The sequence below is a fragment of the Lissotriton helveticus genome, chromosome 11 (assembly GCF_964261635.1).
Source record: "Lissotriton helveticus chromosome 11, aLisHel1.1, whole genome shotgun sequence".
In the NCBI taxonomy this organism is placed as follows: Eukaryota; Metazoa; Chordata; class Amphibia; order Caudata; family Salamandridae; genus Lissotriton; species Lissotriton helveticus.
The window spans coordinates 1112694331-1112838509 of NC_136072.1; the positions used below are offsets into that span (position 1 = coordinate 1112694331).

A 144179-nucleotide genomic window follows, 5' to 3' on the forward strand; every position below is an offset into this window, starting at 1 on the left:
TCAGTGATAATAACACAAGATGTTTTAACCGAGAATGTTTTAGGTTAAATAGAGAATTAAAAATAGCCCTTAAAACAAAACCTAGAAATAGTGATAAAATTACTACCCTGAGGAAAGATTATAAACAAAACTGTGAACCATAGGAACAACGAAGTTTGTGAGGATGCCTGGGTCAATCTAGTGCAGGCAGCAGAAACTAGAGATGCAGCATTATTTTGGAAGATAATTGACCAGCTTTTCTTTAAAGAAAATACAACAGTGAAAATTGAATACGCTGTGCCATCTGAAGACCGAATTACGCATTTTGAGCGTATTTTTAACCAAGAAGCTGCTAAAGTCACCAATTCAAAAAACAGTAAATTCATTTAGTTGAACCCGTAAAAAATCACTACCAATTGCATCGGAGTAAATTAAATCTGCCCTACAAAAAAGTAGTATTGGAAAAGCCGCTGGACCGGATGGGGTACCAAGGATTGTGATAGAATGGAAGACGCAAGTCGAAAACAAAATGTTATTGCTTACTGAGAAATTCCCTTCATGGTGGGTTTACCAACATACTTAGATGTGGTAAGAAATATACAGCACAGATTTTATTTAACAAGGCTGAGACTTGGTACATTACATTATATCACAACATTCTCTAGCATGGAAAATTGGTCTTATAAACTACCAAACTGTCCGTGTGATGGAAAAACCCCTCAGTCTACCTTGCATTTTTTATTGTTCTGTAGTTTTTATAGAAATAGCAGGAAACCGTTATAAAACCAATATTTTTAGCTAACAGGCTTTTTCTTTACAAATGTGCTTTTACCTTTATAAGTAGTTTTAAAACACAAGTTGTGGGCTTACCATACAACTCCTCACAGCATCACTGGTGTTTCTCCTTTTAGATTATTGCATAACAGACTTGACAGTTCACATTTATGTCTTGCTTGGGTGAGAGATTTAACTGTTCCTATATGTAGTTCCCAGGGCAGTTTAGAAACAGTAAAGGATACTGTCAAGTGAAAACATGCAGCTATTTCAATTTACCATCAGATTTTAAAGAACACTAAAGATGTCTTATTTACTGTTGGTGGTTGGGTTTTAATAAAAAAAACAACAGGGTTAAAAAAGGAGAATCAAAGTTCACCCTACCTGTTAGAGTTATCAGAGTTTCTAAAGGGGCAGTTCTGTTGGATGGTAGAGGGTGGTGGAACAGGAGGAACCCGGTTAGAATTACAGCTGATCAAGCTTAAAAAATTACATCTGCAAAGAAAAGAGGTCTTTGTATGTCAGGGTTTTATGGAGAAAATTCTGGTATGGACTTCTGTTTTGACAAACCTGTTCCTTCTTCATTGGATGGTGATGCTCATATTAATGAGGGTGTTTGTATCAATGATTTTCCTCATGTTGCTTCTCCAACTATTGAATCTAGACAAAGTGGGTCCTCCAACTTGCAGTTGTTATCTGATGATTGTTTGTTTGATTCCAGTGACTTCGCATAGATTGCCTTGAAATGTTTCTCTTCCTCAAAGATTTAGAGATTATTCTTTAATGTGATTTCTCAGTTCAACTTATTGGCTCTATGTATTTATTTATTAATATTGTACATTCTGTGATTTGTATTATGTTATGAATTAATTGTAATGTTACAACATGTTTTTCTTTTTTGTCAAAACAAAACGGGTGATGTTATAATGACAAGCTGTTCTTGTCCCTTTAAGAACAACTTGTCTTCCCTGTGCGCCTGTCCTCGGGCGCTGTTTTCATTTAATGTCCACTCCGTGTCCTGGCGTGCTCATCTTCCCTGCTCAAACTGTTTACTTGGACAGTTACAACGAGAGCACCAGAATGAGCGGTTGTGGGTTGTTTCTTCTCCCAAGCTCAATACTTTAAAAACACTTTTTAAAAGTGCAACATTTCATGGATTAACTCATCTCAACAGCGACCCTTTGTGCCACCACTTGTTTACATTATAAAGTGTTGTAACCAGTGCTTTAAATGGGCCGGTACTCACCGGTACTGAGTACCGGCACCTTTTAATTTTCTCCCTTTGAGTACCGGAACTTTTCCTTGGCCAAGGAGAGTACCGGTACTCTTAGGGGAAAGACAGGCAGTCAGGCAGGGCCGGCTTGAAGGCACGGGTGACAGTGCAGCTGCACAGAAAGTGCTTGGCTCAAATGCTGCCGAAAAAGAGAAGGCAGAATGGAGGGAGGGGCCAGTGTACACCTCTGAATGGAGCCGCTGCTGAGCAATCCAGAAGAGGCTCATTTGCATCACTTAAGGGCTGTTTGGGGTTTTAGATTCCCTGCAGCCATCTGTGAATGAAAGTGCAGGGTCCAATCAGTCCCTGCCCAGTCGGTCATGCTGTAGGTGTTTGATATGCTGGGTCTACCCCTACAATGTTTTAGGGAAAATTAAATCTAATCCTCTATTTGTCCTGGAGTAGCATGCTACTCGCCGAAAAAGGGCTTCAACGCCTCATCACCGGTAATAAGCGCTATATAAATGCAATTACAATACAATACAATTTACAGCTTGACACCTGAGATTAGACTGAACCTCGCAACTACAGTCTGCTGAGAGCTGAAGCGGAGGGAGGGGTTGGGAAGGGTGGGGGCAGTGTATCACCCACCGGCTATCATACATTGGCTGATTATCATTCAGCTGGGCAGTCGACTGTAGGGCAGGTAGTCCATCAACATGCACACTACTGGCTCTACCCGTCCCAGCCGACCTGTGTCCATTTGGCAAGTTTTATGAAGTCTTCCAAATTGCAGTATTAATCTAGTTAAGTGACATGCCCACTCCACTTATTCCATTGACTTTTCAAGGGGCGGAGTGCACTAAAGCAAGCAATCCACTACACATTTCTCGAACAGAACTTTCGGATGAAGTAATTTAGACAGACTTTAGTTTCAGAGGAAAAACTGATTTTACAGTTGTGAGATTAATCTGCAACATCACCTCATGTTTGTGTGCCTTTCACTGTGTGCATGAATACTACCTTTTCTGATTATTGTGGACAAGGGGTGTCTTCCTTAGGCCCAGAAGGGCAGTTAGAGTCGCTGTTTTATGGCTATTAACATGAGCAATATGTGCAAGCTAATGATCTTAATCAAATTGAGTGTGAGTGGTTGTGAATGTGTGGGTTTTTTATGTGATAGGTGAGTATTTTTGCAGAAATGTGTTTAGTGTAGGTAGACGAGCTCACAACCTCCTAATGGAGTCCAGACGTGTGTGTGAACCAGAGGCAGCATGAGTCCATACTACTTGGTTTGCCAAACAGATGGTGAGAGGCAGAGGCCCCGCAGAACACAAGATAAAGATCCCCCATGCATAGGAGCCCAGGCAGTCAATAAACACAACAGGTGAGAACGCAAGAGGTTGGAGTGGGGAGGGGGATCACTCATGGATGCTAGAAGTGAACAGACAGTGGATAGTAAACATGTTTCCTGGGCACTGAAATAGAGATGCTGAATAAAATCTCATGGATTTTGAGACACAGAAGGAGTTGGCCAGGAAAAAAATGGGAAATTAGTGGTTTGACAAATAGTGATCTTCAAAATAACGCACATTTCAATAATACATACTGACTTAGATCTTTGTCACTAGTGTGATTATATCCAGGTGTAACCCTCTCACATTCTGTCTTCTTGTTCAGCCACTACCTCAAACCCCCTTTTTAAAAAAAAAACATTTTGTTTTAACTGAGCTTCTCACACCGTAGGGGATCTTGAAGAGTTGTGATTATGAATTATTTATGGTGTTGTCTGTTTTTTGATAATCTGATGACCTCATACCCCTTAAAGGGACTCTCTAGTACAAGAAAAAAACACAATTCTCTTAGCCCAGGTGAGCATATCTCTCTGTAAATAAAGGTATGTTTGATGATGTCAGGAGGGGTTTTGAGATCTAGTGTGACAGTATGTATTAGATGGCCCTTTAATTTGTTTGTGTGTTTTTCAATGAGAGGTATCAAGACACACAGGTGAGTTTGTCTGTGTTTCCTATTGCAGTGAAGCAAAGCTTTCATTACAGTTAGTGAAAAGCAACATAGGGCCCTATTCACAGAATGAACTTAAGACTCATTCCTAAACTTACTACTATTTTGGTATTCACAGAATGCACTTACTACTTTTGGCATTCACAGAATGAACTTACTACATTTGGTATTCACAGAAGTTAGGATTTTGTCTTAAGTTTGTCTTAAGACAAACTTAAGACAAACTTAAGACAGACTTAAGACAAACTTAAGACAAAATCCTAACTTCTGTGAATACCAAAAGTAGTAAGTTCATTCTGTGAATGCCAAAAGTAGTAAGTGCATTCTGTGAATACCAAAATAGTAGTAAGTTTAGAATTGAGTCTTAAGTTCATTCTGTGAATCGGGCCCACTGTCTTTGCATTCTGGGACAGTATTACAGTCAGTGTCTCTGTTGTTGTCTGAGGAAGTCAGACTGCGCATAAAATTGAGACCGCGCATAAAGTTCAAACCCCCATCTTTTGTTGGTGGTCCACGGTTTTAGAAAGAAGAGAATCAGGGTTAAACCCTTTTATTTTTTTCATGCACCTTCCATATAAAGCTCTTTTCTGAAACTAAAATGTTTTTCTCATTGTCTACGGATGTGCCATCTTGAGGGATGTTTTAAGGGACAACCAAATGCTAGAAAATTGTATGAACATCTCTTTTGGATCCCTCCACTGCCCAGGAAGCCTGGTCCACCCTACAAAAACACTTAAAATCCTATGGTCTCCTGATCTTTAGGTGCCCACTGAATTTAAAATGTGCATGATTTATCCAGCCTGTACAAGCCTTGAGCATCTTCTTTTGCCTCATGGAAGCTGTGCTTGCCTCTCCCACAGACTCAGATTACTTGCTTTACTTAACCAGTCATTATCCAAACCACCATGTGCTCACCTGTGCTTGATCCACCCCCCCTTATTTACCTTGCCAGCCCTTGCTTACGGATGTATGACGTTACAACGCATACTTTTACATCGCATGCCTTTACAACGCGGTTTTTACATCGCATACCATTACAACGCATAATGCTTTTAGGCGCTGGATAGTGATTTATTTAATTTACTATTCCAACTCCAGTCCCCGTGGATAGTAGGGAAGGTGTTGGATAGTATATTAAATACATTCCCTATCCTAGAGCGCCCCCCAGCACTATGCGTTGTAATGGTTTGCGTTGTAAAAGTTGCGTCGTAATGGCAGTGCGTTGTAAAAGTTTCGTTGTAATGGATGTTTCCCCTTGCTTACATCAGGCAATGCACCTTCCATATAAAGCTCTTTTCTGAAACTAAAATGTTTTTCTCATTGTCTACGGATGTGCCATCTTGAGGGATGTTTTAAGGGACATCCAAATGCTAGAAAATTGTATGAACATCTCTTTTGGATCCCACCACTGCCCAGGAAGCCTGGTCCACCCTACAAAAAACACTTAAAATCCTATGGTCTCCTGATCTTTAGGTGCCCACTGAATTTAAAATGTGCATAATTTATCCAGCCTGTACATGCCTTGAGCATCTTCTTTTACCTCATGGAAGCTGTGCTTGCCTCTCCCACAGACTCAGATTACTTGCTTTACTTAACCAGTCATTTTAAAGGACTCAAACATTATTCATGCCAAATCTGCCTTATTGTTTTTGCAAAGAGCCACTGAAATGCGTACTCTGTTTGCTATCATGAGTTTTTTAAAAATTGTTTTTAAACTAAGAAACACAAGGGGCTGATAAAAGTGGTTGAAATGGGAGGAAACTAAACAGTCAGATGGGGCCTGGTGTCATATTTGCATTCTGTTCCTATCATCTACAAAACCCCTTTTAACTTGTCGATCTTCTTAAAAAGGTATGATGTTCAGTATGTTTTTATGTGATTATGTATTACTATGTATTTTTTTATGATGGTTTTTAACCTTCGAAACGAATAAAAGAACTGAACTGAACTGAACTAACCAGTCATTATCCAAAACCACCATGTGCTCACCTGTGCTTGATCCACGCCCCGTATTTACCTTGCCAGCCATTGCTTACATCAGGCAAGATGTTCTTAAGCTCTTCCACTCTGTACTGACCCACCTTGTTTGATTTACTCAACCTACCTGAACTGATCCATCCTTTCTCTACTCAGTTAATTCTCACCTACCCCAACCAGTTCAAGGCACATTTGCCCTGTGCTTGACTTGCTTATCCTGGTGTGCCTCCTTGTTTAGTTTATTCACTTTACATTGACATATTCTGGCTCAACTCATACCATTGCTTTCATCTCAGCCATTTATTTAAGTACTTCATCACACGTGTAACCACTCTAGTTTCCTGTAATCACGTCACTTGCCCTGTGCTCACTTTAGGTGCCTCATGCTCCCATTGAATGGATGGTTTTGATTGACCGTAGTGGGTGCGTGCTGTATAATGGATTATGGCTGTGACAGTATTGTAGTCTGCATTGCGCTAAAGACCAGATGGAAAATGTTCCCTTTCCTTTGGGTTGGTTCTTTAACTTCCGTTTTGATGTTTACTGTGTGAAAAGTAGAGGAGGCAACGGACAGGAAAAGTATGTAAAGATGCAAGGTGAACCCTAAAGAATGGCGGCCAAAAGGAATAGGCCTATCGTTATTAATGTTTCTTAGTCAAATTGCCTACAGTAACTGTTGTTGTGTGCAATGAGAAAATTAATGACTTTTATGTTTCATATGACAATAGGATCAGAGACAACCTGCACTGGTATCAAATTACCAAAATAATAAATGTGTCGTTTTGCACATGGGAGGTCAAAAACAAATACTCTACAGAAAGCAAAAATATGTCTATATTATCAAGCACACTTGGCACCAAGAAAATGTGGCTCTCATTAAATGACTGCCTACAAGCTCCTCCTCTAGCCCCGCCCACAATTGCCCCGTCCCTTTAGCTGCCTAAATTGATGAGTACCTGCACTTATGTTTTCCCATTTAAAGCACTGGTTGTAACATGTCCCTATTGGTTCCACTAAAAGAATGCGAACCATGTCAGCATCGGTTGTAGCGTCCGGCTGCTGACATGTGAAGCCTAACATAACATGTTGCAGTCTAGAATGTTTTTGCAATATTTAAGTAACTTACACAGTTACTAAAGCTACTAACCAATCACATCGCCTCTCGTCAAGTTAACGAAAGCATGTTAGGTCTTCCTTGGCCGTTATCTGTAGTACCCAATCACAGCCGAAATCTGGCGTGGGCTCCTCCTATTGGTCCGCGTACTTCTGTTCTGACAGCTGCCCCGCCATCTCTCAAACAGACACGTGGACTTTCATCCCGCAAAACAACAACAGAAGTGGCGAGACCTCGGCACGCCTCCGCCTGACGCATTGGATGGTCATTGGAGTACCGTGCAGCCGCTACGCTTTTGAGTAAGCCTAGAACTCACTACTATTGGTCTGAAAACTCAATCAGTTATATATGTGGTCCAATGAACAGCGGGTCCGCCTGCAGCCAATGGTTTTACGTAACGTAAAAGGGAATCGCTGGGGGTGTTCCTATCCCGCTGTCCCGAGTTCTTGGGGCGGGTTTCGACCGTTCGTCAGGCCCTCTGGTTTGTTAGAAAGACGCTGTCTGTCACACACAAGCTAGCCCTGCCATTGGCTGGCTGCTGAGATGCCGGGACAGGGGCGGGGACTTTGTGTAAGCATGCAAAGCTCTGTACTGTCCTGTTCCTGAATTAAGGGACCGGAGCAGCGGATTCGAGGGACCATAGGAGCAGGCCTGGGTGGCCGCTGCTGCCTCCGCTATGGCCTACCAGGGCTTCGCCCAGGAGTACATGCAGATTCCAGCGGTGACCCGCGCCTACACCACGGCATGCCTTCTCACCACCGCCGCTGTGGTATGGAGCCGGGGGCAAGGGTTGATGATGTTTATAGGGTGCTGGAGCAACAGCTGGAGAATGGCACAATGGCAGTGCGACCTCGAAAACGTGGAGAAGGACATGCTTCCAGGGGGCATGACCGAGGGTGGCACCCTCTAGTGGGAGGATGCAAAATGGAGGGTCTGTGGAGTGGTTTTGCTGCTGGCAGTGACCGATTAATGAGGGCAAGTTGAGCCCATACGGGTGCAGCGGGTGTGGGGGCTCAGGTTGGTGAAGTACAAGGAGAGGTACTTTCAGTGAAGAGGTAAAGCTTGTGGAGGGTGGGCCAGTGGAGAAAGAGAGGATGCAGGGGGAATTTGGGCTGGTCCTGCACAAGAAGGTTATATTATGTGCTCATTAGTAGCTACCTGAAGCAGGCAGGTGTGGAGGTGGCTTCCCCTAAAAGGAAATATGGGTAGAGTCGAATGAGGCAGTGTGCACCAGGGATGGAAGTATGAAATGGTGCTGCATGAACCAGGGAAGCATGGTTGGGTGACATTGGGTTGCATGCAAGTGTGGTAGGATGAAAGGTGATCCTTGCATCGGAAAGGTACTGTTCGACGAGATGTGGCTGCATGCTTCCCTGAGGTGCGGTAGGATCGGGCTGTGTGCACCATGGCGGTATAGTCATTTGTAATGGGGCTGTGTGCTGCATTAGGCTCTGTGAACCAGATCCAACGAAGAAGACCGTTGGCACGAGGGGCACTGTAGAATGAGATGGTCCTGTGTGCACTAGGGGTATGGTAGGATGAGAGAGCGCTGATTGCTTTATGCATCAGTGAGGTAGGGTAAGATGGAAAAGGGGTTGTGTGCACCAGGCTGGTAGGATGGAAGTGGATGTTTACAGAAGGCAGGTCGTAGGATGGGTGTGGCAGTATGCACCAGTGAGGTATGGTAGGATGGAAAAGGAATGCTGTGGCCTTAAAAGGCAGATAAAAACGCAGTCAATGCTATCTGATTTGGCAAAATTAAAATCAAAGAGTACTCAAGCATTTGCAGCAGTGGCCATCTCATGTGACACCCACGAACCGCTGTATCTGAGACCATAGCCATACCTTTGGCACACGATTGGAAAGTCATGTTCAAAACAAATCATGGCTGCAAGGTTGATGTGCTTACAGACCAAATAGATGAACCCAAAATGGCCCTACGTTGCAATGATAGTTAAGTGCAGACTTTGTAGATACCAAAAGGAAAATCTAACCAGCTTTTGTGCTGCTGCCCTGCACTCTTGAATGCCCGTCGTACCTTGTCAGAACCCTTGTTCCTTACACATGGGACGCAAACCTGCAAAGAGGCCGCACATTTGTTTTATAACTTAGTGAAGCCCTGCTACTTGGCAAAATTTGGCAAATACATCAGCCTGTTAACAAGTATTACTTAAAGACACTGATAAGTCTGATCACCGCCCTAACTAAGTTTACCAAGAAGTATTGAATTTTAACGTTTTGAATGATTGACTTATAATATCTGTTCAGATGGACCTTTTACATGTTTTTTTTTACCCATTTGCCTAGTACATGGGTAAACAACAATTCACTTTATGGCTTCTAGATCACATGCACTTTAAGCACTGTTTTGCACATTTAAACAATTGTTTGCAGGTTTGAGTAGACATCTATCCTCAGGTACTGTCGATTACTCCCACATTTTCACGGGACTTATTTAAATTAAGTTTTATTTATCATGCGTTTAAGACAATATGCATTATATGTATAGTTTGACAGCCTTGCCATATTTGCACACCAATGATCTGGTTTTAGCCCTGACTCTGCCCTTAAACTTTTATTATACCTTATGGCACTTATTTAATGTGGCTTAGCATGTTGAATATCTCTGAGCTTGTTTATGTCTGTAGAAGCAACTTTAAAAAATAAAAAAAAGAAACATAACCTTCTGGTTGGCGTTCTTGTGGGGGGCTAAAAAGCCCTAAGTAGCACTAACATATTCCTTCTTTGACCTTCCCCAGCAGTTGGAGTTTATCACCCCTTTTCAGTTGTACTTCAACCCCGACCTAATATTTAGGAAACTCCAGGTAAGAGTCTTTCCTTTGTGTTTGTATTGAAAGATCAGGGAGCCCTTCTGAGAGAAGTGATGTATCTCGTTATAGTTTCTGTACATAAGGAGGGCTTACAAACTGAGCGATAATATGACAAAGATGAGACGTGGCTTCCAATTTGTTGGGTGGCACAGGGACATATAAATTAAAAGGTATATAATTAGATACAAATCTACTCATATTTTCACATAAAATGTACCACTTCTTATTTTTATCCTGTCAAATTAACTAAAATAAATATTTCATTTTATTTGCTATTGTCATGCATGTGCGACTGTCTCCATGTGATATTTCTACAAATGTTTAATTTACTTATGATGTCCCATGATTGTTTGATCTTTCTCTAGATATTGTTTAATTTTTATGCATCACGCCTCATCTTTACTTGTCACATTTGCCTTTTGAGCACACACATTTCATTATCTTTTCGTGCTCCAGTTTTAGCTCTCATCTTATGCACATATTCATGTTTCTAGTCCAATTCTCTTATGATCACAGTCTCTCTCTTTCTGACTCTATTCACACTTTGCAGATATGGAGGCTCATCACCAACTTCCTCTTTTTTGGACCCCTTGGATTCAGCTTCCTGTTTAACATGATCTTCCTGTATCCTTTGCACTTTTGCACTACTCAATACAGTCGTCTCTCTGGTTCAGAGTTTAATTCTGCAGTTAGGCGAGAGGTTGATGAAGATGTTGGCAAGAAGAGCTGTGCAAATCCTGATTCAGGCATGAACTGTGTTTGCAAACCTCAGAATGATAGATAACATCCACAGTTAGCACATCATTTCCTATTCCAAGTACCAAAACTCGTAACAATGTTCAAATGACACACCAGATAAATACCATACTCTGTGGTATCAGTATGGACCGGATGTACAATTTGCACCTATCATAGTAACGTTTTCAGAAGATGGTGCCTCAAACGGCAGGAGGTACCTTGTGGTACCTACCATTGGACCTGAGGCTAATGTCTGCAGACTGTTGTGTGGGGAGAGAGTACCAATTTAGCGAAATAGAATTGTAATGAGTAGGATGACACCAAAAGAACAAAAATCCAATAAGGGGAACTAGTGATATGTTTTAAAAAGATTTAAGGGATAAAGCACCAAGAAAAAGTGAAGCACCAATTAAACTATCAATGGTGTCCGAGTTGGATATCCCAATCGGGTTAGTTTATTTTACCTTCTGACTTAGGTCCTATTACGAGTTTGGCAGTCGTTCAGTGGCGCTGCCACCGCGTCGTCCACTGGAGGACCAACAAAGCTTCGGTGCGTCCGACCGCCCGCCGGATTACTAGTTTAATCCAGGTCGAGCAGGCGGGTCTGCAGCGGTCTCACTACATTTGTCTGTTAGGCACATAGAAGAGCCTAACATGCTGACTGCCGCAGTGAGAGTGCCGATTGCACATTCCTGTATGGCATGGCATGCACCATTTTGTGCATGCCACTCCATGCAGGAAAGGTGGCGCAATTCCAGGGGAGCACCGCGTATTGTCCCCTAGGCCCAGAGGCGGCAGGAGGCCCTATTGAGGTGCCTTTAGTTGCTTCTGTGCTGCCCTTTTCATAGCGGGCTCACTGACATGAAAAGGGCGGTGGAAAGGTAATTCGGAACATGCATATTCCTGCCTCTGACTGCTGCACCACCCCAGCCGGATCATGGATCCTAGGCTGGCATAGTGGTTCTGTGGCTGTCCAACTGCAAAATTCCTAATACTGCAGGTGGGGCTCGCAGCTTGGCGTTGGTCAGACCGCCACCATGAGTACGGTGGTCCTATGGACCATATGACCTCCATACTCGTAATACGGCCCTTAGTCTCTGAAGTAGAAGGCACAATTCTCCAAGGGGCAAGGTTGCAAGCTAAATCCACCAAAATGCTCTCGGAGCCTGATAAGCTAGTTGACGTGTTCCCTCTAAATTAATTGATTTCGTCAGGAAGCGCTCAGAGTGGGTGAAATAAAAACTTTTCAGCCAATTATTTCTTGCTCTGGACAGGTACTTTTCTCGCTATTGCTAAGCCCATCGGAATTAGGGACTGGTTTATATTTTGACGGTCGGCCCATCGTCTGCAAGGGCGAAGTAGTAAATTGCTCTGTCACTCTGATGGAGGTGCTGCCCACCAAATTTTTATATGTCAGCTGCCCTGCAAACATTTCAAGCATTGACAGGAACTGCTGTCATGGCGGTTCTTGCCAAGGCATAGTAACTTTTCTAGTGGACTTTTGGAAATATGACAGAGCCATAAGCAAAGTTAAAAAAATAATAATTTCAAAAAGAAGATGCTAAAGCTGGACTTTTTATATAAATAAAAAAGCCCCCCCTCTCCGTGTGAGCTGCTTCCCATGGCTAAGGGGGGCATCGAGCAATTTTTAGTGCCATTTTTGGCAAGGTTTATCCTGGCGGTAATGGGCACTGAAAAATGGCTTTATGTCCTCCTTTCTAAATTAAGTGAGCGGATGTATAGCTAATTCTCTGTTGGGCCATCATGGAAGACTGACAACGTCTTCAAACTGTGGTCTGCTCGTATTTAAATTGGGCGGGCAGACCATAGTCTTGGCGAGGAGGAAATAACGTTGTAACAGCGATGGAGCTCCCTCTCTGCCAAGCTCTAAGTTAGGCCCTTAGTGTTTTTATGTACCTCAAAATTCTCCTACAGGACAAGCCTAAAGCTGTATCTTACAAAGTTTCATTAAAAACAGATGCCGCTGCCACGACGACCCGCTGACGCTCTGGAGTTCTTGAAAGTCTTAACTTTTCAGAGTTTCTGAAGTAGCTCTTCTTGGTAACCTCTAAGACTCCCAAGACCTCAGGAACAGGAATTAAGGGCCAGGGCTCACTCCAGTAGAGCCAACACCAGGCCCGGTCCAGTTCCAGTTGATAATTGCCAGCTTGGCACTTCAGGAAAAGGCCTCTTGCAGCTTCTTGTGTCTCTGTAGTCACACAGGTGGTTAACCAAGTGACCCATGAAGTCCTGCTTATAGGTGGCAGCACGTTCTTACCTTCAGGTATGCACAGAGGCGTCAAAAAGCATATGCAGTCATCATCTGCTCTCTACAGTTCCAGAGAATGTTCTGATGAGCTGTGGTTGAGGTGACGGCTTTGTAGGTTTCAGCATCCAGTGGGCGTGGGTGACTCCAGGATGCTCCTTAACTAATGATAAAAACACTTCCCACTTTTACAGCACATCATGTTTGCCTTACTACAAACTATCCCACATTTCACTATTTTCAGGTAAATCAAACATAGCAGAATATTTCTGCCCCTGAGGAGAGCTTGTGTGCCACACAGGGATGTGTTTAAGGAAATTAGCAGTCCTCAGCTACACCAAACTGGTTCTGGAACCAGCTCCCCCTCCCACTTGATTGGTGCCAAACTGGCAACAGAAGACCTACGGTATCCTTTTACACTTGACTGGCCAGGCCTCACTATTGTCACTTTCAGGTTAATGAAGTTCCTAAACCCTCCCCAGCTGTCCTTCCTGAGCTGAAATCTATAAAAACTTCATACCCAGGTCTGCCTGTGAAAAGGCGTAAGCCACTGTTCCTGCTCAGGAAGCAGTTTTCACACCTATGTAAAGAGAAGCACTGGCAGGGTCTCCTTTCAGCAGGGTAATGCTAATTAGCGGACTGGAAGCTCAGGCACGTAAAGTTAAACCTTTTAAAAGTCTCTTTCCCTAAATGTTTATTTTTTAAAGTCTAACTCCACCATTGAGTTGGATGTTTAATAAATAATAAAATATATTAGTTTAATCAGTCAATGATACTTTTATTTGATTTCATTAAAAAGAAATCGTAAATGATTGTAAAAACACTGTTGAGCAGCCTTTTAACTTTCTCTCTAGAATTTTAAAGGCGTAGTGGAGTTGTTTTGCCTTCATTTTTCCTTGGTTCAGCTGGTTGTTAAAGTTGAGGTTGTGTTCAAGTTGAAACCCAAGGTATTTGTATGAATTCATTGAGGATATTGGTTTGCCATCTAGATTCCAAATGAATTTACCTTTTGACCCTGTTTTCCGATGTTTGGAAAAACATAGCACCTTAGTTTTCTTGTGAGTTATTGTTAATTGGGCTGTGATCATGTATGCTCCTAGTTGGGCCATTGATCGCTGCAGGCCTATCGGTGTTTGAGATAGAAGAACAATGTTGTCTGCATATTGGAGGCTAGAGATTGGCGTGTTGCCCAATTTAGGGGGTCGGTTTGAACTTGTTGGAGATGTTTCTCAAGGTCAGCAGTATAGATGTTAAAAAGGCAGGGGGCCAACACACACCCCTGTTTTAATCAATTTTTTGTTGGAATCTTGCTTGTTATACTGCGCCCGTCTCCTTTCTTTACTTGTACCCACGTGTTTGAGTAAAGGTTCATTATCGCCGCCAGAAGTTTGGTTGGTAACCCCCAATTTTGCATTTTGGCCCATAACCTTGCTCTTGATACTTTATTGAACGCTGCTTTAAGGCCGATAAAGCACGCGTGGAGAGTCCGTTTTTTCATGTGTGCTTGTTTCGCTAGAAGAGTAACCGCTAAGATGTTTGTGAGGGTGCCCATTTCAACCCGAAAGCCGGTTTGTGTATTTGGTATCAGATTTGTACGGCTCACCCATTCTTCTAGATATGCCAGCAGGTTTGAAGCATAAATCTTAGCCTCAACGTCAATTAGTGCAATCATTCTATAATTGCCGGGGTCCGATCGTAAGCCTGATTTATATATAGGGTTTAAGATGATTCCTCGCCAGGAGTCAGGGATTGTGCTGTTAGCACGTGTGTGAAGAGCGGAGTAAGGATACCTGACCAGAAAGGGGGGTCGTGCCGGAATAAAGCGTTTGGCAAACCGCTGGGCCCTGAAGCTCCTTCAGGCCTTAGATTTTTTTATGATGTTTAGGACCTGCTCTTGTGAGATCTCCAGGGTGAAATCAGGGCGTTCTGACTTTACTATGTCATGGGATATTCCTACGTTAGAGACTCCATAATTTGCAATGTCAGTAGGTGGAATGGCGTTGTATGTATGTTCGATGTGTGCTCTCCAGGCATCCTCCATTATTTCTGAGTTAAAATGGCGGTTCTTGCCATTTGATATCTGGTTAATGACATCCCAGAAGTGCTTGGAGTCTCTTTGTTTGGTGGCATGATGGAGTTTTGTCCAAAGCAGTTCACTATAGTTTTTCTTAGCCACCTTGATGTCCCTTTTTAGGTTTTTCCTTAATTTTGATATTAGGGAGAGAATGCCCTGTGAAGGTTCTGAACCTCGAGTTCGTAGTTGTCTTAAATGTTTATTCAGTTGTTTTTTTTGTTTCCTTAAGTTATTATTAAACCACGCTGACTCTGCTGACCTTCCTACTTTGCGGCCGTTGCCTTTTCTTGTGAATTCCCTATTTAGATCATGTGTGAAGGATACCCAGGCTGTTATACATGATGGTTCGACTTTAAAGCTTCCAGAAGAGCAGTGCATGTGGCCACAATATCGCCTATATTTTCCCTTTTCCAAGTGAGTCGTTTCAGATTGTAACATTGTGTTTGTTGGGACATTGCTTTATCTGGTATTGGATTTGCCGTGCTTATATGCAAGGAGAAGGTTTGAGGATAGTGGTCGCTTTCTGTCCTTTCTATTATTTGGACATTTGAGATGTGTGAGAGGATGTCGTTATCTGTTAGTGTATAATCAATGGTAGATCCTGTTTTTTGCGTGACCCTGGTGTATGCTGGGAGACAGCCCGGCGAGACTTGTCCGTTTAATGTGCACATAGACTGTTCCTCCAGCAGGGATGCGCATCTATTACCGTGTGTATCACCTCGTTTGCTAGGTCGAGTGTGGCCTGTTGATCTTTCTTTGTGGCCTTGTAGTAGATTCATGTTGAAATCTCCTGATAGTATGATGTTGGCCTGAGGGTGGGCAAGTTTGAGGGTAGCCAGTGTTGCTGATAAGGTCTCGATACATGATCTCTTTTGTTTCGGTGAAGGGTGGATGTAAACATTCAATATTAGCAGGCTAAAAGAGGGTGCGGCCTCTAGTTTGAGACATAACATCCAAGCTGAGTCGAGATCTACTTCAGAAACTTGCCATGAGATGTATGTTGAGACAAAGATGGAAAGGCCCCCATTTGCTCTTCCGTGTTTCGATTCTTTTTTTGCCGGAATTAGATATTCTTAATATCCCACCATTGGTGAAGGGTTTATCTGCCACGTCTCTTTTAAAAGAAGAAGGCAGAGGCGCAACTAGAGACAAATTTCGGGGGGGGCTAAGAAAAAATTTCGGGTGGGGATAATTCTTCCAGCAGTATGCAGAATGGAGATGCAGGGGCTCTCTAAAAAGGGGTGAAAAAACCACAAAGCGTCATTAACAAGCAAATGGTCTTTTAAAAGACCTGTAAAGTGCTCGGGTGGGGCTGTGTTTGTGCCCAGGACGCTGTCTCAGCCGTGCTGACACACACGATAGGGGGGAGGGGTTGAAGCCCTTTGAGACCAATGGGCGTTGCACGCCTGGAGAGAGCCCAGAGATGGCTACATATTACACATTAGTGTTATGTAGTTTTATATTACATCTTTGTGTTGGGTAGTTAGCATGAAAACCCTGTTTAAAATGTTTAGGTTTTATATACTTGCATGAATAAATTGTTGATATAATAGTGGGCAATGGTGAGGGACTTCGGATATATGTGATACAATGGCTGCAGGGTTTACCACATAATTATAGATTTACCACAGTTGCCATATCATTTTACTACCTATTCTTTAGAATTAACAAAGAATGTTGCTTCTAGCTAATGAGGATGTAGCCTTGCGGCTAGAGCGGTGGACCTTGGACCTGGGGAACCGGGTTCAAGTCTCAGCAACGATGCTCAACATCCTGTGATTCTGGACAAATCACTTAATCTCCCAGTGCCTAACAAAAATTAATGTGTACATCTGTAACAAAACTGGTGCTCATGTAAAGTGCTCTGATACTCGATGTCTCGGTCTAGTTTGTGCTATATAAAAATTAAAAAAATAAATATATATATAATGTGCCACCTAAATTGCAATTTTTTAGACACAAATTAGATAACCTTGCTGCATAATGTGGTCCTCCAAGCCACATACTCTCAATATTCTTCACAATGTAAAGCTCCGCAGAGTGGTTTGGGGGAAATCATTTTGATGATGAAATCTATATTCAATGGCAATCCCTGTGAAATATGGGTTCGTATACTACTGCATTCTGCATAATAAAAGCACGTAAATATGAAGTATATTAGTACTAAGGAACATTAAAGCTGTGAATTCTTTGTGAACTCCATCTATCACCAGACAGTTATAATCCTAATTGGAACCAATGAGAGAGCCACCCTCCTCGTAACTTCCCCAAACAGTCAGTGTGCAAAAGACAGAGACAGTATCTAATGCCAAAATGTGACGCAGATCATGCCTCTAGGTAAGCAAGGGCTTGTAATTAAGAGTTGCTGCCACCAACAAGCAAAGGTGAGACACGTCATGCACTCACTCTCTTCTGCTTTGAAGTTGCGGGGGCTGTTATTAACTTGAGACTGTATTAATATAACTGCACCTATAATGGCCCTCCAGCTTCACGGCTCAATCGGTTGCAGATGGCCCAGAATGCCTCACCTGTCTCAGCGTTGGGTAGAAGCGATCATGGTACAGCAGCAGCTCTAAATCCCTTCACTGGTTACCAGTTATGAGATGGAATCCTATTCAAACTTGACTGCTGGATGTATACATGTATACACTGCTGTAGGATGAATATATGTACTTGGTCCTCCTCTATCTATCCAGCAGAATCTCACTCTACTGTAACATAAAAAATCTAAGAACCTAGGATAAATTGTTTTTGAAAGTCCCACAAGTCAACTTTAAAATTAAGGCTTCAGAGCTTTTTCTGCCCTAGGCCCATCTATCTGATTGATTGATTGAGACCATATATAAAGTGCTCACAGCTACTTCAGTAAGCAGTGTTGTGACGCTCTGAGGAGAGTGACAGTGCCAATCAACTTGGTCAGTAAGATCTGGACTCTCTCCGAGAATTGCTGAGATATCCGTCCACCTTGACTTGCTTTAAGAAGGCACTAAAAACACATATTTTGGTGTTACGGACCCACATAAGACCCGCACAAAGAGTCCCCTTTGTAGAAGTGCATGTGTAAGAAGTGGCCGATAGGTAGGCAGGATTCAAGCAGCGAGAGATACCACATTCAATCACAATATGGAATGACCTGACCCCTTATGAGAAAGGAAAACATCACATCATGAAATCCTTGTTTAGTTCATTTTAAAGCTCTTCTGTTTTGTGCATTTATTTAGTAAGGCATTGGAGTGCTGTAGATAGTCGTAGCAATAGGGAGAAGAAGCAGGGCAATGTATGAGCCCCACTAACTTGTCAATTTCTCCTACAGGGAGAGATCTCTTTCAATGCCAAAGTCCTTATATTAGGTTCAGGTGACATACAAGGCTCCTTCTGCTGCAACGGGGCCTTGTGAATACATCACACATACCAGTCAGCGAGCCAGGCCGAACCCATCAGGGCGCACTAGAAAACCTTTAACAGATGAATACTGTAATGCCCAGCACAAGTCAGCATTCTAGTGCTGAGCCTGTATCTACACTGAACACCCACCCACCACTGATGTCACTGGTCAGGTGACACAGGAGTAATAAAAGAGGCCGAGCCCACGTGCTCTGGGCCAGTTGCACCAGACCTCCAGTGTGTCCTGCGTCAGTGCATGAGTGTTTGCCAGCATGAGGGCCTAGGGCCCACCACAGCCCTTTACAAATACGTCGCTTCTCTCGGCCAATGTTTTCTTAAGTATTTTTATTATACAGATAAGAATGGCCGAGATGTGACTTAATATGCAGTGTGTGCTATAGAAGAGAATTCCCTCCGTGTTGTCAGAGCGGGAAATGTTTGAGCACTGCGTGGAAGACTCAGAAATGTTACTATTCCACTGCTACCGTGTTCACTCCTCGTGAACTTGGATGTGCACGACTGAGGTACAGGACATGGACCCCCATCTCAGTGAATGTCTCACTGCTACAGACACTCCTCAGATATGTTGTGTCACTTATGATGACGCTGATGGCAATTCACCGGCTCCTGCCTGTGACGTTCTATCTAGACCCAGGCATCTAAAGCGCCCTTGATGTTGCAGTTTTATTTTCGAACACTTAACTGCCTGGACACAACAACAGCAAGAAACAGGCCTCCAAGGCACAATGATGTTATCTTGTGTAAATGGTAGTAGAGCTCTGATGCCTAACAGGGCCTGGTTCATGCTTCAGTTAATTGAAAAATAAATACAGAAATACATTCCATAATTCCCGTGTGGCAGCACTCTGACTGCAAACAAGAGCTCCCAATATTATGTCACAGTTAACACTTTAAACACTTCACATATAATATGAATGCAAAGGCTTTGCCTCATCTACTACAGCCACTAAGATTGCAAGTTTTACATTCCTGCGCTCATGTGATGTTTTGGCACGCACAGCACAGATAATACTGTCATTTATTTACACCTTATCCCCCGCGTCTTCCAATTAAAATGCCCCAAAGACAAAACAGTTACCGAAGGAAACTATGTCAGCCCTTCTACTATAGTGAAACCAAAGCGCCATCAAATATTTACCAAGATGTGCTGCATATTCAAGGAGGAAATCGTCACTGTGCGTTTAGCTCACCAAATGTACAAGTCCACTTTTATGGCAGAGCGTGCCTAATCCACGTAATTTCCTAACTGTAAGAGAGCTGCAACATGTAAGCAGGTCTGCGTCATGTTTTCTTTCTCTAAAATACCATTTACTTGTAAATGAGGCATTTAAGACCTGTTAACTACTCGGGTGCGGCTGCAATTAGATGCTCGCCAGCACGTGAAGCTGTGTCAGCCCGGGCTGACACACACGACGGGGGGGGCTGAAGCCCCGTGAGCCCAATGGGTGTTGCGCGCCTGGAAGAAGGTCATACTGTTTAATGAATTCCATGAAGTTGGGATCTTCTAGTTTTGTGCTTAGGCCATTGACTTTACAGGAACAAATGATACGGTTGTTTCTGGTTTTGTTCCTCTGGTCGAATTTAATCATGCCATTCTGTCAATGGTTCCGGTTATGTTTGTCTGCCTATGACCAGTATGCTTGTTTGCTTCAGGGTGAGCAAACGTGATGGTGATTTTCCTTTCAGTTTGGACTGTGCTCTTTGTTGTGCTGTGTTCATCCGGGCCTTTCGCGCCTCTCAGCATACTCTCTGATGGGTTTAATAGTTGTAGCGGACTCGGGTAACGGGGGGAGACTGCTTTTTTATTTCTATGCCCTATTTTGCAAATGACTCCTGCTGCCGCCAGATCTGTTCGATGGTAGAATTATCAGTGAAAGTTGCTGTGGTAATTTTGTGACCTGTTGGGTCGGGATTAAGCTTAAACTCTATGCTTTCTAGGTTACTGGTGCTGATGTGACTCAAGGAAGGGAGTGCTTTAAATAGTTTTAGTAATACACTCGTAATGGGGGATAAAATCCAACTTTTTATAGTCAATGATGAGATCAGGCGAGACCGGCCACTGTTCGATATCCACACTGTTTCCGATTTGTTTCTCCTCCGTGATTTGTCCCTGGGTGGTCGGGCCATGATTATGAACATTTTGATCATTAGATGTACTATTTTGGTTGTATAAGTCATTGTACTTTACAGTCGTTGCTGCGCCACTTCCCATGCGGTGATTGTTTGTTATTTTATGATTGGTCCTGACCTCGTCGTCGCCCTCCTTGTGGGGGATGGCATCCTTTGCACTGGTTGAAGTGACTTCTGACATGTTAAGACCCATTGTGGTGGTGTTTTTAATGGTTTGTGTGGCCTGGGTTGATGAGTGCCGTTTCTTTTCTTTTTTTATAGGCTTGAATATACTGTATACATTTGGTGACTGCGAGTGTCCTGTTATGGGTTCGATTTGACTTATTGAGATAGAGATCTTATTCGTAGATGGGGAAGTTTAAACCTCTGGGCTGACACCCTCAGTGTTTGTCGATATTGTCTCAACTTCACTTTGAGTGGCGTCTTGCTTCTTCGTGGTGCTGGTTGCATTCTGGGCCTGTCTTTGTTTTTCCCATTTCTTGCCTTTCTCAAGCGTTTTCTTTCCCGCTTGGACAGTGGGGCTATTATTTTTGGTGACTTGGTAATATGATCAGTTGATGGAGTGACCAGGGGGGCTGGGTTGCTTAAGACTACTGTTGGTGGAGATTTATTAATATTTCCAGGTGTTTGGGCTAGGTTGGACTCCAGTGCTTTTGCATTTTGCTCCTTCAGGGGGCTAGGACAAGCCGGATCCTCTTCCCTCAGTGTTTCTTTCACCTTGTTGACCGGTGGGTTGGTCTTGAATGCAGTGTCCCTGGAGACCCCCAATCATTCAGACATTAAACCTGGGACTACAGCTAATTGATCTATTATTTGAGTGCAGTGGCAATGACATGTTTGAAAAGTAGTTTCTCGTTCTTGCCGCACCCTCTTGATCATGTCACTGAAGTTTTGCAACCTTTGTTCAACACCCTGTGCATGGATAGCTAAGATGTTTAAGAGATCCACTTGGGTGTCTACCTTGTTGGTGTGATAGATCATAGCTTTACCGATGGTGTCAAGGGTATTTAACAAGTGCATCCAGACTATTTTCGGCGGTGATCTGGCTTTCTCCTCCTGTAATAATTGGAGGTCCGGAGACAGTAAAGTCAGTGAATCCGGAATCTCACTTGGGTTTTCCCTTTTTTGTGAATACTGCACAGTGGGGGAATTTTCAGCGTTTTTAAAATTGAAGGATGTGTCATCATATTGGGTAGAAAATGAGAGATCCTGGCCACTTCGATACACTGTTGCCAATAGGTGTTGAGGCGTAGTGTGTTGGTATTGCTTCTTGTTGTTTATTTCGACAGGATCCATGTCGTCTATAGGCGTGGGTATATGTTTGTTTCCAAATGGACTGAGGATGTTTAAACTCGTCTCATGTGTTGGAACTGCCTCATTGCTGCAGTTCAGAAAAGGGGGTGGTGATGAACAGAGTGTCTGAATTAAGCAGACCACTCTTACCCAGTCCAAAGATCAGGGCTTGATCCATCACCGTTATTTAGCTCACTGCCCCATCCCAGCTCAGAACCTGGCTATATGCAAATTAGTCTGTCCCTGGCCCCGTGCATCATGGGAACAGGGCAGACCAAACTACCAAGCCACCCCCTTTTCTGAATCATTTTGTCCACCATAAGCGTGGAAGGGTATACTCAGATGTGAGTCCCTTGCTCATTGCACCATCAGGATTCAAGCAAGCCGGGCCGACGACGCCTGAAATAGCAGAAACCGGTCCCCGGAAGCTTGTTTCCTTCCCAGTACAAGAATTGGCTTGGTAGTTTGGTTTGCCCTGTTCCCATCATGCACTGGGACAGGAACAGACTAATTTGCATATAGCCAAGTTCTGAGCTGGGATGGTGCAGTGAGCTAAAAAACGGTGATGGATCAAGCCCTGATCTTTGGACTGGGTAAGAGTGGTCTGCTTAATTCAGGCACTCTGTTCATCACCACCCCCTTTTCTGAATCATTTTGTCCACCATAAGCGTGGAAGGGTATACTCAGATGTGAGTCCCTTGCTCATTGCACCATCAGGATTCAAGCAAGCCGGGCCGACGACGCCTGAAATGGCAGAAACCGGTCCCCGGAAGCTTGTTTCCTTCCCAGTACAAGAATTGGCTTGGTAGTTTGGTTTGCCCTGTTCCCATCATGCACTGGGACAGGAACAGACTCATTTGCATATAGCCAAGTTCTGAGCTGGGATGGTGCAGTGAGCTAAAAAACGGTGATGGATCAAGCCCTGATCTTTGGACTGGGTAAGAGTGGTCTGCTTAATTCAGGCACTCTGTTCATCACCACCCCCTTTTCTGAATCATTGCTGCAGTGGCGGCTAAGTGCTGTTTGTTTTTCCTGCTGCAAATGAGTTCTGAAATGGGTGGGTGATAATGCTAGTGTATTAATGCCTCTGTGGCTTTAGTTTTGTGACTTTGTCCCCTTTCTAGAGGAGTTTTGGTTGTGTGGAATCGCGAGTCTTGGGCTTCACTGTTTACCGCATTTTGGTGGCCTTGTCCCGTTTCCCGAAATTCCTCTATTTTGTGATTTTGGGTCTTGCTGCTGCTTCTCTCCCGGAGAGACTTTGTGGCGACTTCACTTTGAGTGTCGGTGGTATCTTTACTGATTTTGTAATATTCAGGGCGATCAAGTTCAGTCTGATCCTGTTTAGTCCCGATGGTTTTTGTCGCCACTTTTAAGAAATCAGTGATCAGTGCCCGTTTACTGCTATTCGGGCATGAATGATGCCTGGATGGTACCGGTGGAGTACCTTTCTTACCACCTTCAAGAGCTACGTGTGGGGCCGACTCGATGAATTTTTTGCTGGTGATAGTCTCGGTGCTTGTCTTTGCAGGGGTCACTGCGTTGATGAAGCTCCAAACGTGGACTGCTTGTCGCAGTTTATTTGTGTTGGCTCTGTTTGGATCGCTCCTCCCTGCGAGGAGCCAAGTGGGCTGCTGGTTTCCTCCGCGGTCAACGCCGGGGTGCCTACCTTTTCCGCTTCCTTTTTCGCATCTTTTTAGGGCTCGGCCTACGCTCACGAAGTGGGCGGAGCTTCGAGCTCCTAATGTTAAAGAGAAAAAAAAGGTATCTCTAGGGATTTGGCCAGACACATTCCTTAGTGTTTTCTGGTATCTGCCTAGTGATTCGTCTTCGCTGTGTTGTTGTTTTTAGTAGCGTTGACCTGATAGGCTATAAGTAATTTACGCGTGCCCGATGTGGCATATTCTGTGCGCGAACGAGCACGGCCGAGTGATTAATCTTAATTAGGAGCTGTCAGAGTGCCCGTGTAATGCAATCCAGATGGTGCCGCGTTTAACATTTAAGTTCCCTTGTATGTTCGTTTCCCAGAGCCGCTCCTGACAGACACTGGACTGCGCGCGCCCTGTCACCAGCGGAGGGGGGTTTGCAGTCGAGCACGCCGCAATTCACAGTTTAACATTTAAGTTCCCGTGTATGTTCGTTTCCCAGAGCCGCTCCTGACAGACACTGGACTGCGCGCGCCCTGTCACCAGCGGAGCGGGGTTTGCAGTCGAGCACGCCGCAATTCACATTTCAGAACGACGAAGGCTGGCGGCTCTGCCCGCAAGCTCCGCTTCCTCCATTGAGCTTTTAGCTGTCTGCCTAAAATACTTATTTTCACATGAAGGAGGGAGCATTTCTCGCCGCTCCCGGAGGATTACGAATGCTGGCCATGTCTTCCGCTCCAGGGCCGCGGCCAAAATTCGCTTATTTATTGCGCCTTTTAACCAGAAGCCTGTGGTTAGACAGTGTAAAGCAATTTAGCAAAGTAGAAAAGGAAATCTTTACTTAACAATGCAGTTCGCTAGAAGAGGCAGGGAAAAGAATGCCAAGCCCCCGTAGCAGGGTTTGAATAGCCAGTACCACAGAAGGATCTTAAAGGGACAGACGAAGAAATGTACAGCGCCGAGAGTCTGACTAATGGCAGACTGCGCTATACAAGCATGATAGCTATGCGGCGAAGGGCAACATGTGTGTAGCTGTTCACCTTTAAAGGGCGCGTGGCCAGTCTGAGACCTCCATGTGTTTGGCTAATTAGAATAGAGCCCCCCCCACCCCCATGGGTGCCAGAGTAATAATAGTGAATTTAAGATATTTGCTATTTATGCAGAATATTCTGCCTTCCTTCGCTTCCAAACACCTGAAGACACTGCCATAGACAGAGACATACACAGACACGCAGCTAACTCATTACTTATTTATGCACTGAAGTATTTCTTTTATATAGTGCGACAAACCGTAGGGGAAGGGGGTCGAACACGCTCCAGATAACGAAAGGGGTCGCAATTCACCGAAAATGCCTCTTTACAAAAAATAACATTTACAGAAAAAAAGAGGAAGTGTGAAAGGAGGGAAAGAGGAGAGCAGAGAGAGTCGAGGGGAGAGAGAAGGAGAAATGAAGGCGGCGACAGATCTTTATTCCATCAGCAGACTGTAGTGAGTAGTGAGTAGTGAGTAGAGTAGTGAGTAGAGTAGTGAGTAGAGTAGTGAGGTGAGTAGAGTAGAGTAGTGAGTAAAGTAGTGAGTGCAGAGTAGTGATTAGAGTAGTGAGTAGTGAGTAGAGTAGTGAGTAGAGTAGTGAGTAGAGTAGTGAGTAGTGAGTTGAGTAGTGAGTAGAGTAGTGAGTAGTGGGTAGTGAGTAGTGAGTAGAGTAGTGAGTAGAGTAGTGAGTAGTGAGTAGAGTAGTGAGTGCAGAGTAGTGAGTAGTGAGTAGAGTAGTGAGTGCAGAGTAGTGAGTGCAGAGTAGTGAGTGCAGAGTAGTGAGTGCAGAGTAGTGAGTGCAGAGTAGTGAGTGCAGAGTAGTGAGTAGAGTAGTGAGTGCAGAGTAGTGAGTGCAGAGTAGTGAGTAGAGTAGTGAGTAGAGTAGTGAGTGCAGAGTAGTGAGTGCAGAGTAGTGAGTGCAGAGTAGTGAGTGCAGAGTAGTGAGTGCAGAGTAGTGAGTAGAGTAGTGAGTAGTGAGTGCAGAGTAGTGAGTAGAGTAGTGAGTAGTGAGTGCAGAGTAGTGAGTAGAGTAGTGAGTGCAGAGTAGTGAGTAGAGTAGTGAGTAGTGAGTGCAGAGTAGTGAGTAGAGTAGTGAGTAGTGAGTAGAGTAGTGAGTAGTGAGTGCAGAGTAGTGAGTAGAGTAGTGAGTAGTGAGTGCAGAGTAGTGAGTAGTGAGTGCAGAGTAGTGAGTAGAGTAGTGAGTAGTGAGTGCAGAGTAGTGAGTAGAGTAGTGAGTAGTGAGTAGAGTAGTGAGTAGTGAGTGCAGAGTAGTGAGTAGAGTAGTGAGTAGTGAGTGCAGAGTAGTGAGTAGTGAGTGCAGAGTAGAGTAGAGTAGTGAGTAGAGTAGTGAGTAGAGTAGTGAGTGCAAAGTAGAGTAGTGAGTAGGACATCACAGGCAGCAGCTGTGCAAGCTTCTTACACTCACAAGGAGACCACAGGCAGCTGAGGTGCAATCTTCTCCTACTCACAAGAACGACATCACAGGCAGCAGCGGTGCAAGCTTCTCACACTCACAAGAACGACATCACAGGCAGCAGCAGTGCAAGCTTCTTACACTCACAAGAAGGACATCACAGGCAGCACCAGTGCAAAGTTCTTACACTCACAAGGAGACATGCCAGCAGAGGTGCAAGCTTCTTGCACTCACAAGAAGGACATCAGAGGCAGTAACGGTGCAATATTCTCACACTCACAAGGAGATCACTGGCAGTACACACCACATGAACACACTCCACAACACATAGCAACAATACATTGGCATTTATAATGCTATTAGCTCAAACTCAAATAAATCCGAGCCCGATTGCATTTCTAATGCTTGTTTGGAGTTAGCTAACACATTTTGGTCTTTTTAGGTTTCGCAGGCGTTGCAGCACGAAGCGCTGCCGCCAACGAGACTTATAGTCGCCGTGTTTGCCTCCAAGGCAGACAGACCTGGAGACAGACCTGTGCACGAGCCGATTCTAGTATGGGCACGAGCCGATTCAGGTCTGTGAACGCGCGACGATATGGCGAGTTCGTGCCTGACACAAACATGGCCGCTTTTTTGAGACTTCGCGACTATCGAAGCGTAAACAAGTCTAGTATACTTGACCGAGTTTTTAAGACGCATACTAAGTTCATTTGTAGTTTGATAAAGCAAAACAAAAGTTAATTGCCAAGTTAAAAGATTCGATTTTAAATCGATTGGAGGTTCGTAAAGATGACGCTACGTTTTTGTTTTCCGGGTTTCCCAAGTTGCCAGTGTAGTGGTTAGCCCAAAATCCTGTGACTCTGGTTGGCCCCAAGTCCCGTGATGCGCGTGTCGCATGACGTGGCAAGAGTCGATTGGCTGCATTTTGGTAACTCCAGGTGAAGCGGTTGACAGTTGAGGCGGCGGCCAGGTCGGTACACGTTTTCGGGCTGATGGAAGACGGCGGAAGCGGGGCGGCCCGAGGGGCTTATGGAGCTCCTAGTTCTGGCGGCAGCTTCGACCTCGAGAGGTTCCTACGGCAGCCACAGACTGTGACCCGAATCATTAGCGCGGTGAGGAACCATGAGCATAGGCAATCGTGCTACGGTTGAGAGCGAAACCGGAAAGCTTTACGCATTTAGAGCCGTAGTCCTTTCTGCTGACAGTTAGAAAATGTACTTTCAATTGCACTTTCACTTTCCTGTCATGATCCGAAGTTAGAAACAACTTGTAGAGCAGAGGGTGGGGTTAAGCGCGGTCTCGAACATGCTACGCCTTTTAGCTTTGCGTAGCCATGCACCTTGGGAGAGGTATGCTTGCACAGCAGTGGAAGGACTTTTGCAGGAGGCTCAGTCAGCATCCCTTTGAGTTGCAGCGATCAAGAAGGGCAATTTTGGGAGCCAGGATACTTAAAAACATAATTTGCTCTGAACAAGTAAGGGTTTAGCATAGATAGTGGGCAGTGACCTCACTTTGCGCAGGAAGAGATGTCTCAACTATATCATTTCAAAATACTGTTTCTCCCTTTGATACCACCGAGACTGTTACTAGATGGATAGCTGTTCACACATATAACTGACTGAATTCAAGCTAGCCTTTCTGATGAAATCGGTCCCAGGATTCTTGTTTCTGGTCCAGGGATAACCGGGCTGGACTCTTCTCATGAGGAACAGGGTCAAGGCTGATATGTTGGGTCTGAACTGGGGTAGCGAAGTGAGCAGAAGAACATTGATGGATTTAACCCAGATCTAAGAGTCACTTGGGGTTGAGTGCCTGAAAAGTTTCAATGCTCAGTCCATCATCTTCTCTTTAGCAAGCAGTTTATTCCAGAATAAGACATCACTTCTCCTTGTTCTTCCAGTGTGACTGTATAGCTAGGCCTCACTGATCCCTGTTTTTTAGGTCATTACGACTTCCAGGAAAAACTTACTTCGGAATGCATGATGGACTATTTTACATCTTAAAAGAACACCCAATCACCCTCCTGTTATTCATTTCTCACCTGTGCGTGTTAATCCGTTTTTATGTTTCTCAGAACTGGCAAAGCCAACAAGTGTAATTAACAACATTTGTAACGAGCATTTGCAATGCAAATGGTCTTGCATTTTTGAAACTTTTACCTATTGGTGTTGTAAATGACAATGCCTTTTATTATTGCTGGTTTTTTAAACACATAAATAAAAGGCATTGTCATTTACAATGCCAATAGCTCAAAATCTTGTAATTGCGAGACCTATGGCATTGCAAATGCTTGTTTCTCCCCTCCTCTTGTCCTTCCAGACCTCTTAGTGAGTTTGTTGCCCTTTCACCTAGTGATCCGGGATTGTCTGCTTGGTCAGTGTCTCTTGGGGAGGCGTTTGCTTGACGAGTTTTGGTGTTTGGGTTGCTTGCCGGAGCTTCCTGCAGCTTCCAGTGGCTCCCGCGGTACAGGAACTCTGTACCTACTCCACTAACTCAGTTGTTTAAAGTGCTGAGGAAGGTTTTCCTGAGTAAGATGGGGAAAGTCCTGTGCTCACCTCACCACGCACCTCGGCACTTTAGCTATCACTTAAGGTGTCCTGGTTGGGGCTCTGGTAGGGATTCTCAAAAATTGATCTTTCCTTCTACCTGTTTGACTGCCTTGATTCCTGATGGTTGTGCCACCTGACTGGTGGAGCAAGATGGCGGAGCAAAGTGGCTAGGGAAGGCTGCCTCACAGCCTCACAGCTCCTCAGATCCACAATTCCACAACTCCTCACAGCACCTCTCTCCGATGGTGCAAACCAGAAGGGGGGCAGAGGCAGAGATTTCCAGTCTGTTGTTTGTTCCCTCCTACTACCCCTAATTGCCCCCGTAATCTCACCTCAGTTTGCTGCACGGTGTGTGGTGTGGGGTGGGGACGGCTAGCTGGGGGTACTGCTGCTGCAGTTTGGACCCTCGTTGTCCTCACTTCGACTTTTGCGGCTGCTGAAAACGCCTCAAATTCCGGGCGCCGCTGCCGCTGGTGTGGGTGCTGCACAACACAGTGATGCTTTGTGGCAAGCTCACCTGCACCCGGGACCGGGATCCTCGGCCGATGAAACATGCAGCAGGATCAAGGATGGGAGCAGGCACGCCACTTGCGTTCGGTCCGCTGGGTGGGCACATCTATGGGCTGGAACGAACCAGACCGCAGTCCTGCTGCCCCCAGAGCAGGAGCCCGGTGCTGGAGCGAAAGGTGGGGCTTGAGCCAGACCGAACGTGAGCTTGATCGCCTCGGCGTCCCCTGCGTCTCGCCGTCTCCCGCCTCCCGTCTCCCTGCTCGCGGCTGTTGGCAAACGGTAAAACGAGGATCTGGACCTCAAACGGGTCAGTTCCTGCCTCTCTCTCTCGCTGTAGCTTATCCCAATCCAAAGACAGCAGACCTATTATTTTATCTGAAATTCATTCTTTCTGATAGGACAGCTACATCCCTGAGTGTGAAAATAGCTTTTGGTGGTTTGTCACTGTAGGTGCGTCTTGTATGTACCACTTTTAAATACTAGGCATGATACCTTTTGGGCTACAATGCATAATTGGTTGTGACTTATTTAATATTTAAAAATAGAGCTCTTTCCTGACAGAAAGGGTTATTTTTACTTCTTCGCCTGCAGGTTTGAAAGCTGCAGGAGTCGAGCTATGCACGTAACGATGAGGCCAGGTTTTCTTTGTTGTCACTCTAGTAGATAGCTCAGTAATTGCTGCAGTCCACAGGTGCCACTTTTGGCCTTATTGTAAAGTTGAATGTGTCATTTGGGACTGGCCAATTTTACCATATTTTAGGGTTCAGAGTTCATACATTGCGGCCTGTACAGCAGTTCCCCAGTGTACTAGTATTGCTGGCTTTTGAACTTTGCACACTGGGTCATCGCTCTAAGGGCAGTTTCTGCTGGAAGACGAGTCTGCCTAGGTCCTAGAAGCCTGCCTAACTGCCTGCTGGGAATGGGAAAGAGCGTGTATGGCTCTGTGATTGGGTCGCGGATCGACCCGATCTTTCAAAGATGGCGGCCGCAATGACCCTGAATGGAAGTGCCGGCAACGCTCCACTCACGAAAGAAGGGAAGCAGAGAAAAGGGGCGGAAACGGAAGAGGACACTCTCTTGAGGCGTGCAGGTGTGGCGTGCAGAGGAAGACCGGAGGACGCGACAGAGACACAGGGACCTAGAGAAGAACACACCGATGCTGAGGAACCCGCAGGAGAGGCGGAGCTTGGAGCGGAAAACGTGAAGCGGCCCAGTACTCCATGAAACAGCTCTAGGAGCAACGCGAGTGAGTCCAGTCCTTCCCAGGAGAAGAGAAGGCTGTGGCTCCCAACCCCACGGCCCAGGAGGGTCGTGGGTTCAGGCAAGTGACTGAGTTGCCGTTTTCTTTTGTTAAGGGGTGGTGGGCAGGATTAAAGCGCACTCAGGGTGATTGGGCACAGACCTTTTTCCCCCACTAAGGCACGAGGCACTATAGGGACTGTGAGGGGTGCACTTGACCACCTCCCCCCAATATCCACTTTCAGACTTCCCATCCACTTACCCCTGCCTATGCTTCTTTCTTTTCCGGTACCTGTGTGAGGAAGAGGACCCAGACGATGTAGCCCTCGGGAGCAAGATGAGAAGCTGGACACCTGTTAACCCAGCATACCTAGAATCCCAACAAGAGAATCCACACCAGTGCTGATTTCATTACAAGACAGGAGGCTACATTATGCATTAATCCTTTAATGCAACTCACAAGCAGCCGCTTACATCATAAAAGGAAGAATCAGAATGCAGTGACAGCGTTACAACAATATAAGGCATGAGCAACAACAGAGCTGCCTCTTTTAAATGCGGCTCGCAAGCAGATAAGTTGCTCCTTTTTGCTCTTGTATAATCTTCATTGAATGCTTTCCATTTCTCCTTATTGATTGATTGTTTATTTTGCTACTATATTCATTGACCTTTCTTTTATGGTTATATGTTTTAATTGTATTTATCTTTGGGTTTTGCCTCTGGCATAGTTTGCCTCAACCCCTGGTCCGGTTCTCTTCCCGAACCCTTTCTCCCTTCCCCGACTTCCAATTTATGGTTGTCGTTAGCTCCCCCCCCTCACTCCCGTCCTCACCGGGTGCGTGTGTGGGCTGTTTTCTTCTCTCGGACGCTCGATCTTCAAAACGCCCTCCCTTCTTTGCTGCGTGTCCTTGAGTTTTTGTTTTGGCCTAATTCGACAGATTTAAACGTATTTACTCGTTTTAAACATTACCTTAGCCTGTTTTGAATATATTTGGCACTATTTAAGTATATCTAACCCGATTTAAGTACTTTACCCCGACTTAAATATTTTTTCTAGAACCCCTACGCCATATCTTTTCCTTAGTTTCATAAATTTAAAAAACAATCACAAATAAAGGGGATTTAGGTGTTAGATTTAAAAAAAAAATAATAATAATAATAATAATAAATAATAAAAAAATAAATAGATATAAGATAAGGGGCTTTTAAGATTCTGTTGTTTTATACCTTAACCTATCCTAACTTTACCTACCTGTCGTGTCTGACATTGAGTCAGATGACGCTATCACTAGCTCCCCTAACCACACTAATGATTCTTTTAAAATATTCCTACAAAGAGAGATGAGGTCCTGCATGATGGACACGTTGAAGGAGGTCATGTCATCTAAGAGACCCTTCTTACAAGAAGATGATGACTGCGCTCCTCGTGATCCTGAAGCAGTATGCTCCAAAAACACAAAAAAAGTAAAACATTGTGAAGGCACTATTAGAGGTCGTGGCACCTCACTTGACCTGGGAGGTCCTAGCACCTCGCGTTCGTTGGGAGGCCCCGCGCCTCAAAAGTTACCGGTGTCGTTCGCGACACAAATAGGATGGGTGTCCCTAGCGGCACTAACCTGGTGGGTGTCCCTAGCGACACAAATTTTAATAGTGCATGTGATGATGTAGGTACCGATTCGGACGAAGTCTTGAACGATCCTTATGATGAGTTCGTCCATGACCTGGATGACCAGCAGGGGTGAGGGAATCCTATCGCCCGATGCCCGAAACATGTTGATTTTTAAGATGAACAAGAAGATTTAATATCTATTTTGTCCGACGGACAAGTAGACATTAAATCACTAAAAATATACAAGCTGCATGCACTCTCTGGTACTCGCGGCGATTACACATGCTGACATAAAGCCTAAGAACTTTGGAGGCTTCTCATTGGCTAAAAGCCCATGACAGAGCTCTAGCCAGTAGTTGGCTGGGAGTCTTGAGCCCAGCAAAACATCACTGTTTCTTCAGTGAGAAAAGTGCGGGTTAAACACAGGTGCAGCCCACCCACTCTCCTAACCAAGCTGCTGAACATGCAAAGAGTGGGGCGAGGCAGGAAACGCTTTCTCTGCTGCCGGGTCCAAGCGCTGTGGTACGGGGCATCCGTGTGGTCTCTCTGACACCGGTTGTAGAGTGGCTCGATTTCCCCCATCCTGCAGTGTCGGTTTCGGCCTCACGCAGGCGTCTCCAACAGGTGAGTCGGACCGCTGAATAAACCCATAAATTATCAGCAGAAAAACGCACCGTTTACTAAGAAATGTACGGAAACTGTGATGCTGCATGCTACGGGCTGGGATCAATGACTATTGGGGTGGGGTCAAAAGTATGGCATTTTAAGGTAATTTACAGCAAGGGCATGAATTTATCACGCATAACCACATGGTTGGTTAGTGCTGGGCAGCTATTTTCCCTTTGCTGAAATGCTGCACTCCAGTGACAGTGATCGATCGATTCTACAGTCACTAGAGCCCATCAGAGTGGAGCATTGGTGTACCTTGCAGCTGGAGAGCTCTAGACTGGGTCATATTCCGTCCCAACTGTGGCCTCGCATCTTCCATGTTGACTGCGCCCATGTGTCTCTTACAGAGACTGTTTGACACGCAAACCTTGTATTCTGTTTACTATGGCTGTGGTTATGTCACACGAATATGGCGACTTTACACAGGTCCCTATATGAGCAAGGCACTCTTCCATGTAAATTGAGACTATTTATGCAGCACACCTCTTGATACCTAATGATCGTGATATATTGGGCACTACAATAATTAAACAACACTGCCCCCTGTCATTTCCAAGGATGCATTAGTGACAGTCTTTTACTGTAAACACAGGGTATTCTAATCCCTGCAGGAGTAATACCTATGCCCAGCCTTTACAGTCGTGCAGTTATTTTGTTTCGGTTTATTAAAGAAAACACCAATAAAAAGACAGAAGTAAAATGTTTTTATTTAAGTTTACGCATTAGCTGTTCAAAGTGTGCTAACACTCTATTATACATCTTCTGCATCTCAATCACTTCAAGTTAATATTATGAAAGACTGAGATTCTCGCAAGTAAACAAACTTGGACAAAGTATCACCTCGTCACCATCTGGCCACAGGTGCATGAAACAGCGCTATCAAATGAAGTGAGAAACATGATGGGGACCATGGCCTCGACCCACTGCTTAAGTTAACTAAGTGACGAAGGCATGTTTTACTCAATGTGAACTCAATGCCACATCTTTCTAAATCCGGGGTTTCCTCACTGGGAGATGGCCACCATCGCTTTGGGTCAGTCACACCTACATTATCTGCCAATAGTTTATATACTGGTGCCCAATGCTATTTTTCCTCCCCAGTCTTTAACTAATTACGAATACAGGCATCAGACAATGTCAACACCTATGTATACATAATCCTATCACTCACATTCTTAAAGAATGACACTGGCTGCAAGAAACAGCTCATTCATTGCTCTCTGCATCGCACACGAGACCATCCATTACACAGGACCGATCTTTCTTCAACTCAAATGTCACACCTACTGCTAAAGAGTGTGTCTGTGGTACAGACTGGCCCTGCGAGTGACGCTCTGGAAAATCCCCCAGTCCAGAATACAGATACTTAAAAAACACCCAGAATTTCAGATTGCGATAAAGAATTGGCACCTCCCAAACACACTATCCTTTCCTAGCAAAGGTCCAACAAAAGAATTGAAAAACATTACTTACCTGTAACTTTGTTTGCACCGTATAAATGTTACAAATTACCATGCTGTTCATTTCATGCTGAGCTTAGGCCACTGCAATGTGTCCTTCGTTGTTGTGCAAATTTTGGTTTCAAGCTTGTGACATGACGTATGATCCAGAAATTGAAAGTTTGCCTGCAAGGGATTTTGTTTCTGTTTTTTTAGAGATCCTGTCTCGAACGTGCTTATAAAGGTTACACCCTGATTAGTGGTGAACAATGAATTCAATCAGACAATCAAAATAAACAAAAAATCTTAAAAACCACATTAAATGTGACACACAGGGAAAATATCTACTTCAAAACAAGCATGTATTTAATATATGTTAAATCTTGCAAATCAGGGAACAGAACAATAGTTCGAATCAACCAAGTATAGCTCATGAGGTGGCAAAAGACAACCTACACAACAACTATGTTGACATCTTTTCATCAATTCCTAAAAGGATGTGATTTGAATACATCAATATACAGTACCTTCTACACAATGAATGTACAAAGAAAAAGATGCCATAGTCGACGTTTCGGTCTGTGATGGCGATGAGACCGTCAGACCATCTTCAGGACAAGAGGTTGATAGAAAACCTTTCAAGAGCAATAATTTTAGTCTGTTCTTTTCAGACAGCTGGAACCAGATAAAAATTGATTTTCTGGACTCTCATGAACAAATCTTCCATGCTCTAGATGAAAATGGCAATGTTCTATGAAGTAAGTTGACAAAGTTAGATGTAATGAGGGGAGCTGCGATCATCCGCACCACGCCGTGGATGTTAGACCATCAGCGATGTGTTCACGGAAGGTTCTTTATCCGTTAATTATCTTCACATGAAACATAACACTCGGTGAGCGGCCAATATCTGAACCACGCCGTATGTATCAAAGCGTCAGTGGCGTGTTCACGAAGACTCTTTTCTCCTTATGGTCCTCCTGAACGTATAGGGGTTCCCGTCACTCTGGAACTGGTAAAGATTCTACCTGTGGCTCAAGCTTTTCAAAATAAATGTTATCGCGTTTCCTCACTAAACATTGATGACGGACTATGGCACATCATGTTACCGTGTCTAACGTATGATCAGCATGATCAAATACCCTGCAATCAAAAATGCACCATTCTGTATCACGTCATGCCTAAATACAACTGCAAGCTTGCCACAACAAAACTGGTGCTCTTTCAAAACACCCTTGCAACATCCAAAACAGATATTTTAAACCCACTGTCTACAAAATTCATGCTTTAAAGGACATGTTGACGTGCTATAAATCAACAAAATAAATCTACCAGTCATGTAAAGCTAACGAGGTGGTAACTTTTCAGAAAATCCCGAATCCCCTTCAGGCGCTTGAAAGGAGCACACATTGCTGTAGAAATGCAACCATGTGTAAAACAAAATAAAAATATAGTGAATGTTTCTCTGTCAGCTCTTATAATTATGTCGGAAGACAGTGGGGCAAGTGGATTTTTAGGACATGTAAATCTTAGTAGCTTTTTGTCCCTTGGCCAAGTAGATTATTAAAAAATTCCACACCCCTGACCAGGTTCTGATTGACTTGGATTTTAACATCCATTCCGAGGCTGACTCTTCTCCCTCTTCTAAAGACGCCATTTGTGACCCTTTGGGTGGCAAAATGTGTTCCCCTAACAACATCTCCCACCCTAATAGTTCTAAATGGTTTCCCCACGATCATGTCACCAAGTGTATTACCAGATGGCTAAGAAAGTCTCTGGAGAGAGAGACTCGCAATACCCTAAGATCCGAATGCCTGAGGCCCTGCATCGAAGACAAGGTCTGCCAGACCCCCAATCTAGATCCTGACCTCATAAAATGTTTGTTCAAACTGGGTAAAGACCCCAGGAAAGTCCTTGAGAGGACTCTCAAAAGCTGTCAGGATCGTCTTCTTGATGTCCTCGGGCCCCTTACTAAGATTCTCGATCTGGCCGATATCTCCAATTCACCCCTCGACACTAACCTAATTAGAGGCTGGAGCCAGAGAGCAATCGTTTTGCTTGGCAATGCAAATTCAGGCCTCAATATTGAAAGGAGGAAGACCATCCTCAATAAAATTAATCCTAAACTGGGTGACCTTGCCGAAAAGGAACCTTCAAACAAACCCAAGGTTCTCCTCTTTGGTAAGGCCCAAAATAATATGAGACGTGTCTTCAGTACTAACCTTTTCAGACAGGCCGGAAGAAGGTGCCGTTCTTCTGGCTGAGGAAACTATCGGCCCTTTTCATCCAGTAGAGGCAGAGGTGCTGCGGGCAGAGGTTTCTACCCCTCCAACAGACAATTCTACCCCCAGAGAGGAAGAGGTTCTCGCGGCAGAGGTTTCTCATCCCGAGGAACTCCGAACAGCAACCCTCCAAGTAAGTCCTTCTCTCTCCTCTCCACCTCCCAGGGTCGGGGGAAGACTCAAAAAATTCTATCACGTTTGGAGATCCTTAACTCAAGACCCGTGGGTTATCGAGACAGTTCAAGGGTTCAGAATAGTTTTTGTGGATATTCCATGTCAAACACAAACACCCAATCCTTTGGTTCTTCCAATAGAACATCTAGAAATTGTCAAAGAGGAAATTTCTTCTACGCTCCAAAAAGGCGCTATTATCGAGGTTCCTTGGTCTCAAAAGAGATTTGTAAGCACGCTTTTCTTAGTCCAAAAGAAGGAAAAAGGGTGGAGACCGGTTATAAACCTACGAGAGGTAAACAAGTGCCTAGTGTACAGACACTTCAAAGTGGAGGGCATCCACCTCCTCAGAGACCTTCTTCTTCAGGGAGATTGGCTGGTCAAGCTGGATCTAAAGGATGCCTATTTTACCATCCCTATGGCAGAAGAACATCAACCCTTCCTTCAATTTATATGGGACAATCACCTCTTTCAGTTTCAAGCCCTCCCATTCTGGCTTTCATCCGCTCCTTGGTGTTTCACCAAGATCATGAGGACAATCGTCTCTCTCCTGAGAGCGAAAGGAATCCGCCTCATTATCTATCTAGACGATATTCTCATCATGTCCCAGACTCACTCTCAACTCTTGGAAGATCTCAGGATCGCCATGAATCTCATAGAGGATCTTGGCTTCATTATAAACCGGGAAAAATACATCCTTACCACTTCCAAATCTCTAGAGTTCCTAGGTTTCACCGTAGACACCTCGAAATGTCTCCTCCTGCTTCCCAGCAAGAAGATCGCCAAGATTCGGAAAGAGATCAGGTTTGCTCTAAAACAGTAGTCCCTCACTCTTCAAGAATTGGCCAGACTTCAGGGCTTACTCTCTTCTATTCAGGCCATCTTTCCCGGACCTCTCAACTATCATGCTCTCCAGAGAGTGAAAGCCAATGCCCTCAGATCCGGTCTGTGGTACGGGGACCTTGTAACCTTGGATCAACAAGCAAGGTCGGAACTCTCTTGGTGGCTGGACAATTTGGATGCGTGGAATGGAAGAGCTATCTTCGGGTCGACTCCAAACTTTGTCATAGAGTCAGACGCCAGCCTTCATGGTTGGGGAGAACACCTCCTCGACCAAGACACAGGCGATGTCTGGTCTCAGACTGAATCCTCTCACCATATAAACTTTTTAGAATTGACTGCTGGTCTTCATGCCCTAATGAGTTTCAAACACTCTCTCCAGGGCAGATCCGTTGTTTTGAAGATGGACAACATCTCTGCAGTCTCTTATATCAACTGCCTTGGAGGGACGAGGTCAGAGGACCTCTCTGATTTGGCCAGGAGATTTTGGATGTTCTGTTTAGAATACAAAATTTCCGTGAAGGCGGAATATCTCCCCGGAAAATCGAATTTTTCCACAGATTGGAATTTGAGATTCCTTCAAGACTTCAGCGATTCGAAACTCAACATGAACGTTTCCCATTCTCTGTTTCATTTTTGGGGCCCCTGCGATGTGCACCTTTTTGCCAGCAGATTGACTTTCCAACTGCCCCAATACTTCAGCTGGATGCCAGATCCAGGCGCTCTTGCAGTGAACGCTTTTCTCCAGCCTTGGTCCCTTCTTCACCCTTACGCCTTTCCCCCTTCGCCATGATTCAGAGGGTTCTTCAGAAGGTGAGACAGGACCAGTGCTCCATGGTCCTGATAATTCCCTTCTGGCCTTCTCAGGCGTGGTTCCCCACAACTTTGGAACTGTCCTGAGACATCCCCTTCCTTATTCCTGCAACGAAAGGCATTTAAAAGAGGCAGCTCTGTTGATGCTCATGCCTTATATTGTTGTCACGATGTCACTGCATTCTGATTCTTCCTTTTATGATGTAAGCGGCTGCTTGTGAGTTGCATTAACGGATTAAAGCATAATGTTAGCCTCCGTGTCTTTAATGAAATCCAGATTCTCTGGTCATGTTAATAGGAGAATCGCAATTTTACCGCATCCTTTTAGTTTAACGTTATAGGGATTGTGACTAATGTAGCTAATAAAACTCATCTGTAAGGGTTGTGCGTTTCTAGGACTAGTGTCATATCCAGACCCACCAGAAGCAAAGTAGATTACAGGCTCTTTAGGAGGATAGTCTGCACAGGAGGAGATGCCCATTATGTTCCCAGCCTGAGGAACACCCAGAGAATGTCCTTATTTTTTATTGTGAAAAGTTATGATTAAGGCACTCAGCCTGTCATATCAATTGTGAAAAGCAATTTTAAGTCAATAGGCATTTCAGAGTGGATTGCTATTACTCTGTATTAAAGCCTACAGATAGGTATTTTGTTACATGGAATTTCACAGATTGCTGTAGTATGCAGGGATGTTGGTACTTTTGCCCCCTCTAGCAGACCATGGTTTAAAGATTTGCACTGTGAGGATCCTTGTTAAGCCCTTTTAGGTAAGGTAGTATGTCACTTTGCCATCTGTTATTTTGTATACTTTTGTAATTTTATGACTGTATACCTGATGGTTACCTTGTGGGAAATCTTAAGCTCTCTACGAGAGGACAGAGTTGGTTATGGTGACAAGCTAATGATAACAGCTTTAGGCCTGATTGGTTCACTGAGAAAATATATTTTAGATGCCCCCAGTCTGATCTGTTTAATATGAAAGGTAATGAAAAAAGCAGTAGGCCTTGCGTATTTATTGTGAAAAATGATATGTTAAAGTCGCTAGGCATTTAAGAATGGATTGTTATTACTCTCTATTAATGCCTATCGATGGGTATTGTGCTATGCTCAGTTGCAAAGTCAAAAAAAACCTGCAAAAGTAGCAACAGTTGTGCACGAATCACTCTCTTCTGCATATAAAAACGAATAGGAGGCAGCACTGACAAATAGCATCTAGGATACACCGCATACTCTTAACAGAACTAGACCTGACCTTGCAATAGACATGAAAAAAACATGAGATCTTTAGAAGTCCTTTAAAAGCTGGTGAAGTATGGGGAGGGCGAGGATGAGTAAGCTATGACGCAAAGGGTGAAGGATGAAGGGTTTGGGATTCGATCTGTTCATTTTTCCTGAGCACCAGATGGCTAGAGACGGCCCTGATGACACATTCAGTCAACACTTCCTTGCATTTTGTACTACAGCGTTTTGGTTCCAAGGGATGGACCAGTGCCTGTGGCAACACTTCCTCGAGAGTTAGAGGTGTTCTTTCACTTACAATAGTGGGGCTATCATGAGTTTGGAGAGCCATCCTTTGTCCTTATGCGTCTGAAGTTGAAAACCAATAGAAAATTGTCACAATGAGGAACCGAAAGGCGTGAGCTTGGTAAATGCAAACTTGTTGAAGTGTGCCAGACTTGTGGGTTTAACATATATTGTATTTGTGTATCATTCTCGCATGCTGCATCCTGTCAGTTAGCCTGGTTCCTGTTGGCACAGAACCAGTTCTTAAGCTTCCTTGACTGCTCACCCTGTCTTCAGGTACCGCTACTGCCGCATGCTGGAGGAAGGCTCCTTCCGAGGGAGGACAGCAGACTTTGTCTTCATGTTTCTGTTCGGGGGATTTCTCATGACAGTATCCTTTCAGCGGGTCCAACCCCTGTTTTCCCTGCTGCACTTTACTCTTTAGACCAAACCTTTATAGAGTGTGTTTAGGTGGCCATGTCATTTTTGGAAAGTATCATTAGCTCAAATAAATGATTCACCTGCTGTTTAATCCCCTACCACCCTGTCGAACATTGCAATTGTTTGTAGCCAACTTTATATTGTTTTTCACTAATCTTTAACACCTGCACTCTTCAAGAAGTCTGTGCAATATTAAAAAATGGCTTGGACTTGTAATATGAAAATTACAAGTACAAACTTGTGGACGTGAAATGTAAGGTTCCTGAAGCATCGTCAGAGTGGTTGGTGTCACCAGGGACAAAATATTTCACATACTGTTGATTGGCATATTAGTTGTTTGTGTGTGAGGTACAGGTGGGAGACCACCCTTAATGTAACAAAGGGGTTCTGCTATATATATTGGATAAATGTGATTAATTATTTCTAATCTGTATAGCCGAGAGGGCATGTAACTTTGGGGGTATTTGGAAAATGTTTTTATTATTTGGTACAGGGAATGTTGTTTCTTATAAAACATGGTTGTATCTTCCAGCCCCTTACTGCATCATTGGTCTGTTGCTTCTTGTAGTGAAAGAGTAACTCTGATTTGGCATATAAAGAATGTGTATGGAATCTGTATTGCAAAAAATGCAACAATGTACAGCTTCAAATTTGTAGGGAACAAATGTTATGGATTCTTATGTAAGTGCCAGTCAAACCTGCTTTCTGGCAATATGCAGGTAGAGTCCTATCCTGGGCGGAATGGCAACAGTACCAAGATAATGTGTTATAAAACTCCTCCAGATCAGCCATTGTTTCTTAAATTTTAGGAAATGCATGCTCTTGCCCAGTATTTGTAGTTGAAATTTGCCTTCGAAGCTTCTTTTTCCCTTACCTGGCTAGTAGTGTAAGGTCACAAAGCTGCAATCGGTGAATTTGTAGAATAAAAATGCAATTTGCTTGGGTCTGGTTAGAAATTATACCACAACTGAACTGTAACAAGGAAAATAGGCAATGATTATAGGCAAATATGAGTATACTATTAATATAGGGAGGTACGTGTTAATTTGAATTGAGGACATGTGAGTCTGTTAGTTGGATTGAATAGAGTAATGGAGGGATAGAAGAGGGGAGAAAAGTGTTAATTGGGAGATCATAGTAGTTAGTTGAGGTCTGGGATGAGCAAAGGAGAGATGGATGACGGAAGAACCTGTAGAAAGGGATTAGGGAGGAAGAGAATTAGAGTAGAAAAATGGAGTTTGGGATAGGTCAAAGGAGAGATACCATGAGGGAGAATTTAGAAGGAGTGTTTGGGAGATCATAGTAGTAAACTGATGTGTGGGGTGTTTACAAAACTTGGGGCACTTAACACTTAAATACCACTGGGGAGCCAGAGACAGGAGACAAGGCTCAGCAGGGCTGAAAGGACAGACAGCTTTAAAAACCACAATAAACCCCTCTTTGAATCCCGGGCTGCCCTGAACTATTCGAAAAGATTTCGGGTAAATGATTCAATCTATTGTCCTGTGGGGTGTGTGTGTTCTTATGTATGATGATCAGGGCCGGACTGGCCATAGCGGGCACCGTGCAATCCCCCGGTGCGCTGCACTGGTGGGGGCCGGTTTTGGGGCCCCTGGGGGCTGTTTTTGTTACAGAGCTGTGCAAAATCGGCCGAAACCAGCCCCGGCAAAGAGCTCGGTGGCACCTCCCGAGTGGGGAGGGGGGCCGGCCGAGCACTTTGCCAGGGCCGGTTGTGGGTCCCAGTCCGGCCCTGATGATAACCTCGCGCGATACTCTATTCTGAAGAATGATGTACAGGTCTCTGTCATATTCCTTGCGGTTGTGTACTATCCAGACACTGTACTTGATTTTGCTGCCAATGTAAATTTGTGGTTTGTTTTAAAAATCAGTAAACTTGATTATAAAAAAAAACACAGCTGCTGGAGTGTGGGTTTAGGAGAACAGCTCTATATTGGGGAAGTACTCTACGTAACCAACTGGTGCACGACTGCAATCCTGGCCAATGTACGTGCACGCCCCCGGTCTGATTCATATGACAGATTAGGTCTGTAAATTTAATTATAGTTCTGTAAAGTCTCTACAGAAGAGATGAAGTCATTTGCCTATGCCCAGCTCTCACAAATGAGCCTATTCAGCCTGGGGTGGGCCCCTACCAGGAAGCAGCGACGCACCCGTTGGAGCTCTCTTATCCACTAGATGAGTGGATGTGTGCACAAAGCGACTTGGCCTCTGCCATCAGATAAGTAGCTTGCATCCGATGCAGATTAGATTTCGTATCTGTTGTTTTCTGCACGCAGCATTCACTTCACACTATGTTTGAGTAATCTTCACAGGTTCAATCTAAGCACTTTGGGGTGGATAAGCCCACCTTTTCAGTTTACTGAACACAACTCCATTCACCAGGAGGGTACTGGCCACCCGTTGTACCAGTACAGTCATGTATATAGTGCTTGCTTTCATAAGCGTGTAGTTTTCACACACAGATATCTCATTCAGCACACATGGGCACTGATAGCCAGAACTGAGCGGGCAGCCTCACATATTTTACTGGCAGAGCCATTGGCAGCACCTTCTGTGCAGTAAGCAGCGTTTTTAGCATGGAAATTGGCATGGGCATAATGATGGGGGGGGGTGAGAGATGCTGAGGACTGTTGTGGCGATCTCTGGCAGGGCACTGGGCTAGAAGCTGGTTTGGGAGATGGACATGCCAGCAGGCCCCTGGTGAGCCATGGTCACTCCTCCGGCAGAGACAGCTGGAGGGCTGCGTGTATAGCTCACCGGCGTCTTCAGTCATGACTTTGTCTGTAATATGTGATAAAAGATTATCTGGTGCCTACCGATGTGCCAGTTTCAGATCCTTTCTGGAGCTCTTTTTTTGTTTCACTGAAGTAATTCCTCAGTATTTGATGGTGACTGATCAGATGCCTCCTAAGATTTCAGGATTTAAACTCTGTTGCAGATGCTGCAGATAATGTCCTTGTCAGACCCACATGACACTCTGTATGTTGGTGCTTGGGCTCAGAAAGGAGTAGTTTCTGTCCTGTAACTCCAGTTCTGTAGTAGGGGTATCTCTGTCATTCCTGAGGGATTTTGCTGTAAAGCAAGGGAAATCTGTACAGGCGTTTGCTGTGTTTGTGGATTTTGTGGTGGAATTTCTAGTTGAAGTACTGGACAGTGTAGCCTTTTTAGGCTGCATTATCTGTCTTTAAATTCTCTCTTAAATGTCTGTGCAGTTCTGCATTTTTCGACACTGTAAGAGATTATTTTTGATTGCTCCGGGGTCCACGCACATGGGCGGGACTATTCACTAGATTATGACTATACACAGAGATCCCCTACTACAGAAATGATGTTCCCAAAGACATCAATGAAAAATGGTGCTTCTGGTCCCTGCTCTGTGCTTTTTAGTTTTGGCAAAGCCTGTAAAAAGCAGATCACCCACTCTGTCCTGTCAAGTGGGATGTGTTATAGTACCCTGCGCAACTTGAGTCCAGCCCGTGCAGCCATTCCTCCTCTTTGGTGTGATGATGGGGAGAGAGGAAGGATGGGACGGTAATGGCAGATAGCACCGCAGGTAGGATGAGCAGGTAGGAAGGAACAGCTCATTTTAGTGGAAAACTTTGATAGATGGACAAACTGATAGAATTTAAAGTTATCCGACCCTATGTACTACAGTTATTGCCACCCACAATTCTTTATTCAGAGTGAGAAGTAAAACTGGACAGTTATGCATCTGCTCGAATGGGAATGCCTTAAAGTCAACACCAGATTCAAATCCGATTGAGGAACAATAAAGGAGGAGAAAAAATAAGTAAAGTAATCCTTTTTGGAAAATGCTCCAATAGTATTAACCCAAATAAGGATGGCTACTCTGGGACATGCATTAGGATGAACAGGGCAGCCAAGTAACCTTTAACTGGAGCTGCTGCCAGACACTGCTGTTCAAGAGACATAGTGAACTGGAGGATTTTGGAAAGGCGGGATGTAAAAGCATCTACGCCTTCCGACCGGGAACACTGAACAAATTTATTCAGCGACTTGCATAAATCGATTTTGTAGTGGGTTTCCTGGCAGCCAAGACGGGGTTCGCAGCTTCATCAAGAAGACAAAAGTACTTCTGCTGGTAGTGCTCAATCTCCAAATGTGCAGCCACAGCATTTGGGGACTAGAATGGAGAATTTGATTGTCCTGCTGCGAGGGTAGGTCCACCGAATGCAGGAGTAGAAGCGGTGGCCAAATGCTGACTGCCAACAGATCAGCATATCGGATCTTCCTTCCCCAATATAGGGTGATCAGGTTCACCTGGGCATGATACTCCCACACATTCCGCAGTACTTTTGACAGAAGCGGAATCAGAGGGAACGCCTTTTAACAAGGTGATTATGAAGGTAAACCCGGGAACCGTTCAGAGGGAAATATTTGGCACAAAACTCAGAACACTTCCTGCCGTGGGCTCTGGCAGAGATATCCATTTATAGGCATCACAATCTAGAAAGGATCACCTCCATCGCATTGGTCGTCTTCGCTCTTGATGAGGATACAAGCTAGGTGACCTGTTACCTGGAAAATTCCCTGTTGTTGTGCCCATTGCATGAACTATGGTGTTTTCTGACAGAAACAAAATGGTATTTCCCAGGATGGAAGAGAGACACACCTTCATGGTAAATGAACCACCCACAGCTCTAGCACCTTAATCTGCAGATACTTCTTTAATGCAAACCAAAGACCTCACTGCGCTGTTGTGTTGTCCAAATGAGCACCTCAGTGGAACGTTGAGTCGTTCATGACCATGGTAGCTCGTGACTGCGGAGGGCTGAAAGGGTGGCTCACCTAAACGTTGGAATATATATCCCGAGGAATTCATTGGAAGATTAGCACCTGAGCAGAAAAACGGTTAGGTCTTTGGGTGAGGGTTCGGCCTGATGCCATACACAGGCCAGCTGCACCCCATTATAACTGAAAAAAATATCCCTGCCATCCAGTGAGCTATCTACCCCCTCTCCCCAGGTAGATTAGATTAACTGAAAACACCCATGTGCTTTATGGTGGGTTGCCTCCACACCTTTTTTTGCCTCATAGTATAATCCCTGGTGTCTACCCCCTCCCCCACCACCCCTAGAAGGAAGAATGGGGTCAAACCTCAAATAGGACAAACACTTACTGCCAACCCCAGGGGTTGAAGAAAGATGATATTGCTCTTTTTGGGGCTGTGCATGGCTAGATGCCAGGGGTTTCTTCTCTTTGCACCCGTCTACAATACCTGGTGCATAGTTGGAGTTCTTCTGGAGGGAGACAGAATGGAGGCAAACCACCTTATCTGTCTCCCATTCTGGGCAGAAAGTCTATTCCCGTTTTGGGTGCGGGAGCACAGCCCCATGCCTAGACAGATGGCTCCCAACCCTTCTGTTTTTTGGGGCCTATTTTTTCCCTGGTCGCTAGTGGGCTTTCAGCTTGGAGGGGGGGGGGTGGGGGGGGGTATGGGGGGTTTAAAGACTTTTGTGCCCAGGGATTTTGGAGGAGCTCAGGGGGATGCTCCTCTCAAAAATAATTTCACTGATCTCAAGTGGGCTTTCTGCCCACTTCCCACCCATCCCCAATGGCAAGTTGTATTTAAAAAAAACTATCCGCCCCAGAGGATAGAAAGACTGAATGGCCTTTTTGAGTGTGGTGGCTGGGCCTGATGCATGGTTAGGTCATCCCACCACCTTTTTTAATTCATATGTTTTTCCATTTGTCTAGTGCGCTTTCTGCCCCTGGAGAGGGAGCAGTCTGAGGGTAAATATCTCCTATCCCACAGGGGCAGAAAGACTGTGATGGCTGTTCTGGGTTGGGGCGTGGCCAAATGCTTAGTGAGTCACCCTTCGCCTTTTTTTAATTCATATATGTTTTCCCTGGTGTCTAGTGAGCTTTCTGGCAACCTCAGGAGTGGCAGATGGCAGTAAACGTTGGCCTCTGCTTTCAAGGATTGGGGGAGCTGACAGACTGTTGTACCCAGGAGCCGGGTTGGCATAGTCACATGCACCCCCCTCCCCAAGAATAAAATCCAGGGTGCCTTGTGGGATTTTTGCCCTTCCCCTTAGAAGCAGATGGGGGGGATAAAAAAAATCTGTCCCAGGAATGGGGAGGGGGGGGGGGGGTAGTTAGAAAGGCTTGTTTTGTGGTGGGGCTCAATACCTGTTATTTCCCAGGTAGCTATTGGGCTTTCTGCCCCACGGGGGCAGATTAGGGGTAAAGACCCCCAGCCTGACCACTAGGGGGGGGCAGAAATACAGTTGTGCCTAGGAGAGAGGGAGAGCACTCACCCATTGCCAGCAGGGGCGGTTCTCCCCTCAAAAGAAATTCTGCCCTTTCCAACAATAGATCTCCAATTGAAATCTGTGCACAAGGGAGCTGAGATTTGTCCCCAAGTACTGATGCAAGTGAAAATAAAACACCAGTTTGGCTCATTTTAGTTTCACTTTCTAGGTAATGACATTAGCGCGCCATGCGTGCTGATTGTCACGGGGGGAGGGAGAACTGCCTGGATATGTCCTGCATGTCAACAGTGCATGGCAAAGAGAGCTCTTGATGTGGATGTCACGTCAGTAGCACCAATGTGGTTAGAATTATTACCTCTATGAAGAAAGCACACGTGAATTGTGACTTGAACCGCCCCACTAACGCTTAGGGGTCGATTCTGATTCGGGAAAAACCGCTCCGAGCGTTTTTCCTGTACGAATCGTACCCTGCAATGTCCCCCGTACGTACGACGAAGTACGATTCATACCAGGAGCTGGACTCCATACGAATCGTACAGAGACCGTACAAATCAAATACCAGGAGCTGGACTCCATACGAATCGTACAGAGACCGTACAAATCAAATCCCCATACGAATCTCCCTCGGAACCCGCTGTACGCGACATCCGTACGGTTCGCAGCTGTTTTTTCCGACCCAGCAAGTACGATTTGTGTCGGGTACGCACCGTACGACGCTTTTTCTACGGGAGCCGAAAACATCCGGAGAAGCAGAGTTCGCCTCGTAACAGGTACGGAACGGCCCCCCCCAGGTATGGTGCATACACCCCATGATCGCAGGGGTACGGTGCGTACCCCTGCGATCATGGGGTGTACGCACCGTACCCCGCGATCATGGGGTGTACGCACCGTACCCCGCGATCATGGGGTGTACGGTGCGTACACCCTGCGATCGCGGGGTACGGTGCGTACACCCCATGATCGCAGGGGTACGGACCGTACGGTGTGTATGTGATTGTGTGCTTTTCCGTATGAATCGCCCTTACCTGACGTGGACCGTACGAATCGCGTCCTCATACCCCGGTCCGGATCGTACTCATTGGGTTTACGATTCGTACGGAGATGGCGCTGGATACGAATTGTACAGACGTTTTTTTTCCAGGATCTGAATCGGGGTCGTAGTGAGATTAAATTGCTGGGTGTTGATATTAAAGCTTAAGTCATGAAGAGGGTCATGGTGCTGTGGCTAGCGACAAAGACTCTCCTTTTACTAGGCAGTTGTCCAGTTGTCAGCTGCTATAACTGCTGCTGGCACTTTTGTAAAATGCAAGGTTGTCAGTTCAGATGTTAGAAGAGTGAACTGATAGTGCTGGAACCTAACGTCAAGAAACGTTTGAGGGTGGAAAGAAGAGAAAGGTGGAAATAGGGGTCCTGCAGTCCTTGGGATAGTGACCAATCCCCCACATTCAGGCCAGGACCTCACGGCCAGGAAGACTAGCCTCGGAGATAGCATCTTGAACTTCTCCTCTTAAATTAACAAATTCAGAAAGAAAAGCTTCTCCTTGGGGACCAAGGAGTAACAGGCATAGAATCCTCTGCACCTTTCTTCCAGAGGTGCTGCCTCTTTTGCCCACTGTTCAGAAGGGCAAGGACTTCTATTTCCAAAACGGAGGCGTGTGCGCAGAGCCCATCCTGGTGGAAAGAAGGTGGTGGAGAGGGAGGGACAGACAAATTAGGGCGTAGCGCTTGCTTATTAGATGGATGACCGAGCTATGCTTCATGATCGTCTCTCACTTGGTGGAAATGTGGGGGATCCTTCCACAAGTGGAAAATAGTGGTGGGGGACTAAGTGGTTTAGAGACAGTAGTGCCTGCTAAGGATGGCATTCACTGGGTGTGCTCTTCCTACAGCTACTGTTGGTGATGGCATTCCCTTGATGCACCTAAATCATATCGGCAAGTACTTGTACTCGTACCAATGTGCACTGTAGCTGAAATGCAAATGCACACAACATAATCACTTAAATATAGAGCTGAAATGCTTCAGCTGCAGTGAGAGGCAGGAAGTCTTCTCTGCTAAAACAGATAGTCCTGTTCCTTCGCGTTCCATATCACAGCAGAGGAGACTCCTTGCCTCCAACTGCAGCTGAAATGACTGTCTTGGTTTTCTTTCAGTTTAAGCAGAGGAGATGTACTGCCTCCCACTGCAGCTAAAGCATTTCAGCTCCATGAATTAACCCCCCTCCTGGAAGGGTTACCTCTTCCCAGAAAGGAGACAACGTTTCTTTTAAAATTACACAGGCAGGCGTGCAAAATGCCAGCCAACCATGTATTATTTAAACAGCCTGCAAATGGCTTGTTTTGACACTAAATATGGTTATAAATACAGAAGTATGTAATAATTTGTAACATGACTTTTCAGTCTTTGTTCCCTTTTATTATCAGTAATGGATCATTCAGGCAGCCCCAGAACAAAATTAAAAGTTTTTTCTATTTATATTTGCTGTTCAAAGTATGCATACAAGTGCTGAAAATACAGCTTTAGGTGACTGCTTATTTTTGTACCGCCTGGGACATAAAAATAATGAGCTGGCAACCTTCACTATAGGACTGGAAGTTTGCTGCAGGGTCAGCACATTATTTATTAACTCCACCATGGATCCCTGATTAATGCCATAATAGCAATAGTTTAACACATTTGAAACCCTACGCTGCAGTCAATACATGCTGAGTTACTTCAAGTGTCTCGGATTGCACCTTGCATTCAGACAACTCACTCCTCATTCTCTCCCTTCACTTTCACGTTGACCCTGCACGCACACTGATCCCGGTGCACTCACACCATTCACCCGGTCACCCTGCACTCGCAGTGATCCCTCTGCACTCACAATGCACCTGCGCTGTTCACCCTGCAGTCACACGAGCACAGTACTCACCCTGGACTCATGTGACACTTCGCTCACCTGTCCCCCTCACAGGTCACTCTGCAATATCACTCAAATAAGCCCACCACTAACCATACATTAATTCGTCCCACTCCCCACTTACATCTGCACCCAAATTCATATGGTCACCTCACTCACCCTGCAGTAACTCCTCTTACCCTACTCTCACACTGTCGCATGGCTCACCGTGCACTCACATGGGCACTCCTGCCACCCACACAGTGCAGAGGTTTAATGCGCCTGCTACAAAGAACGTGTACCATGCAGATCACTGAACTGAGTGTGAGTAAGCAATGAGTAGCGCTATAAAAAACGAAATGTTTGCCAGAAAGATTCTATAGAGAGATGAGGTGCATTGTTGGTGAGTGGTAGTGAGGGAATTCATGGAGAAGGAGGAAATGGGGCTGGGAGCGACAAAAAAAACTGTTGCACTGTGTGCGACAAGTGCTAGGGCCAGCCCTGGCTGGAAGTGTTAGCCCCCACCCGAAGTTCAGGTCTAGTTACACCCCTGTACACAAGTATGGGCATGTCATGCCCCATCAAGGTTTTTGACCTAAATTACAAAAGGACACATTTACATGCACTGCAATCCAGCCTTCCAGGGGGGGGGCTTGATAGAGACAGCTCTGTTTTTGCCTGGAATAATTCCTAAACAGATTCTTGTAAATACTGTTTTGTATCATTTCTGTTTAATGTGATTGATGTGAGGGAGTCTATTACTGTTTGAAGAGACATGTGTTTGTTTCACGCAACAACCATAAAAAACTTTATTTTAGATCCAAGCGGGTCCTCACATATGAGAAATTGGAGGATATCACTGATATTATTCGCTGTAAAATTAGTGGGCTGTTGCTTTGTTACAACAGTGAAAACACATTACTATCTCTGAATATTAGATGTAACCACTTTTAGAATTTCGACTTGTGCCTGTGCACCGTTAGTAGCCTGGCTAAAGAGGGTATGGCAGAGCTGGAAGTAAATCATTTAAACTCAAAGCTGTACTGAACAGGGGCCCCCAAAATAGTTTTGGCCCAGGGCACCCAAAATCCTTAACATGTCCCCGCCACCACAAAGTCTGTCAGACAACATTGCTCTGAAGTAAAATAAACAACATCATTAATTTATTATTAGTTCTATTTTTTTTTTAAACATTGGCCCTATGCGTCCTAAACCCCCACTGCTTCAGGCAAGCAACTTATCCTACCACTAATGAATTCTCAATTAAGTGTTCATTTTGCGCCCTCTCTGTGGACTTTCAACTTTGTCCTCCGATCCATGACTGGTTGGTGGGCAATTATCCCATTATAATGCTGCCTAAAACATTTGTTAATGATTTCTAGAGAAGATTTGTTTCTCGTGTACCAGCTCTGAGCTAGGGAGTGCTCGAAAAATCTGACAACACTGTCTCCCTTACAGTCCATGTTTTGTCTGAAAATGTCTGCCGAATATTCAAGCTTTGAGAGATACTGCTAACAAAACTCTCTTGCCTTTTAGCTCGTCCTATTTATGTGTGATTGGGTTCTCAGAACTTGCGGTATTAAAGACTAAGTACCGTTCAAGACTGGATGTGAAACACAACCTGAGGATGGCAGTAGCAAAAATCCATCCACAGATTGTCCGTGTCTGTGGGGAGAAACAAGCACACCTGTCACATTTATGTTGGTGGTGTTATCATCAACCTATGTCATGTGTAAAACAGAGCATCCTAGTAAAAACAATTTGTGCACATTTTATCTTGGGAAATGGCATTTTGAGCTGTGTAATAAGCCTCTGTCATTTCACCACACCCACTCACAAACCTGCAGTTTACTAAACACTCTTATTGTGTTGAACATTATTTGCTGGGTATGGCCCGGGATATGCGTGTGGCGGTCGATTATGTAGTGTACCAAATTCCAGAAATTTCTGTCATGTGGTGGGGGCCCCAACATCTAAAAATATATGCAGCTGGGGGTCTCAAACTACAAAAGTTTGAAGACCTCTGCTCAAGCCTTTTTTATTGCTAACGTTGTCACATTATAATGGTCTGCTATATTTTTAATACCTTCCCCTTGGGGCAGTTTATGGCTTTTTTGTCAATGTTTGAGGCTGCGGACCTGGACACCTAAACATGAAGGGGCAGATTTATGAAGGCCTTGCGCCGCCGGTGCGTCACTTTTTCCCATGTTAAAAATGACGCACCGGCGGCGCAAGGCCTTCATAAATCTGCCCCGAAGATTGTTAAAATGTCACATAGCTTCAGATTAGTCTTGAGGTTACTACTGTACCAAAAATCTAGAAAAAAAGACAGTTCCATATGTTTATAGTAACTGTTAATAGCGCCTCATAGTTTGACCTGCAGAGTATAAAATGGGAATTCTATTGGGGCATCGATTGAGTCACATTTCACCCTCATGCTCTCCCCAGCACCTCCATAGCTCTCTACTTTCAAGTGAGCCATCCCCAGTCGGTAGCCACAGCAGAGATGCAGGCACATTTGTGAGCCATAACCTTCTAACAAACACTGGCAAAGAACCGTTTTATCAGATGGGCACAATTTCTTCTGTAGCACAGACATATTCCCCTGTACAGCCTACACATAGAATTCTAGCAAGCGCTATATGTATTTGTTGACTCTGAGGAATGATTCCCCTTCTAACTGTAGCGGACGTGAAGAACTTGATTGTTTTGGAAGTTTCTCTTGCGAAGGGCTGTATTTAGGGTTATGGAAATGTGCTTTAAAACTAGTTATAAGAAATTGATGGCTGGAAATCTCAGACTCTGGCGATCGCTCAGAGCTGCATTGCGTCCCTTGTTTTCACTCATTGGACCACGCTATACATGGATCTGCTTGTTGCATATTGCCAGCTCGAATTGCCTTGTCAGTGAAGTATAGGCCTTATCAGTAAGGTATAGCTAAGTGCACATTTTGGCATACCTTTGTCACATGGGGTTATCTGCTATAACATACAGATGATGGATGGAATTCTCAATTAATCTCGGCCCCTGGCGATCGGATGGGGCTTCATGCCAGTCCATGCTCTTTTACCCCTGTGCTGCTCTACACAGAGACCTTCCCTCTACAAATCAGTCTTGGCCTGCTCCAATAGAAACAGTCCATCCTGAAGTGTCCGAGCAGGTCCCCTTCTGACGGGAATACATGTAGCCCCAAACCAGTTCTGGCCCAATTAGGCTCAGCAGTGGGGTACGGCGGCTTGAGTCCTGTAGTATAGTGAGCATAGGACCCTAACTCACTTAGGACGTTCTTGAAACCAAACAACAAAGTGAAGAATGAACTGCTTGAATGTCTCACTCACTGGCGTTTGCTGGGACCACATTCCTGTCCATAATGTTTCACCCACCATGCCACTCTAAAAAGAGACCTGCCATATGCCGATCAGTGTTGGGCCTGCTCCGATGGGACCAGTCCTGCCCGAATTGCCAGGCCAACTCCCCTTAAGACAGAAACACAATCAACACCAGTCTGGTTTTGATCTTCATAGGCCTTATCAGTGAGGTATATCTTGAGTTAAAACTAGAGTTTGCTAAATGGACTTTTCAAGTGTATTGTAAAGTGTCATGTTTTAAAAGATCTATTGGGGTATTCCTCAATTCCGTTCTCTGTCTCAGTGACTTCCCTCCCCAACCAAGACCACAACTCCACCTTTGAAAATGTGTGGTTTGCTGGTCCATTCCCTTAAAAAGGATGGTAGCGGAACCCATCCACACCATACTAAAAGTACTTTGTTTCCTTGCCCCAGTGAGTTTTCAGTGCCTGTGGAAGAACATTGAAGACAAGGTCCCCCTGCATCCCCATGCCACCTGTCATGGGTGAGCACTGGAAGCCCCTCCACCATGGCAAGCCCCTTTAGGATACACTGGTTATTAGGGTGGGGGCTTAACACACTTCTCATAAGTGAGCCTGCATTTGGGGCAGACAGTAGTTCTTGGGATATGTAGTTTTTTTGTGTTTTTAAAAACATCTTCAGTGGAGTTTCTTAGTGTCTGGTAGAATGCTGCTTGCTATCCAGTTCTGATCTCTTATGGGTCAGTGCATTCTGAGTCAGGGTGACCATATCCGTTTTATCCGTGGAAATTAGACAAGGTAAGAAAGTGCATTACATGTTTGCATTTTAGGCATTGATCATTAATAACAATAATGGTTAACCTGCACTAATTTGATTTGCACTCTACCTTGATTTATTATATTGTTATCCTTGACTGACATTAACTCCTTTAACTGACCTATAGATGGTCAGTGTTTCATAGATTTCTTATTTCTAAGGTTCAGCCCATTTGTATACACCTGCCAACTGGGGGTCCAGCAGGAGACTCTCCAAATCGCTTTAGACCAAATCTTCACAGGGCAAGAGGTGTTCAATAGATTAATTTAAAGTGGAGTTATAACATGCAGAGACTCCAGGGGTTCTCCTGTAAGTAGACAGGGGCTTTCTCTAGCAGTCAAATGGTGCTCTTCTAGAGGGTAGTGTGGTCGAGCAGCCTTAGGCTTATCAGAGAAACATCAGCAAATGCATACAATAGTAAATAAGTAATACACACGACTCAATAAGGAGATGCACACTAATTTATAAAAAATAGCCAGTATCTTTATATATGTTTAGGCACCAAAATTAATTTGTTCAGGTTAGTACGTTTTTCAAGAGAAATACTTTTAAATTCAAAAAGTTGACAGTGCAATTTTTAGAAACTGCAATGTTATCCTATGGGTGGAAAAGTAAGTGTGTCATTCAGGTACTGTACAGCGACTTATGGGACCACTGTCCAGGGGCTAAGGTGAATGGTGGGCAAGGTCCAAGGCAGCACCATCAGAACACCACCAGCGGCACTAGGACAGCTGGATGCAGAGGTGCAAAAGAGTGTCCGGTGCACAATGTTACTCAATGGAGATCGGTCTTTGCGTAAAGAGGCTGCAGTGTTTAACTGGGGGGCCAGTGGGGCTGAACCAACAAGGGGGCTCAGGCCTCCCTATGTTCAGGGACGTAGGTACACCTTTGGCCCTCTTCTCCACGACCCAGAGGCGATGGGTGCAGAGGTGTCCTTAGGAATTGGGTTTTGGGCCTGCGTGCAGAGTCTGCATTATTGTCAGAGAGTTCACTGAGGGATGAAACCCCAGTGGACTCGGTCTCCGTAGGCAGGAGGACTATGATAACACAGTTGACCCACTTATATTCGGGCTTGAGCAACGAATGCAATGTGTCTTCAGGCGTCAGGTTTTTGCAGACACAACTCCTCTTCAGGAGTCTTTGGTTGCCAGTAGAGAAGCAGGTCTGCTACTTCTCAGGAGGCCTTGGTTCCTGGATGAAGGGCAGGCAGATCTCCAGAGCTTTGGAGACTCAGCAGCTGCAGTACTAGTGGTCTTTTGGCACGATTTTTGAAGTCAGCAGACAGGCCGGCAGGGTTGGCGCCAAGTCAGTTGCTGGGTTTTCTGTTCTTGCAGTTGCGACTCTTCATGTGCGTCTTCTTTTTCAGGTCAGCAGGATCAGATTTTCTGGTGCCTGGGGCTCTGCTCAATACTGAATTTGGGGGGTTAGGTGAGTGTAGAGTAGTAGCCAATGGGCTACTGACCCTTGGGGTCATGCCCTTATATGACCACTCCCTGTCCCACAATTTCTAAGTTTTTCATCAAAAAGATGGCGACTTCTGAAAAGTTGTGTCCACCTAATATTAATATTAGGTCACCTTAGGGGTGGTACTAGCCTGGGGGCGGCATGCCTACTTGACTTGATAAGTTTCCCGCCTGTCCAGGTGCCCACGGGCTCTGGACCAATGAGGTTGGCTTCCTCTCCTATGGGCGAAGCCAGACTCGCATTTTAAAGCCATTAGCTTCTTTGAAGCTTCCCTGGCTTGGAATGCTAATCAGTGGGTCATTCTGTGGGAGGGGGGTTTAAACTCACTTTCCCGAGGAGGCTTTGTTTCTGACCTTGTGGGACCAAAGGCTCTCACCCTTGGGGTCAGACACTCGTCTCTGGTGGCAGGCTGGCAGAAACCAGTTAGCCAACACCCCAGGGTCTGGTAGGTTTTCAGGAGGCACCTCTAAGGTGCCCTCTGGCTGCATGTATTAATAAATCCAATACGTGTGGTTTTATTAATATGAGATGTTTGATGCCAAACATCCTTATCTTCAGTGAAGCCATCATGTAGCTGCGGAACTCATTTTCACCAGTGTCCAGCACGTCTTAAAATTCTTCTTTGGTCACTTGCACTGGTAGTAATGGAACTGACCGGCACAGGGGCATATCTGCTCATGCAGGTATGCCCTCACATGTAATATTAGGCACGCTGCTTTAGGGCATTCAGGCCTGCTGTAGGGGTGACTTACAAATATTACATGTAGTGTTAGGGGACATGGCAAGGGATGTGTGTGTGGTTTCCCTTTTGTCTGCACCAAAACACGCAGCCCACAATGGCAGCCTTGCATGTGTGGGGAGGGGTCCGATAGGGCGGCACAATTTGTGTTGCAGGCCTTAGGGACCCACTTCAGTACCTCAGGCCCTAAGTACCAGGGGTTCAACTAACTAGAGAAACATCTTGAAGATGAGTCTCTCCTTCACTCCACACAGTCAGGGTTCAGAGCCTGTTACTCTACTGAGTCAGCCCTTCTCTTCTCTACAGAATGTCTGAGGCAAATGGCGGATGAGGGGCAGACAGCAGCGTTGGTACTTTTAGATCTTAGTGCAGCTTTTGACACCGTGCTGCACACAACGCTGCTGTCTCGCCTCTCGGATATGAGAGTGGTAGGATCTGCCTTTGAATGGATTAAATCTTTTCTTGAAAACAGGAGTTTTCAAATGCATTGTCCTCCATTCAAATCCTCCCCCAGGAAGCTGAGACATGGGGTTCCACAGTGCTCCAGTTTGAGCCCCACCTTGTTCAATCTCTATATGGAACCCCTGGCCCACATTGTGCAATCTTTCGGAGTGGATATTGTCACATATGCTGACGATACCCAACTCATGATTAAACTCACGCACAATCAGGAAGCTGCCACCAATTTCTCCAACTGCCTTCTGTCAGTAGCAGGTTGGATGAATAACAACTGCCTACGCCTTAATGGCGACAAGACGGAGCTTTTAGTCATCGGTAAATCCTTTTGTGACTGGTCACCTGAGTGGTGGCCAACTGAACTGGGCGCAATTCCTTCTCCATCGGAATCAGTCAGGAACCTCGGAGTTATGCTTGATGCTGATCTCTCTTTTAAACACCAGGTCAGCAAAGTCACGGGTAGATGCTACAGCATACTCAAAACTCTTCGCAAAATCCTCGACCTTCTTCCCATCAACGCTAGGAGAAGCCTCATCCACGCATTAGTCACACCTCATCTTGACTACGGTTATGCCCTGCTCTTAAGTTTAAGTACGAAAGGCTTACACCAACTGCAGTCTGTACAAAACGCTGCTGCACGCCTGGTTCTCAAGCTGCCCCGCAGAGCATCTGGGAAGTTGGCTCTGTCAAGACTTCACTGACTCCCCATCAGGGAGCGTATTAAGTTCAAAACGATTTGCCTTGTCCACCGCATTGCCCAAGGAAAGGGCCCAAGATACCTGCAAAAGCTCCTTACCGTCCATCGCCCCATCCGGAACCTGAGATCGGCCGGAGCAATGCTGTTTAAACTCCCTCGCATTCGCAAGGCCAGGATGGGAGGCCGTTCCTTTAGGTTTTTGGCAAGTAAACACTGGAACGAACTGCCCATAGATCTTCGTATGGAGCCCTCAGAAACAAGATTCCGTTCAAAACTTAAAACCCATCTTTTCCCTGCCAACTACAACTAGTGTTTCTAGCTTAATTTTCCCCCTCCCTCCGGTCTTCTGCCTTCTAGGGTCTTACAGCAATTTATAGCACGGGGACACACTGTTTTAGTGTAACCAGGCGCTCTAGAAATGGCTATATTATTATTATTATTAGGGACTAACAGAGAGTGCTAAAGGTATTGCCAACTGGGGAAAACGATTGTATAGTTTTGGGAAAGAGATCTGGCACTGGGGACCTGGCTAGCAGAGGCCCAGCGCACTTCCAGTCGAAATCACATCAAATACCAGGCAAAAAGTGTGGGTAACCATGTCATAAAGGGGCACTATCCTACAATAAAGAAGTAATTTCCGTAACTTGACAACTTGTTTGCTGTCTCTAGTGTAGTTTGATAAATGACACAAGAAACTGCAGCATTTGTATTTGCATTTATTCTTATAGCTCAACTAAATCTGTGGTCACAGCGTTTGACAGTGTTTTGCACTAGATGTTTTGGTCACTCAGCTCAGCATCCTTGTTCATATCTTTGTTGGTCTAAGGAGCCACATCTGAGCATCTCTTAAGTCCATCATATCACAGTTCTGATGCTCGGGTTTAGGCTCCATAAGTGTATATATAGGAGCTAAATCATGATGAGAGGAATAATGGTGATTAACGTTCTTTAACCCTGGTGGGATTTAGGAAAACTAAAATGTAAGATCTGTAATTCTGTGGTAAACAAAAACAAATTCATCAGAAAGAACGCTGTTAGTAGTGTGGCACAGAACTACTCTCCAAGTTTGCAGCTCTTAGTGTGTTTCTTATATTATGGACCAACAACCACTTTCCCCACTCCTCCCCACATAGGTGGGTCTGGGGAATGGGTAAATATCTTTATAAAATTGAGGGCATTCGTCAGCCATGCCACCTGGAAACTGCCATTAAGCCGCTTCGACATGAAACGTGTATTGTGCTTGCTCTTCTTCCGTGGAGATTATATCATTCAAGGAAAGCGATGGCGCACTTTGAAAACACCAATGGTTAATTATTGTGTAAGGCATCCCTTGATCAGAGGCTGAGCTGGAAATGTGGCCTAACGGCCAGAGCTGCTGACTTTAGAACTGGGGAACCAGACTCAGGTCACAAACTTGGCGCCATATCCTATGATTTTGGGCAAAACACTTAGCCCGCTCACTACCAAAATAATAAACAAAAAAATGTGTAATGTAATCTGGTCCTCATGTGGAGCAATCTAATGCCCTTCCGCTAAGTTTGTGCTATGTAAAATTGCAAAAACATTAAACCAAATAGATTAATGTAGACTTTCAGTTGGCAGGATATGCGTTGTGTCATCCGCTATGAGCCGGATATCCAAAACTGGGAAAATGAACTTTGGCAATGGGTGTTTGTTTATGTAAGAGCTTACTGTTGGGAAATCGTATTTTGCCTTCATATGAATTTACTGCTAAGGTGATGGTGTTATACATCTATGTCTTGAAATATGCTTTCTGGGCAGGCTCTGCTCCTTGACTCTGTAGCTCGCAGCTGTTTGGTCTCTTTGCCAGCCTCTTCTTCTTAGGACAGGCCTTCACGATTATGCTGGTGTATGTGTGGAGCCGCAGGAATCCCTACATTCGGATGAACTTCTTCGGCCTGCTTAATTTCCAGGCTCCCTTCCTGCCCTGGGTGCTGATGGGATTCTCCTTGCTGCTTGGCAACTCCATCTTGATAGACTTGATAGGTAAGGTCACTGGTGAGAGTTTCACAGGATGTTCCTAACAAATCAGCATCACCCAATAAGATGTACTTCGCCCATTGCTGCTGCGCTGTTTTTTATCCTTCTCCGGCCATCTCAGCAAACCCGTCTTCTACTAAATGCTTGCCTCCTTCCCTTTTTACTAACCTAACTTTTTGTGAACTTTCATATAGCTGATGGTAAATGATCAGTTGTCTCACTGTAATGATGTTGTCTCCTACTTCTCCAAACAGGACAGCCTTGTGCTCTCAGCCTACCTTGCTTTACCACAGCCAACCCCTAAACCCTAATATTACCCACGCCTCCCTTTACCAGTGCTCACCCTAAACCCTCAAATTAACCTTACCTCCCTTTACCACTGCCAACCCCTAAACCCTATTATTACCCTTCCCTCGCTTTACCACAGCCCACCCCTAAACCCTAACATTACCCTTACCTCCCTTTACCACTACCCACCCGGAAAAATAAAATTATCTTCAACTCCCTTTACTGGTACCCTTAAACCTAAAACGGACCTCCCTTTACCACTGCTCACCTAATCTCTAAAATTGTCCTTACCTCTTCTTATCACTACACACCCCCTGAACCCTAAAATTACCTCCTTTTGCATATATATTATTCTCTCTCTCTCTCTCTCTCTCTCTCTCTCTCTCTCTAACTCTCTCACCTTATCTAGACTTACCATGCCTGGTAAAGGCATCTGCATGGGAAAGGCATACATGGAAAAGACTGCATGGTAAAGGATGGTTTCCATCAATTACACTTCCTGGACTCACCAATTTCTTTCTCCAACACTGATTACTGTTCCCACTCTCCACTAGGTTTCTATGTGCGTTTGATGTGAGCTGTACATTTAGGGCCATATGTACGTAGCTTAATACCGGTCAATAACTGCAGAAAATCTGTAAATTCCCGTTACCGACCGGTATTTAGCTTTTTCAAATGTAGGTGGCTGGATTTAAGGATTCAGTAATTTACCAATTCGGTAATTTAACGATTCGGTAAATTACCGAATCCTTAAAATACCGAATCGGTAAATCTCTGAATCCTTAAATCCTATGTAGGAGGCACTCAAGTGAGTGCATTTTTCCATTCAGGATTCTTTATTTACCACCAACTACAAGTTGGTGATAAATACCGAATACCTTTGAAAAAGCAATATTTTGCTTTTTTGAAGGTGCCATGTGGTAGACATACATGCACTTAGGGCGTGTATGTGCGCCACATGTGCACTCATGCACGATTCAGGGGTGCAACAGGGTGTCAATGTGACCCTGCCACCCTTGAATATGCGCCCCCTATTACCGATTCGGTATTTACCGAATTGGTAATAGTGAATGGCTTCCCATTCATTCCTATGGGCCTTCAGGCACATAGGAATGAATGGGAATTACCGAATCGGTAAATACCGAATTGGTAATAACAAATATTACGGAATCTGTAACATTTACCAAATTTTTACCTACATTCAATTTACCGATTCCTAAATACCGAATCCGTAGAATTCGGTATTTAGGAATCTTTAAAATTAAATTACCTACATATGGCCCATAGTGTTTAATTCCAGATGGTCACCATTAGTTCAATGCATGAACTACAGAGATCCGAGATGGGGTGTAATTGAAGGGGTGGGGGATTGTTTACCCTCTGAAAAGACTTGAACTCTGATCCCTGCTTTTACCATTGTGGAAAGAGTTTTCCGAAATATGCTTTTACGACCTTATAAGGACTTTTTTTTAACCAAACGAAGCTCCTCAATATTATCCATGAGGAGACTGTATCCTGAAACCTTGACTGATTGTGTACTGTAGGTGGTGGTGAATCCTGTTGCAAAGATGAACACAATCTATGTTAACCGACCCATGATTTTCAAAGAAAATGAATGGAAACAATTGTTCCTGGCTTGTGTAATTTGATCTCAAGCACAGGGAGATTTAAGGAAAAGGGGGAGCCCTCCACTCAAATAGACACAATAACAACAAAAAACAATTTCCTGCACCCCTAAGAAACTCTTCACAAATAAATTAAGGCCCTGTTAACAATATGTCACTGTATGGGGAAGAGCTAGTGTAATCATCTGGTTCAAAAGATTGGGGTGTTTACATTACAATTTGAAAACAGTATTGAACTAGGTGCTTAGTTGCAGCTAGACAAATGAGGAGTCGCCTCACGTAAGCTACCACCACGAGCCATTGAGTACGCTATCTCCTCTCATCATCGGTGGAGCTCCTTATTTCAGGGGCAACACTGAGAAGTTACCACCAACAAAACACATGACCCTCGGTCAGTATTCCATCAAACACCGGGGCATGGTTAAAAACAGAATTGCATGTTCTGACCAGTAATTATGAAAAGCCATGATGTTTCATTGCCACTAAACCTTAAGGCAAATTCATCAGGGCTAAAGGGACAAGCAACCACCCATATTTGCACTGCACCTAGAAAAAAAGAAGGAAAACAATGCAAACGGCAAATAAAGGGGGCAAAAAGATGAATCAAAAAATATAGTGCATACCTCCAAAATATATATCTAAACTCAGAGAAGGGGTTTGAAAATAAAAGTATAAATACTGAATGTCCACTGGACGACTACATACCAGAGGACACTGGGTACAGCAACTGTTATAATTTTTTTCTGTTTATATTGCTACCTGAACGAAATTTGAGAGATCTTTTCAATAGTTACAAAAAATTATGTTCAGTGGGAGTGACAAATTAGAAACCACACTTCTGGTTACTCAACCATCCAGCAGTAGCACAACGGTCACAAAACCCACAGATAATCAGCATCTCTTTGTAGGGGCAGAATGGAATCATGCTGCCTAGGTGCCTATATAAAAAACATTTTAAAAATCTAATGTTGGCATTACGAGAAAGTTTGTAGTTAGTAAGAATGGTACAGCTTATGTGGATGAATAACACAATGTCCTTATAAGAACTCCAGAAAACGCGAAAAGACCCTACGTCAGCGAGTGCATTGATAATCCCTAAATTATGATTTTCTTTAAAAAAAAAAAAAAAAAAAAAAGGCTCACTGTGTCTAGCCTGTCTTTTGGCACAATGACGCAACATAAGTTACCCACACCTATATCCGAAGTTCAGCAACCAGAGGCTGCTGTTTCAACCCTAGGTGAACACAAGAGAGTGTCTGCACAGTTATTAGATGATCATTTTTATGTGTATCCCTCAGTTTCCATGCACAGCTTATGTTACTTAGGTAGATCAACAGTACATTGCCCTATCTTTCACATGTAGTCTTTCCTCTATTATGTGGTATGCCAAACTGTGCATTGTGTAGTTATATCTTTTGTTTTGATCTTCTCCCTTCAGGCATTGCAGTTGGCCATATTTATTACTTCTTGGAAGACGTGTTCCCCAACCAGCCGGGAGGGAAGAAGTTGCTTGTGACGCCAGGACTACTGTAAGTTGAAGCAATGTCCAGTCTCTTACCATCCATCATTCGGCTTTTTTCTACGCCCAGTGGAATAAACTTTTTTATTTGGGCACCTGCTTAATACTGTGGAAATGCTCTAAAAATACAAACTTAATATCTCTGACATGAAATGAAAAAATATCCCCACAACAGTTTCAAAATGGCGATGAATGTGGCAGGATTGACGCCAGAATAACCAGAGAGAGACTAGGACAGAAAGTCCATGCTTAGAACTAGCGTGCATTTATTGTTGATTTTCACCAGACTTCAACTGACAAAGGTCCACAGTTCCATTTCAAGGAGTCCCAAGTAATTCTCAGTATATCGGTATAGTGTAAGGGCATTGTCTCTTTTAACACAGCTTTGTTAGCCAACGATGGCCTTATATCAGTATTCCGCAATCATTTGTTCTAACCCAGTCTGATTTGTGTGAAGCGGGTCTGTGCATAAGTTTATATATAATGTTATGCTAGTTATTTGTAGAGAGTATTACTCTCCAAAGCAGTGTTACTTCACTGGATGGAGCAATAGAGCATTGTGGGTAGCTGGCTTTAGAGCTCTGACAGGGAGTTAGAGAGCTGGAGAGATAATGGGTAGAGGGAATGATGGTGAATGGGGAGGTCATGCCAAGCTGTTCAGTAATAGAGAATATAAAAATAAATTATAAAATATACTGTTTGGTTTCCCACAGATAGTTTGCAATCCATAAAGCCTTATGTGCCGGGTGAAATCTTCCACTCCAGGGCTCAAAGCGATGTCATGATGGATGACACTCACCCTTAATCATCACATAAATGCCCTCTGAAGTTTTTTCTACATCTTGCATTCTTTACCAAATACACTATATTTTATACATAAACCTGTGCATACGAAAGTAGTCACTGCATTAGTCCTAACTGGTGCAGTTGTCTTGCAACTCATACAAACCTTGTGTTTAGGGTGGTAGCCAAGCTAAGAACGTCAGCCCATGTAGGTGATGCAAGGAGAAGGCTCCAGGGGTTCCCAGTGAAGCAAATAATTCAGTAAAAGCAGCATGTATCATGCAGGAAGCTTTCCATGACCACCGCAACTCAATCCTAAAGGATCGCTTTACCAAATATTCTCCCCAGCGCACACGAGTAACTACTACCCAGGTGCTCCTTCAGATGTCTGAAATCAAGACAGCACAGAACTTAGGCTGGGCTTTCTATCACTTGGGGTCCAACTTTAGAATACTCTGCTGCTTTTTGATTTGGCAAGAGAAAGGCAGCCTCTCTCCAGGAAGGCCCTGGAGGACTGCCCCTTACACCTGCTCTTGGTCATGGGATTCCGTCTTCTGCGCCATGATGGAGTGAGTGTGCATTTTGTAAATTAATAAAATAAAGAGCTGTGTCCAGAAGTCTTAAATTGATGTTTATGGAGTGCCTCCTAAGTCATGTTCATTCTCCAAGTTCTTACCCCTTACTCCCTGCATTGTCACTAATGACTATGGTGGGTGTAGGGGTAAATAGGTGTTTTACAATTGAAGTGATATCCTTAACGCAAATCTACAAAATTGTTCAATAAGCATCTGTGGTGTTTTAATGCAGGTTAGTTGAAAGTATTGGCTAATAGTCGACATAGAACACATTTCTCCCTCAAAAGTGATCGGGGGCCTCATTTATGAGGCCGTGCGTCACTTTTACGCCGCCGGTGCGTCACTTTTTGTGACGCACCAGCAGCGTAAATAATGTGCCTTGTTGCACCATATTTACAAAGTGACGCATCTAGGTAGATGCGTCACTTTGTAAACCCCTGCGCCACATTATAACTGCGCCAGGTATAATGTATGCAAGGGGGGCGTATTGACGCAAGGAAGGGTCGTAGAAGTGACGCAGTGAAATCTATGACATTTCACTGCGTCAAAATCTTGCGCCTGCCTCACAGCAGGCGTAAGACTGACGCAGGCCCTTTCACATGGGGCTTGCCCCATGTGAAAGGGCGCATTGCTGAAGTTGCGTCACTTTTGTGACACACTCCAGCAATGCGTCACTTTTGCGCTTACAGATCCGTCAGAAATACTGACGTATCTGTAACTCCTTGTGACATGATGCATCATACATTAAATATGACGCATCATTGGTGTCGCAAGGAGTGCGCAGTGAAAAGTGACGCATCGCTGTTTTCACGCAGCGATGCGTCACTTTTCATAAATGAGGCCCCAGGTTTGGTAAATGGAAAATCCTCCTTGGTCTACATTAAAACGGTCTCGAGGAGTGTTGTTTTTAAACAGAGCGAATACAGACTTCTACCTAGAGTTTGCCTTCTCGAGCTACACCATTAGCATTAATGAGTGAAGCCAAGGCCCAGCAGCCCTCATGTCTTGAAACAAAATATCCGTGGTGTGCAGGACAACCTGCTTTGAACCAAAGTGAAAATATCTTGATGTGCTTGCTTTTTCTTAAGAATAGGGATTTGTGGCCATGCATGTCCAATTCTGGTGCCGAGAGGTCATTGATGTAAGGATCTCTCAGGTGGACAGTCCCTCTCTCACTGGAGGAGAGGCCCCGGGCTCCAGTTCCTAGGTGGGCACTGGCTCTGCTACTGAAAGAATTCTGCACCAGAATGAACTGATGTGAAAGTATAAGCAAAGTCCTGTTCACTGGGCAGCAAGTGAGATCCTTTCAAAACAGAAGTCGTTTGATATGTAGTTGCACTATAACATTACCCAGCACTTACGTTGTGTGGCCTCCTGCTAAAAAGCCAAACCCGAACCATGGCCAAGACCCTTTATGCAAAATTGGGAACTCGAAAACTGAAACTGACCGCTTGTTTGTGAGCTACACAACACCAAAGTGAACACTGCTGCTTGTAATGGTCCATGCCCAAGCACATCAAGTGTGGAAAAACATAATTTTCTCCTGCTAGAGGCAAATATTTCTTGAAGGGCTTAACCTTGGCCATCAAAAGAAATACAAAACAGAGATGTAGTCAATCACAAAATGTGTATTCAGTAAAATCCCATTAAACACATTAAATAATATATTAATACGGAACTGAACAAATACATTGGAATATTAATCTTACAGTTATACCAAAAAACAGATATTTCAAGATGTGTCTGCCAAAAAAGTAACTCTGCATGATGAAACACTAGAGTAATTGTGTGCGCCATTTTTTGTTGAAAGTGCTGGTTTGCAGAGTGTACGTGGCTACGGAATTACAATTTAAAATGTTAATGCTTAATTGGTAATTTACAATTTTAGACTTAATTTTAATTGATCCCCCCAGTATGATTAAGCATATTAACCAGCCCTAACTTTAAATGTATAGATAAACCTAAAACTCTTTAAATCATGGGAGACATTTCAAAATTGTGTTAAGTATCTTACGTACGATATCATTGAACATAGTGATGCAATCCTACATGGGCATGTTAGTACTAGAACAATAAGCATCTTGTCAGCAGTTGCCTGGAAGGCTTTCAAGCCCGAAATGGTATTTGCTTCTAGACTAGATGTCATTTTACAAAAGAACAGATATTTACTCAGTTTGGATTACTAATGCAAAAGCAGATAAGAGGCACAGTTAACTGATGCTCTGAAGGACGGAGGTATCTTTATGGTTTATATTTTGCATAATTTTACTATGATTATAGCTTTCCTGTGTATAACACCTAAAGAAATACACAAGTCTGAACCTGTGCATCAGGGCAAGGCCAGGCTATTATTGGTTGACTGGGGTTTTGTTTAGGCCGAGTAAAATCCCAAAGTGTTCATCTAAATGTAAATACGTATTTGTAAAGGGCGAACTACTCACCCTTACGGGTCTCAAGGCGCTGGGGGCCGTTGTGGAAATTAAGTGAGCTATTGCCCAGACTCACCTGGTGCTGAGCTGAGCTGCCGTGAACCCTGTGCTCCGAAGTTAGCTGCCCCGGCTGCTGCACCACACCTCTCCACCTAAGATGGCTCCCAATAAAAACTTCCCATTCTTGGCTTCTTTAAGTCAAGAGGTTCTTAAAAATGATTGGCAGCACTGGATATGGTGACCTCTCTGGGACTGTTGCCAACCCAGATTAGTCTTAGCTGCAGCCAACTAAAGCAGACTCTCATGGAAGTCGTTCCAAACACCCAAATGTAGTGGAATGCCCTTTAAAATAAATGTTTGAATTCATCTTTCAAACAGTGGATCTATGGGTTTTGATGTATCCAGGATGTTCTTAAATCTGCAGGATATTCAAATGCTAATGGTTTGAGTCAAGATACACCTTTATTAGGTCATTTCCCAATCTCTCTTGCCGTCATTAATCATGGTGCCCGAAGGAAAGAAGCTCAGTTTCTCTAGTGAGATATTTTCCCTAATCCCAGATAATTTCCTCATGTTAGCAGACGTTATTCGTTATGTCAGTCAATCACGGTTAAAAGGGTTAACTATCAGGCACCTCCTAAATCTGGAACACCTGAAACATCATATCGGCCTATATATGGTGAGAGAGGAATCGCACTAGGGTCAAAGATTTCCATCAGTTGAATTGACAATCATAACATATTTAGAAGGCCACACAACACTACAACCCAAGGCATCTAGGAGTGGGAAGACCACTCTCTGTTCTACACGGGCAGAGAATGTCCACCCAAGAGTTACAAGTTTGGGGATTAGCACAAACTCTTCTGGGCAACAGCGTCAGATGGTGAATCCATCCAGGTATATTGCCATCTCCAGTCAGAGAGAAAGCATGTTTCCTACAGTTTCTGCAGAATAATGTTAGACCAGAGTTGTCAGTGAGACCATCTTATTCAAGACTGGGAAAGCAGGTTACAGTTGTACACTTTCCCGTACACTCTTGAGATAGTTTCTAAAAACAATGGGCCATATTACCAAGCTATAGCGATAATTAAGCTTGGTTAGCGGCCAAAATAATATCGTCGAGCCTCGCATATTTTTATCGCTTAGGAGCCTTGATATTATCTAGGTTTATCTCCTAAGCGATAAAAATCGGCCGAAATGCATGAATATCGCTGAAAATTCAGCGATATCTGAAAGAAACAGGTTAGTATTAGATTCCTTACCTTAGAATATCCCCAGGCGTCAGTCTGGATCCGGAAACTTTTGCGTAGCAGTACCCCTGCGCGTCGGTAGGCGTCGTCTGCAGGCGTCCCCTGCGGCTCCGCGTCGTCGGCGTCGTGCGCCGTGATGACGTCGCTGGAGTATATAGACGCCGCCTCCGCGCGCTGACGTCAGTTCTTCTTTTTTCCGCGCCAGTTAGCGCAGATCCGAAGAGCAGTACTCCGGTCTTTGACCAAGTTTTTGTTAACTTTAAATCTTTCTACGGTGCCGGTAGGATGCCTGGGTTTAAGAGTTGCGACGAGTGCGACCGCATGATGTCGGTCACCGACCACCATCGACTCTGCCTCCGGTGTCTGGGCGCGGACCACGACGTGGAGTCCTGCGTCGACTGTCGGGCCTTGACTGGTAAAGCTAGGCGGGAGCGGTCCCGCAAGCTTCTCGAGCTCCGAGTGTCGGCCCCGCGTCGAGAGCGGTCCCGGTCCGGTCGGAGGTCGAGGGAGCGGTCGAGGGAACGATCGCGGAGCCGCCATGAGCGCTCCGGGAGTCGCCACCATTCCTCCGGTTCGTCAGGTAAGCATAAAAAGAAGTCGGGGCGTCGCCATCGCACCCCCGACTCCCCCCGACGCCCGCGTGATGCGGCCGGGGGCTCGGGTGGCCCCACCCCCGCGGCCCCGCGTGGGTCGCCGACGCCGTCTACCCCATACCCGTCGGTCCCTGGGGAAGGCGCGTCGCGCGAGGAGATTGAGGAGTTCCTCATGGCTATGAGGGCGATGTCTCCTCCGGCGGGGCCTACGGCGCCTGCGGGCCCGTCGGTCCCGTCTGGGGGCCCGAGCGGTTCGGGTGTTCCTGCCCCGACGCCGCCGGTGGCTCCGGCCCCGGCGCCGCTGGGCCCCTCAGGTTCGTCGCCGGCTGGTCTACCGGCCTCTCCGGCGTCGGTTCCTTTGGGCCAACCCGTGGTACCGCCTCCGCGCGGCGCCGTGACTCCGCCGTCGGTTCCGGCCGGCGTCGGGTCCCCGGTGCCGGCGCCGCGCGGCGCCACCCCCATTCCCTCTCCTGACGCGGAGTCGGACCGGCGTCGGCCGACGCCGGATCCGGCGCCGATGGGGCCCATTGACCCCGAGGTCTATATCGTCGACCCAGACTACGGCGATGAGGACGAGTATGGAGAGGGTTGGGAGGGGTCTGAGGACCCGTTATCCCGTGCCTGCCAGTATGATGTGGACTGGGTAGGTGACTTGGGTGACGCCAGTGGTCTGGACGACTCGCCCAACCCTGGGTTTGTCTCGCCAAGTCCTGTGGCGTCTGAGGCAGGGGCTGCCTATTCGGTGGGCCTGATGAGGGCTGCCAAGGCCTTGAGCCTTGAGCTCCCCGTCGCGAAGGTCAAACCGAACATTCTGACCGAAGTGTTTAAACCGCAGTCATGCCCTCAGGAGCCTCTGCTGACGTTTAATGAGGCCCTGACGGATGTACTTTTGGGCACCTGGTCCAGGCCCGCTTCCGGTGCACCGGTTGACCGGAATGTTGCCAGGCGTCACCGTCCGTGCTCGGACGACCCTGCCTTCCTATCCACCCATCCCTCCCCGGAGAGTCTGGTGATCCAGGCCTCCACTTCACAGTCCGCATTCCCGTCGGCTCCGCCCGATCGGGAATCAAAGCGGTATGACCAATTTGGTAAAAAGGTCTTTTCCTCTTTGAGCGCTGGACTGCGGTCTTGTAATACCGCGTGCCTCTTGGGCCGCTACACCCACTCCCTGTGGGATACGGTCGAAGAGTGTTTGCCGCAATGCCCCCAGGAAGTGCGGGACAAGCTCACCCGGGCCTTGGTTGAAGGCCGGGATGCGGCGCGGTACTCGATCCGGTGTGGTCTTGACACGACCGACTCGCTGGGACGGGCTATGTCCACGACGGTGGCGATTCGTCGCCATGCTTGGCTGAGATCTGCCAACTTCTCGCCAGACGTCCAGAATGCCCTCATGGACATGCCATTTGATGGCAGTCGCCTGTTTGGTGACAAGGCGGACCACGCGCTGGAGCGCTTCAAGGACTCCAGGGTCACGGCCAAGTCCTTGGGTCTTTCGACCCAGCGCCAGCAGACGGGTTCGTTTCGCCCCTTTCGTGGCCAAGGGAGGGGCGGTCCCACACGTGCTGCCAGCCACGCGCCGCAGAACGCTCCCCAGCGCGGTGGCGGCCGTGGATTCCGCCGTGGTGGCGGTAGAGGGCAGCGGCGAGGTCAGTCCACACCTCCCCCCGCTGCTGCTTCCAAGTCTTCCTAGTCCGAGCTTTCGGGCTCACGTGACGCCAGTGGGTGGCAGGGTTCGCCATCACCACTCCCGCTGGCGCGCGATTACATCGGACAGGTGGGTGCTGCAGCTCGTTCGAAGGGGCTACTCCCTCCCCTTCGAGTCCACTCCTCCAGCCATGCCACCGCAGAACCACCGTGTGTCGGGGGACCACTTGACACTTCTGCAGGAGGAAGTTACGGCCCTCTTGGCCAAGGGGGCCATCGAGCGCGTTCCTGGGCCAGAAGTAGGGTGTGGTTGCTACTCCCACTACTTTCTGGTGCCCAAGAAGGACAAAGGAGGCCTGCGTCCTATCTTGGACCTGCGGAACGTCAACGGCTTCCTCCGGAAGGAGAAGTTCAAGATGTTGACTTTAGCTCAGGTCTTGGCTGCTCTAGACCCACAAGACTGGATGGTAGCGTTGGACTTGCAGGACGCGTATTTTCACATCCCCGTCCTGCCGGCCCACCGGCGTTACCTGCGGTTCACGGTAGGCCACGAGCACTTTCAGTTCATCGTGCTCCCTTTCGGCCTTACCAGCGCCCCACGGGTGTTCACGAAAGTGATGGCGGTGGTCGCAGCTCATCTGCGCCGGTTGGGGGTTTCAGTCTTCCCCTACCTCGACGACTGGCTGTTGAAGGCGGGCTCGCCCCTGACAGTCGTCCACCACCTTCAGATGACGGCAGACCTCCTGCACGAGCTGGGGTTTTCCATCAATGTGCCGAAATCACACCTGTGTCCCTCTCAAAAGCTCCTTTTCATCGGAGCGGTTCTCGACTCGGCGCAGTTTCGGGTTTATCCTCCGGAACGGCGGGTCCGGGATATTCAGGCTCTGATTCCCATCTTTCAGCCGTTATCCCGGGTTTCGGTCAGGTTGACGCTGCGGCTTCTGGGGCTGATGGCCTCCTGCATCCTACTGGTGCATCACGCCAGATGGCGGATGCGGGCTCTGCAGTGGGACCTGAAGTTTCAGTGGGCCCAGCATCAGGGCAACCTATCCGACCACGTCCTGATCTCGGAGGGCACTGCGAGACAGTTGCAGTGGTGGCTTACGGACCGCGATTGGGTCAGAGGCAGATCCCTCTCCCTTCCCCAACCGGAGCACGTAGTTGTGACGGACGCGTCCCTCCAGGGCTGGGGTGGCCACTTGGGAGAGGCGGAGATCAGAGGCATCTGGTCTCCGGCGGAGTCCCGGCTCCATATCAACATGTTGGAGCTGCGGGCGATTCGCCTAGCACTGAAGGCATTCCTCCCCTTTGTCAACGGGAGTGTAGTGCAGGTGTTCACGGACAACACCACCGCCATGTGGTACTGCAACAAACAGGGCGGTGTGGGGTCGTGGACCCTTTGCCAGGAGGCTCTGCGCCTCTGGCAATGGCTGGAACGTCAGGGCGTGACTCTGACGGTTCAACACCTGGCGGGTTCTCTGAACGCCAGGGCGGACGAACTCAGCCGTCGGTGCTCGGTGGATCACGAATGGCGTCTGAACTCGGACGTGGCGAGAGGCCTCTTTCAGCAATGGGGAGAGCCTTGGTTAGATCTATTCGCCACAGAAGAGAACGCGCAATGTCATCAGTTCTGCGCGTTGGAGTTTCCAAGACGGCACTCGCTCGGCGACGCCTTTCGGCGCGAGTGGAGTTGCGGTCTGTTGTACGCCTTTCCGCCTATACCACTTCTGCCCAGAGTGCTGAAGAAGATCAGGCGCGACCGGGCCCAAGTTATCCTTGTGGCGCCGGACTGGGCTCGAAGGTACTGGTATCCCGAGCTACTCAGCATGACAGTCGGTCCCTCGATCCGCCTGCCCCTTCAGGAGGACCTTCTGTCGCAGCAGCAGGGGACGGTCCTCCACCCGAACCTGTCCAGTCTCCACCTCCATGCTTGGAGATTGAGCGGCGACAGTTGAGGCCATTTGACTTGCCTCCTGAAGTCTGTGATGTAATTCTGGCAGCCAGGCGTCCCTCCACAAAGTCGGTATACGCCAGCCGGTGGAACAGATTTGTGGCATGGTGCACAGCAAAGGCTGTGGATCCCCTTTCTGCCCCTCTGTCTGAGGTTCTCCTCTTCCTTCTTTCCCTTGCCCAGCAGGGCTCTGCTCTGGGCACTATCAAGGGCTATCTTTCTGCCCTTTCCGCCTTCTTAAGGCTCCTTGATCAGCCATCTTTATTCAAGTCCCCTATTGTATTACGATTCTTAAAAGGCATCACGCACATGTATCCACCTACTCCGTTCGTGATGCCTCAGTGGGACTTGAACCTGGTTCTGACATTCCTGATGTGCGCTCCCTTTGAGCCTCTTCATTCCTGTCCTCTACGTCTTCTCACTTTAAAGACGGCCTTCCTGGTTGCCATCACCTCTGCCAGGAGAGTGAGTGAGCTCCAGGCCCTTTCTGTTCAACCTCCTTTCTTGTCTGTTCATCCTGACAAGGTGGTTCTTAGGACTAGACCTTCTTTCCTGCCCAAGGTAGTCTCTGCTTTTCACATTGGGCAGTCCATCACCTTGCCCTCCTTCTTCCCGCCTCCGCATCCTTCAAAGGATGAAGAGCGGCTCCATCGTCTGGACCCAAAACGTGCGCTTTCATTTTACATGGATCGCACACGCCAGTTCCGGGTGGATGACCAACTGTTTGTTGGCTACGTGGGTGAGAAGAAGGGAAGGGCGGTACAGAAACGAACCATCTCTCGGTGGGTCGTCCTGTGCATCAAAGCATGCTACTCTTTGGCTCGGAAGGAGCCTCCTGTTGGGCTGAGGGCCCATTCCACTCGGGCCACGGCGGCTACTACTGCCCTGGGCCGGGGAGTCCCTTTGCAGGACATTTGCCAGGCGGCTACGTGGGCCTCGCTGCACACCTTTGCGAGGCACTACTGCCTGGACAGTCAAGTCCGGAGGGATGGCTTCTTTGGCCGTTCGGTCCTCCAGGACTTTCTGGTGTAGGTTGTATTGGTTCGCAGACCCACCACCGGGGTTGGTATTGCTGGGGTATCTATTCTAAGGTAAGGAATCTAATACTAACCTGTTTCTTTCAGATGAACAAGTTACTTACCTTCGGTAACGATATATCTGTAAGAAACAGTAGTTAGTATTAGATTCCTTACCGCCCCACCCGTCCTCCCCGTTCTGCGAACTGATACCTAGGGTTAAGGACATCCCTTTCAGGGCCCTAGTTTCAAATGGCACCAGTGTTAGTTCTCACATGGCTCTGCGTGTTCTGGCGCGGAAAAGCTGTGTGCAAAGAACTGACGTCAGCGCGCGGAGGCGGCGTCTATATACTCCAGCGACGTCATCACGGCGCACGACGCCGACGACGCGGAGCCGCAGGGGACGCCTGCAGACGACGCCTACCGACGCGCAGGGGTACTGCTACGCAAAAGTTTCCGGATCCAGACTGACGCCTGGGGATATTCTAAGGTAAGGAATCTAATACTAACTACTGTTTCTTACAGATATATCGTTACCGAAGGTAAGTAACTTGTTCATTCATGCATTACCGAGCAAATGCTCTTAGCCATGTTATCCACCTACCATTGGATAACATGGCTAAGAACTGCTCTGGGCAGGCGTTAGCTTTTGGAGATAATCGCGCTTAGCGCGATTATTTCCAAAAGTTGGTAATAGGGGATAGCGTTGTTAGCGACTGTTTCCAGTCGCTAACATCTTGGCACGCCCACTTTGCATGTCATTAGCGATAATTATCGCTGACATGCAAAGTGGGCCCCTAAATGTCCGCTATCGCCTATTAGCTGTCGCTAACTGGTGTTAGTGACAGCTAGGTAATAGGGCGATAAAATTATCGCCGCTTTAGCGGGAAAAATTCCCGCTAAAGCGCCGATAAGGCCCTTGGTAATATGCCCAAATGTTTGTTAAACAGAAACACTGATTGCCCTGACTTTCTAGTGGCACGTCACACATTTCAGTTCACTACCTCCGGGTCCTTCTTTCCGGCTCTGTTTGCCGAGATCTCTAGTCATCCTCTGAAGGCAGGGTTCTGTTCCACCTTCCTCTGACTTTGTAGGCTTGGCTCCCCATAGGTTTGAACATGCTGAACTGGCTGCACACGTTTGACCTTTTGAGGTCATTAATAATTAAGAGCAAGCCCTTTCTTACTGATGCAACAACGACTTTTGGCACATTATCTGCAGGTGGTAAATGGTTGCAGGGTCTTTCGTGTAGGGCAGGGGTGGAGGGAGTGGGTGGAGTCAGTTAGGGAGGGAAGGGGAATAAGTGTCCTGGCAGTGAGGAGCTATGTACGCTCTCCTCCTTGCTAGAAAATATGGTTGGGTGGGTCGGGTCCTGAACCCTGGCTGTTGTTGCAGCCGGAGTCTAAAGCCATTTAACGGGACAGTTTTTCCAGCCAGTATAATCGGACCCTGTCTTCCAGCACCCCCAAAGAGCCAGAGACTACTATGGCAATGTGTGCTTTTTGAATCCCAAATATGTTTTTGCTTTTAGCCAATGATCTTTTTTCAGATTGAGGGAGGTCCGGTAGCTACCTCAACAGTAAAGTGTTGCAAAAACAAGACAAAATAAACATGGACAATCCCAAAAACTGTCAGCCAACACCAGACTCACTGACTAGGGCGATGCTCATTTTGATTTTACTAAAATTGTATATTAATCATTTACTTATAGGGGCTTTTAGTCAGCGCTCTTAATCCATCGATCCGTTGATGTGTCATTCACATTTGTATTCCTCCCGCTACAGCAGCCATCATGGGGCAGTGGGTCTGCCTACTTTTGCCATTGGATAACTTCTCTGTGAGTGACGGCCTTTCACAAAGAGAACCTCCATACACAGTAGATCCCTTTGGTATCAGGGGCTGCTGTTGCAAAGTGCCCGTAGTGAGGTCAAGAAATACTTGTTTTAGCCAATGTTTGTTTTTATATTGGCGAGGGCCTGCCAGCTCCGCATAAATAACGTTTTACAAAAACCTTGCCAAAACAATAAAAGCATTGACAAAGCCCAAAGGCTGGTAGCCTTTGCCAGACCTTTTATCTTTGCCAATTCTTGTTTCCGTGTGTAATGGAGAACGCTATATTTACAGAAATATGACAACAGGCAGTTGGACCCAATGAATGCTTTTTAAGTGAATTTGGACACGCAGAAACGATACACCTGGGCCTGATTCAAAAAGAAAAGTGCACAAATATGGGTTGAGCTCAACGACCCAGCCTGAACGTACCTTTGCACTTGTTTCAGTTCATTAAACAGGTGTCATTGTATTCCTGGAAGTCCCCCACATGCATCAAGCATTTTTGTAGTCGCAAACGGTGCGATTCCTTAAAATCGGCCGTTTGCGAATGCAAAAGTGCTTTTTCGGATGCATGAAGCAATTTTAGAATTCGTAACATGTTTGCGAATTCTAAAATTGCGGGTGCTTTTAAGAAGTCGCAGATGTGCGATTTCTTAAAAGCAATGCATCATTATTTTAAAAAGTGAAAATTCGCAAATAGGGTGCCAAATTTACCGAGTGGTTGAACCACTCGGTAAATTTGGAAAAAGTGTTTAAAATGTTGAAAATGCTTTTTTTCAACATTCATGTTACGGACACACATGTCCTTAGGACATGTGTGTGTGCAACATGATGCGAAAAATACATTTCAGGGGTGCGTGGGGGGGTCCTTTGGACGCCCCCTGCACCCATGAAATTTTCTAAGTGCCACTCGCAATTTGCATTGACTCCTATAGGCCTTTTGGCCCATAGGAATCAATGGGAATTGCGAAAATTAACTTAAGAATTCGGTATTTCTTTGGGATTCGGTAAAAATTGCGATTTTTACCGAATCACAAAGAAATACCGAAAATAATGATGCATAGCATTTTGCACTTCTTAATTTGCGATTCCTTATTTTTCGCAAATTAAGAAGTGCAAAATGTCACAATGATGCATGTGGAGAGTACTGTTGAACCGGTCATGGCGGCCTATCCCCCCTACATAAAATGTACACTTCCGCAGTGTGAAGGGCAGCCAGATGTGTAAAGCATATTTATTTTACTTTTTTATCCTTTGTCTACAGAACTGCACAATTTGGGGGTGATCTGTTTTCTTTCCCACCCTGGAAGGGGAGTCACTCCTGCCTTTTCATGAAGTAACTCTCTGACCATTGAGAATGGGATTTCAGTTTGTAAACGCCCACACACGTATTTTTATGTGGGTGTTAATAAACTTGTAAGGAAAACCATTACTTGTTGCTTGTATTTCCCACCCCTAATATAGGATTTTCTACAGCTGAATTCTCCACACTTTTGGCAAAAAAATCTGCAGTGGTACAACAATGTTATAGATGCCTGTCATTGATCTGCTATGAATTCTTGACAGGAGTAAATGAAGGCATTTTCGTTTGTAAACCTATCTTTACGGACGAAACCTCCTTTGTGAATCGGGCCTCCCTTTGCTTAGAGCTGGCATCGAATCGTGATCAATTGTCCTTCACAGTATGTACAAACATTTGAAAAGGCGCAGTTTAATAAATGTTGGGTAACTTGTTAACACTTCTACTGCTGTTGGGAGTCGGTTCCAGATAAGTTGGGGATTTATGGAAAAAGTACATGCCAAGTTTATTGTTCATGGAGACTTGGAACTTTGATTCATGAGAGGTCTTTGCTGCATAATCCGTCGTCCCACTGGACACCTGATTTCACAAGGCAAAGCGCAGACTTGAGACACAGGCCCCTCAACTGAATACGGGCTGTGGCGGCACACATTCTCCGGTTGTGGGCTCCAGTGCAAATGACTTAGCATTGGAGTGCAGTGATAAGAAACCAGTGCATGTAATTTGGCACTCTGGTGAAGTGGTAGGAACCCGTGCAGATGACTCGCCACTGCAGTGAAGTGGTAGGATCCAGTGCAGGTGACTTGGCACTGCAGTGAAGTTGTAGGATCCAGTGCAGATGACTTGGGACTGGAGTGCTGTGATAGGATCCAGTGCAGATGACTCGCCAATGGAGTGAATTGGTAGGATCCACTGCTGATGTCTCGCCACTGGAGTGAAGTGGTAGGATCCAGTGCAGATGACTCGCCACTGGAGTGAAGTGGTAGGATCCAGTGCAGATGAGTCGCCACTGGAGTGCTGTGATAGGATTCAGTGCAGAAGACTCGGCACTGGAGTGCTGTGATAGGATCCAGTGCAGATGACTCAGCACTGCAGTGAAGTGGTAGGATCCAGTGCAGATGACTTGGGACTGGAGTAAAGTGGTAGGAACCAGTGCAGATGACTCACCACTGGAGTGAAGTGATAGGATCCAGTGCAGATGACGGCACTGGAGTGAAGTGGTAGGAACCAGTACAGATGATTCGCCAATGGAGTGAATTGGTAGGAACCAGTGCAGATGACTCACCACTGGAGTGAAGTGGCAGGATCCAGTGCAGATGAGTCGCCACTGGAGTGCTGCTATAGGATTCAGTGCAGAAGACTCGGCACTGGAGTGCTGTGATAGGATCCAGTGCAGATGACTCAGCACTGCAGTGAAGTGGTAGGATCCAGTGCAGATGACTTGGGACTGGAGTGTAGTGGTAGGAACCAGTGCAGATGACTCACCACTGGAGTGAAGTGATAGGATCCAGTGCAAATGACGGCACTGGAGTGAAGTGGTAGGAACCAGTGCAGATGACTTGGGACTGGAGTGTAGTGGTAGGAACCAGTGCAGATGACTCACCACTGGAGTGAAGTGATAGGATCCAGTGCAAATGACGGCACTGGAGTTAAGTGGTAGGAACCAGTGCAGATGACTTGCCACTGGAGTGAAGTGGTAGGATCCAGTGCAGATGACTCGCCACTGCAGTGAAGTGGTAGGATCCAGTGCAGATGACTCGCCACTGGAGTGCTGTGATAGGAACCAGTACTGATGACTCACCACTGGGGTGAAGTGGTAGGAACCAGTATAGATGACTCGGCACTGGAGTGAAGTGATAGGATCCAGTGCAGATGACGGCACTGGAGTGAAATGGTAGGAACCAGTGCAGATGACGGCACTGGAGTGAAGTGGTAGGATAGTGCAGATGACTCACCACTGGAGTGCTGTGATAGGATCTAGTGCAGATTGATAGGATCCAGGAGAGATGACTTGGAACTGGAGGCAAATGATCATAATAAAACTTAGAAGAGGGAAAAGTTACTTTCTATTAAAAGTCTGGATGCAATATGGGAGCCCTCTCCATGGACATGACATATATTCTCCTAATGGTTGGGAGATTCTACAGCACTTATTTTCTGTAAAACATCTCTTTTGGTCCTTCTTTCGTGTTTTTGCATTGGGTTCCATTTTACCATGAGGTTATTAAACAAAGGCTGTTTCCAAACAAACTTCTTTTCATTTACATGAAATACATGCATTTTACAGAAATCAAATCACAACTCTCTTTTTTTACTGTAACAAATATTCTAATTGACCACAGCGACGATTATTATTACAACACAAACCACAACCAGGCATTACATTACTACCCCTCAGCACTATCCCTCCCTGAAAAACCATTACTAGCCCATACACTGCCCAATCCCTGAACCCTAAATAACGTTCAAATACCTTTACACTACCCATGCCTGTACCATAAACACCTCCATTTACCCCTTTACACTACTCATTCCTGAACACTAAACACGAATTGCTACATTTATACACTACCCATTCCTTAATCCTAGAAACTTCTTTCTACCCCTACACATCACCCATCTCTGAACCCTAAAAGCCCCTTGACACCATCATACACTACCCATCCCTAAACCCTAATAACCCTTAGCACGCATATGTGCCTTCCAAAAACCACTTAGTTCCCCTATACGCTACCCATCACTGAATCCTAAAAAAACACTGACAACCCCTACACTACCAATCTCTAAACCATGAAAAACCCTTACCACTCCTATACACCACCCATCCCTGTGCTCTAAATAACCCTTACTACCTTAATTTTCCCCCACCCCACCTAAAACTCTTAAATGTGTTGCAAATATAATGCAGTGTGACCTACCTCTTTATAGTGGTAAATGTGGAGAAGCGTGGCTCAGTGGTTAGAGGCGGCAGACCCGGAAGCTGAGATCGGCCGTGGACCAGGGTTCGATTCCCCGCCTCGGCGGGTCTCGGGCTCAAAAAATTCCACGGACTCGACAATTCTCGCTCCGGTGCCTACTCGACTCACGGGGTCACACTCTGCGACTCTGGGCAATAGCTTGCTTAATCTCCACTACGGCCCCTCGCGGCGGGATGCCTGGCTTTCACCTTGTGGATACCCTGCCGGGGTATCTCACAGGGGAATACCAGGACGGGTTCCCTAAGCAAGCGCTTTGAGACCCCTGGGTGATTCGTGCGCTATATAAATCGAAATACATTTACATTTACAAATGTGTTGTTACTTTGTCGTATCAATCACTGGTTGCAGTGGATGTGTCGTAGTGGTATAATACCGGGGAAACACTATGGACATAAAGCCACATGCTAGTGTTCCAAATATAGACACAGAAAATGCACAGGACGTGTTACTGTGAGAGGTTCAAATATTATACTAATGGATGAACACAACCTTCAGAAATAAAAATCTGCCATCAAAGTAAAATAAAGCTGCGTGAAATTAAACAACAAGCTGGACCATTGTCTATTTGTACAGAGACATGCTGGAATGTGCCTTTTCACCCGGCATGGAAAATGCAGAAACTTGATTTACTAACGAGGCAAATGTGTCACACAAGGCAACAAACAGAAAACTTGCCACCAAATCCATGTTAAATGAAAAAGAAATACCTGACAAATTGACAACAAATATTGAGAGACAGATCTCATGTACTAGTCTGATAAAATGTTTGTTTTCTCAACTGATGAAAATATTGAAACTTAAAAACGTATGAAATTTGAAAATGGGGGGAACATTTGAAATGTATCCAAAACCATTTAACCATATATCTTGTGCTCAAGCCATACTAAACAAACATTTAAAACCACACGCATATGGATTATTGCCTGAAAAAAAAGGACTACTTCCAAAGGGGGGGAGGGAGAGTGTACGGAAGACAAGTAGCCAAAAATCTGCGTACTTGGATTTGAAATTTTAGTACACAAGGCAATTGAATCATAAGTCACCAATACCAAACTACATGGGTATTTTGACCACTTTAGCCAGAATATATTCTGAAGAACTCTAGGTACAGATATCCTACACCATAATGCAAACAGCTTAGATGTATGACTGCAGCTGAAAACGCTGAATTCTCTTACTTTGAGCCCATAGAATACTTTTTTACAAAAACGTTGCAAAGTTACTATGAAACTTTAAATAAATGCAAAATTGTGCAAAGACAGAAAATATACTAAACCCAATATTGGCCTGCATACGAGACATATATGCATATAAGACCAATTACATAGAAGACAAGTAAAACAGTAAAGATGCCATATCTAAGTCTAATACCTCGGTACAGTCCACCAGCAAATGCTGTCTTTCAACTGCACCCATCACTTGCCAACTACATTAAAAATGCTCAATGTTTTCAATTGTCTGGGATCCACCCAAGTCACAGTTGATGAGGATACTCCTGTTGTGAAAAACCTAAAGCTTCTCCATCAGAGACCAAGATCGCATTGTCTGTATTTATCAACCTTTAATGTGGTGAACATATCCAAGGTAGCAACTTTGGTTTCTGTGTACATCTTTACCATACTATAGTGTGTAAATTGTGATGCCATTTGCGATGGCTAAAGTTTCATGTAATTCTGCTTCAAGGGTTTCAGTTTTAACTGATTTCTACCAATAAAAACCCACTGAAAGAAAGTAGTGCTTGTTAATTAAAACCAATAAATAGCAAATTTTTCATTGGGCTTGGAACATTCCATCTGAAAAGTCAGTGTTGCTTCATTCCTCTGACATGCACCTGCGCACCCTGCCCACCATCCGCCTGTCTTTTCATTTCAACATGCTGTGTGGTATTTTACAGCACAGAAGCACTGCCTGGAAATGTGGGTTAGTCTGGCAAGAATGCAGGCGAGCCAGTGGGAAAGGAGCACATATAAGTGGAGCTGTTTGAGAAGGATAGCAGACTAACCAGAGGATCAAAAAGCATATTTTTTAAATATTATTCTGTGCCTCGCTAACACTGCACTGCACTTCGCTTACTGAATCTTGGCTCCTCATATTTCTGCAGTCTATTCTCTTCACCACGCTTAAGCCACATTCAGACGTGCATGGTACCACAGTGCCCAAATCCCCAGTCGTGCATCACTTGTCTGCTGTGCCTGGAGAGTTTGTTTTCTATTTTGGCAGCCAAGTTCAATGATTCGCCAAGAAGTAAAAAATTGGAATTTTGTGAAAACCTGGAATGTTTCATGACTTTTGATTGGTCATAGATAAACCAATCAACGGTTTTCAATTCTGAATCACCAAGGCATCCTCAATCAGGCGGACCCACTCACACTGAAGTGTTGTTTGACTGCGGCTTGCAAAACTATAAGATTAAAAGCCCCATATCTAGCTCAGAGGATACATGATCTTAGTCTCTGGCGGCCACCCCATTGTTACTCCAGGTCTTCGGGGTTTAAAGGACCTCAGTAAATTCACACAGCTTATCCAGAGACTATACACATGCCCCTAAATCTCAATAGTTCCTTTCCATTTAGTCACTGATAGCTGGCCCTACATTTTGTGGGGTTGATTTGGGTTTCTTGGCAAAAATGTAATTTTGATACATGAATGAAAATTTCACAGAGGTCATCAGTATATAATGATTTCTTTATTAAGTGCAAACTGTCACTGAAACTGTATCCTGGCACTGGGAGTAAGCAGGTAGCATATACAGGCGGAAGATAAACCGAACAAGAGAACTAACAGAAGAGGTGGGCCTTCAAGTTGTGGCAGCAGGACATTTCAGAGTTGAACTCAAAAAGCTCATCCACCATCATTTGAAGGATCGTGCCATAAATAAATTGAGAGAATTCTCAGCGAAAGAACATGCTTGTACAGTACAAGTAGATCAGAGAGCAAGGCCAGGCCGGATCTATAAAATGTTCTCTGGACAAAGCAAGGAACCTTCACCTAGATGTGCTTTTTAACTTGTAACCAGTGAAGCGCGTTAGACGTGATCAAAGTTCAAAATCCCACAAGCCATTCAGAGTGCCATGTTTGTTTTTTTTAAAGCTTTATTTTTCCCAATTTTATATATAGGAACGAAATAATCAGTACATTACAGATTATATCATCAGCAGTATTAACAAAAAGAAAAAAACATGCATATCAAGCCGTAAAGGCATTACAGTCACTGATGTAAAGGGACAGTGCATTATGGGCAGAAAGCAATGACAGAGATCAAAAGTGGACAATAGATAGATTTACAACACTCGGAGATAATAGCTTCTACATGAACAGAAGTATCTTAAACATCACCACAATGACAGCGGCAACTAATAAAGGCAGATCAACCATACAGGCATATGTTCCAAAACTCGCATCTAGCGGACCCCTTCAGGAACAATGCCGCTTGCTGTCTGTGAGTGTGTATCGGATTGTTTCATGACGATGTAATCCCTATATGGGCACCAAATGTCCACTGGTCGTGACGAGCTAGGGATCAGAGTGGAATATTCCTCACAGTTAACGTTACAAAAAGCCAAGCTTCTGAGCCACGCCTGCAGTGTTGGGGCTCTCTTACTACCCCACAACAGAGCAACCTCTCTTTTAGCCAACAGGAAGCCCAGCGCTGCCAGCTTCCTGACTGCCCGGGGGAAATTGGCCACATAACCCAGTAGTGCGATCTCAGGGGTGGGCAAGAGCAGCACAGAAAGTATGTCGCACAGTGTGGTGTGGACCAGGGACCAGTATTGGTGTATCTTGGGACATATCCAGGCGAGGTGAGCAAAATCAGCAAAGGGAGCCCTGCACTTCTGGCAGTGGTGGGGCCTATTGTGATCAATTCTATTTGAACATGCAGGTGTGTGATACATTCTACGAAGAAACTTAAAATGAAGTAGTTTGTGCCTGCTGTTCAAAGAGATCTCTTTGGTAGCCCTACAGCACTGCTCCCATTGGTCGTCAGTAATTGGCCTACCCAAATTCACCTCTCTAGTCGCACGAACCTTGGCGTCAGAAACAGGCATGGAGGCCCCACATTGTTTGTATAGTTTGGAGATCAAATGTGCGCCAGTAGGATTCTGGATAAGCAGAGTCAATGGTGGGGTCGGTTCGGGGGCCGTAGGGAATGAAGGGAATGTGGCTCGAAGCATGGAGTGCATACGAGTCAAAACAAAGGTGTCCATAAAGGAGCGTTCGGTGAATCGGGCATCCTCTAGTACCTAGAAGGCATGGCCCTCAGGGAATAGGTCACCTCTCGTGCGAATATTACATTTCTCCAGTGTGCGTTGGATCAAGATCTCACCCGTTATTGGAAGCAGCGAGGGGTTAGGTAGAGTGAATGCCGGGGAATACAGCCTTTCAAGGCCCAGCAGTCTTTGCAGCCTGTCCCATGCCCAGCATGTGGTCGATACAGTTTGAATTTCGTGGGGGACCCGAGGGAATCCCGTAGGTAGGATAGTGGAAAGATGACGAGGGAGCACCAGGTCTGCCTCCGGCTTCAAATATGGGATGCGTACGTCTGGATGAAACCAAACATGTGCGTAACAACATTGTGCTGTCAGGTAGTATAAATAAAAGTTTGGGACACCAAAGCCTCCCCGCTGATATGGGAGGGTCAAAGTCTGCCAGTTGACCCGAGGTGTTTTTTCCCCCCAGACAAGGCGCAGTAAGAGTGTACGCGGTTTTGAAAAAAAGCTTTTGGTAAGTGGGATGGGAATATTATTAAAAAGATATAAGAACCGAGGGAGGACTACCATTTTAATTATGGCGACCCTCCCAGCCATTGATAATGGCAGCCGCAGCCATTTCACAATTTTGGACTCAAGGGAGCTGATCGCCCTACCGTAATTCAGCCTAATCATGATAGTGGTGTTGAGGTGAATATAAACTCCAAGATAATTGACCACGTCTTGGCACCACTCAAGCGGGAATTCACAGTCCCATGAAGTCATGCCGGCAGTGAGTGGAAAAATAATCGACTTATGCCAGTTGATATTGAGCCAGGAAAACTTACAAAAGCAAATGATTTCCAAAGTTAAGGGTTTGAGATTAAGCTGGGGCATTCTAACGTACAAAATAGTATCATCCGCATAGAACGAGATCAAGAGGGGGCCAGTATGAAATTGTATGCCACGGTGCAGGTATTTTTCCTGAAAGTGGCGTACCAGTGGATCCATCGCCAAAATAAAAAGCAGTGGGGATAAGGGGCAGCCCTGCCATGAGACAGAGTGAAAGGGCCGGAAAGAGTGCCGTTTAGTCGCAATCTAGCAGTCGGCCGGGTGTACAGCAGAGCCACTGCAGAGACGAAGCATTCGGGCATGCCCATACGTCGCATGATGGACAGGACAAAGGGCCACTCGAGGGAATCAAATGCCTTTTCGGCATCAAGGAGGATAGTGGCAGCGGGTGTGGCGGGATCGATCCTATGCAATACAGTGAATAATGTTCGCAGATTGAGTGATGTGGACCTATGAGGCACGAAACCAGACTGTGCCGGTGAAATGATGGATTCCATTGATAAGGACAATCGTATCGCAATTACCTTGGCCAGTATCTTATAATCAAGATTTAATAAAGACAACGGCCTATAGGAGCTACATAGTTTAGGGTCCCTGCCTGGCTTGGGAGGGAGAATAATGTCCGCTTCCCTAAATGTTGGGGGAAGGATACCCACCTCTAATGCCTCAGCATACACCTCCAACAGTCTCGGAACTAAGACATCTTTATAGGCTTTATAAAAATCTGCAGAAAAGCCGCCAATACCGGGAGCCGAGGAGCCTAGCATTGCATCGATGGCCTCCAATATGCTGTCCTGGGTAATGGGAACGGCCAAAAAGTCCTGCATATATCGTTCTAAGTAGACCATTGCTATCTCTGCTAGATAGTTCCCCTGTTCCTGTAGATCCCCAGTGAGTCTGGAAGTATATAGGAGCATATTACCAAGCAATAGCGATAATTATCGCTATTGCTTGGTTAGAGACAAAAATTTACCGCTGAGCTGCGGCGATTTTTATCGCAGATAAACCCTGGTATTACCAAGGTTTATCGCAAATGCGATAAAAATCGGCCGCAATGCATGAATATCGCTGAAAAGTCAGCGATATTCATGCATTACCGAGCTAATGCTCTTAGCCATGTTATCCACCTCCCATTGGATAACATGGCTAAGAACTGCTCAGGGCAGGTGTTAGCTTTTGGAGATATTCGCGCTTAGCGCGAATATCTCCAAAAGTTGGTAATAGGAGATAGCGATGTTAGCGACTGTTTCCAGTCGCTAACATCTTGGCACGCCCACTTTGCATGTCATTAGTGATAAATATCACTGACATGCAAAGTGGGGCCCAAGATGGTCGCTTTCTCCTACTAGCTGTCGCTAACTGGTGTTAGCGACAGCTAGGTAAAAGGGAGATAATGTTATCTCCGCTTTCTTGGCTTTTAAAGCCAAAAAAGCAGAGATAAACCCCCTTGATAATATGCCCCATAATGTTTTGTAATATGAAAGAAAGGAATCGCATATATCTGGGGTAGAGTGTAGTTGAGTGTCATTAGGGCCAACTCTTTCCGTGATATTAGCTGAGTCTCTTCGGGGGCGGAGAGTATGAGCCAATAATCTACCAGGTATTTCGCCCTCTCCATATTGTCGCGCAACGTGTTGTTTATTAAGGAACAATAACTCACGTTCTGCAGCCTCCCTAAATGCGAGCAGCAGGGCCAGGCGTCTAGTCTCTCCTGCTCTGGATCCAGTGACCATTAACTCTCGGTCCAGGGCAGCGATGTCTGCCTCAACATGATTCAAGGTGGAACGAAGATCCCGCAGGACTCCTGCATGTTTGACGATACAAACGCCTCTGATATAAGCCTTGAACCCCTCCCAGAGAACTGCCCAGGTGTCCACCGATCCAGTGTTGATTTCGAAATAATTTTCAATGGCCTGTCTAACTTCCTCATTAAAAACCAGATCTAGTAACGCGTTTCCAGGGAAGCGCCATTGCCTTTCGTATCCACCCGGCCTGGGAATATTGAGCTTGAGAACAATCGGAGAGTGGTCCGAGAGTGTGTGGGGCAAAGTAAGCAGCCTTCCCATCCAGCCAGCAATTCCCTGGGAGACTAACCAGTAATCTATCCTGGTCCACGTATTGTGAAACCCTGAATAGTGCGTGAATTCCGGAAGCTGTGCATGCATTTTGTTTTCAATATCTATTAGAGAAAAATGAGTGCATATATGTCGTGGAGGGCTTGTCGGGAGCGGGGCTTAGTGTCAGGGGAAGTGGAAGTGCTATCCCTGGAAGGATTTGTCAGTAAGTTGAAATCACCCCCTGGTATCAACAGTCCAGGATCAAATAAGAGGGGCCGCACCTGCAGCTCGCGGAAAAAACTTGGGGAGTCCACATTTGGACCATAAATCCCAACAAAGGAGATCCTGTTTCCCAACAGGGAACCCTTAACAATCAGTGTTCGACTCTCAACATCAAAACACACAAGATGATGGACCGAATGTTGCACAATGGCAAAACATTCACCCCCAGTCACAGATATGGGTTTAATCCATCATTATTTTGCTCACCAAGCCACCCCAGTTCAGACATGGCCATATGGAAATCAGTCTTGACCCTGTGCCTCATGGGAACAGTCCAGCCCGAACTGCCAAGCCATGTCTTTGCTGGACCGGAATCAAGCATCCTAGGACCGGTTTCTGGCTATCAGCCGTCTTCAGCCAGGATAGCTTGACCCCAGTGGTTAGTGAGCAAGGGACCCACGTCTGGGCATACCCTTCCCACATAGGGTGAACAGCAAAACACCCAAGATGATGTACGGAATGTTGCACAATGGCAAAACATTCACCCCCAGTCACAGATCTGGGTTTAATCCATCGTTATTTTGCTCACCAAGCCACCCCAGTTCAGACATGGCCATATGCAAATCAGTCTTGACCCTGTGCCTCATGGGAACAGTCCAGCCCGAACTGCCAAGCCATGTCTTTCCTGGACTGGAATCAAGCATCCTAGGACCGGTTTCTGGCTATCAGCCGTCTTCAGCTAGGATAGCTTGACCCCAGTGGCTTAGTGAGCAAGGGACCCACGTCTGGGCATACCCTTCCCACATAGGGTGAACAGCAAAACACACAAGATGATGGACAGAATGTTGCACAATGATCAGAGCCCACCCCACGTAAACTTCTTGTAACGCCACAGAGCTCATTGAGCCTTTCTCTGCCTAGTTACTTTTAGTGGGAGTGCTTTATACTACTCTATGATGGTGTTGTATGCCTTGAGATGTACTTTATAAGATCTTTGTGATTCCAAATAAAGTTTTATGATAGTGATGGCTACTCTCTGAATCCTTCATCACGCTAGGCTTGATTCTTCATGTAGACCAGTGGTTCCCATAGGGTGTGCCGCGGCACCCAGGTGCGCTGGTAGAAAAATGGTAGGGAGCCACGGCCAACTGCAAATTAGGTCAAGGGAGCCATGGGTCAAAAAAGGAGTAGTTTCTGTCCTGTAACTCCAGTTCTGTAGTAGGGGTATCTCTGTTATAGTCATAATCTAGTGAATAGTCCCGCCCATGTGCGTGGACCCCGGAGCAATCAAAAATAATCTCTTACAGTGTCAAAAAATGCAGAAAATGCATAGACACTTAAGAGAGAATTTAAAGACAGATAATGCAGCCAAAAAGGCTACACTGTCCAGTACTTCAACTAGAAATTCCACCATAAAATCCACAAAACAGCAAAGCCTGTACAGATTTCCCTTGCTTAACAGCAAAATCCCTCAGGAATGATAGAGAGAAGAACCTGGACAGACAAGCCCCATAGGCTGCCATTATGTGGCTTAATTAGGATACTGTGCCTTTAAGGAACCTTCCAGAACCTTCTCTCAGTATCCCAGAATGCATAGCAGGTCCAACTTAGCCTCAGTTCTTTTTGAAGGCACAGAAAACGCCAGACCTGTAGCATTATGATCATGAACAACACTCCACCGGGGAGGCGGGAGGGCGCTTATGACTATAACAGAGATACCCCTACTACAGAACTGGAGTTACAGGACAGAAACTACTCCTTCTGTAGTAGGGGATCTCTGTGTATAGTCATAATCTAGTGAATAGAATGGCAAGCCCATCCCCACACCAAGCGGCGGTGGAGAATAAAATAACGCCACTACTGTGCGAACAGATTCCGCAGCGAAGCCTGCCCAACCTGAGCGTCTGCCCTGGCATCAGTGTCCAGGCAGTAATGCTTAGCAAAGGTATGGACCGACTTCCAAGTGGCCGCCTTGCAGATCTCTGCAATGGGAACATTACGGAGCATAGCTGTCGTAGCAGCCTTGCCCCTGGTGGAATGAGCCTTAGGTTTGCCCCCTAAGGTCTTATTAGCTTTGCAGTAACACAACTGAATGCAGGACACAATCCACCTAGAGATGGACTGTTTAGAGGTAGCAAGACCCGTCCTGACTGAGCCATAATTGATGAACAATTGGTCTGACCTACGAATATCTTTAGTCTTATCAAGATAAAACTTCAGCACCCTCCGCACATCCAGGGAATGTAAAGACCTTTCCGCCGGAGATGAAGGATTCTGAAAGAACGTAGGCAAAGTGATAGTCTGATTGATATGAAAATCAGAAACAACCTTGGGAAGAAACTTAGGGTGAGTACGCATAACAACTTTAGCATTATGAAATACAGTATAAGGTTCCTGGCAACACAATGCCTGAATCTCACTCACCCTGCGGGCCGATGTAATGGCCACGAGGAACGACGCCTTCCAGGACAGGTGCTGCAACGAAGCCTTATGAATGGGTTCAAAAGGCTCCTTCATCAATCTGGACAGCACCACATTCAGGTCCCATGAAGGCGAAGGAAGCCTGACAGGAGGGAACACTTTCTTCAAGCCTTCCAAAAAATCTTTGATCACAGGGATCTGGAAAAAGCAAGTCTGTGAAGGGCCTTTCCTGTAGGCAGTCAAAGCAGCCAGATGAACCTTAATGGAATGGACATTAAGGCCCGACTGCGCCAGATGAAGCAGATATGGAAGGATGACATCTTCCTTGCATGACGTAGGGTCATAGTTCTTAGACTTGCACCAGATGCAAAACCTCTTCCACTTGTAAGCATAGGAAGTCCTAGTGGAAGGTCGCTTAGCCTCCTTCAGTATGCCCATACAATCCTCTGGGAGATTCAGATGGCCATATTGCACTATTTCAGGAGCCATGCCGCCAAACTCAAAGACGAGAGGTTGGGGTGCACCATCCGCCCCCCGAACTTCGTGAGAAGGTCCGGCCTGCACGGCAGCTTCATGTGAGGAAGGAGAGATCGGTGAAGCAGGTCCGTGAACCACCACTGTCTGGGCCATTCCGGGGCAATCAGAATCATTCTCGCCCTGGATTGAGACAGCTTGATGAGAACCGCCGGAATCAGGGGAATTGGTGGAAAAGTGTACAGAAAGCTGTTCGACCAGTTGATCCATAACGCGTTCCCCAGCGTCCCCGGCTGGTAGTACCTGGAGGCGAAGCCTCGGCATTTGCTGTTTTCGGCGGTGGCAAACAGATCTACGTCTGGAGTTCCCCACCTTGCGAAGACTTCTCCTAGTACTTCGTCGTTTATGACCCATTCGTGGTTTTCCTGCACGATTCTGCTCAGTTCGTCTGCCTGAACATTCTGCACACCTGGCAGATGGGTGGCCGTTATCGACAGTCCTCGAGCCAGAAGCCAGTGCCAGATCGCCTGCGCCTCCTGCGACAGAGTGCGCGATCTCGAGCCCCCCTGCTTGTTGAGGTAATACATCGTTGTCGTGTTGTCCGTCTGAACAAGCAGAGAGTTGGTCTGAAAGGACGGATGAAAGGCCTTCAGTGCCAAGTGAACAGCTCTCAGTTCCAGGAAATTGATGTGGTACGTGGACTCTGTCGGGGACCACGTCCCTTGAATTTGCAGGTCTCCGGAATGCGCCCCCCAACCTTGGAGAGACGCATCCGTCACGATGGTCTGTGTGGGAATGTCCTTGTGGAAGGGAACGCCTCTGAGGAGATTCTCCTTCGAGCACCACCACTTTAGAGACTGAAGAGCATGTAGAGACAGTCGTATCCTGTCGTCCCAAGAACCTCTCCTCTGGTCCCACTGATCCTCCAAGCACTCCTGCAGAGGTCTCATCTGTAGCCGTGCGTGAGGAGTGAGAAAGATGCAAGAGGCCATCGATCCCAGTAGAGAAGACACCGTCCTCACAGTCGTAGACGGAGTTTTCATGAGAGCCTGAGCCTTCCGAACGAGTGATAAACGTCGCTCTTCCGAAGGAGACCCGCTTGCTGACAGCGTATTGATGGAGGCCCCCAAGTACTGGATGCACTGTACCGGAATCGGGACCGACTTGGACATGTTGATGTGCAACCCCAGCTTGTTCAAGAGAACGCACGTCTTCTGGAAGTGTGCTTGAGCTTCCGAGAAGGAGGAGGCTTTGATCAACCAATCGTCCAGGTACGGGTAGACAAACACCTTGTTCTTCCTCAGGTGTGCCGCTACCACTGCCATACATTTTGAGAATGTCCTGGGTGCAGACTTCAGTCCGAAGGGTAGCACCGTGTATTGATAGTGATTGGTGCCGACTTGAAAGCGCAGAAATTTCCTGTGTTTGCATGCAATGGGCACGTGGAAGTATGCGTCCTGTAGATCTATGGCACACATCCAGTCTCCTCGTTGCAGCTGAGGGTAGATCTGATGCAACGACAGCATGCGAAACTTTTCTCTGCGAATCCACTTGTTTGCCTGCCGCAAATCCAGAATGGGCCTGAACTCGTTTCTGTCCTTCTTGCGGACAAGAAAGAACCGAGAGTACAGACCTCTTCCTCTTTGAGACAGAGGTACGTCTTCGATCGCCCTTTTCCTTAGCAGAACGTCCGCCTCCGCCTGAAGCTCGCGCAGTTGATACTGCGAGCTGACGGGAGGAATCGATGGAGGAGGGCTGGTGAAACGTAGACTGTATCCATTGCAAACAATATTCAGCACCCACTTGTCCTGAGTAATTTTTCTCCACTCTGCCAGAAAAAATTGAACGCTTCCCCCCACCGGAGCGGGTAACGGACGAGGGGGAAGTAACAGCTCAGGGACGGGACCCGGCCGGGCCCTTGGTCGCGGTAGAGGACTGTTGACGACCTCTACCACCCTGTCGCTTCTGGAAGGGCCGCCTGTACTGCTGCTGCTGCTGCTGCTGTTGATGTTGTCCAGCAGACTGCCCCCTTCCACGACCCTGCGACCCAAACCGACGTTGGTACTGTCGGAAGGGTTTCTTTTCCTTGGGCTTCTCCAAGCCCACTGCCGTCAGGGTCTCCGCCTCGGCCTTCATCCTGGCCATCTCATCATCCGCGTGTTTCCCGAAGAGGGTATCTCCGGAAAACGGGAGATTCGCCACGCGTTGCTGTGCTTCCGGTTTCAATGACGTCAACCTGAGCCAAGCGTGGCGCCTCTGGTGAATCCCGTGGCAATATCCGTGCGCGGACAGTAATGATATGTCCGCTGCGGCGCCGATGGCCTGGTTAGAGACCAGCATCCCCTCCTGGACGATCTCCATAAAGTCCTCCTTGCGGTCTCGAGGGACAAGGTCTGCGAACTGCTCCATCGAGTCCCACAGGGACCGGTCGTAACGTCCCAGCAAAGCCGAGTCACTGGCGGCCTTCATTGACGAGGCGGATGTCCCACACGCCTTACGACCAGCAGAATCGATCCAGCGGCTCTCCTTGTCCGGAGGCACCGTGGACGCAGGGGAGGTGGCATGAAGCTTCCGTGCAGCAGTCACGATGACCGAATCCGGTACCGGGTCCTTCCTCAAGAAGGCTGGGTCTGAGTCCGGAGCCCTGTACTTTTTTAGGATCCTGGAAGGTGCAGACTTCACCGTTGCCGGCGTCAGGAACAGCTGTTCGGCGGGCTCAAGGAGCCCCGGCACCAGAGGTAACAGGGGGCGAGACAAGTGCCTTTTGTGTAATGTCTCAAATATCACCGAGGTAGAAGCCGTAGGTGCTTCAACCTTGATGCCCAACTTCGCCGCTCCACGCAGGAGAACCTCCTGAAACGTGCTTATATCGTCTATCGGAGACACCCTAGTCTCCGGCGAATCGGACAGCGTGGGCGAGTAGGAACGGGTCCCAGAGGGAGAACGTGACCTGGACCGACGTCTCTTGTGGTGACGCCTGGATCGTGAGGAAGATCCATGCCCACTCCTCGATCTGTCCCGTCTCCCCGAGCGAGACCTCGACCTCTTGGGCCTCGGACGCTCCTTCGGCCTCCCAGGGTCAGGAGTCCTAGGCTTCTTAGGAGTCTTCTTCGGAGGCGTCGGAAACTTAGGCATCGACACCGCCCTCGGCGGGACCGGGGGTGGAGGAGTAACCGGACGCGGGGTCTGCGGAGCCGGCTTCGGAGGTGGGGTCGGGGCCTTCGGAGGTGGACCCTTCGGCACAGCAGGCCGCGAAGGAGGTGTAGAAGGCTTCATCGGAGTATCCACCCCGGAATGCGCCGTTCCCGGCGAGCCACCATCTCTTCTGGAGCGTGGGGAGCCCCCCACAGTCCTGGGCCTGTCCTTAGGACCTCCAGACGCTGAAGACCGGTGCCCAGACGACGACCGATGTCCCCTCGACGTCGAACGGTCCTTCGGCGTCGACCGAATCACACTTCTCGACGTCGAACCGTGTCTCCGTCTCGACGTCGACCCCGACCAGATCGACGAGCCACGAAACCTCGACGACGGGCGATGGTGCCTCGACGGCGACCTCGACCTCTTCGCCGGCCTCGACGTCGACTTCTTGGATCGCTTCGAGGTCGACCCTTTGGACCTTCTCGACGTAGACCTCTCTGACCTTCTCGACGTCGATCTCCTTGACCGTCTCGACGTCGGTCTTTCGGAATGCTTCGACGTCGACCTCTTCGGCGCCGGAGACGCCTTCCGTCTCGACGGCGACCTCGACGACGAGGATCCCCTCGACGACGATGTCCTCGACGGCGAACGGCGGTGTCGCCTCGACGGCGAGCGCCCTCCGATGTCGACCACTCGACGCCGACGGCGACGACGAGGATATCGACACCGGCTTCGACGGCGGCCGGAACACGTTCCTCGACGTCGACGGGCGACGTTTTCTCGACCCAGAGCCCTGGGGAGACCTGGAACTGGCCGTTGACCGTCCCCTCGACGTCGTGGTCAGCGCAACTGACCCAGACGGAGATCTTGGGCGAGGGCTTGTCTTCCTGCCCCTGGGGAGCCCCCCAGAGGCCTCAGCATGGGTAGAAGGAGCCCCTCCTGACCCACCTCGTGCCTTCAACCTTCTCTCTTCAAGTCCCTGAAGCCTGATCTTCTTCCTCTCCTTCAGGGTCCTTCCAGAGAAGCTTCTGCAGATCACACAATCCTCAGGAATGTGGGAAGAGGGAAGGCAGAGAATACAGACCTCATGGGAGTCTGACTTGGCCTTCTTCCTTGAGCACTCAGGGCATTTGTCGAATAATGCAGGCATTATGGACAAAAAAGAGTGCAGAAACACAGAAAGAAAGTCATCAAAGTACTTTAAAAGTACCAAAAATCGAAATTAGTGTAAAACACTAACAAAAACCCTTGAAAAGGGAGAGCTCAATGCTCCAGGGTCCTGCTTGCAGGAGCCGGAAAAAAGAACTGAGGCTAAGTTGGACCTGCTATGCATTCTGGGATACTGAGAGAAGGTTCTGGAAGGTTCCTTAAAGGCACAGTATCCTAATTAAGCCACATAATGGCAGCCTATGGGGCTTGTCTGTCCAGGTTCTTCTCTCTATCATTCCTGAGGGATTTTGCTGTTAAGCAAGGGAAATCTGTACAGGCTTTGCTGTTTTGTGGATTTTATGGTGGAATTTCTAGTTGAAGTACTGGACAGTGTAGCCTTTTTGGCTGCATTATCTGTCTTTAAATTCTCTCTTAAGTGTCTATGCATTTTCTGCATTTTTTGACACTGTAAGAGATTATTTTTGATTGCTCCGGGGTCCACGCACATGGGCGGGACTATTCACTAGATTATGACTATACACAGAGATCCCCTACTACAGAAGTTTGGGAACCACTGGTGTAGGCCAATGTAAGGACTAGCCAGGACAAACACCCCAGGAGGTGTGACACATGATCTTTGAGAGCATAGAGACAATGCAAGAAAATGCATACTTTGCACAACGAAGGGCTCCTTGAGTAACATAGTGCTGTTGTTATGGAGTGTCTAACACCCGTGTGAGCTATAAAAACCTAGATTCTGTTGTCCTAAAAGAGAAGGGGCTTTGTTGCCATGCTGTAATGCAAATTGCTATGTATGCAGGCTCTCTGTATGGAGCACGGATAATAAATATCATTGATGTTCTGTGGATATATATATATCCAAACATCTAACACTTGGGTTTCCAGTATGCTACCTTTTAGAAATACAATGAATGCAATCTATTTCTGTTTGCTATTTGGGAGGAGTAGACCACCGAAGGCCTAACTTCTGTTTTCTTCATCCCCATTAGGAAGATGATCTTTGAGGTACCAGAAGAGGACCCCAATTACAACCCTTTGCCTGAAGACCCGACAGAGCGACAACCAGACGCAGATCATGAACCTGATCAAGACCTTAATGAACAATAATGCCAAAGCCCTTCTGCCCATGCCCTCTAAATGACTGCCCAGATGAACTTGTGTGTGTACTTCTTACACACAACTTGCCAGTGTTTCCCCTTTTTGGACTTTGAAAGAACCTGCAAGACACTTTGAAAGAACATGCAAGACAGAGCCAATCAAATTTCAAGGTTTAAATACTAGATCATGTCTACCAGCAAAGCCTGCTCATTGTATATTTGAACAATTATATATTTGCTAATTTGTTTAGCGTGCAGTTGTGCAGTAAAAGGGATTAGGTACAGCTTATTATTCTCCCCTCAAGGAGTTTTGGCTGATTTGGAGTGATCCTGCTTATGATCTGTGCTGAATAAATACTGCATCATCAGTCAGTCTGTTCATTGGGATGAGTTCTGAGCAATCAGTAGTAATGTTATCAATGAATGAAGACTACTTCTGAAGTGTTCTGTTAACCTAAAAATGATTTGCTGGTGCACAGAATAGACGCAAGGACATCAGGATCACCACTTGGAGAAAACAATATTTTCAACCTTTTCTGAAATGCTAGGTACTTCTGCTGAAAGACAGGAAAGTATTGCAATGCTTGACGGACAGAAAATAAAAAATATAACTTGCCACCCAATTGTGATCAGTTTATATTTGAAACAGGAAGAAGCCTGGAAAAAGCAGACCTTAGAGCGCTAAACGGAGAGCATAACGTCACTGATAAATGAAGAGAAGAGCTTTTGTTTTCACATCACAGTGACTGATATAAACAGAGTTCAAACCACCAACCTTGGCCTCTGGGAACAAGTGACGGGTGGCCACATAAGATGAAACAAGCATGTTATCTGTAAGGCAATGTCACCATCTGGAATATTTTTCCTCAGGAATCACTTGTATCCTCTTTGCCTATTGTCCTTTTTAGGGATACAAGGGTTAACTCCAAGTATCCCTACTTTTGCTGTCAACTGTCTCACTTTTCTGATTTCTGGCTTCCTTCAAACTCTGTATTTAAGGGAGAGGGGAGAGGAAATCTATTACCACAATGATATATAGCCAGGAGGAGGAACAGCCACCATCCAGAAAGAGACCATATAGTGTACCACCGACAATACCATCACCCTCGTGGATCATCTCAACTTCAAGCTCCACACAGACTATAAGATAACCAACAGAGGGACCCTTGCATACCACCCCCCTGCCCACGCTCCAGGTTCTGCAACACCCTTGCAGAGTTCACTGTACCCCTAGCTTTAGACTCCAGGGACTACATCTTCCTCAGCAACCTAAATTTCCAAATCAACGACCCCAACGTGAAAAACACCGCAAACCTCCTCAACAGTTTGGGCGGTCTCGGATTGACCCAGATCGTCCACGACCCTACACAAACCGCAAGACACATGCCAGACCCACATGGACTGATCACTCCATCATCCACTTCAGCATCTCCAGCCTCAACACAACCACCCCGAATATGACCAAAGACCCCCACCAGAGTTAGAAAAAAATCTCAGAGACCAGCTGGGTGAACGCCCTCAACACCTCCAACCCTGCTACCACCACCGACCTTGAACAGGGAGTGCATAACTTCAATGCCTTAATCACCAATTGCGCAGACAGCATTGTCCTCATCAAGAGCAATATCCAGAGAAAATTTTCCCAAAATGCCCCTGCCCACGCTCCAGGTTCTGCAACACCCTTGCAGAGTTCACTGTACCCCTAGCTTTAGACTCCAGGGACTACATCTTCCTCAGCAACCTAAATTTCCAAATCAACAACCCCAACGTGAAAAACACCGCAAACCTCCTCAACAGGTTGGGCGGTCTCGGATTGACCCAGATCGTCCACGACCCTACACAAACTGCAAGACACATGCCAGACCCACATGGACTGATCACTCCATCATCCACTTCAGCATCTCCAGCCTCAACACAACCACCCCGACTATGACCAAAGACCCCCACCAGAGTTAGAAAAAAATCTCAGAGACCAGCTGGGTGAACACCCTCAACACCTCCAACCCTGCTACCACCACCGACCTTGAACAGGGAGTGCAAAACTTCAATGCCTTAATCACCAATTGCGCAGACAGCATTGTCCTCATCAAGAGCAATATCCAGAGAAAATTCTCCCAAAATGCCAGCTGGTACACTCAAGCATTCAGAACAGTGAAACGAGACAGCAAGCAGTTGGCGAGGAGATGGTGCACCAGCAAGGACACCTCTGACAGGGCAGTCTTCAAGACCTCCCTCAACCTCTACCACTGCCTGCTGAGAGTCACAAAGAAATCAGCCCTTGCTGCACGCATCAAAACCAGCGGAAATAGCACCAAGTAACTTTTGAACATCGTTAAGGAATTCTCCAAACTGGCTGCCAGCAAAAAACATCACACCCTCACAGGAGCTGTGCGATAACCTCACGTGCTTCTTCCACTGCAAGATTCTTCGAACCACAACCCACACCTACGGACTTCTCGACAGATACACCACCACCGTACTGAACACAAACCACACACTGACCACCTGGAACACCCTCTCCACTCAGGATACCACCTCCACCATGAAATCCATCCACTCAGGAGCTCCCACAGACCCATGCCTGTACCACATCTTCAACCTCGGAAACCAAAGGGTCAGCCAGGAACTCACCTCTCTACTCAACTCCTCTATCACCACACCTGGAAACACGCCAAAGTCAGACCACTATTCCAAACACCCTGCGCCGACCCTAACAAACTCAAAAACTACCGACCAATCTCCCTGCTTCCATTCCCAGTGAAGGTACTGGAAAAGATCATCAACTATCAACTCATTACAATACCTGGAGCAGAACCAGCTACTAGAAGCCTCCCAATCCGACTTCCGCAGCAATCAGAGCACCGAAACTGCCCTGATTGCAGCCACCGATGACATCCAAACCCTCCTTGATTGAGGAGAAATAGCAGCTTTGATCAACCTTGACCTCTCATCAGCCTTTGACAACGTATCCCACCATACACTGATCGAAAGACTCAATTAAATTGGTATTTAAGGGGACACGCTCAGATGGATCACCTCCTTCCTCATCAGAAGTATCCAGAGGATCCACCTCCCACCTTTCACCTCTCAACCCAAGGAGATCCCCTGCGGTGCCCCCCAGGGCTCATCCCTCAGCCCCACGCTGTTCAACACATAGTTGAACCCACTGGCCAATATCGTCAGATTCCAATGCTTCAACATAATTTCCTATGCCCAACTCGTTCTCTCACTCACCGACAACCCCACCAATACCAGAACCAACTTCCACAGATGCATGACAAACATCGCTGACTCGATGAAAAACAACTGCCTGCAGCTGAACACAGTCAAAACAACAAAAGAGTGTGCCTTCTTAGGAGAAGAGCAAGCATGAAGAGTCAAACTTGATTCTTTAGAAAGCCCTCACCCACCAACCTGGTTGGTGACATGCTTCATCATCGGGCCCCACCAGGAAGGTCGAGTACCTCCCCGGTGTGCTTCATCGCCAGGATTGCTGCGGAGCAGGTTAGTATTGTCTGGGTGACAAGTGCAAGTGATTGTAAATGTAAATGTAATTTGCACTTGTATAGCGCCTATCACCCAGGGGTCTCTAAGCGCTGTACGAATACCGCTGTGGAACCCTTCCTGGCCTGTTCCTGTGAGGTGTCCACTCCTTGGCACCCCCAAGGTGAAGCCAGGCATCCTAGCGTTGTTAGGGCCGGTGTGGAGATTAAGCAAGCTATTGCCGAGAGTTGCAGAGTGGAACCCATGATTAGAGTAGGCACAGAGGCAAGAATTATCGGGTACGAGGACATTGAGTCCAAGACCCTGCTGCGACGGGGATTGAACACTGGTCCCGGGCCAGACCTCTGCTTCAGGGTCTGCCGCTCTAATCGGTGAGCCACACTTCTCCTTGTGAAGTGAAGTGTGAAGTGAGTTTAAAAGTGTCTTGGTTATAACCCAAAAATAGTTTTATTCGTCGGCCAACCAGGCACGGGTAAAAACAAAGTTAGCGATGTATGCGCTGGATAGATTAGTCAGCTCTGTCTCACTGCGTGTGGTCAACATGTTTCTGCCTATATGGTGCTACTGTCTAGGCATTCTTCAGGACCACAGTGGGGACCCCGGCGGTATGAGCACGCTAAGGCTCACCCTAACCAAGAGGTCCACAGTGAAAAAACAGGGAAACAAAATTTGTAACCTGCTGTTACTGCGGGATCCTTCTTAATTGTAGGAATCCAACATTTATCTGAAAGGAAGAACAGACACAAACAAAGATAAAAACTATTGTTTACAATGTAGTCATAGTGTGTTTGTTGTTCCAGTTTTATCACGCTCTCGTGCTAATCTCGAAGTGCACTGCAACTATACCTCAAGGAGGTACGGTGTGCTAAGGTGAGATAAGGATGTGCACATATTTATTCACATTATTGCTAGTGAAGGTACCTTGTTTATAGCGTTATTTCACCTGCACACCTACGCGTTTAGCGGTATTAGTGCATCAGTGTCAAACACGCTATTGTTTACCTGAGGAACATGCTGGTGCTGTTTTGGCGGGTTGAAAAAACCGCAACATCGGAAAACGTCTTACATATGGAGGGATCATTAATCACACCATGGGTCTCGGGAGGGGGGGGTGGCTAGTAGGCACACCCTGTAGGGAAAGAGAGGGAATGCGGGTAAGTTAGATTATGTCCCCACTTCGGCAAGCTAGTTACTTATCTGTTTGGCAGCGATGTCGCAGAGTTTGACTCACACCGGTAAAGCCAGGCACCCGCTTGGTACCTGATAGAGCCCTCAAGATACCAGACCCCGTCGATGGGTGATCCGGTATTCCACACGATCTTTTATGGGGCTGTGGGAACCAGTCAAAGCCACTCGGTTTGGGCATGGGCATCACTGGGGGTGCCATGGTGCTATTGTCTCGACGGCGACCTCGACCTTCCTCGCCGGAGATCTCTTCTGCCTCGACGGCGACCTCTTCCGTTTCGACGGCGGCCTCGACGACGAGGATCCCCTCGACGACGACAATGTCCTGTTCGTCGACGGCGATCGGCGGTGTCGCCTCGAAGGCGAGCGCCGACACCGGGCCCGTCGACGCCAATCACTCGACGTCGACGCCGAAGACGACGACGATGAAATCGTCAATGGGTTCGACGGCGGCCTGTGTAAGTCCCTCGACGTCGACGGGCGACGTTTTCTCGACCCAGAGCCCTGGGGAGACCGGGAGCTGGCCGTGGACCTCCCTCTCGACGTCGTGGTCAGTGCTACCGACCCAGACGGAGAATGTGGACGTTTGCTGGACTTCCTGCCCCTGGGGAGCCCCCCAGAGGCCTCAGCATGGGCAGATGAAGCCCCTCCAGACCCACCTTGCGCCTTCAGCCTCCTTTCCTCGAGGCCCTGAAGTCTGATCTTCATTATGTCCTTCAGGGTCCTGCCAGAGAAGCCTTGACAGATCTCACACTCCTCTGGAATATGGGAAGAGGGCAGGCAGAGGATACACACCTCATGAGGGTCTGACTTTGCCTTCTTCCTGGAGCACTCCGGGCATTTGTCAAATAATGCAGGCATATTTGACATCAAAAGAGTGCAAAAAACCAAGAAGAAGAGCCTAAAAGTACTTAGAAAGTACTCAAATTGATTTTTCAGTGAAACAACACCAATAAACCCTTGAAAAGGGAGAGCTCAATGCTCCAGGGTCCTGCTTGCAGGAGCCGGAAAAAAGAACTGAAAGTAACTGGGACCTGCAGTGTATTCTGGGATACTGTGAAGTTCTGGAAAGTTCTCTTAAAGGCACAGTATCCTGTTCTGAGCCACATAATGGCAGCCTATGGGGCTTGTCTGTCCAGGTCCTCCTCTCTATCATTCCAGAGGGTTTTTGCTGTTAAGCAAGGGAAATCTGTACAGACTTTGCTGTTTTGTGGATTTTTTTTGTGGAATTTCTAGTTGAAGTACTGGACAGTGTAGCCTTTTTTAGGCTGCATTATCTGTCTTTAAATTCTCTCTTAAGTGTCTGTGCATTTCTGCATTTTTCGACACTCTAAGAGATTATTTTTGATTGCTCCGGGGTCCACGCACATGGGCGGGACTATTCACTAGATTATGACTATACACAGAGATTCCCTACTACAGAATTATGCCACCCATGAGAGACCACTCAAACTGTGACTACAGGCCTGCTATTGCAGCCTGTGTAAGTCGGGGCTAGCACCACTTACAACAGATATAAGTTTCACTGCAATTAAAACCTATAAACCACCCCTATTGCAGGCTCTTCAGTCCTGAGGGCAGAGTGCATGAGCAAGGCCCCCTACTAACCCCGGAGTCGATTCTCCAGGTGTAGTCAGTGCGGTCAGCCATTTAATACACATTGTGAACATCAAGTCAAATATGAGATGTCTATATGTATTGGATGCACCAAAACTGGTCATGTTTGGTATCAAAGTAGTTGGAATCCTACCCCAACACTGAATATAGTGCTGGATGTAGGATCCCATGTACTGGGGTGCTCCCCTAGGGTACCCCCTGTATTCCTGATACCAGCCTTTTAGGGTCTAACAGCAAGCTAGTGCTGCTGTTGACCACAGACACAATGCTGCCGTCCTGCTGCTGAGCTGAGCTGTGCTTGATCTGGGGAAGGTAGAACAATATGTTTCCTATCACAGGGAAGTGTGACCACGTCCCAGACAGGACTTAGTGTATTGGGCGGGGGTGCTTGCCAGCCCCACTAGACTGCTTTAAAGAGCACATTTGGTGCCCTCCTTGCATACTCCAGTTTGAGCTAGTTCAGGGAGCCGTTGGTTCCCGCTCTGGTACAAAACTGGATATGGACATTGTAGTATCTTCCCTAGGGTACTTAAGGATTTACCTCTGGGTGGCTCTTCGGAATCATCGTGGGACAGGATTAAAATCCAAAAGTACTTCAACCATCTGGGCACCTTGGTCTTTGTCTGGAACCGAGACTGCATCACGGGACGCCATCATGCTACTCTTGGTGTCATCATCCTACCCGTCTTCTGCGTCGACTGTGCGTGTGCTTCATCCCAGTTCTCCAGGCCTGTGAGCATCAAAGGCACCCAAAGTAATCTCCCTTGGAGTGAAGGAGCCACTCCCCTGTATCTGCAGGCACTGCAATGAAGCTGCCCGTTCTGCTGCTATTGAGGTCCCACAGACTCTGTAAGGCTCAGCAACACATGTTGAGGTTTTGGAATTCCCTCAAGGCCTGCACTGTCTTCTCAGCAAGTTTGAGGTCAGTATCTCTTGTCAGAGCCGCTGGAACCTAACCCCTGTGCAATGCGCCGACTTGCTGTTGCAAAGGCTTGTTGGCTTCCTTCCATCAAGATCTTCGAACTCCAAGTAGCCCCCACCTCAAGCATCTGCCGTGACCAAAATCTTTGTCCTTACCGCATCACTTGCACTGTGTGCCTGCATCCTTGGTGGGCTGTTCAAGGTCCTCTTGTGACTATAGTGCCTCCCGCCTGTGGGTTCTCTTGACGGTCTTCTTTGCTTTAGGTGGGCTTCCCTGATTGCTCGGGTCTGCCCTGACTCTCTTGCTTGTAGTAAGTCACCAGGATCTTGCTGGTCCAGACACTGCACCTTCTTCGCTTTCCACGTTGTATGCAGTTGCCAAGGCTTGTTGGTGCTCTTGACGGACACCGACCCCTCAACTCTCGACATCTAATGTGGGGCAGCTCGTGAACGGCTCCTGGTCTTCCAGAGCATCACCTGGTCCTCACAGTTGTAGCTCCTAGGTCACCATCAAAACCCCTGAAACACTCAACCTGGGTGGGCATTCTTCTTGCGGGCCCCCGGTCACTTCCAAGTGGCCTAGACTCTGTCTCCTCTGCTTCCAGGTCCTTTCGACTTGAATCCACCTTTGGATTCCACCGGATATTTTCACCTGCTCCAGCAGCGGCCTCTCCTTGAAGTCCTCCATTGAGTTTGACAGACGGTTTCTGACGCCACTTCACACCTTGGCATCCGGCTTTCCTGGTGTAGGTATCCTGGTTCCTAGGGTTTCCACAGGTGGGGTGGCTCTCCAAACTTCTGTCTTCCACAGGGTTTCTTCAGGGTCCACTGGGCAGGGTCCTTTATCTTTAAAATTGCAACTATTGCAACTGCGACATACTCATTGATTTGCATTGATCTCGCGGTCGTGTTCCCACTGTGCACAAGGCCTCCATGGGGCTCCTGGTTACTTACCTCAGGTGGTTCCTTGTGTCCTCGGCACTTCTACGTCCTCTGGGATTTAGTCTGGACTTGAATCGTTGATCGCATACCACTATTTTAGTATATGGTTTGGTCTCCCCCGGGTGACTACTGTGTATTTCGTGCTACTAACCTGTTTCTATTGAAAAGTATTGTGTGCATTGTGTACATCTCTGGCCAGGAGATATCTGTATGTGTTAGTGAGTGTCTTATAATAAATACATATTTTTCTAAATACACTGTGCGGTTCCTTTTCACTTAGTCTATACCTATAAGATTATGTTCTGGTAAAACGAGCCTGAAGACTGCTCTCCACAGCTAGCACTTAGAGAGATTTCCAAGGTTGTCTAAGACCACTGAAATTACCATAAGTGTTGTCAGGATTGGTGCAGGGTGCCCACTTACATAAGTGAACACCATATCCCAAGCCAGCTTCTCAGACTGATCCCAAGCAACGACAGCAGTTTCTTAAGCGGAGGGTGGCGGCGAAGACCAGATGAAGCTCACTGAGGGTGGTGGTGGAGGACTACTGCAACAATCAGGAAATGGAGGAATGACGCTGCCACTCTTTGATGGACACTTTGCCTCTTGACTGTTGGGATTGTGAGTTGTGTTGGCGTTGGGTGGACTCCATCATCTACAACTCCCCAAATTCCTCACATGCATTAGCCAGGTTCCCCCGTGTGGTGGGGGATGGCGGAGGCACGCTATCAGTGAACTTCCATGGTGAACATTTATCTGACTACTTGGTAAGAGCATTCCATTTCTGCTGCTGAGACGATTTAGTATTCCTTGTTGAGTTGACTATACAGTGTTACGTGTTGTTATTTTATCCCTGCAATCACAGTGAGACACCGACACATTTCTATATTGTTTATTCACCGTATGAGTGTAGGAAGTTGGCTCTATATATACTATACCAAAGTAAGGTTTAGTGTGCACAGAGTTCATGGAGTCCCCGGGGGTATTGCAGTGGCTAAATTAGGTAAGTACTAACAGTTCTCTGTGTGGTGGTGTGGGTGAGTAGTTAGGCTTATCCAGAGGGTGTGTTGAGCATTTATTGTATTCACGCAATCAAGACTGATGACACACACTCAAACAGAATGCAGATCAATTGAGTAAGTATAAAAAAAGTATAAACTTCAAACCAGAAAGGGGATTAAGGCTACTTTGCCCGCACTGGTAATGAGATCCCTAAAGTGTAAGAATATGTAGGTGCTGGAGGTCTGGGAAACAATCCCCTAGATCCCAAAAGTAGAGAGCCAAAAAACTTTGGCTTTCGAGTCAAAATACACAAAGATGACCCCGCACTCTTAAAAAGTAAATATAGTATTAATACAGTTTCGACAGTATTATTCACATAGTTCAATTAGCTTTCAACTCGTTCTCCCAAGAATTCCAAAGTCAGGTTCTTCATCAAGAAAAAATCTTTATTCACAAGTGATGATTAAAACCAATAGCCAACGTGTTTCGTCCGAAACCGGACTTCTTCAGGGCTTGTCAAAAATTCTTTATAAAGCAAGGTTTCTCATTAGTCTTCACACTTGAGGTTCAATTAATTCCATGGAACGATAAGTAATCATAATTCCATGATTTGAAAAGTTCCCATTTTATGATGGTTACACAGAGTAAAAGCCGTGAAAAAAGTATCGGCGTGTCATGAAGCGTGCAGTCATCTGACGCTTCATGACACGCCGATACTTTTTTCACGGCTTTTACTCTGTGTAACCATCATAAAATGGGAACTTTTCAAATCATGGAATTATGATTACTTATCGTTCCATGGAATTAATTGAACCTCAAGTGTGAAGACTAATTAGAAACCTTGCTATATGAAGAATTTTTGACAAGCCCTGAAGAAGTCCGGTTTCGGACGAAACGCGTTGGGTATTGGTTTTAATCATCACTTGTGAATAAAGATTTTTTCTTGATGAAGAACCTGACTTTGGAATTCTTGGGAGAACGAGTTGAAAGCTAATTGAACTATGTGAATAATACTGTCGAAACTGTATTAATACTATATTTACTTTTTAAGAGTGTGGGGTCATCTTTGTGTATAAAAAAAGTATACTTGTATTTTATTTCTAGAACCAAGCAGGACTTGGAACAGGTAGGTAAAATATACTTTCAATAGTAAACCTTTACACAGAAATGCAATTGGGAATGGATTTGCAGTTGTTCAAGGTTGGTATGACTTTAAAAAGCAGTTTGAATTACACAGTAATTACTATTAGAATACGTTTTGGTACTATCAGATTAGATTGAGTCTTGGTGGTGCTATGCCTAGTTAACACACCTAAGGATCTCATAATACAAGGAAGACTTTTCTTGGCTTGAGTTATAGTTACTATTTCCCCCCTGCAAAAGAACAGTTCGACACTTAGAATGTTTTAGGCCCAAAATCTCATAACATGGGTTCCTATGGGAGAAAAATGGTTGGCGGTTTCACAGGTAAGTAAACGTCTTACAAGTGGGAGTTTTGGGGTTAGGACCAAGGTTCTACAAGGTCTATATAAGCACTCGATGTGCACCACCAGTGGCTCTGGGGCGGCTGGGTGCAGAGTGTAGGGGCCCAATGCTAGCCAATGGAGCGAAGGGACCTTCGGTTAGGGGCTGCTTACGAGCAGGCCACTCGGGTGTGGGAGCAAAACTCCTGGGATTAAAGTCAACACTGCTGGGGTGCATAATCAGCGCAGGAGCTGCACCACCAGCGGCACTGGTGCGACCGGGTGCAGGGTGCCAAGGAGAAGTTGGGGATCCTGTGATTCTTAATGGGGACCTTCGGTTTGGCAAAGTTGCTGCAGACTCAGGCAGAGAGGCTTCCTGAAAGCGACCACCGGCTGGAGAAGTAAGTTGGGTTGTTGTGGGACACCATCGGTTGAGCTATCCAAGGCCTTGGAGCATCAGGTGAAGGGGTGTCTTCTATCATTGGGCTTTCTTACTAGCTCAGATCGTGGCTGGAGGTAACCCTTCAGGTTGAGGGTGCAGGCATCATCTGGAAGCTTGAGGGAGGTCAGAAATCACTAGATCCCATGTCAGTAACACTGTGGAGACCTCCCTGTGGTGTTGGGCCACTTGAACTCAGGCCGTGGGTGCAGAATCGCGGTGTCGCCGGAATCCAGATTCTGGTCTTGGAGTCTTTGTTGAGCAAATCCAGTGCTCATGGTAGACAGATTCTGTAAGGTAAATGCAGGGCAGGTCCTCCGGGCTCTGGGGGATCTACTGGACACGCTGGGTTCTTCGCTGTAGGCAGGTCAGAGCAGGGACAGGCCGATAGGGCTGGGGCCATAGCAATAGGTGTCCTCTTCTTCCTGGGTCAGCACGGCTGTTCGGTCTTTCTCTCTTCTTCCTGTAATCAGAGGAGGCAAGGTTTAGGGGGGGGCCCTATATACTAGATGTAGGGGTGTTAAAAGATGTAGGGGCGTTAAAAGGGGCATGCAGGGTTCCCTTTCTTGGGGTGGGTACACTCCTATTATGCCAACCTCCATTGGGAGTGGGGCATGAGCCTCTCCCTAATTGGCTGAGTCCCCTAATCATCAAGATCGTCGGGACTGAGATTTGTGCTTCACCTCGCCTCCCCACCTGAGGGATGAGGTTGGCAAAGGTGGGCTCACTTCTCATCCTAGCTGGTTTTTCCCACCGATTCTCCCACCCAAAGTGGAAGGCAGACCTGCTGGGAGCCAGTTGCTGGGGGAAGCAAAAGGCAGGGACAGCTTCCAAAGGCTGCAGACCTTTGAAGCTTCCTCTTCGTGGACCCAGTCCATCGTGTGAGGGGGTGGGGGGTTTCGGGGGGGGGGGGAGGCATGACACCTCTGCCCAGGATGGGCTTTGTTTCTGTACCTAGGGAGTGAAGGCTCTCTACCCAGGGGTCCAGAAACGTGTCTGTCCGTGGGAAATGGCGGGCAGCCATTCAGGAACTACACCAGGGCTGGTCATTTTTTAGGGGGCATCTCTAAGATGCCCTTAGGGTGCATTTTACATTAAATCCCCACTGGCATCAGTGTGGGTTTAATGTGCTGAGAAGTTTGCTGCCAAACTTCCCAGTTTTTAGCAAATTCATTAAGGAGCTGTAAAGTTTGTAATGACCAACTCCCAGACCATATACTCGTTAAAGCTTTACTAAATTTACAATGTCTAAGAATGGACTTGGACACGGTAGGGATACAGGGCCCATGCCACTGTAGCCTCACCTTAGTGCTAGTGCACCCTGCTAGAGGGGTGGCTTGCCTAGGCCTCAGGCAGTGGGTTGTAGGTATTGCAAAAGGATGTGTGCTATGTTGACTTCACTTTTCTCTGCACCAAAACATGAAGCCTGCAATGGCAGTGTGTGGGCGTTAAGGTACAGGGCCTCTAAGGGTGGCACACGAGGTGCTGCAGCCCTTAGAGGCCTTCCCTGGTCACAGTGCTCTTGGTACCCATGGTACCTTTTACAAGGGGCCTACCTGTGGCCAGAGATATGCGATGTGTGGGTACAAAGGTACTGTTTTGGGAGAGAACACAGGCCCTGGGAACCAGATTGGCAGGGACCCAGGGCACATCAAGTCAGGTTGCATCATAGGTCAGGCAAAAGGTAGGGGTAAACCATTCAAAAAGGGGCACATACTATACTTGACATACAGCCACTGGGGCTATTGGCTGCTTGGGGAATTATGCTGGGCAATACCTGTCCCAATGTGTGCACCACCTATTTTTTATTGGACTTTGAGTTGGGTGGGAATGCGAGGTTACTGTACTGCTTTATAAGCTATAGGTACACATGACGTGGGAGGGTGGTTGGTTATATTTAACATGTTTGTTTGTTAGGCACTGGCATGGGCTACATGCCTTGATGGGTTTATGGCTGCATGTGATTCCATGTGGGCAACTGATACTAGATTGTAGATGACCTGAGAAATGCAGTGGGCGGTTCTATGGGCCCCTCGCTGCTCCGTTTTATCATGTGGAATGTCTGAATGGGCTGAATGATTGTAGGGAGATCAGGAAGGTTGTGGCAATACTTCAATCAATAGACACAGAATAGATGTTACAAGAAACTCACCAGGCACCAGGTGTGGGGGTGTTGACAGAGTGCAGAATTCAGGGTGAGCGTTGCACTGCTGGCTTTATCACCCATGCACGTGGCGCACTGTTCTGGGTGCACAGAGGGGTTGGGGGCCAGCTTCAGGAGGTATGCACAGACACAGGTGGTAGGTTTGTGGTGGCAAAATGTACCAAGGGCGATCTGGCGGTTTGGCTGGTCAGGGTGTATGGCCTAAATATTGATGAACCTAAATGTTATTATTCCCTTAATGCAAGCCAACTGCAGTGGCTAGCTCTGCCTTGCCTCTGAGGAGGCGACTTTTATTGCGTGTTAGACCCTACCCTTGAGCTATCTAGGGGCCTCCCAAGGAGGCCCTCTGCAGCTGCCCGGGCACTCCTAGACATTCCCACGCAGGAAGGTATGATAGATATCTGACGCCACAGGTTACCACTGGGTACAGGTTATACCCACTACTCCACAGTATATTGATACACTTATTTACATAGATTATAGCTTGTGTCATGAAGATTAGTGTCACTGGTTCCTGCTTGCGAACTGTTACCGAGTACATATCCAGACCACTCGCCAGTGCTGCTGGAACTCATATTGACTTCTCCGGGTCCAGCTGCGATCTCATGGCGTACTCCCTACTTAATACTGTTTCTCCTGACGAGCTTGCACAGGAGATCAAATAATTTTTAGTCTTAGTATGGGATCGGTTGACGACTTCGCAACGGTTTGGGAGACATTTATGGTTTATATGTAGGGGGGGTCACGATATCCAAACACCTGGGAGTCCTTTGTTCGCTTCAAGGCAGTCTGCTTCGATTAGAAAAAGAGATTGCAGTGTTGGAGTAGTGGCACCTCGAATCATCAGATAGACGCGTCCTTGGTGAAATTAAGAACAAGATAGAACCCGTCCATGAGACGGCTCAGAGCAAGGTGTACCATATAGGCAAATATGCCACAGCACGCAAATATGGGGAGGGGGAACTCCCTGGGTGCATTGCTCCGCCCTCGTTTGGAGGCGGACGTGATACTGGAGATGCCAGATTAACAGGAACTAGTACTTACAGATACTGCACAGGTCGGTGATCATTTCCATAGATATTTCACTGAAATATACATGATGCAAATTGTGTATGATGAGGCTTCAGAGACGGACTACCTGGCGCACATAGTCATGACCTGGCTCACTAATGAACATAGGGGACATATAATGGTGCCCTTTCGCCCGTAGAAGAGACACTCTGTGCTCAAGACATGTTTTCCGGGAAGGCGGCAGGCACTGATGGGCTCACCATGGCTTTCTATAAGGCATACCAGGAGCAACTTATTCCTCATTTGGTAATGCTATGCGAGGAAATGGTGGAAACCGGAGTCATGTCCACTACCATGCATGAAGATCTGATAGTCGCCCTCCTGAAGCCAGGCAAGCCGACGCATAGTTGCTCCTCCTATAGGCCACTGTCGCTACTAAATGTCAACACTAATCTTTACGTGAAGATCTTTGCTAATCGGTAAGCCCTCCGACTCCCGGGAGTGGTGGGACCAGAACAGGCTGACTTTATTCCAGAACGCAGCCTGACATTTAATCTCAGAACGCTGTTTGATGCAATCCAATGTGTTGACCTTGAGACACGTGCGGCAGCAGTGTTCCTAGATGTGGAGAAGGCGTTCGACTCTGTAGAGTGGGGATTTATGTTGGTGGTCTTGCGGCGCATATGGGTCGGTGAGTTGTTTCTGCGACTGGTGTCAGTCTTTATATATGTAAGAGACTGCTCGGATACAGGTTAACGGCGCTGTGACCGCTCCCATCTCTGTCACGCGGGGCGCCAGGCAGGGCAGTCCCCTATGGCCCTTGCTATATGCTCTGATGTCGGAGCCGCTGGTCTGTGCTCTCATGACGTATCAGTCTTCAGTGTCCTGGTTATAAGTTTGTCGTTTCAGCGTATTCTGATGATACCTTGCCTTACATCCGTGACCCCAAGCAGAATCTGGCCCTGATACTACGAAAGGCGATGGGGTTTGAGGGATGCTCTGGTCTCTGTGTGAACGGGGATAAGTCCATAATTTTCCCTCTCACCCCAGTTATGCTGTCAATCCCAATGGACTTCCCACTACAATGGACAATGGATTCTGTCAGTTACTTGGGGATACAGGTGCAAACCGACTCTGAACGACGCAGAAAATCTTAGAATCCATTGAGCGTTGGATTAAGTTGCCATAATCGCTTCCCGGGAGGTTGACATCATTAAGATGGTTGGTTTATCTAGATTTCTATTTCAGTTTCAAAATATTTCAATCTTACCACCTCTGGAGGTGTTTCACAACATTGGTTCCCTCATGATTCAGTTGTTGTGAGCCAGAAGGCAGCCCACGGTACGCGGGACGACCCTCACCTTACCATATGATATGGTAGGACTTAATGCCCAAGACCTAAAAACTCAATACAGAGCAGCGCAGTGCATGTTTGCGCATTTTTGGGTGTATGGTCCCCGAGCTTTACCACATTTGCACTTGGAGCGCGATGCGGCGGATCCGTGCACGCTACCTCAAATCTTATTCGGAGACCCCTTGCAACAGCACAGGATATTTGACTCATTGAATGCCACGACTTACTCCTGGCACGTCCTCTTGGAGCACCAACCCGAATCTTTGCTATACTTGCCGCTTTTACCGTTTGCCTGGTTCTCATGGTTTCCCATGGGTTGGGAGTTGAAAGCCATAAATGTGTTTCAGGGATTGGCGTCAATACGGTGGGGGATTTCTTTCCGGATCGCACGGTGTGCGGGTGAGAGAGGTGGTGAGAGAGTGAAGCCCTCACTCAATACCGTTACTACAGAGAGAGGCACATACTGCAGGAGTTATTAGGGGAGGACCTTCTGGAGCCCTCTGAGATGCCGACACTTACTTCGCTCTTGAAGACCAGCACCCCTTCCCAACTGATAGTGAGGCTGTATGCCTTCGTGTAGGACTATCCGCTTCTTACGTAACGTGAAAGCATCATCATTGGGTCTTTTTCACAAAATATGCTTTCCACCACCCGGAGGTAGACCAACTGCTGACAACAGTAGTGACCAGAAATGAAGTGAATTTGAGTGAGGTGAATATTAAAATTACCCACATTTCAGCAACGAGGACATTTTATTCAGTTGGAGGTGGGACAAGGTTAAAATCAAAGTGGTGCGTACATAGAAATGCTACTATTCTATGGCACCTGTCAGTCCATGTGAGTGATCGATATGTTTTAGCCCTTCTTTCCCCCATTTGGTTCGTCCGGCTTTCTTCAGGATCAGTGCAAAGTGGGTTGCCGATTAAGCAGTGCGCAAGGGTAGGTAAGGTGCTTACCCCTCTTCTCAATTGTTACCGGTCAAGAGTGAGTACCTGTAACTGGAAAGAATAAGGTCTAAATTATCTGGTTTCTTGTTAGTACAAATTAATAACAGCCTAAGTTAGAGCAATCTGGATGCTAAAAGGAATTCATATTTTTGAACTCTATGTGTTGGGGAACATGAACTTAGTAAACTAAATGTAGATGGCATAGCACTGTTAAATGCATAAATGTGTGGGATTCAGGGACAGGACGCTATCTCACATGCTTGCAGTCGAGTTGGCTGCCAATGGAGGCACACGTGGTTAAATGCGCGTGTGAGGGTCACGTTAGTATACTGCATGCTCTATGCGGGTAGCTAGATAGAAGTAAACATGTTACTGTGCGCTGTACGAACAACAATGCAAACACCAAAGGAGATTCGGAAGTATTTACTCTCGATGTGAGCAAGGTCGCCAGTGCTGTCTGCCTCTATGTACCGCGTTAAATTAGGATGCGGTAAATGGCGTAAATATCGGTTTAATGGCTTAGGTGGCAATGTTCAAGTAGAACTGCACAGATGGGGTGTGAACTTAAAGGGTATAAAGACTGTGTAAAGTGCGTAGCATATCACAGTTGGCAACATGTGATTGGCATAATTATTACTACGTTTAACAAAAAAAGTTATACTCGAGGGGGCAGATTTATGAGGCCCTTGCGCCATGTTTACGCCGCTGTTGCGTCACGCAAGGCGGCGTAAACGTGGCACATCCCTACGAACGATTTACAACATGACGCATCTAGGCAGATGCGTCACGTTATAAAGCCCTGCGCCGCTTGTGGGCGTTCCGGCGCAGGGTGGGCGTTCCGGGGCAGGTGCGCCTCGCAAAAGTGGCTGAGTGAAATCTATAAGATTTCACTCAGTCACTTTCAGGCCAATGCTGCGTCAAAACCCTGCGCCTGCTTGAAGCAGGCGTAGGTCTTGATGCAGCATTGGTAAGATAGGGCACCCCGGAGCCTTGCTGGAGCTGCGTCGCGCTTGCGACGCAACTCCAGCAATGCGCCGCCTTTACGGCACAGATGCGTCACGCATCTGTGCCGTTTTTGCCCCATGGTGCGCCGCATTGTAAATGCGGCGCACCATGGGTGGCGGAGCTGTGGCGCACTGTGGCGCACATTAACTGGCGCATCCCTGGGGATGCGCCAGTTAACATAAATCTGCCCCTTGGTGTGAGGGCGGGATTGATGAGAACTTGTATCTCATGGCAGGGTGGGGCCCTGTGTCCCGTGTCAATTTCATCACCAAAGCTGCTTCGCTTCAAATACATATGCGTGTTACAGAACGCGGTGCATAAATGCCTTGTGATTCCCGCATCGGGCTTCCTCAGGAGACCGGCGGGCTGACAAACCTGCTGGGAGGGACAAAGGAAAAAGTTAACAGAATCGCGCATGGACGTGTGCGCGTCCCACCATCCGGAAGATTTTGTCTGTGGAGTACCCAGGGCCGGACTGGCCAGCCAGGCAAGTGGGCAATCCCCCGGGAGGCTGGAGCCCCAGGAGGCCGGTTTTGACACCTGGAGGCCGGTTGAGCACCGGGGAGTTGTGATGCACGTTACTCGATCCTGGCGGCCTCTCTAAGATTCTCAAGCCCCTTTAACAGACTAATTATTCTTGCACAGGTGCATTCATGATTAGAAACTGTAGAAATAGCGCTACAGTGCTAAATTCTTATGTACTTGAATAGTTAATGAAATCCCCTTCTGAACAACCAGCAAAACTAGCGTATATAATTGAAACCTTTCAGCAGGCACCTTTCAGTTTGATTTTTCCAAAATTATCCCGGGAAAATCATACTGAGCAAAGTGTCGGGGTCACTCACTCAGTGCAAGTGGGGGCTGAATTAATAATTTTTTTTTGCCAGGGCTGTTTTAAATTCCCAGTCCTGTGGGTGTCAGATTGTACGACTTGTGCTGGCTCCGTTCCCAGTGACGCGGGCCCGTAGTGAGCATTTTTTATTCCAGAGGAGTGATGGGCATAGTAAAGAGACTTGGGCATTGTTCTATCATTTCTATTTCTATTTAGGGAGTTTTGTAAAGCGCTTGATGACGCACAACGGCGTGTCTCCGCGCTAAGGAGAGAAATGTACTGGGATCTACTGAGCGGCCTACCTTACTGAGCGAATAGTATAGTTTTAAGCTTGGCTCTGAAAATTAGCTCAGATGGTTCTAATCGCAGTGCCATCGGTAGTTTGTTCCATCTGGAGGCTGCAAGGTACCTAAAGGACCTTCCACCCATCCGCACTCTAGACACCTTGGGAACAACCAGGAGTCCAGAGCCGGCGGATCTCAGAGTCCGGGACGGCTCATAAGACGTTAGTAGTCCCTGCAAAGGGAGAGGAGACCGCCCGTTGATGATCCGGTGGCACGTGCATAGTGCTTTGAATTCTACCCTACTTCTGACCGGGAGCCAGTGCAGCGACCGGAGGGCAGCAGCGGAAGCGTCTCTTCTGGGTAGTTTAAGCACCAATCGTGCGGCGGCATTCTGCAGAACCTGACCTTGTGTATTTTTCACAATCCCACTCTAAGTTATATTAAGATATGGGTGGTATAATTCCAGTCGAGCGGAAAGTGTGGTGAATGGACTGGCTTTTAATTCTATCGCATTTTGTTTTTGCCTGAATGATGCCACTCTTGTTTGCATGAATAGTGCAAGTCCAATGCATAAGTGGATTGTCTTGAGTAAGTGCATCCTAATTAAGATGTGTATGTTTTACTTATCCATGTGGGTCTAGAGAGGACAGATAATTGAAAACCAGGCAATGTTGTCTGGCCTGAGTTCTTAAATGGTTGCAGCATCATGCCACCCTTTGGCTGCATTTAGAGTTGGAGTAGTTCCAAATGCGTGCACTGGGACAGAGATGAGGGTGTTTGTCTTGTTGGACACAGGGTCATCAGATAGGAGGCCTCGTTCGTAATGGGCTCTCACATGGTGACTGAAGGAATATTGGGCCATATGTATCATTCCAAATTGCGATTGCAAACGCAGAAATTCGCAGAATTTCTGCGTTTGCAGTTGGGCTTAGTGGTATGTATTAATGAAAAACTGCTTCGCAAAATAAGGAATTGCAAAATTTGTGAGTCCCTATTTTGTGATTGCTTTTATGGAATTGCAAATTGCGATTCCTTAAATGCAATGTAAGAATCACAGAAAAAGTGCAATTTGGCTTTAACCACTCCTGTGCTCATGACGAGCTCGGCTCGTCATGTGCCACAGCGCTCCGGTGCTCATGACGAGCTGAGCTTGTCATGACCGCGCCCGTTACATGGAACGCTCGCATGCTGGGCTGATTCTCCTGCTGTGCTGAGCGTTCCATTGGAATGGGCGCTCGTCATGAGCACCGGAGCGCCATGGCTCATGACGAGCTGACCTCGTCATGAGCGCCGGGGTGCTGTGCGCACCCCCCAGCACAGCAGGGGGAAACAGCCCCGCAGTGAAGGGGTTAAGGAATCGCAAATTACCACCAACTTCAAGTTGGTGGTAATTTGCAGTTTCTTATAAAAATGCATTTTTTAGCATTTTTCGAAGTGCAATGTGGCGCACATACATGCCCTTAGGGCATGTATGTGTGCCACATGTGCACCAATGCTTATTTGAGGGGTGCAACAGGGTATCCGTTTGACACCCTTGCAACCTTGATATTGCATTCTCAATTTGCGATTCTCTAATTGCTAATCGCAAATTGAGAATGTCTTCCCATTCATTCCTATGGGCCTCTAGGCCCAGAGGAATGAATAGGGAGGGTTTCCTTAATTGTGAATCACACTTTGCGATTTGCAATTAAGGAATATGTAGGATTTGCAAATCTTTTTTCAAATTCTAAATACATCTCGTTTTGCGATTCTCAAATAGCGATTCTCTAAAATTCACTATTTGAAAATCGCAAAACCAAACTCTGATACATATGCCCCTAAGTCATTCAATCCTATTACAAAGGTTTTGAGGCGGTGCACCCATCTTTGTTCTTTTTCATATAGAATCCATTCAGCATTATGGTTTTTCATAGGTAGTGTCTCAAGGACTACCCAGTTCAGATCGTCGATGGTGTAGTTGGACTCGATGAAAATGATTACTCATCTTTGTTGTAACTCTTTTATATTTAATATTACACCTGTGTTCACAGATCCGTTGTTTAATCTTACAACAGGTCATCCCAATGTAATTCATGTCCCATGGGCAAGTGATCATATAGATCACATGCATGGTGTTGTAATTGGTATGATGGCGAATGGTCCATTTACGATCTGATGTTAATTGGAGAACTTTGGTGGCTTTGGTTAGTTTGCACACACTGCAGGATCCGCACGGGTAGTGGCCAATTATGGGCGCCATGGGTGATTGTTTTTCTTCTTGGTTGCAGTGTGATAGGTCTTGTGTGTACAAGGATATCTTTGATGTTCATAGTCCTTTTGTTTGTTTATCTGGGTTTTGGCCTGTTCAGCGATCCCCAAGTGAGAATTCTCCAATTCTTGTTCACAATTTTTTTCACCATGTTTAATGCTGGGTGTAGGTCGTTTCGCAAGTCAGAACACCTTCAGTTGTTTCCCTTACCGTGGTCTCAAGTAGGCTTTGCCTCAGTTGGTTCCTTGCTCTTTTCTGGCATTTGCTTATAGTCGTAGCAGGATAATGCCTGGTTTCCAGTTTTTGACATAGGTCCTTTGCCTGTGTTTTGTAATCTTCTAATTGGCTGCAATTCTGCCTGATGCATAGGAATTGGCTGTATGGCAATTTTTTTCTTAGTGGCCTTGGGTGGAAACTGTTGTATGACCGGTAACAATGGAGTAGAGGGGTAAGTCACTTACCTACCCTTATGCGTTGCATTATTGGCAACCCACTTTGCACTGGTCCTGAAGAAAGCCCGACGACCCAATTGGGCGAAAGAAGAGCTGAAACATGTCGACCACTCACATGGACTGACAGGTGTCATATAACAGTAGCATTTCTATGTACACGCCGCTTTGATTTTAACCTTGCCCCATCTCCAACTGAATAAAATATCCTTGTTGCAGAGATTTAGGTAATTTTATTATTCACCGCACTCAAATTCACTTCATTTTTGGTCACTACTGTTGTCACCAGTGGTCTACCTCCAAGTGGAGGAAAGCATATTTTGTAAAAATAAAAAGACCCAATGATGATGCTTTCACGTTACGTAAGAAGCGGATAATGAAGATATACCGCCCCACCATTCCTGTACGTGAATGAGGGTTTTTTAAGACAGACAATATACCAGACCCTGGTTGTAATACGGGTACAAGTGATCCATTCCCCTATGATTTTCTATGTGGGTATTAATCTGTCCTACAATCTGCCAGATAGATAAGATACCCTATGATACTTAACCCCCATGAGGCTTCCACACGTCAGACCTTTAGGGGTGAATCTCCAAGTGTCAAAACTCAATCTGTATTGACGAATGCATTAGGGACTGTAGGAGAGTAGGGTCTGCAATCCTATGATCACCCAGATTTTTGCTTTTTGCTGCACTGGTTTACGACTTTCCCTGGCTGTGGGCCTGCTAATCAGACCCACAGCCTAGTTGTTCTCTCTATCCAAATTGTACTCAGGTACTGAATTGGCCCTGGGCCCTCTCCAAGTCCCTGTACCCAGGGCTGAGGTGCACCCAGAAGTCTCCCAGGGGCTGAAGCATGTATTATGCCACCCCTGGATTGACTAACTAAAACTGACACAACTGGCTGCACGACAGCTGGGGCAAGGTGGTGTACTCACCCTTTGCTTTAGATATAGTATACCTATATCTAACCCTAAAATGGACACACCGATCTCCTATCAGTCACTCCTATGGCAGGCCTTAACAATCCTGAAGGCAGAGTGCTTGGAATCGTGTGAGATGGTGCTCTGGCATGAGCTGAGCCTGTCTGCGGCTTTCGGGATCCATCCCTTAGCCGTTTCCATGATATCGCATACCATATACTCTTAAGTGCATTATAATCCTCGCGGTTATGTGCCAACTCTGGTATCGCTTTATCAAAACATGTCGAGTAAGGTGTCATACGAATTGGAATACTAACCCCTCGCCAATTCTGGCGACGGGGTTAGCATTCCACCCTTCTAGAGGGACACGACATGCATGTAACCTATAACCCGGTTAAAAGTCAGACAGAGCCTTAGCATCCACAAAATGGATGCTGCCACCGAGACACAAGTCTGCCCTCCTGCTGCTGGGAGTCCTCCCAGAGCAGGAGATAAGGACAAAGGGTTTCCTGCCAGGGGCGGTGCCAGCACCGTCCCAGACAGGGTTTTGTGTATTGTAGGTAGGCAGGGCTTTAGAGGAAGGTGACTGCACGTGGCACCCCGGTGCTCACTGTGCATAGGCTGGCTGGAACCAGTTCCAGGGTCACTCCAGACCCTGTGCTGGGGAAAAGCCCGCCAAGGAAGTGGGTGTAACCACCCCCCTCCTAGTCCCACCCATAGGGCAGGACTTAGTCGCGTGCCAGCCCCTTTTTACAGGATAAAGGTAGAGACTGGCCCCCTTCCAAATCAGATCATCTTTGAATCCTGAAACTACTTTCTGCGAAAGGAACTCAAGACTTCTTCCTAAGATTTCTCCCTTGTGACTAAGGAGTAGTCACCCTGCATCCGCAGGCACCATCTAAGAACACTGCGGTCTGCTGCAAGTCCTTCCTCCGGAATCCGACTGCCCAGCTCGACGAGAACCGGCTTCCCTGGCACCTCTGACCTCTACCTGCATCATCAGTCACGCTGAGATTCGTGGGTGTGACGAGACCTCGAGGGACCGGCCATCTTCAAGACTGCACGACTTCTTTCCAGCAAGCCCGCCGAGTGAATTCCTGGTGAGTGCTTTGGGGTCCGAGAAGCCCCCACCCTGAGCAGCTCCAGCACCGAAGAGCAGCCCCCCAGCATCTCCACGATCTGCGTGGGGCCCTTCTGCTTTTTACTGCTCACCGCGTTGTTTGGCTACTAGCCCGCTGGCTTGTGGCCTTCCTGACGACGCCCGACGACATTTCTGCTGCTGGTCTGGTTGCTCCAGACTGGCCCTTGCTTCCCTCCATCGGAGAAGTACCCTGGACCCTCCTGGTCCGCCCAAGACGCCATTTTAGGTCCACCGCGTGGGCCTTGCATTTGCCAAGACTTGTTGCCCAATCCTGGGTCCAGCGACGTCGACAGCAAGAACCTTCGTGGGACAGCTCGCACCTCCATCCTGGTCGCCGACAACGCCTCCTGGTCCGAGAGACTGCAGAGCCCAGCAGCGCCCACTCACCTGACTGCGGTGACTTCGCCCGGTGCCATCCTGGTGCCCACTTAATCACTGGCTAGTGATTCAAGAACTTGGTCCCCTCTGCTTTCAGGTTTTCTTCTTCCTTGGTCCAGGCTTGGATCCATCGAACTTTTCTTCACTGGTCGCCTGCCAGCAACTTCTTCCTTCCAGGCTCCTGGTCCGGCAACGAGATCCCCGACGTCTTTTCAGACCTATGCAGCTGCAGCCCCTGGGCTAGGTAACTTCGGCACTTCGGTGTCCCAGCATAGCCTCACTATCCTAGGGTCAGGATCCACTGTCGTTTTCTTCCTACCAGGTCGGGTTCGCCCGTGAACACTAACTTTGCCTTTACTAGCCTCCATAGACTTTGTCCCGCATCCCGCGTGAGAGTGCACACTCTGCACCCGAGTCCCCTAGGTCTCCTAGTAGTAATCTAACGATTCCCTAGTCCAGTCCTAGCGATTCCAAAGCCTATTAGAACTGTTACTTACCTGCTAGTAATTCGCATTCCACTTTTAAAGTATATGGTTTTTCGTGCCCCTCGGGCATTTGTGTATAACGTGCTAACTTAAGTATTTTTCGTAAGAGTTTTGTTGTGTGCTTAGCTCCCTGTCTCATAAAGAGCCAGGGTAGTCTTGTTATAAATAAATACACTGTTTATTTTCATAACAACTTGTGTGGTGTCCTTTCACTGGGTGTTCAAGGGGTAATGTGATGGTAAAACAGCTGGCTTAACACGCCCTCTAGAGTCTTAGCCTTAGACTGCTCGTATCCATGCTACTAGGATAGCTGGTCTATAAGGTTGACTTACAACCAATCATCAATAAGGGTTGTTTGGACTGATATATAGTGATCACTAGAATAGTGAGCACTGCACATCAGGCCAACTTCTCACATTGGTGAGCAGCGGTTGGGATTTGAGCTTGCTGTTGTTTTACCACACATGCCCTAAGAATATCTTGTGAAAGATCACATAAGTACTAAAAGTACATATAACTTAGCTTAGAATACTCTGAGTTCTACTGAACCAGCTGTTGTAGCTCCTAGGGCCTAGCACACCCTAAACTACAACTCTAGCAAGGGATCAGTAGGCAAACATATAGTGTAGGTAAGTGCACCACTTACACCTCACTAGAAAAGCATGTCTACCCAGGGAGAATCTACTGAGACTCCCCTGGTCAGTGTTGACCCTCCACAGGTCACTTCAAGATATGCAGCTCTCAGCTTTCAGGAGATGAGACAAATCTGTGTCTCCAGGAAACTGAAGCAGGGGTCTAACCCCACCACTCCCTTTCTGATAGGTCTCTTAGAGACATATGATGCCAGAAAGCTTTCTCAGTTACATGAGAACATGCCAGCCTTAGAGGGAACCTCTGGGGATCCAGACCTCCCCAACACTGATTCAGCAGTTGAGGAGGAGGATCAAGAGGTACTCTCTGGGGATGAGGTAGACAAGGGTCTTGAGGTAGTCAGAAGGCTAACTAGGACCAACTTAGACTTACTTGGGCTAGGATCTGGGGGACCCCCAGTACTAACCCGAAGTGGGCCTAACCTTGGAGTTAGGAGAGATAGATCTCTTTCTAGGGACTCCAATAGATCTCTGCACTCTAATGCCTCTTCTCAGGGGAGAAGGAATCCTCCACAGAGGAGATTTACTTCCCCTCAGAGAAGAGAGCATGAAGCTAGGATGAGACAAGCTGAACTGAGGATTGAAAGGGAAGAAATTGCCCTGGCCAAAGAGAAGCTTGCCCTGGCAAGAGAGCAGCAGATGAGTGGGTTAGCTCCCACTGGTGGCAGCAATCTCCCAAGAGATAGAGAGAAGGGTTTAGATACTAAACACCTGACTAAAATAGTGCCCCCCTTTAAGCAAGGGGATGATATCCAGAAATGGATGGCTGCTCTGGAGAGGGCCTGCACTGTGCAGGGCATTCCCCAGAGTCAGTGGGCAGCTATACTGTGGCTCTCCTTTGATGGTAAAGGTAGAGATAAGCTCCTCACTACAAGAGTGGAGGATGCTAACAATTACCAGGTCCTGAAGAATACACTGGTTGATGGGTTTGGTTTAACCACTGAGCAGTACAGGTTGCTGTTCAGAGACACCCAGAAAACTCAGTCTCAGGACTGGTCTGATTTTGTGGATTGTGCCACTAAGGCTTTGGAGGGCTGGTTGCTGGGTAGCAAGGTTACAGATTACACAGGATTGTATAATCTAATGATGAGAGAACAAATTTTGAACAATTGTCAGAACCAGTTGCTGCACCAGCACCTTGTTGATTCAGATCTGACCTCTCCCCAAGAATTGGGAAAGAAGGCAGACAAATGGGTCAGGACAAGGATCAAGCAGAACCAGAACCAGAACCAGGGTGGTCAGAAGAAAGCAGACCAGAAGGGTAATGTTAAGAATGAGCAAAATGACCAGAAGTCTTCACCAGGTCCCCAACAAACCAAAGAGGGTGGGGGTCAGGCTTCCCAGAAGAAGAAGACTCAAGAAGGCCCGTCAAAAAGGTGGTGCCAGTACTGCAAAAGTAAATCTCATTGGTTTAGTGAGTGCACCAAAAGAGGAGGACAAACTCCTGCCACTACAGCTCCTAAAGCAACTGCACCCCCTAGTACAGTCAGTAGTGGTAGTGTCACTCCCAAGGCATTAGTTGGGTTAACCTTGGGTACTGAGGGGTCTGACAACTTAGTTGGCACACTCACTCAGGCTGTCCTTGTCTGTACAGGGGATATGGATATGTCCCCTGAAATAAGTCCCAATACTTTGGGCAAATACAGGCAGACACCTTTGATTAATGGCAAGATGGCTCAGGCCTATAGGGACACTTGTGCCAGTGTCACCATGGTGACACCTAACTTTGTGGACCCTGGACAGATCATGCCAGGTACTGATTTCCTGGTGACCAATGCCAGCAATGTCACTACTAGTCATAGTGTGGCAATTGTGGCTTTCTCCTCGGGTGGAGTGAAGGGACAAAAGAAAGTTGTAGTCAGTTCAGACCTCCCAGTTGATTGTTTGTTGGGCAATGATTTGGAGTCATCACAATGGTCAGAAGTGGAGCAGAGGACTCACATGGAGATGTTAGGCTTGCCAGCACATGTGCTTGCTGTGACTAGGTCACAGGCCAGAAGATGCCCCACTGAACAGGTGCTGGATCCTGAAAGTATGGACCAGACACCTTCCAAGAAGAAGAGCAGTAAGGGTAAGGCTTTGCCTTCCCCCTTGCCCCAGGTTGAGGATCAAGTCTCTGAGGAGGCTGATCTAGAAGAGCTGAAGGAAACTGAGCCTAAAGAGCTTGAACTTGATCAAGTTGAGTTTCTGGGATCAGGGGGACCCTCCAGAGCAGACCTGGGGAAGGAACAGTTGAGCTGCCCTTCCCTTGAACCCCTCAGACAGCAGGCTGCTGCTGAGGCTGCAGGGAATGCCACAGGTGCCCACAGGGTATACTGGGAAGATGGACTCCTGTACTCTGAGTCAAGAGACCCCAAGCCTGGTGCAACCAGGAGGCTGGTCATCCCCTTGTCTCTGAGAGGTTTCCTTCTCACCTTGGCCCATGAGATTCCCCTTGCAGGTCATTTAGGTCAGACAAAGACTTGGGACAGGCTTGTCTCACACTTTCACTGGCCCCATATGAATGAGAATACCAAGGAGTTTTGTCGCTCATGTGTCACTTGCCAAGCCAGTGGTAAGTCAGGTGGCACAACAAAGGCCCCCCTCATACCACTACCTGTGGTGGGGGTTCCCTTTGAAAGAGTGGGGATTGACATTGTTGGTCCAATGGAACCCCAGACAGCATCAGGACACAAGTTTATACTGGTGGTGGTGGACCATGCCACCAGGTATCCTGAGGCTATTCCCCTTAGGACCACTACAGCCCCTGTAGTGGCAAGAGCCCTAGTTGGAGTGTTCTCCAGAGTGGGTTTCCCTAAGGAGGTCGTTTCTGACAGAGGTACAAACTTCATGTCAGGATATCTGACTGCCATGTGGAAAGAGTGTGGTGTGAACTACAAGTTCACCACACCCTATCATCCACAATGCAATGGGCTTGTTGAGAGATTCAACAGGACCCTGAAAGGGATGATTCATGGACTACCTGAACCTCTTAGGAGAAGATGGGATGTCCTGATCCCCTGCCTCTTGTTTGCTTACAGAGAGGTCCCACAGAAGGGGGTTGGCTACAGCCCTTTTGAGCTTCTGTATGGGCATCCTGTAAGGGGACCCCTGTGTTTGGTGAAGGAAGGATGGGAGAGACCTCTCAAAAAGCCTGCAACCAACATAGTGGACTATGTACTTGGTCTCCGCTCCAGGATGGCTGAGTATATGGAAAAGGCATCTAAAAACCTTGAGGCCAGCCAGGAACTTCAAAAAGCTTGGCATGACCAAAAGGCTGTACTGACTGTGTACCAGCCAGGACAGAAGGTGTGGGTGCTGGAGCCAGTGGCCCCAGCAGCTCTGAAAGACAAATGGTCTGGGCCCCACACCATCATTGAGCAAAAGGGAGAGGTTACCTACTTGGTGGACCTTGGAACTCCCAGGAGCCCTCTCAGAGTGCTCCATGTTAACAGGCTCAAGGCATATGTTGACAGGAAGGACATGAGCTTGCTCATGGCCACAGATGAGGGACAGGAGGAAGAGAGTGACCCTCTCCCAGACCTGCTCACTCAGAATCCTGATGATGGGTCAGTTGATGGTGTTGTCTTTTGTGGCAGCCTCACTGAACATCAGCAACAGGATTGCAGGCAAGTTCTGCAATCCTTTCGACATATGTTCTCTCTGACACCCAGCCAAACTGATTGGTGTACCCATGATGTTGACACTGGAGACAGTCTGCCTGTCAAGAGTAAAATCTACAGACAGCCTGATCATGTTAGAGACTGCATCAAAACTGAAGTGCAGAAAATGTTGGAACTGGGAGTCATTGAGCCCTCAGATAGCCCTTGGGCTAGCCCAGTAGTTCTAGTGCCAAAGCCTCACACCCAGGGCGGTAAGAGAGAGATGAGGTTTTGCGTAGACTACAGAGGCCTCAATGCAGTCACTAAGACTGATGCCCACCCAATACCAAGAGCAGATGAGCTTATAGATAGATTGGCTTCTGCCAACTTCTTAAGCACATTTGATTTGACAGCTGGGTATTGGCAAATCAGGTTAGCTGAGGAAGCCAAACCTAAAACAGCATTTTCTACCCCTGGAGGGCATTATCAATTTGTGGTAATGCCCTTTGGACTGAAAAATGCACCTGCCACCTTCCAAAGGTTGGTGAATCAAGTCCTCACTGGGCTGGATGACTTCTGTGCAGCTTATCTTGACGATATTGCTGTCTTTAGCTCCACCTGGGAGGATCACCTGGTCCACCTGAGGAAAGTGTTAGAGGCCCTGCAAAAGGCAGGCCTCACTATCAAGGCCACAAAGTGCCAGATAGGGCAGTCACAGGTTGTATACCTGGGCCACCTTGTAGGTGGAGGCCAGGTTCAGCCACTGGAGAGTAAGATACAGGCCATCAAGGACTGGACTCCTCCAATCACCCAGACTCAGGTTCGAGCTTTCTTGGGCCTGACTGGGTACTATAGGAAGTTTGTCAGAAATTATGGGTCCATAGTGACCCCCCTTAATGACCTGACAAGCAAGAAGATGCCAAAGAAAGTTCAGTGGACAGCAAGCTGTCAGAAAGCATTCAATGACCTAAAGCAGGCCATGTGCACAGCACCTATCCTCAAGAGTCCAGATTACTCCAAGCCATTCATTGTCCAAACAGATGCTTCTGAGTTGGGTGTGGGAGCTGTTCTGTCTCAACTGAATTTTGATGGTAATGATCAGCCTATTGCTTTCATTAGTAGAAGGTTGACACCCAGAGAGAAAAATTGGTCAGCTATTGAGAGGGAGGCCTTTGCTGTGGTCTGGGCCCTGAAGAAGCTGAGGGCCTACTTGTTTGGCACTCACTTCACCATTCAGACAGACCATAAGCCCCTCTTGTGGCTAAATCAGATGAAGGGTGAAAACCCCAAACTGCTTAGGTGGTCCATTTCCCTACAGGGGATGGATTTTACAGTGGAGCATAGACCTGGGACTGATCACAGCAATGCTGATGGGCTCTCCAGGTATTTCCACTTAGAGCAAGAAGACTCACCTGGTCAAGGTTAGTTTATTGTCCCAAAGTTTGGGGGGGGGTCATGTAGGAGAGTAGGGTCTGCAATCCTATGATCACCCAGATTTTTGCTTTTTGCTGCACTGGTTTACGACTTTCCCTGGCTGTGGGCCTGCTAATCAGACCCACAGCCTAGCTGTTCTCTCTATCCAAATTGTACTCAGGTACTGATTTGGCCCTGGGCCCTCTCCAAGTCCCTGTACCCAGGGCTGAGGTGCACCCAGAAGTCTCCCAGGGGCTGAAGCATGTATTATGCCACCCCTGGATTGACTAACTAAAACTGACACAACTGGCTGCACGACAGCTGGGGCAAGGTGGTGTACTCACCCTTTGCTTTAGATATAGTATACCTATATCTAACCCTAAAATGGACACACCGATCTCCTATCAGTCACTCCTATGGCAGGCCTTAACAATCCTGAAGGCAGAGTGCTTGGAATCGTGTGAGATGGTGCTCTGGCATGAGCTGAGCCTGTCTGCGGCTTTCGGGATCCATCCCTTAGCCGTTTCCATGATATCGCATACCATATACTCTTAAGTGCATTATAATCCTCGCGGTTATGTGCCAACTCTGGTATCGCTTTATCAAAACATGTCGAGTAAGGTGTCATACGAATTGGAATACTAACCCCTCGCCAATTCTGGCGACGGGGTTAGCATTCCACCCTTCTAGAGGGACACGACATGCATGTAACCTATAACCCGGTTAAAAGTCAGACAGAGCCTTAGCATCCACAAAATGGATGCTGCCACCGAGACACAAGTCTGCCCTCCTGCTGCTGGGAGTCCTCCCAGAGCAGGAGATAAGGACAAAGGGTTTCCTGCCAGGGGCGGTGCCAGCACCGTCCCAGACAGGGTTTTGTGTATTGTAGGTAGGCAGGGCTTTAGAGGAAGGTGACTGCACGTGGCACCCCGGTGCTCACTGTGCATAGGCTGGCTGGAACCAGTTCCAGGGTCACTCCAGACCCTGTGCTGGGGAAAAGCCCGCCAAGGAAGTGGGTGTAACCACCCCCCTCCTAGTCCCACCCATAGGGCAGGACTTAGTCGCGTGCCAGCCCCTTTTTACAGGATAAAGGTAGAGACTGGCCCCCTTCCAAATCAGATCATCTTTGAATCCTGAAACTACTTTCTGCGAAAGGAACTCAAGACTTCTTCCTAAGATTTCTCCCTTGTGACTAAGGAGTAGTCACCCTGCATCCGCAGGCACCATCTAAGAACACTGCGGTCTGCTGCAAGTCCTTCCTCCGGAATCCGACTGCCCAGCTCGACGAGAACCGGCTTCCCTGGCACCTCTGACCTCTACCTGCATCATCAGTCACGCTGAGATTCGTGGGTGTGACGAGACCTCGAGGGACCGGCCATCTTCAAGACTGCACGACTTCTTTCCAGCAAGCCCGCCGAGTGAATTCCTGGTGAGTGCTTTGGGGTCCGAGAAGCCCCCACCCTGAGCAGCTCCAGCACCGAAGAGCAGCCCCCCAGCATCTCCACGATCTGCGTGGGGCCCTTCTGCTTTTTACTGCTCACCGCGTTGTTTGGCTACTAGCCCGCTGGCTTGTGGCCTTCCTGACGACGCCCGACGACATTTCTGCTGCTGGTCTGGTTGCTCCAGACTGGCCCTTGCTTCCCTCCATCGGAGAAGTACCCTGGACCCTCCTGGTCCGCCCAAGACGCCATTTTAGGTCCACCGCGTGGGCCTTGCATTTGCCAAGACTTGTTGCCCAATCCTGGGTCCAGCGACGTCGACAGCAAGAACCTTCGTGGGACAGCTCGCACCTCCATCCTGGTCGCCGACAACGCCTCCTGGTCCGAGAGACTGCAGAGCCCAGCAGCGCCCACTCACCTGACTGCGGTGACTTCGCCCGGTGCCATCCTGGTGCCCACTTAATCACTGGCTAGTGATTCAAGAACTTGGTCCCCTCTGCTTTCAGGTTTTCTTCTTCCTTGGTCCAGGCTTGGATCCATCGAACTTTTCTTCACTGGTCGCCTGCCAGCAACTTCTTCCTTCCAGGCTCCTGGTCCGGCAACGAGATCCCCGACGTCTTTTCAGACCTATGCAGCTGCAGCCCCTGGGCTAGGTAACTTCGGCACTTCGGTGTCCCAGCATAGCCTCACTATCCTAGGGTCAGGATCCACTGTCGTTTTCTTCCTACCAGGTCGGGTTCGCCCGTGAACACTAACTTTGCCTTTACTAGCCTCCATAGACTTTGTCCCGCATCCCGCGTGAGAGTGCACACTCTGCACCCGAGTCCCCTAGGTCTCCTAGTAGTAATCTAACGATTCCCTAGTCCAGTCCTAGCGATTCCAAAGCCTATTAGAACTGTTACTTACCTGCTAGTAATTCGCATTCCACTTTTAAAGTATATGGTTTTTCGTGCCCCTCGGGCATTTGTGTATAACGTGCTAACTTAAGTATTTTTCCTAAGAGTTTTGTTGTGTGCTTAGCTCCCTGTCTCATAAAGAGCCAGGGTAGTCTTGTTATAAATAAATACACTGTTTATTTTCATAACAACTTGTGTGGTGTCCTTTCACTGGGTGTTCAAGGGGTAATGTGATGGTAAAACAGCTGGCTTAACACGCCCTCTAGAGTCTTAGCCTTAGACTGCTCGTATCCATGCTACTAGGATAGCTGGTCTATAAGGTTGACTTACAACCAATCATCAATAAGGGTTGTTTGGACTGATATATAGTGATCACTAGAATAGTGAGCACTGCACATCAGGCCAACTTCTCACAGGGACACAAGAAGATGTCTCTCACGGAATACACAGCCCCAAACACATAAGAAAATACGAAAAGACTGAAAACCATCATTGTTGAAAAACAAAATATCCCAAAAAACACCCAAGAAGCAGCCCACTCAATCTGGGAGGATGGGCATACATGCTGGCTGACGGAGTAAAAAGAAATAGAAGCAGAGACACTTCGCTCCTCAAATTGGGAATGGTTAGTGGGGTGTTAAAATCAATTTTCTAATTGTAGTAAAAAACACAGAACAGGGTTAAAGGCTAAGGAGATTAAAATCGGTTTTGGAACGTGAGTGGAATCTCAGATCATGAAAACAAATTGATAAGAGTTGGAGGAGTTAAATATGAACATCATCTGTCTGCAGGAAATGTGGTGCATGGATCCTGAACCTTTCCATGATTATATTATTAGTGCAGCACCTGCAATGCCTTCCCAGTGCAGTGGACGACCAAGTGGTGAGGTTTCAATTCAAGTGAAAAACAAGCACTGGCGTTGCCAATAGGTCTCGCAGTAGGAAAGTTGGAGCTATTGGTTTTGTAAATGACATTTTATATTTATATATCGTTATTGGCATTGTCAATAACAATATATAAATATAAAATGTCATTTACAAAACCAATATCTCCAACTTTCCAAATGCGAAACCTATTGGCAACGCCAGTGCTTGTTGTGGTAATGGCCCAGTTTTTCATTCTGTGCGCAACATATGGCTGAGCAACAAAGTATTAAAAATAATAAAAATGCAAGTAAGTGGGGCTGACACAGAAGCAGACTGCAATTATGCTCCTATTTAGGCTTACACTCCCTTGCCCTTCTTTATGTATTGATGGACATGCTTCTAAAACTGGAACAAAAGAAACAAGTATATGCAATAACCCCCAAGCATCCAACCCAGAATATTTATTCAACATACAGCGCAGCACTAACTTTGTCTCTTGTGGTCGGAACGTAAAGGCGTCATACATATTGTTCTTCTGGCAACCAGTCAGTCTATCCTTAAAAATGTGTCCTGTTTGTTTCCTTTCTCTCTGCAGATTTGTGCTCACGCCTCTGAATGGGTATTTGTAAGGCTACAAAAACGATCAAATTTAAAAATACGAATACACAAAGGACCTCTTTTTAACAGAAAGTAATTAGTACATGAAAATGCAGTCGTTGGCACAAGTGAAGAACCGAGCAGCATTCCCAACGCGTACAGGAGGACAAACCGATGATTAGTGGATGCTGAATGGGGGGGATTTATCATGGGATAGCATCCGATATTGTTGTGAATTTTTACCGCGTGCCTCTGTGAGCTAAAGAGTGTGAAGAGGAATGCAAATAAATTTGGCAAACAAGTCAGCTGCGCGCGCACAGTGGTTGGAAGGGGCAAATTCGCGACATTCCCGAAGGCTGCGGGGCGGGTGTATTTATATCAGGGGCAAGAGAGAAATGAGGCCGAGCGGTACCCTAGAGGTGTGAGTAAAGAAATGCGGGGGGCACAGGTATCAGACGGGGTTCGTGGAGGGGCAGACACGAGAGGGTATGTGACAAACGGGCAGGTAACAAAGAGCACGAGACGGAAGGGGCAGATTTTAAAAGGGGAGCCGGAGAATGAACGACCTGAGGCACGAGAGTCACACTGGAGTGTAAGTGGTTGGAAGGGGCAAATACAAAGGGTGAAAGGCTGGAAGAGACGGTGGTCAAAGGGCAGATGCCAGGACGTCGAAGAGGTTTGGAGTGGGACCCAAAGTCCGAGCAGACACTGCGGGGCACGGGATCGAAGCAGCGAGTGTTCCTTCTTTAAAGTTCTGGAAATGCCCTCAGTGATAAAACTAGTTGGGTTGGACTAGAAGAAACGTACAAAGCAAAACAAATGCAACAATACTTGTTAAACAAATTATAGACACCAAGTAACAGCAAGAAAGATACAGAAATTACAACAAGAGGGGAGGGAAGAGGTAGACACAGAGAGATTGTACGGAGACAAAGTGAAAAACAACACTCAGGGCTCAGCAGTTTCCTGATTTTGGCCGCCATATTTGAATGGGCAGTGGCGCTCTGGTAGCGCCATCTTGAGTGTCCTTGTGGGGCAGGCAGGTGAGACACATTTAGGAGGGCCTATTTAAGGCGGGCCCTGGGTGTGTTAGCTCTGTTTCGGTACACTCGCCTGGAAGGGCGGCTCAGCATTGCACGTAGCGCTGCTTAGCAGCGCGCCTCTTTTTAAAAAACTCCAGTTTTTCTATTTGTTTTAATTTTCTGTTTTGTCCCCTTGTTTTTACCAGGACGGCCCCCTGACTGCACATAATTGTTTTAACACCGCTATTTCAGCGGGTCCGGGCTCTGGGGCGGTTGGGCTCAGCAGTTTCCTGATTTTGGCTGCCATATTTGAATGGGCAGTGGCGCTCTGGTAGCGCCATCTTGAGTGTCCTTGTGGGGCAGGCAGGTGAGACACATTTAGGAGGGCCTATTTAAACCGTTCCTCGCAGCGCAGCGGGATCGCGCAGCGGGGTTGCCCTCGCGTTTGCCTGAGTCTTGCCACAGTCCTGCCCGTCTGCGCCCGTCAGCGTCTCGGAGGCGGCGGAGCGGAGGTAGGGGTCTGGAGGCTCATATTACTGCTTATTCTTATTTTTCTTGTTCTTCCTCCTTGCATTCATTCTTGGGCAGAATGATTCGCTATTCTGCTATGGAAATTTGCGCCTTGCAAAAACACTCTGGTGCCTGCCGGTCAGTGTTTCCGGCCCGATACAGGGGGAAACGTCGGTGTCCTGGATGTGGTTGGGCGCCTACTTATACCCCGGCTGCGTCCCGAGGGAGAGGAGATGCCGGTGTGAGACATCTTGGATTACTGCTGAATACCAGGTCGGTAGGCAAACACGCGCTGGAAATCTTTGATCTCCTTGTCAGAGAAAAACCTCTATTTCTTCTCCTGACTGAAACATGGCTGGGGGAGACGTCCAATCCGGACATCATGGCAGCAATTCCACCGGATTATAACATCTTCCGGCAGGATAGAATCACAGGTAGAGGAGGAGGGGTGGCGGTGGTAGTGAATAAATCAGTATCCTGTTCTACTCTTTCTCTTAACACCATTACAGGATCTGAGTCTTTAGCATTCACTATTAGATTGACCCCGCATCAAGCCGTGAAAGGACTGGTGGTATATAGACCCCCTGGCCCAGTGGGTTCTTTTTTTGACGACCTTCAGATGGTGATTGCGGGTCTGGCATTAAGCACACAGCATTGCCTGTTGGCAGGAGATTTCAATTTCCATATGGATGTGGGCGACGATTTGGACGCCAACAAATTGTTGGATATTACGGCTCCTTTGGGTCTTGTCCCTTTTCTTACAGCCCCCACACATGATAAAGGGCATACTCTTGATCAGATTTTCTCTTTGTTCCCTCTGGTGGACATTGAGCTCCTCCCGGTGCTCTGGACTGACCATAGGCTGGCCAGATTTGCCATCCTGGCCAGTGAGTCACCCCCGTGTAGTGCGCCCAGACAACTTGGCCCTGTTAGAAGGGCCTTGCACAGAGTCTCACCTGATTTGCTAGACATGGCCGCGGCGGACCACCCGTGCCCTCTTACAGGCGATTTAGAACAGGACGTCGAGTCCCTGCAGGGATGGCTGGTGGAGAGGCTGAACGATCTGGCCCCCCCGATGGCACTGCGGGAGACGGCTAAGAGGGTCTCGGCACCGTGGTTTACCGAGGATCTGCGGGTTGCCCGCAGTCAGTGCAAGGTGGCGGAGAGGGCGTGGCGCCTTAATTATGATCAGGGGGCGAGATTGGCCTATAAGACCATGGTTAAGTCATATCATCGCGATATTCTTCGGGAAAAAAGAGATTATCTGGCTAGGAGGATTGATGCCGCTTCCAATTCCTGTAAAGAGATCTTCTCGGTGGTCCGGGAGTTTATGACCCCTAGATCCAACATCTCCCAGGGTGTTCCATCGGAGCTGTGGGTCTGTGACTTGGCCAAATTCTTTACAGATAAGATTATAACTATACAGGACTCGTTCACAGTGGAGTCTTCAGAGGAGGGTGTGAGTGCGGTGACAGGACCGGCACGGTTGTCCGTGCCGGTTGTGGTTCTCGAAGAGTTTCCTGCCATTTCCAGCGATGCCTCACTAGCGCTCTTGTCCAACCTGAAATCAGGCTCGCCTCTGGACCCCTGCCCGGCCAAATCTTTGGCTAGGATGGCTACCGTGGTTAATCCACTGGTGAATCCACTTGTGAATCTGTCTCTTAGTGCCGGGAAGGTCCCGTCGCCCTGGAAAAGAGCCATGGTGATTCCCCTTCTGAAGAAGGCCGGCTCGGACCCAGAGGTTCTGGCCAACTACAGGCCAATTTCCCTTCTTCCAGCGTTGGCCAAGATCACGGAGAAGCATGTGCATGGCGTCCTCTCTGGCTATCTAGAGTCCAATGATCTGCTTCACTCTTCGCAGTCCGGTTTCCGCCCTAATTTAAGCACGGAGACGGCACTGTTGGAGGTGTCGGAGATCATTAGGGAGACTCTGGATGCTGGAGGTAGGGCCATGTTGGTCATGCTTGACCTATCGGCGGCCTTTGACACCGTCCCCCATGGGGTGCTCCTCGCCAGACTACAGGACATCGGTCTGAGGGGGACGGTGCTCAACTGGTTTACATCATTTCTTGAGGGCCGCCGACAAACGGTCTGGGCCTCTCCGAGCTCCGCTGAAATGCCGCCATTGGGAGTCGGGGTTCCACAGGGTTCTGTGTTGAGCCCGACTCTATTTAACATCTTTATGACACCTTTGGCGGCACTGGTGGAGTCTTTTGGGGCCCGGATCGTGTCCTACGCGGACGACACGCAACTGCTTTTTGCGTGTGGGAAGGATCAGGCCTTCGATGGAGAGAACATCCGGGGGTGTCTGGAGCTGGTTTTTAGCTGGCTTCAGCGAAACAGTCTTAAGGCCAACCCCAGTAAATCGGAGGTGCTGTTTTTCGGCTGCCTCCAAGACCCGGACTGGCGTGCGTGGTGGCCCGTGGATAGTTGTCCTCCGGCACAGGCATCGTTGGTGGCCAAAAACCTGGGAGTGAAGCTGGACAATGGCCTGTCGTTGGTTCCACACATACGGGGTCTGACGGGGACTTGCTATGGGCTGCTTAAGATGCTCCGGAAGTTCCTACATTTGCTCACAGTGGAGCATAGGAAGATCACCATACAGGCCTTAGTGGGGTCCAGATTGGACTATGCCAACGTCCTCTATCTAGGACTCCCAGATCATCTAGTTCAGCGGCTGCAGGTGGTGCAGAATTCTTCGGCCTTCATAGGCGAGCAAGAGCTTCCGCATTGGTGCAGGCGCTTCACTGGCTGCCCATCCGAAAGCGGGTTATGTTCAATGCTCTGACCTTGGCACATAAAGCGCTATTTGGCGCAGGAGCAAAGTATCTGCAGCGCAGGCTGACCTTCTACCGTCCTACTATATCACTGCGATCGGAGTCTCCGTTCCTGGCCATAGTGCCACGAGTGAGGAAGGCACGCACTGGGGGTCGTTCCTTTAGTTTGAGGGCCCCTCAGTTGTGGAACACTCTGCCTTTGGCATTACGCTCCTCCTCAAACCTGCTCTTGTTTAGGAAAGGCCTGAAGACTTGGCTTTTTAATCTTTAGGAGTCCCTTTTCTTTTTGGTTTTTTCTTTGTTTCTGTTGTTTTCTGCATCGGTGTTATGTTGTTTTATTCTGAGCTGCCTGATAAAGTGCTGGGACACTCCCCTGGAGTAGCCGTGCGCTATAAAAATAAACATATAACATAACATAACAAGTGAAAAACAACACGTACCTGATAATGCAGAGCGGCCGGGAAACTGAAAGTACGGCCGCAATAATTAGGGGAGGAGAAGCCCTTTGATGTGCTGTGCGGCCGGGAATGCGCGTGCTTGTTTGTTCACGTGATCTCTAAGAAAACCGCAGCGCAAGAAGCCCTTGGTTTGACGAGGATTTCGAGCACTTGAATTCTCGCTCCCTCAATGCGCTTGCGCGCATTGTAGGTCACGAGACCTAATGACCTGGCAGCCAATGCCACTACAATTTGGGCCGGAAAAGGAGATGTAGGGGGAGATTTACTACGATTTTGCACCGTGTTTGCATCACAAAAGTGACGCAAAACAGCGCAAAATCTTTTTGTCCCAATTAACTTTCCAGCGCTAAACTTGTTTAGCGTTAGGAATAATGTAAAACTAATGATTACTTTGCGCCATGGGGCTGTACCAAGGGTGGTGCATGGGCGTTCCCATGCAACCACCCACAGTTTCTCATGCTAAACCCAATTTGCTAAAAACAGTAGATTGGGTTTAGCTTGAGAAAACTGCACCGTTTTCAACAAGGCTCAAGGAAGGAGAAATTATCTCATTTCTCCTTCCTTTTCCGACTTTGCATGTGTGCTGCACTGTGCATCACCTATGCAAAGTGGGAAAAACTTTGCATCATGCCTAGCATAGTATTTTGTACAGGAAGGGTATCCTTCCTGTACAAAACCTATACTACACTCATGCACACACCCTGGTGCTACGGCGCTAAGGTGTGTGCATGGGGCACTGAAGCTGAAATCAAAACCGGCACAAGGGAAAGGGGAGTAGAGAGCCATATCTTTAAAAATATGGCACTCTCCTGCTCCCTCCCTGTCGCGCTGCGCAGCTCCGTGGGAGCTGCGCTGCGCTGCTTTGCGTGGAGAGTCTTTAAATCTCCCCCGTAATCTTTATAAAAAGTGAAATGGTCAAAACCCAAACAAGTACAGTGACACAAAAATTTATTTTTGGAAATATATATTTACACCCATCAACATTACGTAAGAGAGAGGTCTAATAATTTTGGTGGATCTCTTAGAAGGCCTAAGGACGAATATACAAAGGCACAAGTGCTGTTTGGAGGCGACTTTAATTCAAACCTACTTTGGAATAGTAACCATGAGTAGTGGAAAGATAGGGACAGCGTATACTGAAGTATTTTGCAAGTGCTTCCCCAGGGTCAGAAACAGGAATAATTTGGAGAACAACTGGTTAATTCCCTAGAAGTCCTGGGGATGCGTTGTCTGAATGGTAAAGAATAGTCCAGCTGCATCAGTAGAGCACTTCCACAAATAAACAATTTTCAGGTAAATCCAAAAAATCTCTAGTGACCATGCTGCAATCTCATGTACGATTGTGGAAAGTTACCACAAGAATAAGCTCATTGGCCAACAATAAGATAGTGTCCCGAAAAAAAAAATCCATTGGAGGATGGAACAGACTCAAATAAATACAATTAAACAAGATCTGGGTCTAATATAATGGGATGCAGAACATAAGAAGGAAAATGAAATAATGAAAGGTTGGATCAATTTAGTTGAATCATTGCAAAATAATTTGGCAGAGGACCCGGAAAAGGACGGGAGTTAAGGAAAGAACTAAACAAAGCCCTCTGCTGCCTCAAGAACAAAAGTTCTGATTTAACCACATGCGCGCGGCGGTTTTTCCCGCTGCACGCTGAAGTTTTTAAAACCCCGCGGTTCATGACGAGCTCAGCTCGTCATGAGCGCACAACAGGTAAAGCTCATGACGAGCAGAAGGGGTTAAAGTGTATGAAAGAAAGTTACAATTCTGAGGCAAACACATAGGAAACAGAAATGGGCTGATAAAAGTAATGCTGAGGAGCTGAACTAGGCTAAACTCCACACAGTACTCATGGAAAGTGAAATTTTGGGGCTTAGTAAATAAGCTTGCATAAACCAAAATTCAGTTCTAAGTGTGAGGGTGCCCCTGCATGAGAAGGACACCCCTACCATCCACAGACTCCATTCTCCCAGGTTGTAAGCGCATCAACCATTGAGACATACAGAGTGGCCATGTGTGATTACGCATCTCTAAACTTGCAGTAACGAACCCTGTCGTGTTTGGTATCAAACTAGTCACAATCATACCCCCACACCGTAAACGATGTGGGAAGTATGATCCCATGTACTGTAAAGCTCCTCCAGGAGGTCTTCAGTGCTCCCGGTACCAGTCTTCCAGAACCGGACAGCAAGCTAGGGCTGCTGCTGACCAGAGACATGTTTCTGCCCTCCTGCTGCTGATCCAAGCTCGAGCAGGGGAATGCAGAACAAAAGATATCCTGTCACAGGGAGGTGTGACCACCTCCCAGACAAGGTTTAGCGTATTGGGGCAGGGTGGGGCGCTTGCCAGCACCACTGAGGCTGTGTTAAGGGCACATTTGGTGCCCTCCTTGCATTCTCCAGTTCAAACCAGTTAAGGAAGCCGTTGGCTCCCGCTCTGGTGCGAAACTGGGCAAAGGACATGGGAGTATCCTCCCCCACTGTCCAGCTCCTCCTCTGGGAGGGACATCTGAAATGTCCCAACCCTTCCATAAAGTTACTTAAGGGCTTACCTGTGGGTGGATTACTAGATTCATCATGGTACTAGATTCAAATCACAAACCACTTCAACTTCGACCATCTATACACTCCGGACTTTGCTTTGGGAACCAAGACTGCAACAGGAATATTCCTGCTGCTCCTGGTCTTGTCGTCCTGCTGGTCTTGTCATCCTGCTGGTCTTCTGCAACGTCTGTGACCATGCTCCATACAGGTTCTTCACCAGTCCTGTGGACATCCGAGACACCCGAATGAATCTCCCTTGGAGTGAAAGAGTCACTCCCCTGCATCTGCAGGTACCGCAATGCAGGTGACCGGTCTGCTGATCCTGGGCTCCCAAGGACTCCAAAAGGCTCAGCAACACAGGTGGTCGTTCTGCAACTCCCTCGAGGCCTGCACTGTTTTCATACCACGTTTGAGGCCAGTATCCCTCATTGGAACCGTAGGAAGGGAAGCCCTGTGCATCGCGTCAACCTGCCATTGCCAAGGCTTGTTGGCTCTCTTCTCCAGAGAATTTCAGGCTCCAACCTCCAGCAACTCCTGCAGCCAAGATCTTTACCCTCACTGCTTTCTCTTCACCGTGGGCCTTCGTCATTGGTGAGCTGCTTGAAGTCCTCTTGCTACTCCTGTGCCTTTGGCCTGTGGGTCCTCTTGAGGGGCTTCTTGGGCTTCAGTGGGTTCCCCTGCTTGCTCCTGCCTGCTACGACTTACCTGGTGAGTCACTTGGACCTTGCTGGTCCAGACACTGCACCTTTTTCGTCAACAACGTTGCTTACCGCTGCCAAGGCTTGTTGGTGCCCCTGCCGGACACTGACTTACTGGGCTCTCAACATTTGACAGCTCTTGAACAGCTCCTGGTCTTCTACAGCGTTACCTGGTCCACACAGCTGCAACCTCTAGGGCACCGTCAACTTCTCCTGCATCTCTGACATCCGTGTCTCTTGGTCACTCCTGCGTGGCATAGACTCTGTCCCCTCTGCTTGCAGGTGCCACTCAGATTGGATCCACCTTTGGGTTCCACCTGACTTCTTCGTCTTTGTCTCCAGCAGCACCTTCCCTGAAGTCCTCCATCGCGGTCTACAGCAGATTACGACGTCACTTGACACCCATGCACCCGGCTTCCCTGGTGTACCTTAGTTCCTGGGGTATCCACGGGTGTCTTCAGGATTCGCTTGGAAGGGGCCTTTATTTTTTTTTTTTTTTTTTAAACTGCAACCGCGACACGCATTTACTACAGTTGAGCATGCAGTTGTATTCTCATACTGCACACAACCTCTGTGGGGTTCCTACATACTCACCATGGGTGGTTCCCTGGGCCCCTGGCTCTTCTACGTGCTCTGGATCCACTCCTGTCTTGAGTCTGATCCAGCGGCCTATAGAAAATATATCATAAACAACGCTACCCAACTTCATAACCTATAAACAAAATTCTATACTAAAATTTGGACCCATTTATAAACCTGACATATTTTGGGCCTACTGAATCAGGTGGTCAGATTAAATCTATATACACATTATCTACAAACTATATACAATTTTATACATTTGCGTAAAGAATATTGTCATTAGAATAAAACTTGACCATTTAAACGACCACCATTGGCGACGTGATCTAGCTAATAGTAACCTACACTCCTGAATAACCAAGACCAGCTTGTTTGTCAAAAGTAAGATTTTATTTACTAAATTATGGTATATAAGTTGATAGTTTTATAAATGAATTTTTTTTTTTAGCAATAAAGTTAGCATGTTTGTAAAGAAACGTGAGTAAAATACAATTTAAGCAAGTGAATCAAAATTAAAGTAAATATGTAAAGTTTAGCATTTCTAAAACCTAATTCCCTAACTTAACTAAATAGATAGAATTTAAAGTAAAGCTCTTTGAGGATTCTTACGTGCTCCACGCAAAGTCCGACAGCACATCACCCTCATCGGAAAGTCAGAAAGCAGCAGCCAGCCCATCCCTAGGGGCATGACTTTTTATACCTTTCTACACTAACTAAACTACGCAAAGGAAAGTTTTCAGAAATCTTCGACGTCCCATTGGCTGAGAGTGACAAGTGACATGTCACCCACTTTTCAAAACTTCCATTAAGTCACTTTTCTTAGAGACCATTGTCCCTTCCGAGTGCAACCAGGAGCTTCCTAGGATTGCAACATTTGTATAAAGTCATTCTCGCAGCGTCCATTGACTTCCAATTGACTTCCGCGGATGCCAAGTTAAGGACTGACAAAATGTTCTTTTTCGACCTTGGCCATGTCCGACAGAATGATGATAGCACGTTAGTTTTTGCTTTGTGAACGCAGCTTTTGACGAATAATTTATTTCAGAATGGGCGTCTCAGCACTTTTGCAGAAGTAAAATTCAGCATATTGTAGTTCGGGCAGACAAGGCCCAAAAGCAGACAACTTATGTTTTCTAATATAAAACAAACACAAGAAAAGTATTAATGTAAGAAATAATGTAGATTCTGTATCCACCCCAGGATTTACTAATTAATTAACCCACCCGATTAATCAAAATGTTACCTAGCCATTGCAAACAAATAAAGCAGCGTTTATATCTACCAGTCTCCGTTATTCCATGAGACTTAAATGCACCTAGAATAGTAAAAATGACATCACACAGACAAGGAAAAGCAAAACAAGCACATGCTTCTTTCAAGTTTGCAGCAGTTAGTAATGACAAAAACGAAAACAATAAATTATTTTATTATTTTGCACGAACAAAAAGATGCAACAATTATGCACGTTTATGAGCACACATGTTAGTCCCCCCATGTGTAAAGTTTAATCTAAGTTGTATTAGCATGACAAATCACAAATCATTAATATTATTATTCATGTTATGGAAATGTGACTTCACGAGTTTAAACAAAATTTTGTTTTCTATCTCGCTCCATCAACTCCCTCATCTGGTGATTAACAAATCACCACACCAACACTCAAAATTTTGATAATTTAAATTTCTAAGAAATCGATTCAAATTCATTTTGTATCAGTAAACCTAAAAGTCTGTTTCTGCATAATCTTTGGAATTAGCATAACGCTCTCTATGTAACTCCTGTAATTCGATTTCTCTTTCTTCTTCTTTTCTGAGTTTATAGATTCTTTTCTTTTCTTTCAACTGTTTCTTTCTTTTATGTAACAAACAACCTATTTTGGTCAAAATAAAAATGAATACTATTATAATCAAAGGTGCCAGAATCTTGCCAAGAATTGAACTTCCAATATCATGAAACCAGTTTTTAATTGCTTGAAACCTTTTTGAAAGTTTCCCTGTAAAATCATCTTCTTCTAAAGGAATTATCTCTGAATGCACTTGTGTAATATTCTTAATATACATTTCAATATTCTTACTTTCATCAGGTATATATGTACAACAATGTTGTACATGTAAAATGCCACAGACTCCTCCCTCTTTTGCTAGGAGTATGTCTAAAGCAAGGCGGTCTTGAATTACCATGGATCTAATTGCAATAACTTCAACATTCACTAATTGAAACCCATCAGCTGTGTCAGTTGATAATCTATCAACTATAGTGGACAATTTTCTGATTCTCCCTGCATTTAAGGTTATACCAACAAAAGGTATTACAGCTTGAAAAATATCTCCCAGAACTTCAGTAAAAGTTTCTCTTTTAACTCTATTTACATAATTATGAATTTTAAACAATCCTTCTGAATCTCTGTCAACATGAAACACTTTAGGAAAAACAATTCCCACATAACAAGTTCCATACCAGTGGTCTGGAAGGTTGTAGTAGGCTTTGTCACCACAAACAAAATAAATCCCAGGAAAGATAGGATCTTTTCCACCTTTAAATCCCCAACCTCCCAAAATCTGATAAGTATCTTCACAATTACTTGCACCTACAAAATAATTATCAAAAAGTGTATTATCTCTTCTAATGCAAAGTTTTCCACTAACTGGTTTGTCTATGTGAATTGCAATATTTTCAAGCATTTTGCCATTTAATTTCTCATCCTCTTTTTGCCAGAAACTTGACTTAGTCTGCTTGACTAATTCATTCCTCTTATAAATTGCTCTTCTCTCTTCAACCATATTTAAAAATTTCTTTCCTTCAGCACTTAATTTACATGTTAGATTATTCTTGTAAGCATACTCGTAAGTGAGTTCGTTAGTAACAAGGAAAAATTCTCTCATTTGTTTTGCTTTCTTATGCTTATTTAAAGCATTATCAATCTTAATATTTGCAAAAATTTCATCATAATTTGAATAGTAATATTCTAAACGTCCAGTTTGATAAAATAAACTAGTTAATACACTACATGTTACAGCATAAGTGAGAGGAAGCATATTATATGTTACTCCCTCAGAAACAGAAGCAGGTAACTTAACACAGACGTAGCAGTCTTTTGCATCCATTACCTTAACATATTCACTCAATAGCTTTGTGAATGTATTACTTGAGAAATCACCAATTGATTTATCTTGATGAATGTTAGGCTGATGATCAATAACTTTTGCAGACGCACTATTTTTAGTTTGACTAACCAGAGCTTTGCTTGTTATGTTAACTTTGTGTAATTCTCTATTCATCTCCAAAGGGATAATCACAGCTAGCACCAACCAGAGCAGAATTAAAATGAGCAGACACACCAGAGTCATCTTACAGCATCTTTTAAAAACAGAACACTTTGAAGTGCTCTCCTTAACATAAGGCATTCTTGGTTATTTTTAGCCTAAAAAAAAAAGTAAAAATTTTAAAATTCTTAATTTATATTTACACCCCCCTTTTAAAATATATATATATATTTTTTTTTTTTTTTTTTTTTTTTTTTTTAAAACCCTAGACAAGATTTCTTCGACCTTATGTCATACATAAGTTTTCTTCAACTAAACAGTTTTTCTTCGACCTTGTGTCAACTAACAAATTTTCTTCAGCCTTTTGCCAATTTAATATTTCTATACTTCAATCATTGTCACTAATTTCTTGGATTTCGTTTTCTTCTTCACTACTATCATATATGTCAATAACAGGTGGAATTACTAAGTAAGTCCACTCAGGAGACTTGTATTTTTGGTTTGGTCTTATTATTCTCTTCCCTTTTCTCGATATCACTTCAATTTTTCTTCCAACTCCAACTTCTTTTCCAGGACTCTTTTGACTACTGATTTCTTCAACTTGTTCTTTTGGCTTTTTGATCAATCTGACTCTTAATCTTCCACCTGGCCAGTAGTCTGCTTTTCTCACGTACTTCTTCTTTGGTTCAGAATTATTCGATTCTGACTTCCAAGTCCTTTTCTTTCTGTTTTCACTTTCACCTTCCACGTCACTTTCTTCAGTTTCGTAGTCTGAAATTTCAATTGACTCAGGAACTTCTCTATTCGGCAATTTCACTCCTTCAGGAACTTCACTTTGTCTTCCATCACTGGTACTCGGTAATTCGTTTTCCTCCTCTTCCTCAATTACCCCCAACTTCCCAGATTTCGGATTTCTGTTCCTTACTTCAGAGTTTGTTCTCTGCCTTTCGATACTCTCCTGGTCTGAAACTTCCTTTTGTTCTGCTTCTTTGTCTTCAATGGAGACAACCGAATCCTCAGTTATCTTTCCTTTTAACAGATTCTCTTCACCTTCAGAATCTATTTCAATTATTTCCAAGTCTTTTCTTGTCAAATTTCCATTCACTGGCACAGTTTCCAGATGTCGACTTTCTTGTCGATCTTCAGAATCTGGAATTATTTCACCTTCTGTTTCGCCTTCTGCTTCAGAATCAGAATCGTCTGTGGTATCACTTTCAACATCAGAACTTTCAGGAGTTGGTACTGGAATAGTATGACTAGGATGAATCCAACGTTTCAATCCTCTGCACTTTACAGCATTAGTAGTGATCAAAATTATCTGCCTAGGTTTCTGCCATCTAGGAGCTAGACAATTCCTTCTCCGATGTACTTTCGTTCTGACCCAATCGCCAGGTCTCAGATCATGTGTCAAAACTTTTTCATCTGATTGAGCTTCAGTTCCCACCTGATTAGACACAGAAGTTACCATATCAGATAACCTTTTACAGTAATCCAAAATTGCACTGTCATTTATGCTCAATAGTTTACCTACAGGTACAAAAGCCTGCCTCATAACTCTTCCCATTAAAATTTCATGAGGACTCAAACCTGTCTTTTTATCTGGTGTACTTCTTAATGACATCAAAACAAGTGGAAGAGCATCAGTCCACTTTACACCTGTTTCAAGACACATTTTTCCAATTCTGTTTTTAATTGTTCCATTTATTTGTTCAACCACTCCTGATGCCTCTGGTCTGTATGCACAGTGTATTTTCTGCTCAATGCTCAAAGCTTCGCAAATTAACTTCATCAGTTTGTTATCAAAATGGCTTCCTCCATCACTCTCAATAGTGACTGGAAAACCGTACCTTGGGATGATTTCTCTGAGCATTAATTTTGCTACTGTAATTGAATCACAATGTCGTGTAGGGAAAGCCTCTACCCATCTTGAAAATAAGCACACAATTACAAGCACATATTTCAAACAATTGTGTAATGGCATTTCAATGAAATCCATTTGTAACCTGGTAAAGGGACCACCTTCTCGACCAATTATTCCTGTCCCCACCACTGATTTTCTGTTTGGATTCATTTGTTGGCATGATAAACACCTTTGACAAAAAGATTCAGCAATAGTTCTAAACTTGGTATTGAACCATGTTTCTCTGAAAAGTCTAACCATAGAATCTCTTCCGAGATGTGCTGGACCATGATATAATCTGGCCATGTCAGCAATCAAACAATTTGGTAAGACTACTCTGCCATCTTTGTAAACCCACACTCCATCTTCTTCACGTGGTCTACAATCTGATCTTAACCACAAGTCTTTTTCTTCATCTTCTGCTTCATTTTGTAAATCTCTAATCTCATGCCATGTTTCTACAACAGTTGTTAGCATTAATGAATTTGAATCAGTTTCTTTACTCCTCTCCCGATTGTATGAATAATTTTTCCTTGCGCAGTATTTAGCTGTTTCATCTGCGAAGGCATTTCCCTTGGAAATATAATCAGTTCCTCTAGTGTGCGCTGCACACTTAACAATGGCGATTTCTTTTGGCAATTGTATTGCTTCAATTAATCTCCTAATGAAAACTGCATTTTTAATTGGTGATCCTGTTGATGTCATGTATCCTCTCTGTGACCAGAGTTGTCCATAATCATGCACAACTCCGTACCCATACTGACTATCAGTAATGATGGTAACTCTTATATCCTTTGATATTTCACATGCACGAATTAAAGCAATCAATTCAGCCACCTGTGCTGAACGAACTCCTTCAAGACATGATGCTTCTTCAACATCTACGACTGTACAAACTGAATATGAAGCTTTTAAGACACCTCCTTCGGATCTTAAGCATGAGCCATCTACAAAGTAGACAAAATCCGATTCAGACAAAGGTCTGTCTTTGATGTCTTTTCTTGGTTTTGTGCAGAATTCCATGACATCTAAACATTCATGTTCTGTTTCAATGTCATCAACAATTTCAGAATCAGGCAGTAATGTAGAAGGATTCAGATTTAAACATCTTGAAATCGAAACATTATCTGCTCCTAGTATGATTTTCTCATACTTTGTCAATCTGCTACTTGTTAAATGTTGAGTCTTACCTCTTGTCAGTAATATTTCGACTGAATGAGGCACAAAAACTTTCACAGGAAATCCCATAATGATCCCCTCACTTTGTTCGAGGCTGATACTTGTAGCTGCAACTGCTTTCAAACAACCTGGTAATGCTTTTGCAATTGGATCAAGAACTGCAGAGAAGTATGCAATAGGTTTCTTTAATTTTCCATGTCTCTGAATTAACACAGATAATGCACATCCTTCTCTCTCACTGCAATACAGTTCGAAATCTTTCTCATAATTTGGCATACCTAAAGCAGGAGCTTGGCATAAGCTCTTTTTCAGGTTCTCAAAAGAATCCATCTCAACATCATTGAGAATAATTGGATCTTTCACATCTGACTTTGTCAGTCTTTGTAGTGGTTTTGCAATTACTGAAAATCCACTTATCCATTGTCGACAGTAACCAACCATTCCCAAGAACATTCTGACCTGTCTTTGTGTTCTTGGTGGTAACATTGCTTGTATCATTTTTATTCTCTCTATTGTTACTTGTCTTTTTCCCTTTGCAATTCTGTGACCAAGATATTTTACTTCTTGTTTGCAAAACTGTAGTTTTGCTGGGGACACTTTATGTCCTTCTTCTGCAAGGCGATTTAACAGAATTATTGTGTCTGTTACACAATTTTCTCTTGTCTTTGCAGCTATTAACAAATCATCAATATACTGCACTAGCGTAGACCTACCAGGTAAGTCTAGGTCTTCTAATGATCTTTTTAATAGTTCGTTAAAAATTGAAGGACTTTCTGTATAGCCCTGAGGGATTCTTGGCCATCCGAGGGTCTTACCTTGGAATCTGAAAGCAAAGATTTCATAACTGTCTGGATGTAAGGGAACAGTAAAGAATGCATTGCAAAGGTCAATGACTGTATACCATTCAGCATCATGTGGAATCTGAAATAGAATTACTGCTGGATTTGGAACCACAGGACAACATGGAACGACAATTTGATTAATCTTTCTCAAATCTTGTACGATTCTAAATGTTCCGTTAGACTTTTTAACTCCCATAATTGGTGAATTACAAGAGCTACTCTCCATTTCCTTTAATACACCTTGCTTGATTAATTTTTCAATTATAGGTGTAATACCTTCAATTGTTTCTGTTTTCATTTTATATTGTGGAGTGTTTGGAAATTCTATTCCCTGTTTCAATGTAATTTTTACTGGATCTACGTTTTTCATCAGACCCATCTCATTTCCAGTAAAATCCCATATTTCAGATTTCACTGTTTCTTTAAGTTCTTCAGGTAAATCTTTTTCTTCAAATGCAGGAAACAATTTTGTTTCTTCTGCTTCCATCATCATCATTGTCATTCTGTATAAACCATCTTCCTCCATTGTTTGTAACTCAACTCCATCAGGAGAACAATATATTCTACAATTCATTTTACATAGGATATCTCTGCCCAATAGATTCACTGGACTACTATTACAAACCACAAATCTGCGTTTGTCTCTG

At 46.3% G+C, this 144179-nt stretch overlaps 1 protein-coding gene across 1 annotated transcript; it reads left to right on the forward strand.

The window, feature by feature from the left end:
* The first annotated feature begins 7632 nt into the window (after positions 1-7632).
* LOC144792666 (derlin-2-like) lies at positions 7633-94378 on the forward strand. Its single transcript, XM_078667814.1, has 7 exons — positions 7633-7848; positions 9839-9904; positions 10461-10534; positions 39825-39918; positions 58419-58614; positions 61960-62050; positions 93903-94378. The coding sequence occupies exons 1-7, from the start codon at positions 7756-7758 to the stop codon at positions 94018-94020; spliced, it is 732 nt and encodes a 243-aa protein (XP_078523940.1). The 5' UTR covers positions 7633-7755; the 3' UTR covers positions 94021-94378.
* Positions 94379-144179: the final 49801 nt, after the last annotated feature.

Coding starts and splice junctions, on each gene's coding strand:
- LOC144792666 (XM_078667814.1), top strand. CDS start 7,756: ATGGCCTACCAGGGCTTCGCCCAGGAGTACATGCAGATTCCAGCGGTG. Junction 39,919..58,418: donor TCGGGGGATTTCTCATGACA/GTATCCTTTCAG, acceptor TGTAGCTCGCAG/CTGTTTGGTCTCTTTGCCAG. Junction 58,615..61,959: donor CATCTTGATAGACTTGATAG/GTAAGGTCACTG, acceptor TTCTCCCTTCAG/GCATTGCAGTTGGCCATATT.